The following is a 144,179-nucleotide window of genomic DNA, read 5'->3' as shown; positions in this document are numbered from 1 at the left end:
GTCCTGCGCCTGTGTAATTTATTGCTACGTCGATGCTAGATAAGAAAAATCAAATCAAATTCGAATCGTGTCACGGAGCCTCCGAATTGCCTTCGAATCGTGTCACGTGGCCTCCTAATTGCCTTCGAATCGTGTCAATTGGCCTCTGAATTGCCTTCGAATCGTGGCATGTGGCCTGCGAATTGCCTTCGAATCGTGGCATGTGGCCTCCGAATTGCCTTCGAATTGTGGCAAAAAATTAGAAACAAAAAATTTAGCTAACAGGGATTGGAATTAAAATCGAAAATTTGACAAAATTCATTTTCCGCAGCGACGATCTTGGTCGCTTCGGACCGCGATACAGAAGAAAGAAAAAATCGTAGATCGAAAACTTTGACATCGTTCGAAAGAGAAGACTCTAATCTTGAAGATCGTGGTAATTGTAATCGTGGAAAAAATTCTTGAGACCCTGGAGAGACGTTCAAACGCAGAGTTTTCGAGGAGGAGAAACCGAAGGTGGAAAATTCACTGTCGCTAATGAAAAAATATTTTTCATTGGAAATGATTTAGGGAGATTATAGTAGAGACTTTTTCAAATTGATCTAGACGGTATAGATTATTGTACAATTATTTTTTGCCGACTGCCGACTGTCCACAGCGTCGTGCTCTTCGCGTATTATCACATCAACTTGCAAATTCTAGAAGCTCGAAGACTAAATTGATCGTGCGATAGGCCATTCGATCGTCATCCAAGACAATGCAATTGTGCCAAGTCCTGCCGATAATCTCGTCCGGATGTCTAGCGACAAGTGCAGTTCGGATGACAGAGGTTTCTCTCTTAAACGCCGGGAGATTATTCCGTTCATTCGACCATTGAATTTCGTTCGATACAAATCATCGGATTCGAGATTTAATTCGACCGTTCTACGATTCTACTTTCCCCATCCGACCGAAGAGAATAATTCTATCGATTGTGCTCAAAGCTGGGTAAAATGCTCTCTTAAATGGCAAACAGTAAATAGATATTTTCTCTCATCTTTCTTGAAAATAAAATATTTGATTTGTCCGAAGGAGAGTGTGATTTAAAAAGTAAAATATTTTTCTTGCTCGAAAGAATGTATTGTTGAAAATAATATGTTTCACTCGTTCGAAAGAATGTACTTTCAAAAATGAAATATTTCATTTGTTCGAAAGAATGTATACATTTCAAAATAAAATATTTTATTTGTTCGAAAGAACGTACCTTTTAAAAAAAAAAAAAACAGTTCATTCGTTGTAGAAAATGTAGAAAATATTCCAAATACTGTTTTATTTGAAAAACATTGAAAATATTTCTGTCATGTATCGGAATATTTCATTTGATTTATCGTCATCAGATAAAATATTTGATTTAACCAAGTCGTGGTGAAAAGCATACTTATTTTGCTAATCTAAACCGAACGAAGTGCTATTAATAACAAATAAATTTCATTTGCAAATATTATTTCTCGCGTTGTCTCTTCTTTAACGTTGCGTCGATCGATTCCACAATTTATTTTCAAGTTAACTGCTGATGTAAAGTATTTTACACTGTATATTATTAAAATAAAAGAAAAAATAATTTATTTTAAATTTTAGATTATCAAAATGAAATATTAATTATCACGCTTCATGCGTGCATCGTCAAAATAAGATATTTTGAAATTATTGAACTTGAATTTATTCATCTTTTCATTGGAATCGCGAAGACTCTATTATATTTAAAATGGTATCACAAATGTTTTCTCTAGAAACATTACCCAACTCTGACTGTGATCATTTCAATCGCGTCGCCGTAAACGAAACAAGTTTTTCGACCGAGAAAATAGGTAATTGATTCGCTTTGTTATCCGGCGGAGGGCAGAGAGCAGAGGCGTCGAAGTCGTCAGGGATTCGAGGGAGGGTGGCTCGAGCACCCTTCCTTCGCTTGTTCCCACGGTGTTCGACAAACTATCACCAAAGAAGTTTTAAAGCTGACCGAAAGTACCGACATCGGCAGATGAATGACTAGCGACTTTTCTTCGCCGGCTGCCGGAACTTCTGCGCTGCTATGCATGAGACCTCCTCCTTCTTCCGCGACCACCCCCGCGCACCCCCAGCCGCTCTCCTTTTCCCGGCACCAATAAAACGAAAAAGCCGGCATCGTGTTTTATCGGGATATCACCGATGATCGAATTCTTCGGTTTACCTTTGATACGACCGGAATATTTATGCGCGAAAGTTAGCGGCGCGGGTGTCGCCGGGCCGGGAGAGCCGATCGGCACCGAAAGCTGCGGAACAATCGGTAATAACCAGATACTACGGAATAAAATAACGCGAGAGCCTGGCTACGATTTAACGGGATTCCGGTTTTATTCGCTGGAAGCATCTGCGACACGGGAAATCAATTTCTAGACTGACTGAAAAAGATAGAGAAATGCTGCAGTTCGAGGATACCGATCGTAGTAGATCAGACGATGTTCGATTGGAAAAACAGCGAATTAGGGTGTTTGGTTTCTTCAGTTTTGGTCTATTCATTTTCGGATCGGTCTAGGGAATAATAGAAGAGGCCAATTAGGGAGAATTTATCGTGTGCCATTTCTAATTTTGAGATTCTGTAAATGAATCGTTTCTGCTTTGTCGGATATAAATTGTTACAGCTTCTTGCGTCTTCGAACAATCTTTTCGAGGAAAATGAATTATACAGGAAAAAAGTAGAGATTTCAAGCTTTAAAATGAACCTAATTTCATTGCTGTATGATTTTCTTGCAGAAAGTTATAGCTGTTTGAATGTCATCAATTTTTCGAACTGAAACTTCGACAAAAGTAGTAAAATCTAGAACGAGGTTTCCCATTCACTGCGTCGCAAATAAATTTTGTGAAAGAAATTGTCATATAGCTTCCGAAAGTAGATACTTTGGGCTTTAAAATGAGCCTAGTCCCATTGACGTATGATTTTTTTGCAGAAAGTTATAGCTGTTCGAATATGAACAATTTTTTCGAAAATTTGAAACTTCGGCAAAAGTAGCAGACGGCTCGTTTTTATAATTACCGATTGTTAAAAAGATATAAAAAAGAGCCGCAAGGCTGAAATAATCGTATCTCCTCTTTCCAAATTGTCCATTTTTGTGCGCAATCCGAGCACGAATTAGGGAGAAATTACTGTAATACGGTTGATCCTGTATTAACCCTTTGCACTCGAGGCGACTTTGACTGTAAATCTGAAATAACTTTCTCATTTTATATGACAAAGTGCATTTTATGCATATGAAATTGAGTCCCGCACTTCGTACAACAGTTACACTTTTAGCAATTTTTTAGATCTAAACTTTGATAATATAAAAATAACTTTGGAACGTGACGTAACAATTTTAATGGTAGTTTGCTCGAGTGCAAAGGGTTAATTTGCGAGGAATCTCTTTGTGATTCGCCATACGGAAAAAGAATGATTTTTTCGACATGTAAAAAATTCAGCAAGTCCTTAATCGCTCGGGATCATCGACGGCAGTGAATCGGGCTGTTCGGCTTTTCCAGCGCTATTTTTAGTCAATTAGTTTTTGAATCCATCCAGGGAAAATAGAAAAGTCGGGCGACACGTGATCAACACTAGGTTACAATAACTCTCGTTAAAATTTGAAATAAATGTCTGATCGTTACTTTCACAAACCGATATAAAACTTCTATAAAAATATAAAAACCTGAAACTCTTTTAATTAAGCTTCGGAAACAATTGCAAATTGAAATTTTAAGCTTCCTGCAAGAATAATGTCGAATTAAAATCGTAAAATATATGACTGTCGACCTGAAATAACGTCGTATTAAAATGTTAAGTGTTGACATTTTCACGCTTTCGATAAAAGCACTGTCGATTAAAAATTGTCAAAAGCGTCTTTTTGCCCCTTCAGAGGAAAAAAATAGTGTCAAACGATGATTAAAAAAATATCTATCGCCTGCTGTGGCAAAAAATAGTGTCAAAGGAAAATTGAGAGAACTGTCGGCCGGTCCCTTTTCACAAAAAACAGTGTCAAATGAAGATTGAAAAAGAGTGTCTTCTGCCCGCTTTGATAGAAATCACGTGAAATGAAGCTTTCAAAAATAGTTTTCCGTCCGTTCGGCGAAGATAGCGTGAAATTGGGTAAGCGGTTAATTGAAAAAGCGCGGGTCCTTTCAACAGATGTTTTCGGGGGGGGGGGGGGGGATTTGTGCTTCCCGAAGAGAAATTGGCGTGCCAAGAAATTCATGTCGCAAACGCGGAAATAGACGGTCCATAAATTGGAATAGAAACATCGATGACTTACTTCGGATAGTTCAGCTGGCTAATGGGTCGGATCGGATGGAAATAAGTGGCCGGGAATCGCGCGAGATTAATAAAGAGTGATTGGCGACGTTGTAAATTGGCTTTTCGGGACGTCAAACGAAACTCGAACAGTCACCGGGCTGATCCCGCCCCGAGAAATGCTCTTTGCTATGGACAAATCGCTCGCGGAATAGAGAAATTCGCGGGGACGACGCGCGAAAATCCGCGTTTCCTCCCTGGAATATCTTATGGCCCGACTTTGTTGCCATCTTGGACGCGGACGAATTCCCCCTGTACGGTGCCCAAAGTCTTCTAAATTTATAAGACTTTATCTCGAAAGTCGCGTCTGTGGAATTGCAAGCACGGAAATATAAAAGTCCGCCTTTTTGGAGGGAACAAAGCACATTTTTAGCGAATTGCTTTTCGGCGGGAACAATGAATGATTTCGACAATTTCAGCCCGAATAACTTCCATGGAGACGTCGTTCTTTGTTCAGGCAAGAGTTTCGTACAATTAACCACAGTCAATTCAATTGTTTAAGCTCAATTGTTCAATTGTTCCCGTAAAATTTTTGTTACTTTCAAAAATTTCCGCAGACCACGTTACACGGTTTTCTATTCCGATTCGCATAATTCTCACAGCGTTTGAGAGATGACTTCGAAATATTATATACCGAAAAATCATGGTTTTTACTACGTGTAGAAAATTTAACGATCTCTAGATCGTTCTGGATCATCGATGCCAGCAACTAGTATCGCGATGCTACACCGTCTACAATTCTCTTCTGATGCAGATGGTCGTCTATTAATCGCCACACCTTTCACAATTTACGAGCAACGTCTTCGCGACTTACCATACTGAAAAAGCATGATTTCTTCTGCAAGCAAAAAATTCAGCAGGTCCCAAATCGTTCGAGAATCGTCGAAGCCAGCATCTCGAATCGCGACGCTGCGATCGCCGACTTACGCAGACGGTCGTCTATCAGTTGTCATAACTCCGACAATTTTCGCAGAGGCCTTTTACAATTCGCCAGGCTGAAAAAGGAGGATTTTTCTAGCATGCGAAAAAATCAGCGACGCCTAGATCGCTGGGGATCGCGGAGGGCGGCGCGTCGAACGCGAGATAAGGCGCGCCGGGAGGAGCGTAATTCCGCGGCGAAATAAGAAAGGAGATTCAATGGCGTGGCGGGGGAGTGAAGGTTGAACGACAAAATGCGGGGAATTCAATTAAAAAGCCCGTAAACGGTCCGGAAGATCTCGTTGCGGAGCCCCTTAGGAGCGGCCGCTTCCCGAGCCGAGCCGAGCCGAGCGGAGCCGCGGCGCGGCGCGGCGCGGCGGCCTGCATACGTTCAAAGAAAACTGTACGCACGCGGGAACAAATTGCTTTTTGCGAAGGCGACGTCGTCGACGACGGCGGCGGCGCACACTTTGCGTGTGCTCGTTCATAAAACATGTATAATAAATACGGTTCCCGCGTCGCTGCGCTTGCGTGTGTTCAGGGCACCGCGGCGGCGGCGTCGGTGGGAGCTTTTGGATCGATCCCTTCAGCTTTATCTGTGCTCCGCCGCCGCTGCTGCTGCCGGCCCGAGACCGGAGGGTCCTTCATTTGTACAGGCCGGTCATCCTTTGTAAATGAATGCCGGGGCATCCACAGACGGATGGCTTTTCTTACTTCGGCCAGCTTTGTTACGGTATCCAAAGCTTGCGGAAGCCTGATACGAATCTGCAACTCTTCGACGGGCCGCCGCTGTGTGCGCCGCTCTTCCCACGGCACCGACACGCCGCTCCGAGGACCTTAGGAAATTTGTTTCTAGGATTCACTCGCGGAAAATCGGATCCATTCCAATCTATCGACACATGTCGCTCGCTGGGAAAATACCGACTCGACCCTTTCGACGGTTTTCGTAAATCAAAGGCTAGAACGAGAGTCGCGAAAATTTTACCGGTTTCAGAAGGCGGCTCGGAGAATTTGTCGACAAATTTTCAGTACGGAATGTTCGATCTTTTTAGGGAATTTTTATTATTTATGTAGAGCTCGCGTTTTTGGTAAAGAGCTGCTCCGATTGGAATTATTAATGAATTAACGACTGAGCGCAAATTTCTAACAATTTTAGTAGACTCGATGAATGTTCTAAAGAATGTATAGAAAAAATTTCGGCTGAAAATGTTAATTTTTTCGGGAATTATCATTATTTATTTAAAGCTCGTATCTGTGACGAAGAGCTGCTCCGGTTGGAATTATTAATAAACAAACGACAGATCGCAAACTTCTAAAAATTTCAGTAGTTTCGATGAATGTTTTAAGGAATGCATAGAAAAAATTTCGGCTGAAAATGTTAATTTTTTCGGGAATTATCATTATTTATTTAAAGCTCGTATCTGTGACAAAGAGCTGTTCCGATTGGAATTATTAATAAACTAACGACTGAGCGCCAATTTCTAAAAATTTTAGTATACTCGATGAATGTTTTAAAGAATGTATAGAAAAAATTTCGACTCAAAATATTAATTTTTTCGGGAATTATCATTATTTATTTAAAGCTCGTATCTGTGACAAAGAGCTGTTCCGATTGGAATTATTAATAAACTAACGACTGAGCGCCAATTTCTAGAAATTTTAGTAAACTCGATGAATGTTTTAAAGAATGTATAGAAAAAATTTCGACTCAAAATATTAATTTTTTCGGGAATTATCATTATTTATTTAAAGCTCGTATTTCTAACGAAGAGCTGCTCCGATTGGAATTATTAATAAGCTAACGACAGATCGCAAGCTTCTAAAAATCTCAGTAGACCCGATGAATGTATCGAAGAACGTGCAAAAACAATTTCATCTCAAGATATTAATTTTTTATTCAAACATTATTATCCATCCTGAGGTCGTTTTCTCTATGAAAAGAATATTACAGGAAAAGAACTTCGATCGAAATGTTTAATAACCGAACGACCGATTCTCAATTTCGAAAACTTTTCACCAGATCCAAATACCATTCCACGGTATGCACAAATGAATTGTTCAACAATACGCTCTGCTAAAAGCGATCGTCCGACGAACCCGTCGAGATACTCGAAATGTTCGACAGACACGAATCCGTAAGTCGGCTAAAACATTGAATTCGGACTTGTTGCACAATGCAAAGTTGTCGGAGGAAGTCCGATTTTAATCTGCGACGACCGCTAATGAAAAACCGACGGATTGGTAAATAAATTACTATTTGATAGTTTCCAGTGGGGCACTGCCGAAGTGAAAATACGAAAATTCGCAGGAAAGTGGACAGAGTCGGGGGCCGGCGCGCCGATTTTGATGAAATTTACATGGAAGATAGCTCTCGGGAAAATGTTTGACACGTATTTTTTTTTTTTGCATCGACAATCGTCCGCGTTGAAGGGGTGAAAACAGCCCTCAAAATCGCGGGCTTCGGAAATACATTTTTTTGGAATATTTCCAGCGGTAGACGGTGCCGGCAGACAAATTCTACTCTATTGTTTCGAATCAGATATCCGGACGCGACAACGACGAAACAACGACGTCGCGACAAACAACGGGACAGAACAACTCCGTCGATCTAAACGACGTATTAAAAAGTGATTAACAGCAGAGTATAAATTTACGTTCGACCTAGTGAACTTCGGGCTTTCAGAGAAGCCATATCGAGTGAAGCGAACGTAACGAATCACGGAAACGGCGTTCGTGGAAAGCGCTGACGACCAGTTATGGGAACGAGAGGGAGCAGCTATTATTACGGTTTTTATTAGTCACGTCTCGAAGACCGGGCCCGCTAATTTACAGAGACGTTCAACGGAGCCGGAACTTCCAAAGAACTTTCCCTTCCTTAACAAGCTCGCCTAGTGTTTCCTGATTTCTTGTTTCCGCGCGTTTGCAAAACCTAACGGCCGAAAGAATATTACTGTGCCACCCGAACAGATGCAGCTAAATGCATCGCGCATAGAATTTTTACAGATTCGAATGCGTAGAACCGAGTATTAGCTACCGTAGTAGCTTGTTCACAATTTTTATGTTACATCATTTTACATAAATCAGTCATCTTCATTGCAATCCGTAATTTTGAATTTTATTGAGAAAGAAAATTGTTTATTCGAGTCAATTTTGCTTATTCGAAGATCTTTATTATATTATATATATATTATTATTATTATTATTATTATTACATTATTGTTATATTATTATTGTTTATTCGGAGATCTTTATCATATTATATATTATTATTATTAATATTATTATTACATTATTGTTATATTATTATTATTATTACATTACTATTATATTATCATTATATTATTATTACTATTACATTATTATATTATTATTATTATTATTACATTATATGTATTATTCACTGAATACGCGGAATAAATTTATACCCAAAAAAATAATCTCCGCTTAATCTCTATCAATTTAGCGTAATAAATAAATAAGTTTAATTCCTCCATGAATTTACTCTTACGAATTTTATATTTTTATATAAATCGTCCGATGTTCTCGCACTATTTCCGTAATTTGTTAATCTCCCCTGACCTCTGTACAATATTTTTATGTACTAATGTGTCGCGCAGATATAAATAAAACAGAGAAAAATTTGAAAAAAAAACAGTGCCCCGTAGGCGTCGCGTGCAACGTCGGCAAAAATGCAGGATCGAAGGAAAAAATCCGAGCCATATGTTCGCGACAATAATATTTCCTGCTGTTCCAGACTGTAATTCATAATGAAGCTGAACAACCAGCGGCGGGGTTAATGAATGTTATTCAATTTCGTTCGCGATGCAGGTTCCTCGAAATGTAAATATATTATCCGCGCCAGGGGAAAAATTTCGTGCCCACCGGTAATGAAAAATGTACTTCCACCGGCAAACTTGCAAAATTCTGCAAAACTTCCCGGTTTCGTGTATCCCGATCTAACAGAGGCGGATATTTAAATTACGGTAAGATAAACGTCCGGGCAAATTCGAAAGTAAAGTTGAAAATTTCGAAAGCAAACCGCCCCTTCTCTCCTCCGCCCCCCCCCCTCCTCGCTACCTTACTGAACTCAGCCTGTAATGGACGGGGGAGAGCGCGAAATTTTCGAATTTCGAAGTTCGTTCTACTGGCTGGCTAAAATCAATGGTTTCTTTTCAGTTCGATTGCTTTCGTACTACAACGTCCGTCGCTGTAACTTCGAACGGGGTTGTTATTTTTACGTGAGAAAATTCGTGGCCACTCTACGGATGTTGGTTAACAAATGTGCGAAGCGTGGAATAACAATGATCGGTAGTTTTCTTTGAAAAAATTCCCAAACACGACACGCGGTCGGAGCGTCGAAATGGAGAACTTTAACATTAGAACTTTCGTGCCCATGGTTTAATTGAATTCTTCATTAATAGCCCATTAAGAAAATTCGTGGGCACTCTTCAAATGTTAGTTAACAAATGTGCGAAGTGTTGGATAATGATATTCAGTAGTTTAGTTTGAAAAAAGTCCCGAAGATGATACGCGGTCAGAGCGTCAAAATGGAGAATTTTACCATTAGAATTTTCGTGGCCATGGTTTAATTGGATTCTTCATTAATATCCTGCTAAGAAAATTCGTGCGCACTCTTCGAACGTTAGTTAACAAATGTGCAAAGTGTCGAATAATAATATCCAGTACTTTTCTTTGAAAAAATTCTCAAAGTTGACACGCGGTCGGAACGTCAATATGGAGAATTTTACCATTAGAATTTTCGTGGCCATGATTTAATTGGATTCTTCATTAATATCCTGCTAAGAAAATTCGTGCGCACTCTTCGAACGTTAGTTAACAAATGTGCAAAGTGTCGAATAATAATATCCAGTACTTTTCTTTGAAAAAATTCCCGGAGACGTCCGGGAATGAGCGCGCAACTTTGGCACGAGAATTTTCTTGGAGCAGGGTGCGATGAGGCATTGCCCGTCGAACAATGTCGATGGTATAATTGGACCCTTCATTAATAACCTATTAAGTCCGGCGTGCCAATTTATTTATTCTTATAGTCTTTTTGCTCGGGTTTCTTTTTGTCAGAGGGTGCCAGGTTCCATAAATCCCAGCACCCCCGAGCGCTCCCTCGCAAATGACTCTCTTCCCATGGCAATTCGAAAACCCATTAAATTTCAAGTTAATCCCGCAGTCTCCCGGGACGATATTAGACTGTCAGTGTAACGTGTATAATGGACGACGGGCAGGAACGACGGATCCTTGTATCCTTGATCCCGAACGAAGCCAAAGCTGCATCTGCAACGCGTCCACTCCCGCGTTTCGGACGCGACCGCCGCGCCCGGTGAGTACAGAGACAATTAACAATTATTCGGCAGGCACACATAAACCTCCGCACGAAAAGCCGCGCGACGCGCCGGATATATTAATAGCAGCAGGAATTAGTAATCCATCGTCTCCTTAATGAGATGGCAATATCGTTTGAATTCTCCGCCATTTCACCGTCACTTGGTCCCAGAAAATTGTTCCCTTCAACCGGTCGCTGATGTAATTAATAATTCCGCTAAGTGCGTCGACGCATAATTCACTGTCCTTCTTTCTTGACGGACGCGCGACGATCGAAGACTCCGTCGTTTAATGTACATCGATTTTATTTGGTAATTTACTGAAATGATTTATGCAGGACATCGAACTCGCTGTAATTTTAGTTCGGCATAAATTTAAATTCGCCGGTGCTCGTTACACGGGCCGAATCATTCGAATCCAGCCCCCACCCCCCTACAAACGTGTTTTAAGCTACTGGTAATACCGAAAATCGCTTTAATTAAAAGCCAAATGATTCGGACGACGCCGAATTGAAATGCTCGTGTTCCTCGACCCCGGTCGAAGTCGCGAATAACTTCGCAGCGTACACTTTTTCTTAGCAGATATTTAAGCTACGTTCAAAGATCATTTTTATGCCAAAATATTTTCTTTGGAAAAAATTATTTGATTATGAAAAATATTATAATGATGCAAGAAATATAAGAAATATATATAATATATATATAAAAATGTAAAATATAAAAGATAATAATATATAATATAATAATATAATAATAAATATAATATAACAATATAATATAAATAATATAAATAATAAATGAAGTATAGAAAATAATAATATATAATACATAATATAATAATATAATATAAATAGTAAATAAAATATAAAAAATACTAATAATATATAATACATACTGTAATAATATGATATAAATAATAAATAAAATATAAAAAATAATATAAATAAGATATACATAAAAAATATAAACATATATATATATATATATATATATATATTTAATTATTAAAAAAATACTTTCTTTAAAGAAAAATAGGTGCGATCATCGTTCGATCATGGCCCCGGTGAATTTGATCGAACTTTGACAAATCGTAACTTCGAGGAAAGTTAACATTTTCGCGTGAAAGATTATACTTCGCAGTCCGGGAACATCGATAAACATCTCCGATAAAATTATAAACCGATAATCTCCGGTATTGTTCTCGAAAAAAATGGGCGAATCACAAAACTAATGCAGCGCTTTTTAATTTGACTTTCCGCGCAGGGGCTATCGACTTTCCGGCAAATAATGTCCAATCAAAGTTCAATTAAGAGATTTACTACGGGTATATTCGAAGAGTGGCGGCGGCACCCATAAGGTCCCGCAAGTCGTAAAGGAAGCACCGTGTCCGGCGCGTTAGACTGTTCCACTAAGCAGCGTCGGTTTCATAAAACTAGTGATGAGCTCATCGCCGGTGAGATAACCGGAAGTAAGGAAAGGTAGAATACGGCAGGTAAAGGCACGCGATTATTAAAAGCGCGCGCGCGCGCAGAGGTGGGGAGAGCGGCTCCCCGGCTGTCCCTTTTGTTCTCATCGTGTAGAATTGCGCGGGCCGGTTAAAATAACGGCTTATAGGATCGTTAATGCTTCGAATCCCGCGGCGCGGTAAGGGATTTCTCGCATTTCCGCCGCCCGCGGAAACTGCGAAACTCTTTCGCGTCTTACGAGCCGCGCCGGAAATCGTTATACGGGGCCGCATTATACCCATAACGAAGATTTACGGCGCGCGGGACGTCCGCGGCAATATTTGCAGCGAATTTGTCATTTCGCCGCGCGGTTATTACTTTCTCGTTGTTGCCGTTCGCGGTGCACGGCGCCCGACCGCCGGACTGCTATGCTAAACAAAGACAAACCGACGGATCGCCTCGTTTCGGTTAGGCGAACGGTCTCTCCGCAACGCGACGCGACACCGCCGACTTTTCCGTTCCGCAGCCCCTGCCTCCTCTACTTAACCTATTACCCACTTATGGCCTCGGAACACCGATCTCTCCTTTTTTTTCTTCTTCTTCTTCTTTTCGTACGCACTCGTACGTTCTGCTTCGCAAATATTCCGAAGTTATCCCGCATCTCGGAAATTCAATGCACAGGTCGGGTCGCACAACTCGCGCGCCCCATATTTAAGTTGTTCCGCAAGAATTTAGAAGCTGATGATAAGCATTAGATTTATAAATATAACGAGTATATAGTTGATTACGAAAATATCTAATTAAATAGTGTAATCTAATATAATCGAACGATATTAAAAATGTAAATATATAAATGATATAATATAATATAATTGAATAATATATTAAAAATATATAATGTAATAAATATATTTATATACGTATAAATATACAAATAATATAAACAATAATAAGTATTTGCTTAGTAAATCATCTGGTTTAATGCTTTAGTAAATAAATAAATAAATATCGGACTGTTCGGAACGTAGCTTATCTTTCCGGTAACCAAAAAAACAGCAAAATATGATGACATCTAAACAGAAGAATTGCACAGAGTCGAACAAAATTTTTTACAAATCAACCTCGAAATGTTGCCTGTCAAAATATATCATAATTACACTGCGGATTTTACGCATTTATGACAAATTGGAGTAATCGCAATTTAACAGAATAGAAAGTTTAAAAGAATTTAAAAATGTCGACGCATTATTTTCAGTCCACCGAAATTGAAGAGCGAACGAACCTGCTATTTATCTTCTGCTCGTTGCAATTAGTGCAGGTCATTTTTATTTTGCATAAAAATCCGCAATCTGGTAATGAGTAGAATGAATAGAATGAATAGAATGAATAGAACGAATAGAACGAATAGAACGAATAGAACGAATAGAACGAATAGAACGAATAGAACTAATAGAATGAATAGAATGAATAGAATGAATAGAATGAATAGAATGAATAGAATGAATAGAATGAATAGAATGAATAGAATGAATAGAATGAATAGAATGAATAGAATGAATAGAATGAATAGAATGAATAGCATGAATAGAATGAATAGCATGAATAGAATGAATAGAATGAATAGCATGAATAGAACGAATAGAACGAATAGAATGAATAGAATGAATTTGGCTGCTTAGAAAACCGGCAAAACAGTTTGGTATGAAAGGGAAATTACTTTCCGAACGATGGAATAATTGATAAACGTCTTACAATCGCGAACGCGTTCATGAAACACGACGTTGCCGTCGTGATTGGTAGCCTGGTCGGGTTTCGAATCTTTAAATATGGATGTCGGTCGGAGTGGCACGTCTGAAATCAGGTTTCGAATATCTGTTGAAAGTTGAGATCCTTGGAGATCATGGACATGGATCACGTGGATGCCAATGGTAAGCGCGTCCATCAATTACACGGTGCTCCTGTGATTATCCGGAGCGATAGGTAGCGGATCACATATCGAATTGTGCACAGCATTCAATCGCATGCCACGCTCGCGCCAATACGCTTGTGTAATCCACGGATTCGGGCTCGAACACAAAGAGGCGGCCGTCTCTTTTCACCGTTTGACTTTCCGTCGCTAATCGCGGCTACCCTTTATCGCGCCCGAGGCATTCCGTCACAGAAACCGTGGCAAATCTCCGGTCTCGGGTGACGATTACACATCCAATCATTTCGTGCGAACATTCGCTCGATTCGTCGACACAAAAAGTCGAATTTATTTCGACGATCCGCTGTCAGATCTTCCTGCGAGAAACACGAACGTCTTTCCAAATGTTCGGTAGAAAAAAGTGTTCATATTCGAACGACTGTAACTCCGTGAAAAAGAATCCGGGAACGATGCACATAGTCTCGTTTTAAAGTGCAAAGCCTCCGCTTTCAGAATATCTAAGTTCATAATTTTTTCTGAAGACCGAAGTATCGGACTTCCAGCGAAAGATCGAAAATGGCCATTTTTCAAAATCTTTCGAACTTGAACTTCTCTGCAGAGTTTCAAAAATTTTTTCCACAATTACACTTATAATCGTCTTCAAGATTGAAGATTTAGCTTTCGAATAAGCTAGAAGAAGTTGGTCTACGATTTTTTCTTGCCGATTTGTCGCACTCTGAATGGGAGGTATAAAAACATCATTAAAATAAAAGTCACTGAATTTTCGGTAAAAAAAGTGTTCATATTTGAATGAGTATAACTTTGTGAAAAAACATCGGAGAATGATGCACTTAATCTCATTTTAAAGTGCAAAGTCTCCGCTTTCGTAATCTCTAAGCTCATAATTTTTTGAAGGCCAACGCATGAGACACCCAATGGAAAAGCGAAAATGGCCCTTTTCCAAAAATTTTCGAACTTAAACTTTTCTGCACAGTTTAAACATTTTTTCTCGCTGTATCACTTATAATGTGCTTCAAGATTGAGATTTCAGCTTTCGAATAAGCTAAATAAAGTTGATCTACGATTTTTCTTTGCCGTTTTGTCGCACTTCGAACGAGAAGTGTGTCATCGGCATTAAAACAAGGGTCACGAAATCTTCGCTAAAAAAAGTATTCATGTTTGAACGACTATAACTTTGTGAAAAAAAATCGGACAACGATGCACTTAGTCTTGTTTTAAATTGTACAGTCTCCGCTTTTAGAATCTCTAAGCTTATAAATTTTTTGAAGGCTAATGCATCGGGTACCCAGTGGAAAAGCGTAAGTGGCCATTTTTCAAAATTTTTCGACCTTAAGTTTCTCTGCAGAGTTTAAACATTTTTTCTCGCTGTATCGCTTATAATAAGCTTCAAAATTACGGATTCAGCTTTCAAATGAGCTAAACAAAGTTGGTCTACGATTTTTGGTTGCCATTTCGTCGCACTTTAAGCGACAAACGTCCCGCTTCGTATGCGAAACACCTATGTCATACTGAATCTCTCATACTCGGTTCAATCAAACAAGCAATACTATCGGGACCAAAAAATTTGAGAACATAATTTAAACATTCTAGAATGACGTTTCATTTATCAAAGCTCGATATCTCACTTCAAAGTACGTATATTGAATTAATGCTTCGACGGCCGCGCCAAAAGCCCCAGAAATTGCAGAAAATTAAATGATTCCATGAAATCAAATAAAAATTGCGAAGCAAAGTTATTCGACGCGACTCATTTTTTCAACATTCTCACGCCATGCGAGTCTCGATCAAATTCAGGAATTATAACGGATTAGCGTGAACATGAATTCGTTAAAATTACAGTCCCAATAATTCTGTCAGCCACACACGAGTGACGCGGCAGTCAAAGTGTTAATAGTGTAATTACGATGAATAATATAAATAGGATAAACTTTGCTAATGATATAATTACGATGCATTTTGTTAATAACATGATTACGGTACGTTTAGATAATAATCACGATACGTTTCGTTAATAATATAATTACCCATACATTTCTCAAAAAACTGCCCCGTGTCGATTATTAAAATCCAAATTTCCGAAAAATGGCCGTCAATGTGTTAATTATTAATTTCATTCTTCCCACGACCGTATCGCTTTTCCGAAGAAATAGCGCGGACATTTTGACCCGGTGCGACAGCGCGAGATCGAACCAACGGCGGCCGAAAATTCCACGAAAAATGTCAACGAAAACGTTCGAAACAGCGGAATTAAGTTACGACACCGGATTTCTATTAATTTCTGAACCGCCGCCGTATTAATGGAAACGGCGTCGGTGGCCGGGATAAAGTCGAAACAACTCGATCCGATGTTTTCCATTAGCCGGGAGCCCGTCACGTTCGCGACAAGTTACGTCATTGCCGTGTTCGGCGCCTGACTACAATCTAATAACCAAAGTATTAGCGACAGTCGGCGAAGTTCGCCGGAATTTCTTGCTACGCGCCACCGTTAACCATTCAATTATTATCATAATTGTTCTTATTGCGCCGGCGTCGCGCGGGCAAAACAGATCCTTCCGCGAGCTACGGTTCCACGGCCGTATTCCGGGGCGTCGCGACGCCCTGAGAAAAGCGGGGCGACGGGCCGGGGACGCTCTGCACACAGTCCCGCGCTCAAACTTACATTACCGTGCCCAGACGCGGAACGTTTCGCAACAGTTCCTGCACACGGAGCCGGAGAGATACAAGGCGACGTCGCTATACGCGCGGAAGAATATACAGTACCGTGCAAAAGGCCCGGGCCAATCTCTTAACACGAGCCCGGCCCGAAACTCCGGGACGTTGCCCGTTCTGCTGGGTAACTTCGCCGAATGGTCCCTCTTTTTTCATCGCCGGGGATAACGGGTTATTGAAGCCGACAGTCCCTCCTCCGCGTTATGCCCGCTATTTTTAATTTCATTTCGCGATTAGGCCATTCGTTGTCCCGTGCCAACGAATTAGGGCCACCCGTGAAAATTCTGTTTTCTAGCTATGATTCTCTGTTAGAAATTGCCCCGGCAATCGATGAAATTGAACTTTTCATCGATCGCAGCATTCGGGAATGTTAACGTTTCTGAACGACTGTAACTTTGTGAAAAAAGATCGGAGATCGATGCACTTAGTCTCGTTTTAAAGCTTAAGGTCTCTGCTTTCAGAATCTCTAAGATCGTAATTTTTTCGGAGGCCAATGCATCGGACATCCAGTGGAAAAGCGGAAATGGTCACTTATTAAAATATTTCACGTTTAAGCTTCTCTGTAGAGTTTAACAAATTTTTTTCTCAATTTCACTTATAATGATCTTCAAGACTGAAGTTTCATCTTTCGAATAAGCTGGATAAAGTTGGCCTACGATTTTTTCTTGCTGTTTTGTCGCACTTTGAACGGTAGGTATGACAACATGATTAAAATACAGGTCACTGAAACTTCGTTAAAAAATGTGTTCATATTTGAATAAGTATAACTTTGTGAAAAAAAATTGGGGAACGATGCACTTAGCTTCCTTTTAAAGTGTGAAGTCTCTCCTTTCAGAATCTCTAGGCTCATAATTTTTCTGAAGACTAGTGCATTGGATAGCCCCCGGTAAAGCGAAAAGGGCCATTTTTCTAAATTCTTCGAACTTAAGCTTCTCTACAGAGTTTGAAAATTTTTTTCCACAATTCCACTTATAATGTACTTCAAGATCGAAGATTTAGCTTTCGAATAAGCTAGATGAAGTTGGTCTACGATTTTTTTTTGCCATTCTGTCGCACTTTGAACGTGAGGTATAATGACATCATTAAAATAAAGTTCACTGAATCTTCTCTCGGTAAAAAAAGGTGTTCATATTCGAACGACTGTAACTTTGTGAAAAAAGATCGGAGAACGATGCACTTAGTCTCCTTTTAAAGTGTAAAGTCTCCGCTTTCAGAATCTCTAATTCCATAAGTTTTGCGAAGGCCAACGCATCGAACACCCAGCGTAAAAGCGAAAATGGCCATTTTTCAAAATCTTCCAAACTTAAGCTTCTCTGCAGAATTTAAACATTTTTTTCTGCGGTTTCACTTACAACGCCCTTCAAGATTGAGATTTCAGCTTTCGAGTGAGCTAAGTAAAGTTACTCCACGATTTTTCCTCGCCGTTTTGTCGCGTTTTGAACAAAAAGTGTCACGTTTCAAGATAAAGGTCTAAGTTAGGATTCAAATACGGTAATGTCTCTCTAATTGACGCTCAGATTGTCCACAAAAATGGACAATTTAGGAAGAAGATATACGATTATTCGATTCTTGCAGTTCATTTGTGTAGTATTACGAATCGTCGACAACCATAAAAACAAGCTACAAGGCTCGAATAATCGTATCTCCTCTTCTCAAATTGTCCATTATTATGGACAATCCGAGCGTCAATTAGAGAGACATTACCGTGCCTCCCAAACAAGACACAACTAAATATCCAAGTTAGCCCAAACTTTTGGTCCGAGTTAGTCGACCCTTAGCTCTGGATCCAAGTAGACTCTTAGCTCCGGGTCCAAATTGACCCGACCAACAATCCAAGCCAGCCAAAACCGCAGATCCGAGATAGTCCGCACTTCGACACCATCATAATCGCGATTGAAAATTGTCGACGCAATCGACAGTAATTTTGTGAACGATGCCCACGAGAATCGATGCTCGCAGCATCGGAGATCGGTGGTTCCCGCAGGTGTCGAAATACTTATGGGCAGTAATGCGCGTTACACGAGAACTAGGTCTAGGTCATCGCCTAATGGAAGTGCATGCTAGGTCTAACCATCGGAATTAAGTCCTAATTGGAATGCGCTGAAACTAGCTAGATCCTAGCTATGTTCTAATTGAGCATGAACCAAGCCCGGCTAGATCTGAGCTAGATCCTAATGGGGATGTGTGTTGGGTCAGAGTTAGCGACCGGGCGGCGGCGGCTACGTGCTCGCGTGTACCGTGATCCCCGGTTACATGAAATTTGACGACGGCAGACCGGCCAGCGAGGATAACGTGAGAATTTTATCGGTGATACTGAAAGCGGAGCCGTTAAGAGTCTGCGAAGAGGTCGCGTCGCAGCGTCCTGTACATACGAATGAACTGAGCAGGTGTGCAGGTGGCCGGGAGAACGTCGGCTAATAAACGCAGAAAGATAATGCCTGGCCGGGAGGATCGCGTACGAGCGTTCCGCACGCTCGAACCAGTCCCCGCGAATATATACGGAAAAACTTGGCCGCAGTCCCGATGATTCCCATAGTGTCGCGCGTCCCCGGCCGGGTATACTTAGGCCGCGCACCTGCTTCGTTTCGCAAGGAACACTCGCGAGCCTCGGCCACGGTTTTCCTAATTCGATGAGGCAGCGAGCCACGCCGTTACGCGATCCCCCATTGATCGGCCGCGCGAGGAAAAAGCGGCTGCGATAACGACGCGACGCCGAGAGAAACCGGCAACTTCTGAAGTTAGCGGCGCTTTGTGATGTTTCGCCGATACGGGAAAAAGTGGCCCGAGAACTTCCGAGGAACTGTTATTTTTACCTCGAGCAGATAACCGCGGGTTTCGTTGAATGCGCGACCGGAACTCGGCTCTCGGTAACCTCGACTCCCGCCATCTGCATACACGGTATTTTCAGTAGTCCCCGGAACTTGACAAATTTGTTTCGCGATTCGGGCTACAATGTGCTTTAAGATTGAAGTTTCAGCTTTCCAGGTAGCTCGGTGAAGTTGCCGCACGATTTTTTTCTTGCCGTCTTGTCGCACTTTGAACCGGAGGTATAACGACATCGTTAAAATAAGGGTCACCGAATCTTTGGTAAAAATATGTTCAGATTCGAACGGCTGTAACGTTGTGACGAAACATCGGAGGACGATGTACTTAGACTCGTTTTAAAGTGTAAAGTCTCTGCTTTCAGAGTATCTATGTTCGTAATTTTTTTGAAGACGAGGGCATTGGATACCAAGTAGAAAAACAAAAATAGCCACTATTCGAAATCTTTCAAACTTAAACTTCTCTGCAGAGTTACAAAAATTTTTCCTACAATTACGCTTATAATATACTTCAAGACCGAAGATTTATCTTTCGAATAAGCTAGATAAAGTTGGTCTACGATTTTTTGTTACCGTTTTGTCGCACTTTGAACGAGAGGTATAACGGCATTATTAAAATAAAGATCACCGAATCTTCGGTAAAAAAGAATGTTCATATTCGAATGACTATAACTTCATCAAAAAAAGTCGAAAAACGGTGCACTTTGTCTCATTCTAAAGTATAAAGTCTCTACTTTCAGAATCTCAAAGCTCATAATTTTTTAAAAATCCAATACATTTGGTACCCCCTCTCAAATCAAAAATGGCTACTTCTCCAAATTTTTTAAATTTAAGCCACTCTACAAAGTTAAAACAATTTTTTCCACAATTCCACTTATAACCAACTTCAAGATCGAACTCTCAGCTTTCGAATAAGCTAAATAAAGTTGTTCCACAATTTTCTGGTACCTTTTTATTTCACTTTGAACAAAAACCTTTCCCACCACGACCGCAACAAACATTAACTAAACAAAAAACATCCATTCTCAACGCATCCAATCGGTCAGAAATAATAGTACAGCATCGTTAAACTGTTCTCTCGCATTTAATCCGTTCCATTCAACCAGCTCGCTATCCTAATAACTGCATAAAATCCGCGGCCAGTTAATAATTCAACAGCAATCCCCTAAAACCGCTGGGTAAAATTATTAAAGCCGGCGATCATCGATCCACCGAAACGCTAACTCGTCGATGTCCCCAGGAAACTGGAGCAGGTGTCAGCCGGCGTTAGGAGACAATAAAGATTGATAACCGCGTTACCAGGGCCCCCGGAGCGAGAGCGGTCCGCGGTGAAATTAGTCGGAGTCCTCTGGCGGTAGAAAAACCGCGTAATTCGATCCCGCGGCGCGCGAGAATCGACTGAAAGCTGACCGGCGTGATCGCCTTTGATGCGAATGAATTTTTTTCGATTCGCGGAGCAGCGCGGGGGAAGGGGGGCGACGAAGATCGTCCGGCGGAACGAATTCAATCCACTTTCATAACCAGTCGCGTCGACGGCGGCGGTCTATCCTCATCAAGACGGGGACAACAACGCTCGGGGAGCTTTGCCACGGTGAAATCCGTCACAAAAGCTGTTATAACAAGATGATTAGAGCATATAGGAGCGTCGCGTCGCGTCGCGCCGGCCGGACGTATATAGAGCAGGCCGAGTCTGTTGGCCGGCGACTGTTGTTTTATTCAAGAAACTGAATATTGAAACGAAAGTCAATATCGGTCGGCCGCTTTCAGGCGTGGAACGGATGCGTCGATATCCCATTGCTTATATGAATACAAGCAGAATATATCCGGGAAACGTCTGGACGGATGGGCGCATCCACGGGCCTCTAACCAACCGTCCCCCGTCGTCCCTGCGCTCCCGTCGTTGACGGTTCGTTCCGTCGTCGATCGTTTCGCGTGGCAAACAAGCCGGGGGGAGAGGCAAATTACTCGGCTATCTAATTGATCGGGCGTCTATCGTTCGCGACTACCACGGCGTCGTCGACGCAAGCGTCACTCCCGGTGCCGTCTAATGGCCGACGAGCGACGTTATCGTTGGAAATTACGTCGCCGTGGAACGCGCCTGAAACACTCGGCTTGTTCCGAGGATGTTTGTTAGCCGGCTGCGACCGTTCCGCGAACGGGCACATTAGTTTGTCGTCCTGGAAATTCCTTTCAATATTGATTCTCGACCTGATATATACCCGTGGGCACCGGCATGCAGATGTTGTTTGATGAGATATTAATGTCGTTCGAAGTAGGCGGTCCCGTCTTGATAATGTTTAATGCGAGCTCGGACCGCCGCCGCCGCCGTCGCCGCCGCCGTCGTCGACGTCGACGTCGACGTCGTCGTCTATCGATCGACCCAATAACCGCCGTCTCGTTTCGATGATTATTAGGGAAGAGTTCGACGAAGCCGTAACGGCGCGCCGCGCGGCGACGCGACGGCCGGACCGGTCCGAAGTTTACGATAATCCTTGCCGATGATGGGAACGTCGAGTCGCCTCAATTTATTCTGGGTTTTAAATTATCGAGATACCAGGCTCTGTAGCTGACAAGCGGGCGTCGAGCACCTTTCCGTTAACAGACTGCCGGGCCGGGATGTAAGCGGAATCAATCGAGCCGGGTTCGAGTTGGATACGATGTAGATGCTAACGGGGTTTGGTATCTGTCTGCTGTGAGCTTGGTGCAGGGACCTAAGGGAGGTAAGTTAAGGTGTTCAAGTTGAGGTGCGCGAACTGGATTTAGCTGCGTCCAAAGCTGAACTAACTGAGACCAGAATGGACATAAAAGGATTGGAACTTGATCTAATAGGGTTAAAGCTACATCCAGTTGGATCCAAACTAGACTCAACTGAGTTTGAACTGGATATAATTAGATCCACACTTGATCTAAATCGGTACAAAGCAAGTATAATTAGGTCTAAAATAGATCCAGTTGGGTCCAAAGTAGACTCAACGGGGTCTGAACTGAGCACAATTGGTTCCACACTTGATCTAAATGGGTCTAGAGTAGGTCTAGTTAAGTCCAAAGAAAATCCAAGGGGCTCCAAAGTAGACCCAACTGGGTCTGAACAGGACACAATTGGATCCACACTTGATCTAAATAGGTCCAAAGCAAGTCTAGTTAGGTCTAAAATAGATCCAGTTGGGTCCAAACTAGACTCGACTAGGTCTGAACTAAGCACAATTGGATCCACACTTGATCTAAATAGGTCCAAGGCAAGTCTAGTTAGGTCTAAAATAGATCCAATTGGACCCAAACTAGACTGGACTGGGTCTGAACTGGACACAATTAGATCCAGACTTGATCTAAATAAGTCCAGATCTAGTTAGGTCTAAAATAAATCCAACAGGGTACAAACTATAACAGATCTGGCATGGCTGAAACTAGATCCACATCGAACCAAAAAGAACCTAATGGAGTCCAGCTAAACCTAATTAAGTCCGAAATAAATCTGAGATCAGAGTAGCCTCAACGGACAACAAGCTAGACCTAACTGAGTCCAAACGCGACTCAACTAGGTCCAAAGTAAACCTAGTCCTTAGTGCTAAAAAGGTGCAAACTAGATTTAACAGGGTCCAAGCTGGATCCAATTGGGTCCAAGCTAGACTCAACTGTCTCAGGACGTTCAATCTCAGAGACTCAATCCATCCGCCCCCGCGTCTAAGGCAATAAAAAAACCCTCTATAAGCCCGCTATAAAACCCTCACTGATGAGTCCTCTATAGGGTCCCGAACGAAACGCTGCCCCCTCTCTTCCCCTCCAAAAACCTCCGTCATTTCAGCCGCTGAAAGTCCAAGATGGACCTATCCGGCTTCGAAATCGGCAGCACCAGAGTCGACGTCGTTTCTCCAAACGAAGTCCCTGTCCATTCCAATTAGCCTCGATGCCGAACAGCGTCCACGGTTCAAACACCGTTTCGAGCAAGGTCGGAGAACAGTGTCCCATCGATCAAGAACCTTTTATCACGATGAAGGATGCGTTGGTACGGATTTAGCGGTGGATGAAACGGTCACGAAGCATCGGTAAAGCGCAATAAATCTGGCCCGCTTCGGTCGGCTGGGGGCCACGGTTTCGAGGGACGAGCGGCGTGGCGTGGTGCAGCAGCGTGTCACGGTGAAGGGATGGGTTAAAAGTGACCGGCGAAATCAAGAGGTCGGGCTCGAAAGAGAGGTCTAAATCCCAGATTGGTCGGCAGCTGGTCGCGTTCTGTTCAGAAAAGTGGATCAAGTTGTTTCTGTAAACGCCAGTTACATGGATGACGCGGACGGCTAAACACTCGCGCGTGTTTCTCCCACTCTCTCTCTCTCTCTCTCTCTCTCTCTCTCTCTCTCTCTCTCGTTCCGGCGCCTAGGCGGTCGCTCGCGCGCGCGCTCGTGTGTGTAGAGGCGGGCTGGAGAGCGGCTGCGGCGAACCAAAGCCGGGGCTCATACAGAAGTGTTTAGACTTTAGGATGCACATGGGAACGTGTGAATCCGGAGGACGCGGTAACCCGTATTAGGGTCACGTGCAGATTTGCCGAGGTGAGACCCTATCTTATGCGAGCCACGTACACTCATCTCGGAATCAGAAGCCCGTCATAAACGATGCAAGGAATATATCCTTCTTCAGGCCGGCCGAAACTCGGCCCCGTGAAATCTTGACGGCGCGCGTCCCTGTCCCGAGAAAATAGCTCGTCACTGGACGCGCGCGAGTGGCCAGGTAACGCGGCGTATCGGCCGCTAAACACGCTGACCCCGTTTCGTCGGTCGCACTCGCAAAAATAGTAAATCTGCCCGGTTCCGACCGTCTGCCCTTCGTTCCGCGAACGGCCACAGTTTTTCATTATTTGCGGCACCCTAAATCACTCCGGGAAACCTGCTGTTCGGATAACAGATTGTCCCCGGCACCGGTTGTTTTATTAATGCATCCTCGGGCTACGCGACACCAGGAATTAACAAACTTTTCAATGGCCCGTATTTTTTTATTTTTCTGGTCGTTCTTCGACGACGCATTCGCGCATTCGTATGGCAGGCCGGTACTTCTAAGAGCTGGAAGGGACACGGCCCTTCGACGAACTCTGCTGTCGACGCAACAAAATAATTTTTAAAATAATTTTTCTGACTTTATAGTGTGTCCATTTTCTATGGCAAAGTGCATTTTATGCGTGTGTAATTGAGTCCTGTGACTCGTGCAACTTTGAAGAATTTTTAAATTAACGTTAAAATAATTTTAATGTAAGTTTAGATAAATTTCGAAATAATTTTGATTTAATTTGAAATCAAGTTTCCAATAATTATAATTTAATTTCAAATAGATTTTGAAATAATTTTAATTTAGTTTTAAATCAATTCTAAAATAATTTTAATTTAATTTCAAATAGATTTTGAAATAATTTTTTAATTTAATGTTAAATAGATCTCGAAATAATTTCACTTTAACTTTAAATCAATTTTGAAATAATTTTAATTTAATTCCAAATAAATTCTGAAATAGTCTTAAGATAATCTTAACGTTTCAACATCGAAATTAGTTTTCCAACTAACAATGTTTAAACTTCGATAATATAAAAATTATCTTAGAATGCGTCACAACAATTCCTCAGAGTCGCCCCTCGAGTGCAAAGGGTTGGAGAACAAATTAAACGCCCTGCATCCGCCAATTCATTTCGTCCCTCGCGCAAAAATTCGCAGCAAACGGTTCGCGCAAAACGGGCGCAACGACGACGTAATAATTAGGTGCGAACAAGGATTAATAACCGACCGGCAAACAGGAATTAGCCAAGCGAAGGGATGTTCCACGGCGGCGTAAATCTAATTCGCGTGAATCGGGGTAATCGATGGCCCGATGGCCCACTGTCTCATAAAAATTATTCCGGGCAATTTACATTTTTATTAAATGAATGGAGCCCATTTATCCGCCGTCAGATAGATCGTCCTTAAGCCATATTCTCGGGCGGCAGCTGCCGGGGGCTTTTGTCTCTTTCCAGCGGTAACGACGAGAGGGTAGAGGAGGCGAGGAGAGGAGGGTCGAGCGGCGTCGCGATCCAACTTCTCGAACTCTTTGATAAAGTGGTTACCGCGATGCACCGGTGCAGCTCGAACCAACCCCTGCCAGGCTTAAATAAGTAACCGCGGACTCGCACTTGCCGGCGCACAGCCTACCCCGATAAACAAAAACGGCGTCGGGCGGCGGGTGACGCGGGGGGAAAGGGGGTCGACGGCGGCGGCAGCGACGACTACCGGTGTAGAGGCGGCGCATTTTCGAGTCCCGCATACGCTTAATGTCAGCGCATTTGAAAATCAGGACAAGGGCGTAATTACGCGTTAAGAACTCGGCGAAGAGCTTTCAAATTAAGCAAGCGGCTGCAATTTTCGGCGGCCTTTCGACGCGTGCACCCGAGGAATCGCGTGCGGGGTTGGCCGCGCGTGTGGGTGCGCGCGGCCGTGTTTACCGCCCGGTTCCCGCGTTCGCGAGTTTGTGAATGCGGGACGGGAAATGGGGAAGAAGCGGTGATCGATCGCCGCCGACGATATATCAACGACGAGAAGCCGTTCATCTATCTATTTTAACTGCATAATACGGACACCGGTGGAGCTCGAATATCCTATTCCCAGGTATTTTTGTCGGTGACTCTTGCTCGATGCACGGCGACGCTCGGCGCGGGGCCGGGTCGATGATCAGACGCGGTCCCAGACCGACGGAAATAGCTGCAACCCGGTCCGCCTGTGGCCGTCTCACCCGATTTTCATGTAATGTCAACGCGTGTCGCCCGTGCACGAGAGTGCCGGATCAATTCATCGATTATCAGGCTGGGTTGAAAGCCTGCGAGGCGGGTAAAATATCGTCGTGAACGGGAGAAGCGAGTTTCGCGTTGGTCGGGCCGTGTCCAAGGACTGTGCGAGTAGCGTCCGTGAACGTGCTAAATCCAGAAAGGGTCTCTGGAAAGTAGAATAGGCCAGCCGTTGATCGGCCAAGTAGTCTGGGCGCGTCAAGAGCCAGACGAGCAGCCCGACCAAACGATAATAGTCAGCAAAAATGAGTTTTGTAGACGCGATGAGGCAAGTAGTGCGAGCCTGTTGTACACGGACAAGTAGGGCGGTTTCGTGACTAGTCAGACAAGTAGTGCGGATAAATAATTAGTCAGAAAAGTAGTGCGGATAAATAACTAGTCGGACAAGTAGGGCGGTTTCGTGACTAGTCAGACAAGTAGTGCGGATAAATAATTAGTCAGAAAAGTAGTACGGATAAATAACTAGTCAGACAAGTAGTGCGGATAACTAACTAGTCGGGCAAGTAGTATGGGTAAATAATTAATCGGAGAAATCGATGGATTCGACTGTAATAATCAGGCAAATAGAACAGGTTGGTCTTTGATTGGACAGAAGTAGACACAGCCTGTTTATGATCAGACTGAAGTGGACACAGTCTTCCAGGGTCAGACAATGGAAAATTCAATTTCTCAGTTCCGAGATATAAGAAAATAGATACAGGCTGTTATTATCAGACATAAGTAGATACACCCTGTTCATAACCAGATAGCAGTAGATACGGCTTGTTAATAACCGGCAGAAGTAGATGCAGTCTATTCGCGACCATACATCAGTAGATACAGCTTGTTAGTGATCGGACAGAAGTAGATATAGTCTTTTCGTGACCAGACAGCAGTAGATACAGTTTGTTAATGATCGGACAAAAGTAGATACAGTCTTTTCACGACCAGACAGCAGTAGATACAGCTCGTTAGTGATCAGACAGAAGTAGATACAGCTTGTTCACGACCAGACAGCAGTAGATACAGCTCGTTAATGATCAGACAAAAGTAGATACAGTCTGTTCGTGATCAGACAACAGTAGTTACAGCTCGTTAGTGATCAGACAGAAGTAGATACAGACTGTTCACGACCAGACGGAAGTAGCCACAGTTCGTCCACGATCAGGCGTAAGTAAATACAGTCTGCCATCGATCGGACATACTCCAAACTGCCTGGAAAGCCCGAATCGAGCCGGGTCCAACTTTCCAGGCCCAGGCTCCAGGTGTCTGTGCCTAATAAAACGTTGCCGGTCCTTCCAAAGCATACGCAGCGGCATCGACAATCGGCCGGCCTTTGAAACGACCGTATAAGTGCTTGAATGGTAGGGGAATAAGAGAATTTGTTGACGAGCGGTGGTCCCGGCCGATGAAAGTTCATCGATTCCGCTCGCAGTCACAGAAGCAGACTCCCCGCGGTGCTCGCCGAATGTTTGCTCCCGACCACTCAGCCACACATTTCATCCGCATGCCTCGTTACACGGCCGCCCCTCGTAGTCGCGGAAAACAATTGAATTCTTGCTGGTGCCGCGCAGAGCCGCCCCGGTCCCAGACCCGCGCGCTCGCCCTGCCTCCTTATCAGACCGCGCACTTCAGCCCTCCGCGAGTATTTATCGAAATTATTTGATATTCAGCGGGCCGTTCCCCGGTATTGCAGACACGAATTAGGTGGAATCGCAGGTATTGCGTTACATAATTACATGCCCACTTCATTATTGTGCCCGGGTTACGTGTGCACGCGCGTCGCGTGACGCGACTGCGACGAGGAGCAGGGGGGATGGGAAGGGACAGGGAAGAGGCGAGGCGTACGGCCGCGCGGATGCGTTACGCTGGCGGGGGAGGGGACGGAGGGGGGTTTAAACCTTCCGCGGGGAATGAAAATTCAGTTCGACGTGCAATCACTGAATTTCAGACACGCGTACGTCAGTAAATTGCCGTCGATACGGAAATATCGGGTTGACGCATGAATTGCGTGCACGCGCCTGCCCTGCACCCCCTCCCCCCATCCGTCCCCATCGCCCCATCGTCCGAACGTTGCCGATTATATATTTATACAGGAGGCATTGCGATTACACGACCGCCCGGATTCGCGACCAGGTTGAACGTTATAATTTTAACGAATGTTAAATAGCCGATTTCCCCGCGTCCGCGGCACCGTGCAGGTAAATATTCATGCACGGATATATGCATACGTACGCCCGAACGAGCGCGCGCGGCCATATTCGGGGATTATTGCCGCGAACCGGCGCTGAGCGGAGCGGAGCGGTACGCGAAGGCTTTATACGGTCTACGATTTTGTTCGGCTTCGGAACTGTTGACCGTGCGTATAACGGATCATCTCTTTCTTCTTTTACAGGCTTTTTTTTACCCCGTGTTTTTCGGCCGAAGCGTTTTCCGTTCCAATTCGAAACCGGCTCGCAGCGGTTAACACTAAACCGGCCCGTTCAAATGGCGCCCGTTTCACCTAACCGTCGAAATTTCTTACGTGCAACGGCGCGCGCGTTTCGACGTTTCGCTTCGTGATTTTTATTGGGATATTTACGTGCAACGTGGTTTTATATCATTATTCTTCGCTTCGTTGGCTGTTTCGCCGAGAAATGTACGCGACTTGATCCACACCGCCGCTGGTTAAACTGAATTTTTTGAGTTTCTGGAAAAATTTCAGACATAATGAAATATATATATACGTATATTTATGTGTGTATATTTTTTATATTTTATATATATCGTAATAAAATTGTAATGAGAGTTGTAGAGTCGAATGGCGATTACCAACGTAAATATAAATGTATAAATATATATATATAAAATAAATTGTATATAAAATTTTATAATTTATTTATTTTTGTATAAAATGTTAAATTTATATATATTATTATATATAGAATATTTAATATAAATTTGGAAGAATATATTATAGACGTAAATCATAATAAAATATATATATACATCATAATATTATATATATATAAAATTTCTTACTACATATATAAGATATTTCTTAAATATACATATTTCTTACTTAGGTTGCTACATCGTCATTCGACATTAAAACTCGCACCATAATTTTAATTACGATTCACGTCGTGCAGCGTGAATCAAAAAATTCATTTCATCAAAAAATTTATTCCTCCCGTCTTTATTTACTTTCACGGTATCGCGTTACGTGCACAAAAAAAATATCGGTCGGTTCAACGTCGCCGCACGATGTTCGATTTATTCTCCGCAATTACCGGGAGACCGGTCCCCCGGACCGTGTCACTCGCCGCGCGAAGATGAAAGGTCGTAACGAGGAGATGGAAAAAGTGGCAAAGGACGCGCGTAAACTTTACATCTGACGGTGACTTTAAAATCGGTTGATATAAAACCACCTGGATAGGCGGAACGCCCGTGGGACCCCGGGCACATCCCGAGCTATACCTAACCCCCAGGGGTCATCCCAGGCGGCTTCGCTTTCCGCCTTCTGATACGAGCAGCCATGTTAGAAGTACCCCGGTATCGTTCCAGACGTTTTTGATCGTGTAGAAAATCAAGCTCTCACGAATCGATTGCCTATGGGGCTTTAACCGTCGCCGCAGAAAAGTTCTCGGCGCATCCGAGCCCGGTGTCGCTGTCGTCCTACATAGAACTTCGCCTAACCTTACCCGGACAAACTCGAAACCGGATCCAGTCACGACTAACGTAGCTATTTCTGTTGCATAAACGTCCGAAGACGTGCCAAACAATGGTACAGTATTATATATTATAATAATATTTTATTGTATTATAGTTGACTTATTATTACAATTTTGTATTTTATATTATAATAATAGTAGTATTGATAGTAATATATATAATAATATTAGTATTATTATATATACCCACTCTTAATGTTACCCACACTGTTAATAGTAATATTATTATACATAATAATATTAGTATTATATATATATATATATATATATTAATATTAATATTATTATATATATATCAATATCAATATTATTATATATTACAATATTAATATTACTATAGATGATAATATTGATATTAATAATATCACATTATAATAATACTTTATCATAACATAATCGATTAATTATTGCAATACAATTGATTTATTATTACAATATAATTTAATTTCGGTTACGTCAATGCGTCCGCGTTCGTAAAATCTTGTGACAGGTTCTCCGCTTCGCGTTCCGGATCCCCGTTTCAGCCATAAATTGCGTAAAATCGTCGGTCTAATTATCGGCGAGCGGGATAATCGTGTTTACAATTAGCAGGCCGGAGGTATCGGCAGTCGATTAGTAAAAAGCGTTTCGCGCGGAGGCGAGTTAGTCGAGCAGGCTGTCGGCTCATGTGTAAGCAACACCCGGTTTCCAACTCGGCGCCGGGATAATGACACTGCAACGGAGGCGTGCAAGGAAATCCGGAGAGTTAATTAGGAAGTACTACCGGTATCAACCGGCGTGGTCGACCTTACCTCTCAGAGGAGAACTGATGCAAGATGCACGAGTCGAGATCGAGACCGTGCCCGGGCTGTGGGGTCTTACGTACAAAGACCTTAATGTACACACTCGCGCAGACTTTAAAGACGAAAGTTAGTTACATGGACAGCGGCGGCGGGGCGAGGGGGGAGGAGAGGAGCGAGGCAGAAAAGGGGCGGGAGAGTTGCCTAGACTCTGGAAATTTAGATACTCCCCATTGCGTGATCCGAGAAATTTGCGCGATAGCTACCCTCTAAGAGGATTCCCTTCATTTCCGGCTGCTGTCTTTAGCTTAATGAATCGGGTTTAATTGATGAGGTGACGTGTGCAATTATTGATACAGGCCCGAATTTGCGTTCGGGAATTACGGCCGGCGATAACTTAGTCTGCGGGTTACGTTTCGGGAATAGGAAGCAACCGTTTTCTTCCGATGATTATGCCCCCACTCTGTGCAGACGCTGGCTAATACATGAGCACCGGGGCTCCTCTAATTATGCCCCGACAGAGAAAATTGCAACTGCGTCGCAGAGTGGCCTGGGAAGCGCTAATTTTTGGTATGAAATTGATTTCTCAACACTTCGACAAATTTTTCAAACTTGATCTACTCTGCTCGGTTTAGAAAATTTTTTCCATGATTCTACTTATAATATACTTCAAGATCGAAGTCTCAGCTTTCGAATGAGCTGAATAAAGTTCGTCTACGATTTTTTTTTGCGGTTTTGTCGCACTTCGAACGAGAAGTGTGTCGACGGCATTAAAACAAGGATCACGAAGTCCTTTGTAGAAAAGTGTTCATATTTGAATGAGTATAACTTGGCGAAAAAAAATCGGAGAACGATGTGCTTAGACTCATTTTAAAGTGTAAAGTCTCCTCTTTCAGAATCTCTTAGCTTATAATTTTTTCGAGGACTATTCTATTGGACACCCAGTAAAAAAGCGAAAATGGCCACTTTTCCCAATTTTTTAAACTTAAGTTACTCTGCAGAATGTAGAAAATTTTTTCCATGATTCTACTTATAATATACTTCAAGATCGAAGTCTCAGCTTTCGAATGAGCTGAATAAAGTTCGTCTACGATTTTTTTTTGCGGTTTTGTCGCACTTCGAACGAGAAGTGTGTCGACGGCATTAAAACAAGGATCACGAAGTCCTTTGTAGAAAAGTGTTCATATTTGAATGAGTATAACTTGACGAAAAAAAATCGGAGAACGATGTGCTTAGACTCATTTTAAAGTGTAAAGTCTCCTCTTTCAGAATCTCTTAACTTATAATTTTGTCGAGGACTATTCTATTGGACACCCAGTAAAGAAGCGAAAATGGCCACTTTTCCCAATTTTTTAAACTTAAGTTACTCTGCAGAATTTAGAAAATTTTTTCCACGATTCTACTTATAATATACTTCAAGATCGAAGTCTCAGCTTTCGAATGAGCTGAATAAAGTTCGTCTACGATTTTTTCTTGCGGTTTTGTCGCACTTCGAACGAGAAGTGTGTCGACGGCATTAAAACGAGGGTCACGAAATCCTCGGTAGAAAAGTGTTCATGTTTGAATGAGTATAACTTTGTGAAAAAAAATCGGAGGACGATGTACTTAGACTCATTTCAAAGTATAAAGTCTTTTCTTTCAGAATCTCTGAGTTCATAATTTTTTTTAAGGCTAATACATTGGACACCCCATGGTAAAGCGAAAATGGCCATTTCCCAAAATTTTTCGAACTTAAGCTTCTCTGCAGAGTTTAAACATTTTTTCCCGCAGTTTCGTTTATAACGGACTTCAAGATTGAAGATTTAGCTTTCGAATAAGCTAAATGAAGTTGACCTGCGATTTTTTCTTGCCGTTTTATTTCACTTTGAATAAAATCCTTGACACAGAAACATCGTCGCAGCCGTGCGATCTGTTAATGCAACTACCACTTTAATTGCAAAGAATAATATTCTCAATTTTGAAATAAATTTTTCTTCCTTTGAACCAATAACCCTTTTCAACTTCGATAATTGAAATATTACGTTCCTCGGATAACTCCATAATTCGATATAACGTTATGATGCAATTAATGATGACGCTGTTATGCAATTAAAGTTTAAAACGTTTGATATAATTACACGTTTTAGAACGTTAAAATACTAATTTTATCCTTCAACTTAAAAAATTTAAGCTATAATATAATTTTCGATGTAACAAATAATTATTATACAGCGACTTTGGCGGAGTACCATGTACAAACTCAACTCCGTATGGAAAATTAGGACGAGCGAAAGTTACAAAACGTTGGAACAAAGAATGTTGCTCGTAGAACACCGCGGTTTTGCTCGACGAACCATTGCAAAACTGCGCGACATTAAAACTTCTACTTTTGTGAAACCTTGAATATGGACCAGCTAAGGACCCACTGCGACTGCAAGTTGTGTACACGCGAGTAAATACGTATTCATGGCTACATGAGAATGCCCTTAGTTCACGATGAACTGTTTCATTTGGAATTATATAATAACGAATCGCGTGAATGAGATCGAATGAATGCGAACTACATTTCCAGAGAGATCCACAAAAAATTAACACTCGAATCGAGCGTCTCTCCCTCTTTTCATCGATTCTTTCTGACAATTTTCACCTTTTTTCCTTCAATTCTTCCCAAAGCATTTTTTAAATTATTGCATCTCGATTCAGTAATCTTTTCTATAGACATCACTAAAACATGAGAAATCATGAATTAGTTTCAGAAACTTCGAAAGATAACAATTTTCAAAATCCGTAGCCAAACAGATCTTTCTGTCAAAGATATTAATCGAGCATGCTTAGGGTCATTCATACTATTTCTATCAATTTTCCTAAACACCTGCCGCAAGCTCTGTTATAAATACATTACTTTTTCTATTTAATGAGATACGAATAAAATTTAATTAACAGCATTTCGAACTCTTTTAAAAATATAATTTATACGCATCGGGTCCGAACAGACCCGGCCTCCTCAGTCCAATCGTCAATCAGACCTGCAGGCGTGATTACGAAAGTTATGCAAATTGATTTCGCCCGAGCGAATCATTTTTATTTGCTCGGCTCTTGAAATACGACACGCAGAGGTTCAATCTTGGGTAATTCGATACTGGTCCATCGTTCGCAGGAAGGGGGAACGCAGACCGCTATAGTTTTTTCTCCATCGAAGGGAGCAGATGGCGAGGCCCGATGCGTGAACAGAAGCGCGCACGTGTCCCCCAGTTTTCTTACTATCGTCGCCCACGCCCTCTAATTAGACACTGTTATACATAAATTATGCACTGAAACCGTCCCCGTCACGCACCGACATGTAACGGGCAATAATGCCGGACCTCGCGCAACGACAATTTCCCGCTGCCGTCACTTCCGCGGTCGTCTGCGAGCGTTCCCATTGAAATCTTGGAAAGCAGAAAATGCTGGAAATGTCGGATTTTTATCATTCATGTTCCCCGTCAGCGATTTTCAATTCGCGCCGCGTGTAGCGAAATGTTTTGCGAATTGGATACTTGTTTATCGCGAAACCGAATAATACGCGTGCGCCGTCGATTATGTACAGGGTGTTTCATAATTCACGGTACAAATTGGGTCAGGTAGATTCCAGGGATGGAAATAAGACGAGAATCGAAGATAAGGAAGTCGCGCGGGAGACTTCGTTTTCGAGGAAATCGAAGTTAAATGTCAGTCGAACACATGCATTTTAAACAATATAAGATATATACAATGTTCTATAAATATGTACAAAATTATGCAATATAAATAAGAAACTAAATTCGACGTGGAATACACAGATTGTTTCCTGTGTTTAATGTATTCTTCGATATGTTAACTAATGACTGATAACGATCGGTTATATCGAGATTATGTCAATGATAGGTCATTAATTAAGTACTTATTTAGTCATAATATATTAGTCTTATTAGTCACAATAACTTATTAATCATAACTTATTTCCAGTCATAGACTCTACCTGATCAAACTTGCGCGATCAATTCTATGACTCCCTGTATACAGTAATGTCTCCCTTACTGACGCACAGATTGTCCACTATAAATGGATAATTTGGGAAGAGGAGATACGATTATTCGAGCCTTGCGGCTCGTTTTTTTACAATTTATAACTATAAAAATAAACCTCAAGGCTCGAATAATCGTACCTCTTCTTCCCAAATTGTCGATTTTTGTGGTCGATCTGGGCGTCAATTAGAGAGACATTACTGTATCGGGAACGAGAATAAAAGATAATAACTAGGAATTAGAATCGAACAAAACGGTGATCAATGACGCGCGGATAGGAGGGTGTGGAAATAGAGCAAGGGAACGTTTCTAGAGAAAACAAGGGAATATAGATTTGGATCGAGACGCGTCCCGAAGGTCGAAGGTTAAAGCCCCGAGGGTTGAAATATGGACGTTGATACCCGATAATTTGTTTTTCAGTTCGCCCGGAGGAACGTTCGAAAATGCCAAACGCAAAGTTTACGTGCCTCATAAACCCAACTAAACCAGCCGGGAGGTGGGAGCGCTGGAGAGAAAGCGAGCAAGGGAGAGCGCAAGAGCGATAGGGAGAGCGAGAGAGGACGAGAGAGAGAGAGAGAGAGAGGAGGGGAGAGGCAGAGAGGTAAGGGAGAAGAACGAATATCCGGGTGCTTAATTTACAGCGGAAATGTTTCCATTGAAAGGAACAGCCGGATTGAAAATCAGGAGCACACGAAGTTGCTTTCATTAACTTCCTCAACTACGTAACATCGACCGGCGCGCGAGTAACTATCGCGGAACAAAGTGTTCAGTTTTAATTACACACCCGTTGAATAGAGATAGACACCAGGAAAAACCAAATACACGCTCCCGTACACGGGGCCCGCATGTACACATCCCGTTCGACGGCTGAACACGAATTTATTATGCATGCATGAATTCGAAACGCGCGCTATTCAAAATTCATACTCGATGGGGCACCTGCATTACCGACTGCCTTTTTTCATTTTTTGTTTTTTGAACACGAAAATCAATCACGCCGATCCGATTCGTGCACGCCGAAACACAATACAGATACCGGAAGAACAAGCTGACGCCAAGACGCCGCTGAAAAGTGGTATCGACTGGTTGTTGATCGGACAAGTGGAATAGGACGGCATTTAGTCGGACAAGTAGCTCGAGCCAGCCTTGATTGGACAAGTAGAACGGATCGGACATTGTCGGGCAAGTGACGTTGGTCGGACACTGGCGAGGCCAGTAGTATTGGTTAGTGATTAGTCAGACAAGTACTAGTAGATCAATCATTTAGTGAGTCAAATAGTAGTAGATTCATTATTTAGTAAGACAAGTAGTGCGAGTCTGCCAGTGCCAAGGCAAGTAGTATAAGTCTGCCAATACAAAGACAAGTAGTATGAGTCTGTCAGTATCAATACCAGTAGTGTAAATCTGCCAGTGCCAAGACAAGTAGTATAAGTCTTCCAGTTCCAAGACAAGTAGTATAAGTCTTCCAGTATCAAGACAAGTAGTGAGTTTGTCAGTATCAAGACCAGTAGTATAAATCTGCCAATGCTAAGACAAGTAGTATAAATCTGCCAATACAAAGACAAGTAGTATGAGTCTGCCAGTATCAAGACCAGTAGTATAAATCTGCCAATATGAAGACAAGTAGTATAAATTTGTCACTACCCAGGCAAGTAGTATAAGTCTGTCAATAACCAGACGTAACAAATGATTCAGACCGTCATAACCACAAAAATAGAGAACAAGCCAGTTACAAATTGGATAAATATATTCATAAAATCCATACCGCTTGTCTGACGACTGGCTGACGTATACTACTTAACCTATCGAGTATATTTAACTGAAATCACGAACCACGTTGCGTGTTCTTCTAGATAACCTCCGAAGCTTTTCTTGAACAGAGAACAGACATTGAAATTAGTCCGGGGACAATCGACTTCGTCTACCAAGGATGGATGGTTCGCATATAAGCTCGAACCGTTCGAGGTTCAATAGGTTCAAGGAACTTGAAATTATGTCGCGTCCGGGAAGGCTGGAATATTTTTTTCCACGGAAGGAAAAAAGCGCTGTCCGGTTCGTTTCCACGGGCAATCTGACCGGCGAGACACGCCCGGTAATAATAGAAAATTTCACCGTACACAAATTATCTGATAAGCCGCAATCACAACACACTCTGCCGTCGATCCTGCACGAAGTTAGGCGAAAAAGTGGGGAACTGTATCGCATTATCCGGGCGTCACGAAAGCTTGTGTACTTTACCAAAAGCTGCAGAATGACGGGACTATCTTCCGGTACATCTAAAGCATATATTCCGAGGAAGCAAATATGCAGATTCGAGGTTGCTATGAAAAGCACGTGGAACGAAGGATTTTCGATTTTCGATGTTATCCAAAAATATAATCTCAGGATATGCTGTAGATTCGAATTAATGTTTCACCTGTTTTCCCGTGGGAATTTTCGTATCTTCGTGATCTCAAATTGAAGCTTGAAGATCGTACTTCGCGACAGATTCATTATAAGGTTTTTAGAAAATTACTTACTACGTAAAATATTTAGAAAAATGTATGGTTACCGGCAGGGAACTAAATAAATAAGTAACAGTTGCACGATACAGGATACAACCGATATAAAAATTCATCGTCCGTGAATTACGAGCGCTAGTTGAATGTGCGACAGAAATTTGTTTCCGAAGGTACATAAGGGCCTACTAAATATTCCATCGAATTCCTAAGTCACGAATGGCCCCAGCGTGCAATTCGACGGCTCGAAGACACTCCGGCGAACAGAACCGTCTGAAAGTTTGATCTTAATTCTGCATGAAGGGCCGTCCCTCGATAAGAGCGTAAAATAAAACTGTACTTGGAGCGAATTCACGTTTGAAGAAGCCCGGACCAAGTTTATACAACATACCGGAATTCCGAGGCGTTTCCATGCGCGACCTTAAAAGGACAATTTCGTAAATCAACCCCCGGCACGGCGAGTCGTTCGTGGGAAGTTCGAGCCCTTATCTCTTCGGCTCGCGGTCCACTTTTAACCCCTCGAACCCCTTAATGTTTCGCCACGGTCCCCGAAGGACCATACCCCGAAGGTGCGAGGGTGAATTTTTTCGGTACGTGCGGTGAAAAGTGAAACGGACAGGAATTGGAGACAAATAAGAAATAAGTGGCGATGGCCGCGGCGGGAAACGGCCCCGGAGATAGCGAGATTAACCGGGTCGCCAATTAGCCATTAAAACGTGCCACCGGCTGCGCGGTCCGTTCGCGATGAAACACGCTGTTCCAACGAAATATTCCTAGACACGGATATAAAATTTCAAGCATCGAAAGGCTGGCATTAAACCAAGATAAAAGCGCGATGGAATTATTTAATTCTAATCTGTTCGACAATCGTCAGCTCTTTCTCGGAGGTAATACGAATACCAGACGAACCGAATTACCGGAGGAAAGGTCACACGGAATACACGATTACGTTCCGGCTAGACGTCTGATTTCGTGGATCGCGGCCGAAGACACGGGGGAAAAATATTGGAATACGAAACATGATTACGGGACGATGCTCTTGCGTGGAGATCGGTCATCCAGACAACGTTATCGATAATACGTAAGCATCGGGCTTGGCTAGCACCCGGCTACGTGTGCTTCAACTGCCGACAATCTCGTGTTTCCTGTCTAGAATTACCAAATATCTGGTATTGTCTTTATGCATCCCGGACGGCTTCAAGAAAAATCAATGCTGCTGCGGCTGAACCGCACGATGCTCCTCCGCGGGCACATGCGATGCTCCTGTATACCTGAACGCGAGATCCAAAGGCTGGAATTCGTGTGATCGAACGTGAAAGAGATACCAACATTTTAATTAATTAATTCCTCCGTTGCATTAATTAACAGGAGAGTGCACAGCAAGAATTCACGTTGGAATCATCAGGATATGTACAACGGAGTAGTATAGGTGAACCAGTGGCCAGGCAAGTAGTTAAGGTTTCATGTGAGACAGACAAGTAGAGTGGGTCAGTCAGATACAGCCAAAAAGTATAAGTTCGCTATTGACAGACAAGTAGACTTGGTCGATTATGTTCAGACAAGTAGACTTGGTTGATCATGTTCAGACAAGTAGACTTGGTAGATCATGCCCGGACAAGTAGTAAGGGTATCACGTGAGACAGACAAGTAGTGTGAGCCAGTCAAACACAGTCAAGTAGAATATTCCAGCCATGGTCGAACAAGTAACACGAGTTTGTCAATGGTCAGACAAGTGGTATAGACTTACCAATGATCAGATAAGTAGTATCAGCCGAACATAACCGGACATTATCGCAAACGCACAATTAACGACGCTTCGTCTGACCAGCGACTGACCAATGCTACTTCCCAAATATCTTTCAGTATTCGTTACATCGCGATGCGAGAACATTTTGATAACTCTCCCGTGGAAGTTGAATATCGCGGAGAAATAAATACGACAGGGGAGAGAGCATCGTTCTTTCATTCGCCGGTGGAACGAGAACTCGGTTACGTTGTTTCCCCCGACTGCTCGGCTGAAACGCGTCGAAAACTGGATCCCGGACAGACGAGCAGCAATATTTTACGAATATTGAAAAGTCCCGTCGGAAAACGCTGGTCGACTTTTAATGTTTCACGAGACATTAAAACTTTCAACGGGAATGCGCTCAACAATGCGCCCGGGGGCGATCCGTTTGCGCGAGATTTATCGATTCAGCAGCCGGCTTTTCCATCATTATTATTGTTTAAAACGGAAAAGTGGCGACGGAGGCTCGCCGCCAATTTTTCTGCTCGCCTCCCCTTATCCAAACTTGGATTCCTGCGGCCGAAAAAATTGAACGTCAACCGAGCGGGACCGATCGCGTCCGGTCGAATCGTCGACCGGCTCCCGCCGGAGAAATTGTTGATATTCAATTAACTTATTCCCGGGAACGGTCCCCGGATCCTCCTCGAGCGGCTCGCGCTCATTTTCCGGGACGGTTTTCACCTCGTCGAGTATTTATGAAGAAAAATCATGTTTCCGGGCCTCGTGTAATGAGATTTCGCAGCAAACACGTATAACAGTCCGGCAGGGGCGTAGCGACCGGTTAATAACTAGGAAAACGTCTCTCTTTGCCCCCTCTCCCTCCTCCGCGGGTGGGATACGTTTCAAGTATTTACCGACCGCGCTAATAAGAAGGGCCGAGGGTAAAAAAAGAAAAGAAAAGGAAGAAGAGAGACGGCGCCGCTGCGCGGACGGCCAGGGGCGATCGGGGTGGGAGAAACGGCAACGATTAATATCGAGTTTATTAATGGAAGGACTGCTCTAACAAAGAGCCCGTTTCACCGGACGTGACTACGAGGCCGTTTAGCGACTGTACAATTTTCCCCCGGCCGAGGTGCATCCCCATTCTCACCGTTCATTTCTTTCGAGACATCCCCGTATTGATATTTGACTTCTTTTATTGCGCATCCTTTGACGGTGCTCGCGACTTGATTACGCCGCAAGAATGAAACGCGGGGGCGATATTACGTTTGATAATTCCGCGCGGAACGAGCAGACGTGAAACTTTATCAGCGTTGTCTGCGGACCCTGCGAGCCTCGAATCGATGAGTCTCATGCGAACAAGCTGTAGGATATTGCCGGGGTCTTGCTCAATTTCCCTTCTCTTTATCAGTCGCCAAGAATAGGAATCTTGTTTTAATTCGACCCCTTTGTGAATGTTTCAACGGTATCGTGACACCTGACAGTGGCGCGCGCGCCCACCTCGATCCGCTCCGGTCATTTTATTTCCGCTTCTGTCTGGCCCTGCGTTTAATGACAGAGCTTCAGCTGGAGAGAGAGAGAGTGTGTGTTGAGTACACTAATCCTGTGTGCAATTTTGGGGAAAATCGACCAATGATCGGGCAAGTAGCGTCAGTCGATAATAGTCGGACAAGTGGTCCTAATCTACCATAGTCGGACAAGTAGTGCTGGCCGACCATAGTCGAACAAGTGGATTTAAACTGCAACAGCCGGCCCAGTAGCGCGAGTCTGTCAATGGTCGTACAAGTAGTCCCAGTCGATCATCGTCGGACAAGCGGCGCTGGTCGACCCTAGCCAGGTGATTAGTCAAACATTATTTGTTCATATAATTAGCGTCATTTCGGCTGGCCAACGGCTGACCTACGCCACTTGGCTGATCGATGGCCGACGTATACCACTCGGCCGACCAGTGGCCAGAAAATACTACTCTTCGGATTTGCAGTAGGATATTTTCTCGGTATTTCGGCCACACTTTGAGGGCATTGTAGGACATTTCAGGGTCACTTTCGAGGGCACATTCCGCTGATATTTCGAGGCCACTTCGAAGACACTCGTGTCACCAGAACGTTGAATATTGAAACGGACATTCTCGAGAACATTATCCAGGTACAGAGGAGGCGAATGACCCGCATAAAAATGTCGCACGTCGTTCCTTCTCCTCTGTTCCTGCTCGCTGACAAATACGTGCTCGCAAATAGATCACGACATATTCAGAGAAAATAAAGCGTGCCGGTCCCGGCCCCGCGTATCGCCTATTGGTATGCCAGTGACACGCGAGGCCAATTTCGTTACCGACGTCTGCGAATCGCTGAATATCATCTGGTCCATTGAAATTCTGGAATAGCTATGAGACGCGATATCGCATTTGTCTCCCTGACTGCGTTACCTAAACGATCGCGTTTTGCCGGGCCCTTGTTCTGCCGCGTGAACGTGACTGCGTATCGATGACACCCCGCTGTTTTTCGGCGAAATCCCGTTCCTCGCCGCTCGCCGGCCCTTTGTCGGCCCGGTAATTGATAACAGGCCTGTTACACGCGCGGACGTACCCTATCGCCGCAGCTTTTTCGTCGGAAATTCATCATTATTCAGTCCCACCCCCTCCTCCTCCTCCACCGGCCCCGTTACAAATGATCCGTCTAACGCGCGACGCCGGCAGCCGACACTCTTTATTTTACGCAGGGTCACCACACCACAGGCCGGATCGAAACGCTTCCTTGCAGCGATATAATTCTGTTGGTAATTGTGGCGGGGGGGCCCCCGCGATTTGCAATTGGTATGCGTCGCATTGTATGCAGCGACGCTCGAACAGAGCAAACACTCGAATAATATCAAGATTAGCGATGTTCCTAGCCCCGGGATAATCACGGTATTGAATCTGAATAACACCCGCCCGCGAGTATCCTGTTCGCACGTAACAAGGGGAATTTCCAGAGCATTTCGGGCACCGTAAATATTTGCAGCAGCGCCGTTCGCTCGGCGGCCTTACGCCAAATTCTAAGACGTTCTAATACGGACGAAGAACTGCCGGGGGAATTTAGCAAATGTTTTCGCAGTGATCGCGAAGAGCAACGATGCGCAAATTTTTCTCGTCGATTAACCTGCTCTTGAAAAGTGCGAAACAATATTTTAAATCATTTTACGGTGGTTCCTGAATTTTGTATCCTTCTGCGACTAAAATAACACGAGGGATGATCTCACTCGCCCTACTAGGGTATACAAAATTAAATTTTAATACTGACTTGTAGCAACTATCGAAAGGAGGCATTTTTTGCTGATCGAGCAACCTTTGAAAGATACGAAACAATTTTTTACACAATTTTAGAATGATCCCTGAATTTGTTATCCTGTTCCGAATCTGACTGAAACAATGCGAATGATAATTTCACTCTTTCCCAACAAAGATCCGTACAATTAAATTTCGTTATTATTTGACATTCTTTTACGGATAAAATCTATCTTCAAAGGGCGCAAAAAAATTGTTCTCAGAATTTTACAATCGTTCCCCGATTTACATCCGACCGTGAGAACGAAGTCTGCGCCAGCTTCCCGGAAATTGCTAGAAATGTCGTCGGCAGACAGTACATTTTCGAGCGTGTGTAGCAGCGGCGAGAAAAAAGGCGTCGAATTTTTTTCGAAAGTGTCAGACCAGAACGAGCACTTAAGTCCTGTTCCCAGATAATAGCCGATCCGGCGAAGGTGAACAGCCCGTAGGCCGATCAGTCGATGCTGCCGCGTGTTTTCGTGCGCCGGCAGATCGAGAGAGCGAGAGAGAAAGAGAGAAAGAGAGAGAGAGAGAGAGAGAGAGAGAGAGAGAGAGCGAATCATTGCAAATTCTCGTAATTCCCTCCCCATCTGCAGAAGGGTGGTTTCACGGTGCTCGTACCGTCGACGTAGTGGAGGGGGGGCCAGGGGGCCCGGGAGAGGCGAAGGGGTGCCTCTTTCCTACGGCATGGTGGAAGCACCCAGGGGCAATTGAAACTCACGGCCATTTACTGCATTTCAATAATGGTTTCCCATCCTCTGACCCCCCTGCTACCATGCCGCCGCCCCCGACTCTCCAGGCCGCTACCCGCCGCTCGTTTCCACCCTCCTCCGACCCTACTTTCCACGTACGTGCAACATGAGAGTCCGACGTTGCTCCACGGCTCACAGTCGATTTACTCGCGAGCTTTATGGAACACACCCGGGGCCGGGAGTACGCAGAAGTAACCAACGGCTAACTATCCCGTCCGTGGACGACTGTATTATTCGCCGGCGGCCTAACACAGGCCACGTGCCGACTGCCAGCTAAGCGCACGATTTTATGTTTCTCGGAAAAGTCGTTACAAGCCCCGGCCACCCCCCGGAGCCTGTGCGCGCCGGCCGAGGGTTAGCAACCTGCTGGAAAAGATGGCCCGTGGAAAAAGCGGGACCCCCGTCCGCCGCCGCCTTGTCTTACGTTCAAGCGCAATTTGAACCGAGGAATTGGTATCTCCCGGGGCCGGCCACTGCACAACACGGCATTCCCGAGATCCTTTTACCCCCGTTCGGAATAATCCGTGAACGATCCTGCGAGTCGAGCATCAAACGCGACCAGGAACCTCGAAAAATAGCCGGCTACACGCAAAGACGTCCCAACAGGCGAAGTAACGGTGTACACGTCGATTCACCATGGTGTTCGATCAAAGCGGGGACTTTCGGACGAAATTAATAACTTCTGGTTTGTGTTTGCGGTTATGGATGTGGTTGCAGTTATAGTTGCAATAACGTTTCTAGCTGTAGCTGTTGGATGCGGTTGTAATATTATTTATTTGTTTCGGGTAATTTTATTATCTTTTATCTAGTTCCACAGTCATTTCTCCGTAATTCGCGCTCAGATTGCGCGAGGAAAGTGGACAATTTGGGAAGAGAAGATACGATTTTTTATCGTTACCGATTGTCAACAAAAACGCGTGATCGTCAACAAACAAGACGCAAGGCTCCAATAATCGTATCTCCTCTTCTTAAATTGTCCATTTTTGTGCGCAATCGGAGCGCGAATTAGAGAGAAATTACTGTGGAACTAAATAAAATATAATAAAATTACACCTAAAATAAATAAATAAAATTACAGTTACAGTTGTACCTGTGGTTGTAGTTCTAGTCGCAGATCTAATCGTAGTTCTAATCTAAGTTGTAATCCAAGTTCTACTTGCGCTTAGATCGCGAGTGAATCAGAGAAGAGAAAAATCAAAACTGCTGTCTCTCTTGGTGACTCTGTATCGCATCGAAGTGCTCGTAGAGATGGTAAAGAAATGTGACGAACGACAATTGCGGAACGGCAAACTGGAGGGATCGCCTGACGGTTCTAATGGAAAGACATCGAGACCTGGGCCGATGTTGTCACGATTATTGATCAACCGGAATTCGAACTGCCGGACACGACGAAGTTTGACAATGCGCCGACCTTTGTCACCGGGGCTCGAACGTTAGCGCCACCTGAAACGTCATGTTTGTATTATAGTTAGGGTATACGCGTAGGCGAGACCAGCCTGCAGCCCGTCGAGCAAATTGGAGCTTTTTCGAATGCGGGAGTGGCGAGGAGGGGGGCGGGGGGGAGCGCGCAGCGCTCGGCATAGTGAATCCAGCCGGCAGGAGCATGGACAGATATCGCGCGCAGATATCTGTATTGATGACAACCGCGGCGTGACATGTATCTTTCGCCGGCTGCTAATGGGTGAAATTTGTTTCGCTATTGCCTACAGGCGATCCGACCAATTCCAGTTTCACAAAACTCCGTGTTCCCTATACTGGCGCCCTGCACCTCCACGATGGCCCCGACAACGTCGCATTCGTCTCAATTATAGGCACCGAGGTGCTATCCCCGGTCCAAGATTTTCGCTTGGAGCTCCAGGGCAGATCGAAATGACAGGTTCGCGGACTTTTTAAACGTTTTACGTTTGCGCGGGCGGAAATAGACAGCTCTAATCTGGATTTTATTAGAACCCTATTTAGGCCCAGCTTGTCGGACCTAATGTGGGATTAATTTAAACGAAAATGCAAAGAAGAACTTTAACTGGAAATAGAACTACGATTAGAACTAGAACTTAGGCTACAACTAGAACCGGGACTAAAATCGGGATTAAAACCGTGACTACAACTAGAATTAGACCTACAACCTCAATGAGAACTAAAACTAGAACTAAAGCTACATCTGCAACCATAACATTAGAAATGTAACTGCAACTAGAACTAGAATTATAATTGCAACTACAACAAGAATTGGACTTACAATTGCAACTTCAACAAGAATTAGACTTACAATCGCAACTGGAATTAAAAGTGCAACAACAACGAGAATTAGACTTACAACTACAATTAGAATTAGAAGTGTAATTACAACGAGAATTAGACTTACAACTACAATTAGAATTAGAAGTGCAACTACAGCTTGAATTAGAACTGCAACTACAACGAGAATTAGACTTACAACTACAATTAGAATTAGAAGTGCAATTACAATGAGAATTAGACTTACAACTACAACTAGAATTTAGCTACGATTACAACGAGAATTAGACTTGCAATTACAACTAGAATTAGAACTGCAACTACAGTTAGAACTAGAACTGCAACTTCAACTGCAACTACAAGCAGAATTAGAACTGCAACTATTAGAATCAGAATTAGAACTGCAACTACTAGAATCAGAATTAGAACTATGCAACTACTAGAATCAGAAGTAGAACTGCAACTATAAATAGAACTAAACGAACAGAATAAAAATCGTAACTACAACTGGAATTAAAACTGCAGCTGCAACTAGATCTAGAACTATGACCACAACTGGAATTAGAGACCTGGAACAACGGCTGGAATTAAAACAACAACTAAAGCTAGAATTGCAACTACAACTTACGCCATCAATGTTAAAAAACGTTTATTGCCAGAACAAGGCTTATTAAAAATTGTGTCGAGTTGAAAACATTTCGCTAGTATATCGAATAACGATATAATAAATAGAGACAATTGGACTTCGTTAGCAAACATATCTTCTGCAACGATAGATTTTGTTTCAGCTACCGCCGGTTCAGTATTGTTTTTTCGATAAACGGAACTCGAACGTAACAGTGGAGAAATGTTCCCGCGCTGAACCGGTGGAAAAAAAAAGATGATGAACATTTCACGGCGTTTAATGCTTGAAAAGCGTAGATTCGCATTCGGGCAAAACGTCGATCAGTCATGCACGGTACAGCGAAACCGAAATCTGCGGATTTTAGCATGATAATGGTTTGACGGGCTGGCGATGTATTTGCACGTTGAAGGATTCCCGGCATTTTTCACATATTCACGAGCTGACGATAAACTTTGCGCGACGAGAACCGAGGCGTGCTTGACGAACTCCTAAATCGTGGCACGCCGGGGTCTATCGCGACCCAGACGAAATTTCTCACGCATGCAATCTCCCATGCACGGTTCTTTAATTTATAAGCAAACCATTTTTCTCGACGGCATCAAACGGTGACTCCTTTATCGTTCCAGGCTTTAAAAAAATTCCAAAAAATTGTGGAACGCTTATTGAAGTTTCTACTTTAAGGTAGAATCGACGGTCGTGTTTCCTTGGACATGCACGCATGAAAATTTTCTAGGTGTCCGATGAGGTTTCCAGCGGAGCGTTAATTTTTAGAAGTCAGCGAGCCCGGCGTAACCTTCATCCGTTTAACGCGTTCAAGTTCCATCGCAGTGTTCGTAGCCTTGTAAACCAGATTCTCGTCTCGAGGCTTCGATTGGTATCGGCAGTTCCGCTTTCCATACTCGAATAACGAGAAACAGTTGGCGGAAAGTTTTTAACGACCGTTTACCGTGGCGGCGGCGGTGGTTGGAGGAAGGGGGGAAGCGGTAGGAGACTTGTTAGCGGCACTAACTTCCGGCGTGTAATTTTTTTAATGGTAAGCAGACAGTTTCGCCGGGCAAGACGTGAAGTTCGCCAGGCCGAAGTTTGTTTGGTTACAAGCGAAAAATCAAAATTGCTCGGGGTGGGGGTGGGGTTCAACGAGGGACGCGTACGCGTACCAACACCGATCCCACCGTCGGTCACGTAATTGGTGGAGCGGTGCCGGATAAAAATGTGGAAAACGCGTCCACGGTTCCCTCTAAAACAGCTGTTACCTGGAGAGCAGATTCCCAGGGCTCTCGTGTCCGCGTCAGACAGAACGGAGGACAATGCGAGAGCACTCCTGGATTTAAATACAATAACCCGGGGCTATTGTAAAAAATATACACGGCCACATGCGCGCGGCTACACACGAATGGAGAGGAACCGGCGCCATACGCGCGATTCGATCAGTGGTATTTCCACTCGCCAAATAACAGGTACACATTCGAGACCCGATCACGCGTGTTACACACCCATATTCTGATGACCACCCACTCGAGATGTCTACGACGGTCTATCGCTTCGACAACTATGCGCGCGAAATTATTTTGAAAATTCTCCGACATTGGCATTTTGGATCGTCGAGGAGGTCCTCGGGGCTGTCCGGCTCCGCCTCGATACTTTCGGAAGTTCGACCGCAGAGGATAGAAAATCTCTGAAATTTTCACACGGTCGTCTATATCTAATCTTATCTCCCTCTCTTAGTATTTGTATTTAGAAATCTTATAAATGTCAAGTCCCTCGATAAGTGCGATACACTTACGAATCGTTTCATAGGTTTTAAGTTGGAATAATTGTTTCATTTCAGAGAGAATCATTTTACTGGTGTTCCAGTAAGTTAGGAGCAGTGCTGACACGCGTGAGTGACACTAATCTTTTAACTAGGTTTCAAAATTTATGTTAATAATATTGTATACTGGGCAAACTGGATGCTGTCAGGATTTTTGGAATACAAGAGAATTTAACTAATATTTCCTACGGTAAATTTTAGCTTTCTGATTTTGATTTCGTGAACTGAATGACCGAAATCTTGCGATTTCTTTTGGAGGATCCGGTGAGTACTTGAGTCGGAAACTTGACGTATTGAGGAAAAGAAAGCGAGATCGCGCGCACGACGACGGCAAGCGCGATTATGCGTGTAATGTGCGGCGTAATCGCGTTTCTGTGCATGTAACCAGCCGTGTAGGTGCAGAGGATTATCTAATGGGCGACACATGTTAAGTAACCCCTGCTGTATCGGCGATATCAAGGAGTTATATTACCGCGATATCTGCATCACCTGACAGCTCCTCGTATCTGACGCTCTAAGGTAACACGATTTAACGCTAAAATCCGCGAACTAATTTTTGTCGGACGCGTGTGCCAACAACAACTTCTCATAGATGGCACTATGTCATTCATATAAATTCTATTCACGCTGCTGATAGCCTTGAACATCGTTACGCTCGCGATAAAATTCTTTTGTCGTTGCAGTCCGCAATTGTTCGTTCGTTACACGTCGCGCAAACGGGATCGGAAAATATTTCGGTGGACGTAAGTACCTATGAAATAATTGATTCGCTGGAGTAACGATTTTATTAAAAATGCTCGAGTCAGTCATAGAAACAAGTGTGTACAGGTGGACTTAGTTTACCTTAAGATCTACTGCCGCCTCTTTTTCGCCTTCATCTGAACCCTGCGTTGTTTGCCCAATCTCTGATTCGGCTTCCCCCCCTTACGTTTGAAATCTTTGCCCGGTTTCGGCGACCTTTTGTACTCCGACACGTCCATGGAACTCGTCCTCGTGTTTTTCTTGGTGCCACGCTTCTTGCCACCGAAACCGTATTTCGAGTCCTTCTGCTTTCGTTTGGCTAGAGCGTGGTGGTCCATCTTGCGCTGAGGCTTCTTCTTGTCGTCCAAGAAGTCGAGGTCCTGCCTGACACCCTTGCGATACTTTTTCACTTCCTCCAACATTTTCCTCTTCTCCGCGTGCTTCTTCAGGGTCGCCTCGACGTGCATTTGCTTGGCCACCTTTCTCTGCTGCCTCAGCTGTCTGACCTTCTCCGATCTCTGGGTTATCATTTGTTTCCTCATCAGGTTCTCCCTGACCTTGTGCATGTGTGCGTCTGTCTTTGCCATTTCAGCAAAATAGTCATCTGGCCTGATTATCGGCAGACCAAGCTTCTTCAACCTTGTAACACCCTCCATGACAGCACCCTGTGCCTGTCTGTGAAACATTGTTTCCCTCCTGAAGTCATTCAAGACAGGATCCTCAGCAGGATCGTACTGAGGTAACTTCTTGTTCCCCTTTAGCTCGTTCGAACGCCTGAGCTCCTGTTCTTGCATTTGCTTTGCTAGCTCTGGAGCCAACGGTGCCAGTACATTTATCATGTCTAATCTCTCTATCCATGGCAAACGTAATTTAATCGCGTCTAGTTTCTGTTTCATTAGGTTCTGGAACAGATTTCAATACTGGCTCCAGAGTTGTGCAGTAATACAATCGAATTATTCAATGAATTATAATTGCAATGTAATTAAATCATGCTGCTTTAAATTACACTGTAATTTGTAATTCAGATATATATTTAAACAATGAAATTTACTTTACTCAATTTACGATATATATATATTTAATGGAAAGGATAATGGCGATCCTCATAATTTATTACAAGATTAATTAATTTCGAAGTGAAACGAAATATTAGGTTGTACTAAAAGTTCTTTTTGTAACAGAATTAACTGAACCCACATACTACGCATTACAAAAATTTAATACATTGTCTAGTAGAAAATGTTAATAAATCATACTTTCAATCAATAACTAATAAAACATTAATCAATAATGAAGATATGAACTGCTACATTGTACTTTAATGACATTAGAATTACTCTCTACTTTAATTACATCACAATCCAATTACACCGATGAATGCAGTTAAAATTAAATAAATAAATTCCAACGTTTAAATATGTCTAATTAAATTACAACGAAGTGTAAACACTACATAGATGAACTACAATGTTGTCAGATCATAAATACATTACAACATAATTCGGTTCGCACAATTATGCTTGTTTCTTATTTTCACGTACTTACCACGGAATTTTTTAATTTTCTATTTGTATCTTCGATCACTTTGTTCAAACCAGGCTTTAGTATACCTTGTGCAAAAGCTTCCCGTAACTAGACACGTGTGAAAAAAAATGAGGTTAGAATGAACGTAAGATGTTAGAATAACTTATTGTATAAAATTAATGTGTCTACTTACTTCATCGTCGGAGCTGTCACTTTCAGGTTCAGATTCTAAGGTCGCTGCTACTTTAGCAGCCTTTTTTACCTTCATTTTTCTTATAAATTCGAGGAGCTACGCAGCCAACGTGCGACACTTCCCAACACAGACACTATGCGTCATCTGCTGGAACAAAATGGTCGATCCGAAACTGGACTCGACTGATAACTTGTTTCAGCGTCCTCGATAACTTGCAAAATACAATGAAAACAAACAACAATTCGATGACTTCCGATTCCTTGACATAACTATTATGATACTATGCAATACTACTATACTATAACTATTCCTGAAAACCAATATCATTTCATATTATTCCACTCCAACCTTGTTCTTCATTGTTCCTAATATTCTTGTTATGCATAACGTTGATAGAACCCTTCCAGTCCATCAATTAATTGTCAATTTGGCATTTCAAGAATGCATTTCACACGATAATCCCGCTGATCCACGATTACACACGGCCATCTGTGAATATTTGAAATCGCGACTGATCAAACACTACTTTCAACTTCGTTCAGCTATTTTGCAACTCGCCGATAATTCAACGAACGGTCCCCGTTATCTTATCGTTTTATCTGCGAGAAATTCGATGAATTTGAGCATACAGTACCTAACCAATCATCGGTCACTTTATTCTCAACACCGGACTCGTTTTCTGCTGCAGATCGTTACGCAGAAAGCTCTTGAAGCTCCTATCTGACATATTCTTGTGCTCTATGCCAGCATTTTTTGTCACAGCTGGCTAACGACAGCGAAACATCATGACGGATAGTGATAAGAAACTGATGTCACGCGTATTAAAGCTCGCCAACAAATTCAACTGCTTCTACCTGTCGGGTAAGTGGAATCGTTTGTTTTAAGTGCGCGTCGATTATGGCTGGTCCCGCTTGTCCAAATCTGGGGTGAATAGAACGTAGACACGGGTTGCTTTCCGACCTGTCTACTGAGATATTGATTTGGAGTCTGTTGTGTATTCTTTCTCGTATTATTAACAAAATAATCGAAGTAACCCCGGTTTTACCATCGAAAACAACGCGATTACCGCGAAAATTCGATCCGAGCGAGCTTTCACCCCCGTCCAACGTCCGAACCCTCCCTTTTCCCTTAATAAATATTTTGAGTGGCTGATTGTATACATATATTTGTCAAACTAGATGCCGAAAATATATCTTGTGTAATTAATTGGATAATATAGACGATAATGCAAATATTACGCGACGCGCCTACGAATATAGATAATATTATACATATATTCCCGAAGTAATTATACGAATTTTTTTATATTCGAACAAAAAATTAGTGTATCTTGTTTGATTTTTTTCCTTTGACAACCGCGCTCTCCTTTTGTGTATTTTATTTTTTTTTCCCATTGTGGTGAGGAATGAATGTAGATTATGTGATGGTGTGTGCGTGTGTGCGTGCGTGCGCGCGCGTGTGTGTGTGTGTGTAGAAGAAAAGGAGAAGTATATAGTCATGTTTTGTTAACTTGGAATATCCACTGCAGGTGTCAAATTCTTATATTTTCTGCAATGTTTTAGGTTTCCACTCAGGTGAATGCAGGGCATTCGTAGTGGATGGCCAGCAGGTCGGCTTGGTGCGTCCAGATGTAATAAAGGAGCTGTTAAATTACCCTCAGGTAATTACTGATTCTAAGATCATCGAAGAGGAAAGACTTCATCTTGTTCATTTTTTTAAGGTCTTTCAAGTACATCCAGAATATGTGCAACTAAATCCAGCCTTTCGAGACTATGCCGAGAGAAGTGCACGTGTCGATGAAGTCCTGAGGGAATGGCAGGCCGGCGGAAAATTTGTAACACTGCGGGGTTGGAGAGAGGAATGCTATGAAGTACGTGCACAGTTCAACACATCTCCATTATTCAAAATGGACCGATCTGCAACATGTAAGTCTCCTTTCAATCATCTATCATCCTTAACTCACTTTCGTCTCCATAGCACCTCATACCGATAGCATGTACCCTTGGAAACAGTTGCACACTAGATAATGCAACGGTTTAAGTTCCGCCGAACGTACGGTCGTTGAAAACGAACTGTAACCTTTCAGGTCTATTCGGAATTCGCAAGTATGGTGTAGACATTAACGGATACGTGAATGATCCTGTCAAGGGTCTGTCAATATGGTTGCAAAAACGTAGCCCCAACAAGCAGACCTGGCCCGGGTACTGGGACAACATGGTCAGCGGCGGACTGAGCGTAGGCTACGGCATAAATGAGACCGCAATCAAAGAAGCCGGGGAGGAGGCCAGCATCCCCAATAATCTCGTTACAAAGCTGAAGAGCGCCGGCTGCGTGTCGTTGTTCTTCGAAAGCGAAAGGGGCCTGTTCCCGAACACCGAGTTCGTCTACGACCTAGAACTGCCGCCAGACTTTGTGCCCAGCAACAACGACGGCGAGGTGGAGACCTTCGAGCTGCTTCCAGTCAACGAATGCCTAGAGAGGATATTGTCCTCGCACTTCAAGACCACATCAGTTCCGGTCGCCCTCGATTTCTTAATCAGACACGGATACATTACTGCCGAGAACGGTGGGTACCCCATCCCAGCACTCCGCATCTGGTAACGGTCGCCATATTAATCGCTTAATTTCTTTGTTGCAGAGCCTAATTTTATACAAATCGTGGAACTGCTTCATGTACCACTGCAAACCTTGTACAATCAACCACAAAAAAAGTGTAAAATAGCCACCAACGGCGAGGCAATCGAGTCCCTAGACAGAATTTAAGTTTAACCTAGATTGTAATTTAAAAAGAAAAGAGAGAAAAAAAACGAAAAAAAAACGTTGGAATTGATTGAATTGGACAACACGATTGGGGTTGAGCCTTTCTTTTGTGGTTTTCTTGTATTCGGTCGATCCTTCGCAGATTTTATATAGGAAAATGGTGCAGTTTTGCGTGCGTTCAGGGAACTGCCAGGTAGTAGCAAACAAATTTTTACGAAATTGGTTGGAAATATTGAATTTCACGTGTTTCAACGTTAATGACGTCTGCTGTTGGGGCGAATAATTCTATATCGATCATGAAAGTGAGGATCCCAGGCGCTAGTAGGACTGGGGTCCCCACGCCCATTGGTGAGGTTGGGTCTGAGGACCCCAGTCATCATTGTTAGACGTAATCCGTTGTGAACTTGTTGGTAGTCGAATTTGATTTTTTGAAATTCAGTCTATGTATTCCAATTCGTGATGACTGGCGTCCCCATACCGTATCGGTGAGGTCGAGGTCCCAAGGACCCTCATTGATCACCGTCATACATTATTTATTGCGATCTTGTTGATATTCGATTTGATTTTGTGAAATTGAGTCTATACATTCAAGTCCAAGATTTTGTGAAGTTGAGTCTATACAGTCGAGAATCCAAGATGGCCGGGGTCCCCGGCACCCTGCCTGTGAGGCCGCCGGTCCGAGGACCCCGGGCCCATCTCTGCCATACCTAACGCATTGTGACCTTGTTGGCGTTCGATTTGATTTTTGTAAAATTGAGTCCGCAATACAGAAAGCTATGTGTTCGACGAAAAACGATCCTCGAATTACTTTGGTTCACGTCACGCTGTATCTTCCTCTTTGGTTTTCGAACTGAATCTTGCACAACAAAACCGAGTAAAGCCACGCTCTCACGGAAGTTCTACATACGAATGGATACAAACGACATTTTGATGTAAACAACATCGACCGACGTTGAATTAGAAGTATTATATTAACGCAGCATTCCAGAATCATAGATTTAAACGTAATTAAACGTAATTTCAATTCTAAGCGACGGAAAGGTAACAATAGTTTTTGCGCATACTCGAGACTTTTGTACTAACGTTTGTGATCGAGACTTTTGTACTAACGTTTGTAATCGAGACTTTTGTACTGAACCAAGACGATAAACGCGACGAGATGCGACTCGCTTACACTTGTTAACAACGAGGGATGGGGTGGGGGGTGGGGGGTGGGGGATGGGGGCGGTGCGTGAAGTCGACGCACGTGCAACACAAAACAGTGGGCAGCAATATCTCGGTATTCTGCGGTAGTATTAAAAAAAAAAAGTAAACGTACACGTACACAGAGACAGAGAGACACATTCACAGTATTATTATCGAAAACGTGAATGCATAGTAACCGTTTTGATATGTTTTAACGCGAGAAAATTTCGTAGACGAATTCTGTCGACGTTATGTGTTCTTGTAGCCTCAGCTATGCTGCCAAACGGGAAGTGAAAAGAAAGTTTTTCTTAGGATCTAGCATAAACGTCACCGTGACTGGGGAACAACAAATGTTCATTCTATGTAAACGTAGCTAGAGTTTTTCATCGGACCGTGATAATTCATCGTGCAAAGTTGCAGTGTAGTGCTCATTCAAGAGACGAAATTTTTCGTATAAGGGTGTATTATTTTCGTTGATGTAGACGCTTTTCCGTTGCTTCCTTTTACATGAGACACCATGCAATCGAAGTATTCTAAGCGTGATAGTGTTTAGTTTTATTGGAACTAACAAGGAGGAGTTTCGAACAAGTTCGACCCTCGCGAGGCGTACGATTCGAACGAATTGCACAGCGGCCGGTAAAATTAGATCCGGAGAACTTTCGAAATTTCGTAGTTTCAAACTTGCGTCACGCGTCTGTTAGTGCCGATTATTCTACTAGATCTTCTTTGAATGGTTAAACGATTCGAGCCGGCTGCTGCTGGAAAAAAATAATTGCTGTACGGATAGGAGGTTTGGGCCGGAATGGGCCCAGAACGCCGCGCCGTCCGAGGGTTGATACTTTTTTAACAAACGATTCTAATAACATACTAGTCATACACGTCGCCGTCTTATACTTTTAACATTAATCTGGTCATGGAATTTAGTATATCTACGATTCGCGTTCGTTTTTAAGAGAGGGACGACTAACGTTTTGTGATAGTGCTGATGGGTACGGCTGGCCATACTGCTTGACACGAATGGGACAACATTGTCGACGAGCAAATCTTTCATTTATATTTTTTTTTCTTTCATTCGGATCACTTCAACGTCATCGCTTGCACTAAATTGTTACCACGGCGATCATCATCATCATTATCATCATCATCGTCAATCATCATCATCGTTAACATCGTCATCATCATCCATTGTCATCATCATCATAATCATCATTATTATCCATCGTCATCATCATCATCATCCACTTCGTTCGATTCCCACGATTTCGTATTTGTTGATTGTTCATGGAGAAAAGGAAAAATGGAAGATGAATGAAACGAATTCACGAAATATGTAAGGCGAATTACTACTCGATCATTCTCATTCGTTGTATTATACGAGTGTATTACGCATTATACTTAATCTTTTCCACGATTCTTTAGGACGTATGCGAATTATTACATATTCTCTGTTGTTAGATATAATCATGTACTGATCATTAAAATAGCAGGAAGTGAAGGGCGAATCAATTGCAAAACGATATTAACATAACGACTATATAATTCAGATGCTTTGTACTTTACGAATGTATTTCTTTTTCAGTTTATGTAAAATAACACATGCAATAATAAACTAATGTTAACAGACCAATGTTACAGTTCTGCGGGGAAGAATTAATTTGAAATAAACTTCCAACTAATAACGCAATTATTATTCCACGAACCAGCCCCTGAAACAATCTCACTAAGTCTACTGTACGTTGAATTAACAAATACCATTTAATCAATTAGAAGCACAGATTGATAGAATTCGAAAAAATTTTGTACACAAACGAAGGCATTTTGTTTTTAAAATTTGCACGAATAATTGAACGAAACGAAAAATTGTAGGCACCGTTGAAACGAATATCTTCGAAGCATTGTCGGTGGAAATTTGGTGAAGCTGCAATAAAAAATGACTTGGTATGGTAGTGGGGGCGACATGCAAAAAAATAGCAATAAAATGGGCCGACAGCTTGGTGGGGCGGCCCGACTTTGTCACAAGAAACAAAAATCGAGCGAATCAGTTCCCTTTTAAACGGTGTCGGGGTAGCATACTTCATCCTTGTGTTCGAACCACTTCCGGTTTTAAATAAATCGCGAACTTCTTGAAAGTCTTCTCGTGTACGCTGTCCAGTGTGCATTCTTTTTATTTTTATTTTATTAAACTAATCGAGCGAAAGGTAAAAGCCGCTTACCGCGTATTTTTATGTTGTCGAAAAGGTATGGAAAACGAGCATCATTTTATTTAATTGTTACTTAACCGAGTCACATGTGTCCGAAGTCGGTGTCACTTGTTGTTACGATTTCATAAATAGTTCGAGTGCGACAATTGCACCACGTTGCGAAACTGTTCACTTTTGCACCTTGCTAGATTGTGGCAATTTTGAAAAAACTGTATTTCCTTATCCTTCGACCAACACACTTTCGTTCTGTCGATTGGTTAAAAATTTGTTGAACGTTCTATCGACGTGATTATATAGTTTGTATCGTTTTCTCGTTCGAGAGATTTATGTTCTTTTTTATTTCATAGTTAATTTCTGTCTGTGGACTCTATGGCATTCACACCGGAACGGTTCCCGTCTCATTCAATGGAAAATGCATCGTGCATTGGATATGCAACAGATTTGGTGATCGGTAAGTACCCGGAATCAAGTTTGCACATATGTTTATGTTATAATGCTGTAATTATTAATACATGGTGCAGTGTAAGCCTTTAACAATGATATTTTTCATTCTAAGCGATTGCATGCAATTTTGTGAGGATGTTAGGCAGTCAACCGTGTGTCTAATAATTTTTAAAAATATTAAATTCATCGATATAGCAAAATGTAGACCTTAACTGCATCGGTATTTGAATTTTGCCGCGCATTTGCGATGACAATGGTGCCATGACTAGGTTGGCCCAGGCACCGCAGTGACCCCGGTAATGGTGTCTCTCGTGTTTACGAAACAATAATTGCTGTCCGAAAATGTCGGTCTCCGTGGGCAGAAGGATCTTAACAAATTTTTGTAGACACCACCTGAAGAAATATCCGATACGAACAAGAGCCATTAAGTTCAGCTCCACAGCACAATGTAGGTCGTCTAACCCTGACACCGAGAACTCTCCGGCTTCTCCGATTTCTGCCGCAGTGCTGAAACACTTCGGCAGTCCGCTGGTGGTAGATCACTTTGAACCTCCCAAAATATCGCAGCCGAACGAAGTAAGTTCGAAAATTGGGAATACATAGCGGACCAAACCGCAGACTAATTAATACATTTTACTAAAACGTAAAATGATTTGCACTGCCAGGTTCTCGTAGACGTGCACTACTGCGCCCTAAGTGCATCAGACATTCTGCTGGCTCAGAATATGTACACGTTTGAACCGTGTCTGCCAAAGATCCTAGGCCAAGAGTTTGTCGGGAAGCTACTCCAGGTTGGGGATGACGCAAAGAAATGCGGGTACAAGGTTGGGGACAAGGTGATAGCACTCAACAAAGACTGCTTCGGAGGTCTGAGTGAACAATGCTTAGTAAACTGTGATGTAAGCCACCACATTCAACCGTACGTCCTTTTTATACATTGAATCATAAGTGCAAACCTTCCAGGACATCTGGAAAATACCATCTGAGATGAAGACCAAGGATACGGTCAGTCTGCTCGACGACTATGTCACTGCACTGCTTGCACTAGAGAGCAAGGTCAACCTCCAGGAGGATGACATAATTATAATCAATGTGGGGATGAGTAGCATTGGCCTGGCAGCGGTTGACCTTGCTACAAATGTTTACAGAGCTCGGGTAATAGGGGTCTGTGCCACCGAAGAGGGGGCTGATTTGACCAGAGGCAAAGGCTCGGTCCTTGCGAGCTTGAAATACAAAGACAAGAAATTGATGAAGCAATTAGAGGAGTTGGCAGCTGAGAAAGACATCCAGGCAATCTTTGCCGACGCCGATGGTGAGCACCTGAAGAAAGTGATGAACTGGTAAGTCGTTGGGTGTCTCAGGAGATTCGGGAAGCAAAAAATCACGGGGATTCTCACGCGAGACTCTGATCAGGTAACGAATAGTGGCAGCAGGTGTGTCCTGTTTTTAGCTTCACCGGCATCTACAAAAAGGGCGCGACAATGAAAGACTTGCTGCGAGACGACAGCTTCGCCGTGGTAGTGCATCACCTGTCCCGCGAAGGTACAAGTCGATAAAATCACGTCGCGGCACTCTGATACAATTTCATTGACACGCAACTTTCTTGAAGGGCGGGTAATCATTGCCGGGTCGACAGCGATCATGACGGATTGCGATTTGGACCGTTTCTGCGTGGCCGGGTTCAGTCTGAGAGAGTACAAGGAAAAGAAACTGGAAGAATATCGGTACATCAATTATTTTAAATAACATCAGCCGGTGGTGGTATCGTTTCAAAATATTTTCTCTTTAACAAATCAGCCAAGCGGGCGACGACATTTTAACGTTCGTCGAGGAGGGTCTGATTAAACCCAGCTGCGCGATGACTGTCGGACTGCACAATGTGAACGATGCAATGGACTTCATTCTTAAGAGCAAATCACCTGGAAAAGTGAGTGACTTGTACCGTTAAGACTTGCGGCAACATAAAACTGAATCGTTCGATCCACAGGTCATAGTCGACATACGAGACAAAGACGCCAAAGCAAAAGTGGTCGAGCAGGACGACTGAGGCGAAAGACTTGTTCATTAAATACGCGATATTAGATAATATCAGATATTATTGATAGTGCTAAAGAAATTTGTTTGACAACGCAAATATTGAAGCACTCGTCTAAGGCTGTTTCGTCGATAATATTAGGCCGCTAATTATACACTGTACAGAATTTCTAATCGATTATTTTTTACTCATCTACAATAAATCATGGTGTTTCTAATTTGTCTGTACACTTATTTACAAACATCTCGAATTTATTTCAAACATCTCCTCGGTAACGTCGCGTGCTTCGAGACGTTTCGAAACAGTGGTGGACCGGAGAGAAATTCGGCGCTTCTTCCATAGCGTCGCGTAATCACGGGACAGCAGGAAATAAAACAGCTTCCACTGTTCTCTAAAGCGTCGCCGTGTTTCGCAAATGATGCGACGCTACGGAGAGCGAACAGCGGACCTAAATAATAGTTTATTTATTACCGGCGATGAATTTCGTAAGAAATCAATGTTTCCCATAGCCAGAAAATTACACGCATATACGATTGTTCTTTCGTAGCGGCCGCGGCAACCGGGCCGCGGTGATTATCGGTTGCTCAATGTCCTTTTATCGAAACTAGAGCGTTTTGTTGCGCCGCTACCGAATGGCGATCGAAGCCCGAAGTAAAAGTCCTGAGAACGGTCGTTAGTCAATTATCAATATGTTCCCCGAACGGCAGCAAAGAATTCGGCATTAGCATGCCCCCGATTTCAACCCGGCCAATAAGACCACGGATTGCGGCAACGGGGTCGCTGAAATAAAAGATACAAAATTAGGCGACCGGTCGGTCTCTCTCCGCGTCCGTCGATTAGATCATCGATAACGCGCTCGAACGGCGTGGGTGCGACCCGGGACCTCGCCTAACTTCGTCGAAGGCTGCAAAGCGTTTTTTCCTCGGCTCGGTCCAGTTTTCGACCTCGTTTACTTCGCCGCCCGAAGGTCACCTTGGGAATGTACGTCGCGGGGGGAAACGCGCGGCGCGTTCCAGCCACCGTTTCGCGGTTCGCGCCGGGGACGAAGGCCAATTAGACCGCCTTCGTGCCGTTAATCATATGGCCGGGCCCGGGTTCAAGGTGGCACCCCCTGGGGTAATCGTGGGTGTGGCGCAGGCGGCCGGCGCGCGATTTCAAAATTCAATTGTCCAGTCCGGCGGCGGCGCGGCACCGCGCGAGAGTCCTTATGTAAATGTTGCTTTCTCTATAAACCTTGCGACCGACGCGACGTGTCACCGCGCGGCGCAGGGGATACGGAAAAATTACGGACACCGCTTTTGCCTGCATTTTAACGGTGATTTATGTCCCGCATAGTCCACCGTTTCTTTCGTGCCGCGCACCGGACCGGCCGCGGCCGCCCGGCCGGCCGGTCACTTCGTCATCGATTTAGGTATTGTGCCCGATTTCTTTCGCAACGTTTCTTGCTTTTCCCGCGCCCCGCCTCGCCCCGCTCCGTCCCGCTCCGCACCTCGCCGCGCAACATCGACGTTCAATATGATCTTTTCGCGCGGCCGTTACACGATCGACGATTCCGTTAAACGGCATTCCGTCCGAGTGATTCTAATTGCGCTCGGCTGCCCGCCGCGCCGGCGGGGAGTCCTTCCGCGAATCACGGAATTAATTGCGGCTCGATATTTATCTAATATATCGCTGAACCTTTCAGTCCGTTCGAATTAATCCCTTGGTATACGTTCCCGGTCTAACTGGATCGAGATTGCAATTATTCAGGCTGAACTTCAGTTCTCATCCAGTCCTAATCACTTTGGTCCGATCGGATCTGATCTAGGCGTTGCTTTTGTTCTATTTATTTACTTATTTATTGCTGCTTGTTGGTAGACCGCGGATCTTTATGCAAATTCTCGTTTTTAGACATTCTTTTCTAAAAATCTGGAGATCGAAAGGAGTTTTTACATCGACTGGAGAATTCTTTGTGGCGAACGCTGAATAGTAATGGAATTGGTTTTCGTTAATATGCGCGTTTAATTGCATTTTATAAAGTCGCGTTTACCGTAAATGCACGAATTTCCGCGTTTAATTGCATTTTATGAAGGTGCATAAATATCTGCAGTTAATTTATTACTATTATTATTATATATTATTATTATATACATTACTATTATTATTATATATTATTATTATATATTATATATATTATAATAATTATTATTATACTTATTATTATTATTATATTATAGCTAAGATATTTCCTCCTACAGTGGTGCATTCGATTTTGTATTATTTCCTTATTGCACGCACATAAGATTGAACTTATTTGTTCGTGCAATACAGTAATGTCTCCCATACTGACGCTCAGGTTGTGTACAGAAATGGACAATTTGGGAAGAGGAGACACGATTATTCGAACCTTCCGACTCGTTTTTCTAGTTGTTCACAATCGATAACCATAAAAAACGAGCAACAAGGCCCGAACAATCGTATCTTCTCTTCCAAAATTGTCCATTTTTGTGGACAACCCGTGCGTCAGTAAGGGAGACATTACTATACTTGCATTTTGACAACTTCTTAACTCTAAAACTTCCGCAATCAACCACACAATATAACAGAAACCGTGCGGAGTTCGATTTAAGTTCAATCTCAATTATTATAAAAACCGATACACAGTTTCATTTAGGATAGTTCTGGCTCGACAGTTCCAGCGTGAGATTGCTCCAAAAATGATGCAGCAATTGTTAGTGGCACCGCGGAGTCGCGGTTCGAGCACGATGGGTTAAAGTAGCTTACCGATCGATATTGTTTATAACAAAGGGGTCCCGGGGGCGTAGATCGGATCGCAGAAAATGCGGCTCGAATTACGCTCGGCCGGGGCACATTAGCCGAACACACACACACACAGAGAGAGACAGAGATACGCGATCTTTCAATTAACCGGTGCTGGAAAGAGGAATCGCGGACGATCTGCTTGCCAGATGTCGGCGGTGGAGGGAAATAAAGGTTCCCCGGCGCGATCGAAAGGACAGGTTACATAATATGCATCGGGCGAAGGAAAAAGTCACGGTTTCACGGGACTTTCGCGTCGGACACACGACGACGGAGCGCTCTTCATTCTTTCTGTACCAGAAAGGTCCCGTCGAATAAAGTCGCGCGACACGTATCGCGACGATTATAACCGTCCGGCAGTCCCCCCTTCTTCTCCCCCTTCCGAGGTCGATACGGTTATCCTCCGAGGATCGGCCAGTGTCGAAATACGGATCCGTGCGCCGAAAATGGCGGCGCGATGTGCGATCACTGACGTAATTCTGGTTCGCGATTGGCACGGACGAATTAAATCCGTCGAAGAAATCGATAACTCCGCGTCGTTTTTCCTCGGTCACCGGCGGTGAGGGGCGGAGAATGGCATGCTGGAACGTTTACTTAATCCTTTAACGCCTGGCCGGCCCGTTCTTTTTTTCTCAAGAAATTTCTGCCGGCTGAGTAACCGTTACCGCTTCTAAGCTGTCGCTGTTCTATCTGGCGAACTCGCCGGCACGAAACACTGCGTCCTTTGCAAACAATGCGAGTTACCGTGGCCATTTTTTGGGGCATTGTACAGTGCTTTTGGAAAACGGATTTTTCGAGCGGATTTTTTGATACCGGTGGACGGCCCTCTGTGCTTTGGCAATGGTCGTCAAGGTCGCGTAAGGTCACGAGAAATAAATAACGCACTCGCAGATCGATATGCTCGCATAAATCGTTTAGAATCCCCATTGGCCTTCGAGTCGATTTTTCGAACGACTTTATGCCCTGCTGCCATTTTCGTGGGATTTTTATTGGTCGATTTATCGATGAATAACTTCCGCGATTTTGTGAACAGCGACGCGAGAAAATTCCACGAACATGTTCAAAGATGCTTGAACGAATCTGCAAAGTCTCGAAGCGGTATCTCGATCGGCCTTCCCGGAAAAAAAATTTAAAAAGTCGACCCTCGGAAGCAGCTGCGTCGAGAAAGCTTATTCTCTTCGAGCAGGCTCAACTTCACCGATCTTAGAATTTCGCGTGGGTGTCCGAGGATGTTCCTAGCCGAATGACATCGATTTCGTAAGTGCGGCTAATCGAGAATCGATCTATAGACGATGACTGATGATCGGTGGATCGATCGAGCGCCGCTTGCAGAACAGGAACGGGATCTGCTGGATCGGAGAAACAGAGGCGAACGTGGCGGCGAACGAGTGGGAGAGCTTACGACAGTCGCATATCCGCGTGGCACTTACACGGCATTTGTCGCTCTGTCCGCAACAACGATAAAAGGAAATGGCCTCTGGTGCTGCGTATCTGTACAATCGCTGCTGAGGCCGCGGTTCACCCAGATATGCTAATATGATTAGAAAAGAGCAGGGGACATTTACAAGGCTTTTCTTTCGGGCCGACCGGTAAATTGCTCGACGATGTCGGGCCACACATGGGTAACACTGTACCTTGCACTCTGGCCCTAAATCGAGCCAAATTTTTCCAAATAAATTATAGCTATCTGTGCAGCTTATTTAAGTTATATAAGTTATATTATTACTTATTATATTATACCATATTATTAAGTTATATTATTACTTATTATATTATATTATATTATATTACATTATTTTAAATTATATTATTATTTATTATATTATATTATTAAATTATATTATTGCTTATAACTTATATAAGTTATGATTTGACAGCGGATTTTATGCACTTATTGTAAAAATTGATAGGAGAAAATATAATAAACAGTGAAAATATTGGAAGAATTTAAGGATACTGTTACATCGATTAAAACTGTTCAAAGGAGTATACTTTTATTTAGTTCTAGCTTCATACGCATGCTGAACAATATTTTTATATTGCATAAAGATCGTTGGTCTACGAATGAGCAGGGAATCAGTGAGTCAAGTGAACAGTTTCTAAAGTACTGTTTCGAGCCTAGAAATACTGGTTGCAATTATGTCAAGGTTATCACTAAAATTGTCCACATTAATTACATGATGTAGAAACTACGCAGACATTTGTTTCTTTTTTGAATCATTCTATGAGTTGCCAGTTTTTATTCCTAACTTAGTATAAATAAAATTACTCTTATTCCATGAATATAAAGTTAATTTTTGAACGAACATCAATTGTTCACAATGAATGAATGGTGAAATATTTTGCTGTATTTTCTGCAGTAAAAATTTGTACAAATTTGTAAAAATTTGTGGAGGAATGAAGATCGTTTTCGCACGCAGAAACGAAGTTCTGGACACCCGGGCGCGATTTTGTCACGGATCTCGTCCGAGTAACGTTACACCGGCAGTTAAGAGACATAGGAGATAGTGTGTCCGGCAGATGTCCGAATCTCTCGCATTAACCGCCTGTCCAGCAAGCCAGATTTCTCAGCCAGCGAGACATCTTTCTAATTAGATCTCTCGCGTTAAAATGCCCGACAAAATGTCGCTGGAAATCGGTGTCATAACACGGTTGCGGAGTTGTCGGTGACATTTAGATCCTTTTTTTTTCAAATGTGTGCGAAAGTTCAGCCGCTTCGTGTAATTAACCCAATTAAGCCAATCAGCTGCCATTCTCTGCATGCATAGCGCCATCCTTAAACCACGTTCCCGAAAAGACTCGTTAAAAAATTCCAACGACGATGAAAGCTATGATCTTCGACAGATAATCATTGTAAGTGACGTAAACATCGCTATGTTTAATATTTTTTTACCATTTCGCACAAGTTTTCTGTCGAATATTTCGTTACGTTTCGAATAACTTTTTATATATATTTTATATTTATACATATTCATATATGTATATATTTATTTATATATATTTATATATATTTTATATTTCTAACTAATATAACCAAATCACGAAATTTGCATAAAATTTAATGTTCACAGACTACTCGCAACAAAACGACGCAGTCCTCAATTTTTAATTCTCGATTATTTTTGTCCACTGACGCGCACGGTTGAAACGTTCTCCCCGAATTTATTTCACGGTCAAATAATTATTTCTCCGCGTACCAAAAATTGATTTCGTTAGCTCGAAGTCCCGACAAAGCGACCAAAAAATGTGGAAACGATCGGCGCGGCGGTTCGCCTGGAAAAAAAATGCCCGGAGAATCGCGATCAGATTGAATCGTCAAAAGTCGCAGACCGCGACGTCCCGGCCCCGTCGACGATTGATTAATGTTCGTCGACGAGTGCCCGAGTGAAAGTGTTATCATCTGGCAACGTTCTGCGAGGGTGATACCGTGCGAGGGTCGATCTACGTCGCTGCAAGGACCGATTGGCACAACAATAAGAGGCCGGGCAGCGCAGCGCGGTCCCTGCATAACATTAACACCGGTCTGTCGTAACTTTATTATCGTTGTTGAGTGGAACTGCGGCGAGGCATTGAAAAGCGATCGTAATTGCCAGCGCCATTCGGCGTTTCTAACCCCGCGCTCGAAACTGCCGCGAATTAATTTCCCCGCCCGTTTTATGGAGGAAGTAATGGCAACGGCGATTTTCTAATTTTGTAATTTACGGGAAAAGTCTGGCCCATAATGTGCTGGCAATTTTTTGCGCCGTCGCCGATTTCTCGAACGCGGTATATTAATCGAGGTAACAGGCGGGAACCAGATTTAGGCCATTAAAAGCGGAGCTGGGCATTGGTTGAATTGTTTCGAAGAAGTATTTATGTAACTTGATTACCCGACTGAGTACTTTTCGGCCGAATATTTTATTCGTAAGGCGATTATTCATTATTCGAATGGTTGTTCAATTGGGTCAATCATTCGCATAATTTTTGATTCGAATGAGTTATAGAGATCGTTATTAATAATAATAATATAGTAAATTCTCTCCAATTGTCGCTCAGCTTGTGAATAGAAATGGACCATTTGGGAGAATGTAATTCGAATAATTCTCATTCGAACGAATTCTTCCTCGAATGAAATCTTCTTCTGTGTGTGTGTGTGTGTGCTAAATTATCTATTATATAAATTGAATTCGATTTTATATTCATCCGAAAACGTCGCCTTGTCTAAAAACTTTGCCCCGTTCCGATTAAAAGCTCGACGAGCATCGCGAATTTTTCCCGGAGAAATTACGAAACGGTTCTCTCTCCGCGATTTTCCGGACAATTTGCAACGCGTTCGCGGAATGCGTGCGATTTTTTCCAGCAGGAAATACGTGCCGGATGCGAGCACACGGCAAGATTTATGGGAGGCTGTAAATGGTCGACGCGATTTCAGTCCGCGTCTACGCGGTGCTAATATTTCTCGGTGATATCGACTTTCGTCGGGGACTCGGTTTCGTCTGTATCCCGGCACCGCAATTAAGCACAATTAAGACAGCCGTGTATAATTAAAATATCTCGGCGCTGACGACGCGACGCGGTGCGGCGAGGCGGGGCGCGGCGCGGCGCGGGCGGCGTTCTAATTATTACACAAAAGCTGATCCCCGGGCTCTAATGTCGCGGCGCGTAAAAAGAATCCGATCCCCGTCGTCGCCACGGGAATCGGTGTTCTCGCATACAGAACGGTCGTATTAAACCTGGGCAACGGCAGAGAAAGGCGGCCACCCACCGGCTTACACAACAAGCTTTGCTCCAGTTATTAGTGTAGACTCTTTTGCGGGTCGGCCGACCTGACGAACCGTGGCGCGACAGGACTGTCATTCATCTTGGGCCACCGGCCGCTGTTCAACACGCTTAGGAAACCATCGGGAATGTACAACGTGTGAAATGTTTGCTGATCTAATCCGCCGTTTCCTCCCGAGGTTTCCCCCAAAACGATTCGAGACGGTGCACACCGTGGTACTCGGACTGCGCGCACTCCCATATGGTGGCACAATCTCGTTCCGCTGCTGAGAATTAATTGTACCGTACCGAGAATTGTTCCGAAGTCGCCATTAATTTACGAGCTGGAAATCGATGCGTGCTTGACCGAGGAGTTGATCAATGACTCCGATTTTGGAGCAGACCCCGTTCGAGATTGACCTAATTGAAACGTGACCTAACCCAGACCTAATTTAAACTGAACACAATTATTTATATGACTTATCAGAGTTTGGCATCACACTCGGACTGTTTCGTATAAATATTTGTCCAGGATAATTGGCCGAATGAATTCGTTTCGGTCGAATATTTTAGTCGGATAGTTTTCTGTTCGAATCATTCTTTGGTCGAGTGATTCGTTTATTCGAATAATTTTTTGGTCGAATCATTCTTTTATTCAAATTAGTCTTTGTTCGAATAATTCTTTTATTCGAATAATTCTTTGTTCGAATCATTCTTTTATTCGAATAATTTTTTACTCGAATCATTCTTTTATTCGAATAATTTTCTACTCGAATTAGTCTTTGTTCGAATCACACACATTCTTTTATTCGAATAATCCTTTGTTCGAATTATTCTTTTATTTGAATAATTTTTTGTTCGAATGATTCTTTTATTCGAATAATTCTTCGTTCGAATGGTTCTTTTATTCGAATAGTTTTCCACTCGAATAATTCTTCGTTCGAATAATTTTCTTATACGAATAACTCGTCTAATACTTCATTCGAACAATTCGAAAAAATTCTTTATTCGAACTATTCCGAAAATTCATTATCCGAACAATTCGATTGGATTCTTATTCGAATAAAATTTTATTCGTAAAGTCTTTGTCTTTTACCCGTCATCCGAATGAAATCTTGTCCAACTCTGAGACTTATTTTAAACGCCACTTAACTCGGACTTCATTTGAACCTGATCTAAAAGCCTCAACTTAGGATGGCTCGAATTTTATACGCACCTAATTGATTCCGTGCCACTTAAACGGTATATAAAATGAAATAGGAATTATTTCCGGCAGAATCGAATCGTTTAAGCGACTTCTGCTATTACAGAAAAGAAAAGGTACAGATTATGTTACCTGTTCCGTAGTTTCCATAAACGATATTTGGAGAACGAAATGCATGGTTTCAAGCGGGACATCCCCTGCCAATAACAGGCATCGCCGAAATTACACGTTCGCTTACCGCAGGCCAACAATTTACCTTTAAACGCACAACAGCCGAGCGAGGAACCGCAGGTCACTGAAAGAATCGATGAAGTTACCGAGCCCAATTTTAAATCGCTGAATTATGCAACGCATCGCGATACTGACGCGCGAAGAAAAAGAAAAAGCCCCGCAAATAATTCCGCCGATTTAATCGACTTTCGATCGCGGCGACGGTTGTTGTATTGTCCGGGAGATCGTCCAATCGACTCTATTTTTACGGTAGAGGAATCCGCGGAATTTCGACGTGTACCGGCGAGCCCGGTGATTGATTCGAGAACAATGGATCAATAGAATCGCGTCGTTAAAAAAGTGGCGATAAAAATTGATTAGACGGCATTGAGGTAGCGATAGGAATTCACACTTTTCCTTCGAGGCCTGGACAACGAGCGAAACGAAAATAGAACAGACAGGAAGGTGGAGAGAAAGAGAGTGCCGCGCACAAGAGGCCAGGAATCAGCTGAGAAAAGTGCGGGGGAAAAGTGAGCTGGATGGCCTTCGCGACAATTCACTCGTTACCTCTTGTTTCGCCGTTCGAATTTAGCTCTGAGAGACCGAGACCAATCGACTTTCCGTCAATTCCGCCCTCCTGCTCGGAAACCAGTCGCTCGTAGATCACTTTCAGCGAAAATAAAATCGCTCCAGCGATCGGTCCGCCGTGCCACTCTCTCTTTCATCCCCTAACCAATCCGGATTCTCCATTTCTCTTACTCCGAAAACTGGATTACGCGTCTTGTACAACGCAGAATACCTTTTTCCGCACCAGGAAAGTCCAAAGTTGAATTTTTACAACGGTCAAAATTTTAATCAGCAACGAGAGAAAGATGGAAATATCAGCGATTATATAAAAGGATCAGCATAAAAATGTCATCATTCGTATTTAAGGACATTTTTACAGTAACCGAAATTTCCATTCTTGCATCGAATTTTAGGATTAATAAAATATATATATGTGATTACATTCATAGATACAATATTTATTTATAAAAGATCGTAAGTTTATGTATTCTATCAAAAAGCAAGCGCGACATTTCCATAAAGTCGCGCGTTCTTTGTGTAAATAAATGCGGTACGATTTTATAGAAATTTCGTCCTTGCTTTTCGGTAAAACACATCGTTTCGCGTTTCTTTCACAGATAAATATTTCTACGAACATAATCAAGCATATGGTTTCCTTTATCGCTCCAAAGAAGGCTATTTATGCGCTTCGCAAAAGATCTCACAAAATACCAGCCGACTTCATGGAAATTCGAGCACCGAACAATCCGATTGCTCGGCGAACGGCTTCCACAATTTCGCTGCGAACAAACTCCAAAAAATTCGCGATCCTTTCTCGAGAACATCGAAACAATCCCGCGAAATTTCGAAGCGACGTCTTAATCGACGTTCCCGAAGAAAATAATTCCCAAAGTCGACTCCCAGAAAAGGCTGGACACCGTCAACTTCGACGAACGCGGAGCTTCGAATTTCCAAATTGTCCGTAAAATGAATTTTTTTTCCGATCGACGGCCGGTATATCCTTGGAATTGGTGCCCCTACCACAGTCGATGACAGAATCGGCAAGAGGGAGAAGGAGAGAGTGAGCCGGTCGGTGGGAGAGAGAGAGGGAGAGAGCGAGCGGTGACGAGAGCGAGAGAGAGAGAGAGAGGCAGTGAGAGTTCCAGGCGACAGGGAGGCACAGCTTGAACGAGAAGGAGAGAGAAGGAACGGATTTCGAGCTAACAGGAGGGATAAGAAACCCATGCACGTACTCGGTTTCCAGTGGAACGATGACTTTAGTCTGACGATCGCTTCCACGGAGCGAGGTTGACGAATCCGGACGTGGATCCTGTTGGGCCGTGATCTCGTGGTTTCCCGGGCGACGAGAGTCTCCGTCGTCGGAAGTGTTCGCCGAGTGCTAAGCGATTTTAGGGCACCGTTCGATTGGACAGAGTTCGAAACGGATTTCGAATTCCCCTCGATTTTTCCGCGCCACTCCGAGGGACCCGCAGCTGGTCCCTGTAGTTGGTCGAAGGCTCCGAGGATCGAAGAGCTGCTCGCTGGTCGGCTAGAACCTCCTCGGTTCGTGCCGGCGGCTCCTCTGAGTCCGATCGTCGCGGCACGTGCCGGTTTCTACGCTCGGCCTAGGAATTCGTGACTCGAAGAAATCGTCGACGTGTTTCTCTGTGCAATCACGGTTATTTTCGTGGCCGCGCGGCGGGGGAGGGAGGGCGCCAGGAGAGAAAGGGAAAGGGAGGAGGGAGAAAGTGTTTACCGGCGACGATATCTCAGGTGGATAACACGATCAGGAGTTATCGAGACGGTCCCGAGGCCAGCCGTGGATTAAATCGGTTTTGTGTTTGGTGGTGTACAGGATCGATGCCCGGGCCGAGGATGCTCGATCGAGACTCACGTGTCCGGATAGAATGAGTTGTGCCGACTGTGTGGAAGCTCTGTGCGTTAACATGCGCGTGATCCTGCGTGCGTCTAGGGACCGATAGCCTGGCACCAACCTGTGGACACTGCGCGCTGCCGCCTCTGCCGATCGCTCAGGGGTCGTCGAACGAACATCGATCAACCGGGGACGAGTCATCGACGCCAGCAGGATTCCTCGGGTAACGTTCGTTTCATAATACAAGTCATTGTTACAAACCGTTTATTTTCCAGGAAATTATTTGTTGGAGAGCGAATTTTTATATATGAAATTTGCATGTTTGTGGAAATTTCATTGGAGGATTATCCTTTGAATATTATTCGAAATGAATTGGGCGAACAATTTTAGCGAGAGACTCCGGGATTTGGAGAACTCTGGGGTATTCGTATGAACTCAAAAGATTCTCAAGTACTTGATTCATGGATTCCCAATACTGTTCAGTACATGTTCATATACTTCAAGAAGTACTTTATTCAACTCATGGTCTGCTGAAACTTCTAATTGCTTGAGTCGTGGACTCACAGGATTTTTTTAATATTTGAGTCGTGGACTCCCAAGATTATTTAATATTTGAGTCTCGTTCTCCCAGGAATTCTGATTACTTGACTCATGGATTGCCGGTACTTGAAAATGCATTATTCGAGTCATGGACTTCCAGGATTTCTGAATACTTGACTCATAGATTGCCAGTACTTGTAAATGCATTATTCGAGTCATGGACTTCCAGAACTTTTGAATATTTGACTCATGGATTACCAATACTTGCAAATGCATTATTCGAGTCATGGACTTCCAGAACTTTTGAATACTTGACTCATGGATTTCCAGGACTTTTGAATACTTGACTCATGGATTGCCAGTACTTGAAAATGCATTATTCGAGTCATGGACTTCCAGAACTTTTGAATACTTGACTCATGGATTGCCAATACTTGTAAATGCATTATTCGAGTCATGGACTTCGACGACCCCTGAATACTTTACTCTCGAATTTCCACTACTTCGAAGTACTTTCTTCAACCCACGCACATCCAGAATTTCTGAATACTTCATCAGTCACCATTCAGAACTTCGTGCTACCCCTGATCACGCTACGAAGTTTCAAGAACGGTCGCAATCAAAACTTTCGGGTTTCGTAAATCATGAATAACAGAACCTTGATGGCGAATTGATTCAAGGGTCCCAATCGTTTCGACGACTCGACAGACGAAACGAGCTGATCCCCCCTCGGGTTAGATTGTCTTCATGCAGTCATCAATCAGTGACACAGCCGAGGCACGCTTTCTTAATGCCACGCCGCGCGGCCCGTTGCAGCTCGCTAAACAAAAATAAAGATTCCACGCCGCCAATCAGCGTTTCCTTGCGCAACAGGTGGTTCGCCTAAGTGTCGGCGATCCGCGAAAAAGAGGCGGTATCGTCGCGCACGTACTCCCGTAATCGCAGCAATAAATTCACTTGGCGATTCTTCTTCTGCTCGGTCGGAGAGCGGCGCGGTGCGAAGAACCGATCCAGTAGATTTACAAAGCTCTAACGCAGTTTCCCGTTAATTTTCCGGACGTTTTTTTTTGTTCGTCGATAGAACGGGATTTATGCAAACACGGTCGCCGTGTGGCTGGGGGATCATTTCTGGAGCAACACGGAATAATTGATTGCTCCGAGTTGCGCCAATTTCTGAATACGTTCGGACAGGGAAATCAGTGTCTGGCTAATAGCGGGTTTCGTGGTGGTCCGCGGGCCTCTGTTCGTGGAGTGCTGCAATCCGAAGGTGTTTGCCGGGTTAATAAATATGTCTTGATCGTTTCCAAGCTTCTGGGAGGCTGCGGTGAAGTATTCATCAGTTCTGACAGACAGTCAGCTGAACAATGTACTCCAATGCAATGGGAATTCGAGAGAGAAGTATTTAAAAGTTCTGGCAGTTCATGAGTCAAGTATTTAAATAGTTCTGGGAGTCCATGAGTCAAGAAAAATGTTAAAGAGTATTAGGAATTCATAAGTACTCGAAAGTCGTGGGGGTCCATCTGTTGAGTAAAATATTGGAGAGTGAATCAATGAGTCGAGTACTTAAAATTGCTGGGAGTCCATCGGTGAAGTATTTATAAATCCTGGAAGTGTATGGGTTGAATAAAGTACTCAAAAGTATTGGAAATTCAAGAGTCAAGTATTTAAAAGTTCTAGGAGTCCATGAGTCAAGTATTTAAATAGTTTTGGGAGTCCCTGAGTCAAGAAAAATGTTAAAGAGTATTAGGAATTCATAAGTCGTGTACTCGAAAGTAGTGGGAGTCCATGTGTTGAGTAAAATATTGCAGAGCGAATCAATGAGTCGAGTACTTAAAATTGCTGAGAGTCCATCGGTGAAGTATTTATAAATCCTGGAAGTGTATGGGTTGAATTAAGTACTCAAAAGTATTGGAAATTCAAGAGTCAAGTATTTGAAAGTTCTAGGAGTCCATGAGTCAAGTATTTAAATAGTTCTGGGAAACCATGAGTCAAGTAAAATATCAAAGAGTATCGAGAATTCATAAGCCATATATTTGAAAATGCTGGGATTCCATGAGTCAAGTGGAGTGCATCAGAGTTTTGGGAGACGATCATTTGAGTACTCAAGAGTACTGGGAATCCACGAGTCAAGTACTTCAGGTTTTTGGGAGACCATAACTTGTGAGTTCGGGAATGAATTGTTCGTGCCCGTAAAAAATTCTGAATCCAATAAACTTTGAGGAACAAACAAAGGGTATACAGCACAGCATGAAACATTATGAAAAATTAGATCATTCGCTACACGAATAATTATGATATAGGAATCGCAATTAAGCATTGTCATTATAACATTAATTGCTGTATCTCGATACATATTGCGATCATTAAAACTGAATTTATCGTCGCACGAATCGGTATATTTCTGTCACATGCTCGTGCATGAAGGATCCGATTTTAATTACAATTAAACGACTGTGGACCTTAGCCGACCTCTCTCTCGCGCGCACTGTTTCTCTCCCTTTCTGCACCGATTTGCCAGCGCATTCTTTGACGTGACTGTGATAGGGACAATAATACGCAAGTATTGCTTTGATTTATGGTGACTCGCCACGAAGTGAAACGGAACTCTTAGATTTCTCGCAGTTAGATAACGTCACGAGAATGCTTTCTTATTTACGCTGCGAGGAACGCAACACCGATTGCAAATCGAGCGCAATGCATCTGACGAATCTTACACTGCAATTGTTATCTAATCGGCGCGATAAATATCCTGCCTGAAAGCAAGCCCATTTGCAAATCCAGCGCGTTGATCCCGAAACTCGCGTTCAACCCTTGAAACCATTAATTCTCCAATTTTCTGTTTCTAGAAAATTCTGAAAATTAATTTCCAATCCTTTTGGACATTTTCTTGCCGTTTCTTAATGGATATTTATTATTTACATGGTAAATAATAAATGATGGTGTAATAAATAATATATAAAATTAAATTAAATAAAAATGAAAAAAATATTAAAAATCAAAGTTTCAGCTGCTTCCATGATATTCGCAATCGCTCTGCGGCAGTCTCTCGACCGTTTAAAAAATTTGTCCGGAGCGGAGGAGCGTTTCTAAAAATAGACGCAGTTAATTACCCACTTGTAAATGAAAGCGATCTCGGTTTTCACCGGTTGAACGGTCTTATTATCGCGCTCGGTCGTGTAACTATTTGTCCTTGGCGGAAAATCTGTTCCGCCGGCCGCCGGAGCGAAACGGGAAAAAGGAGGCATCATCGCGGTTGCTTTCTACCAATTAGAAATCATCGGAACTCGCCGATTCTCTCGAAGCTTATCTCGTGCCCTCGGGCGCGGGACTTTTGTCAGCCGACACGTGATGCCTATTTATATGCCGGACGATCGGATCGTAAACGATTATTCCAGGATAATGCTGTTGCAAGTCTTCGAAACTGTTCTGAACAATTTCGTGGATTCGCTCCATTATCCGAACCGTCACACTCGGTTCGCATAAACGAAATAGTAAGACATAAAATACTGTATTTTTTACGTACTGTACTGTACTATAAAATGCAAGATACTGTATTATATGTACTACATTATACAAAGTACAAAACGCTGTATTTTTACTTATATATATTTATAGTTATATTGTTATTATTATTATTATTATTATTATTATTATTATTATTATTATTATTATTATTATATATTTATACTTATTATATGTATATTTTATTAATGTGCAAAATACAAAATACTGTATTATGTGTGCCACAATATACAAAATACAAAATATTGCTTAAAATGGAGAATGAAAATAAAACTACTAAATTGCATAAAACTCGACAGAAATGAATACTTTCAAAATGAAATTATGTCAATTGAAAGACACGCCCAGTTCACTTATTGTCATCAGCAATTAGTTAAATCATGAGAACAGATTACAGAATAATTTTACATTCCAGCGGTTTTGAATTGGTCTTCTTAAAAGTCGTATAGACATATTAATATATTAATAAAATAATTAATAGCTTAATAAATAATGAATTAACTATCTATACGGATCTTTTTGTTTTTAACTTCGAGTTCCTAGAATAATTGGTCTCACTTTGAATATCTCTGAATTACGTCGTTTATATCAGTTCATATAAAACTGGCTCGGAACTGTAAACTCGAGAAATTGAATTTCGTCCGCGACAAACGAGTTTCCGGACCGGTACGCGGCGGCTCGCGTTCCCGACGTACCGTTCCACGGGCCAGATGATCGCGCGAGGAATCATAAAGTACTGTCTATCCGCGGAACCGCAATGAGACTTCCGGGGAACGAGCATTTATCAGGGGTCGCGCGGCGATTCATGCGAGCCGCTCCGGCCGGCCCTCTGTTTTCTTTCGCGCCACGCGTACAATTCGCGCACAATATCGGGCCCACGCGTAATGGACGAGCCGCCGTAAATACCATTGTACGGCCGTTTCAATTTATGCGGTAAATTCGATACAATAATTTATTGTCCGGGCCCCGTGAATGAGCCCCTTTCTCTCCGGGGACCACACTCGTCGAACCGGTTTGCACTGTGAATCGTCTATTGAATTATCGAACGGCTCCGCCGGGGAAGCGATTTCCATTAATGAGAAACTATTCCCCGATACCACTGACGAGACACCAATTACAGCCGCGGATGATTCACGGTAACGACGGAATTACCGGCCGAAAACTGCGGGGCCAACACTGCGGATAGACGAAAGCCTCGTCAAACGGCGAACGGAGGGGCACGCTTTCAACAAAAAATTCGTTTCTACCGGTGAAACCTGACTCCGGGCGATCCCTCAAAAATATTCTGCTCGGCCGCTGACAGGTTTTCGCCTCGTCGAACAATAATTCCGCTGTCTCCAGCTGTCCGAAAAATATTTTACAATTTTTACGCTGAACCGATCTCGCATTTTTCATTTTATTATTATTATTATCATCGAAGATCATAAAGCTGCTTTCGTCGAAAACTGTCGGTTATGTTTCCTTATTCGATCACGCACTTGTACAAAAATTGCGAAGCATTTAAATAAATTCAATCGCGCAGTATTACGTTTGTAATTGCATATTTAGCGTAAACAGCAGCTTTCTCTCGACAAATTAATTATTGCCAAGCGTGGCACGGTTCTATGGTTCGGAATTTCAGGAAATTACAAGAAATTACGATTAAACTATAGAGATTAAAATTGCCGAGAAAGAGTGCAGCGTGAAAATGAGCATCAAGCAAGTTCGCAGAAAAGTCGTGGACGGAAATGAAAATTGAAAATCGGGTGTGGCGATCGGGACGCGTTCGATCGCGTTCGCGCGAAGCGGCTGAAATTGGAAAGGTTCGATCTCGCGGGGCACGGCGTTCTATAGGAAAAACAGCGGAAAAACCGGCGAGTACGATTTTATCATAGAGGGTCTCCTTTTCGAGAAACCGAGGGCCGAAGTCGCTCGAGGCGCGCGCGCGCGTGTTTCAAACGCCGCGCGTGTCTCGCGGCTGTTCCCGATCGATATTCTCGGAAACGTCGGCTGCAACAAGAAAACGGTTTTATGCATTTCCTATTTTCGATTCGCTTTTGCTACAATCGCGTAACATTCTTGACGACCGTAAAAATCTGGCCGGCGCCCGTACCGGTTGCGCTTTTTATTATTTCATTTATTAACGATATCGGGGAGCGGTGTCGCGCGATTTCTGACCAGTTTAATTCGCGGCTGCCGCTGGGATAAAAGTCTAGGGTGGGATCGAGAGGTATCAGGAAACGGTTCGATCGGGTCCGGGCTCCGGTAAACAAGATTAATCGGATCCGTCCAAGGAAACCGTTTTTACCGGCGTGTTTCTCTCGCGTTTCTGCACGCCTCCGCGTCGCGTTCTGCCCGTTGCTTATTAGCGATCGCCGGCACTCCATCTGTAGCAAGGGGAAGGTGTCAGGATCGCGTTAGCAACATTAACAATATACCACATATTTATTGCAAACGATCATCGACGATTACAAACACGCACTCACTCGAACTCTGAGTACGTTGTTATTATTCGGCTGCGGGTTTCATGCATTTATGGCGAAGATGGGCGGGTAAACGAAGATTAAAAGACACTAGAAATGATGGTGTATTAATATCGACTAATTAAAATGAGCAACGTTAAAGTGTATATTATTAATATTATTAAATTGCAGTGCTTCGCTTCGTAAAATTTGAAAGAAGCCACATCGATTAAGGAATTGATTTAGATTTTGTAAAATTTTCGTTGTACAATTTGCTCGAATAATGTAATATATTCAAGCATTTTCCATGAAAGATTCTATAAAGTTTGCAAAATTGCAAAATACAAAAACTGTACTGTCATTATCTCTTTTAACATCTGCTGTCCAACATCAAGTGTCCAACAGACACTTGAAATATTGTCTGAGATAACATATGATTTTATTTCGGAATTATTTATTAATATATGTAATTATATATTTTGTACGCCTTTTGTACGCCTGATCGCTTTCAAAGTAACGTTAACCGAAATGTCATTTTAAATAACGTGTTACTAGGTTTGACAATTACTTGAAATAATTATTTCCGATAATTGTGAAACGATTCTGAACGAAAGAAAATTAACCTATAGGGAAAGTAAAATCAATGAAGTATTTCAACTATTACCTCATCTGGTACAGAAATAAATTACTGTATCTCGTGTGCCGTATGTAACGCAGTCGAGAGAAATAGTGTTCGCAGACATTCGTATCTCTCTTGGTTGAAATATTTTCGCCCTGGTCTGGTCGTGGCAGGAAAATCGCGGAAACGGCGCGGGTTCGATCCGCGATAACTGCGCCTCGATGCACAATCCACTTAATCTGGATCGACGAGGAAATTAAAAGGCTCGCTCTTCCTCCTTCGATTTCATAAATTAAACTGTTCGAAATCGAACAGGGAAGTTGCGTTTACCTACGCTTTACGTATACCCGATTTTTAATGCCTTATTTGTAAATAGAAATGTAATTACAGAATACCAGTACAAATATCATATTACATAGAAGTTTCAAAATTGTTCGAATCAATTAAGAAATTCTCGCGACCGATATGACTTTAAATTGAAATAAATCTATTTCATTGAAATCATACAAATGAATCGCATTAATTTTGTCCAAATTTGTACGCTGTCGAATAACAAGATTATAGATCCTTTTTTTTTATCACCGTCGAATCGTTTCGATCCACAGTGGGAGTGATCGGAAAACGGGGGCCGGAAAAAGCGGCTGGAAAAATCGAAATGCAAATTAAGGGTCATTGTCTTTCGTTCGCGGGTGCAATACTCGTAACGTCGTTACGTAACGGGCGGGGAAAAAAGAAAAGATCACGCCGCACCGGGGTCCTAATTATAACCGCGGACCCGATAAGATTTATCATCGACCAGTTTGACAATTTTTTTCGCTCGCGATTAACGGTCTTACACGCGATTATCGACCTTTAAAAAGAATGCAGACATTTGAACGGGTAGTTATCGAAAATGAAAGCTGACTGGTTACCCAGTTGTCCGGCAACTATCGCTGCTGGCGGTTCTCGTCTTATTGGCACGCCGCGCGGCGCGGCGACCAGTATATCCTACCGGTGTGCGGCGATAGTCGAAGTTTCTCTGTTTCGATTCGGAAACAGCTTTTATGTAACCCACCGTGAAATGTCAACCATTTGTTGTACCGAATCCTTTCAAAGGATTTTCTAGGACCGAGCCGGCTGACAGCCACTAAAGATAATGGTCCTGCTACGTCACGGTCCATTGTTACGTCGCCTGCGAACGATTAGGGTAGCGTGGGGGGGTTGCTGGACTCTAGGCTACTTGGAACCTGGGATTTTTGTGATTATGGGACTTCCGCACTTTGGGGTTCTAAAATTACTGGGACTTTTGGACGCAAGGACTCTTTGGAGTTTAAGAGTCTTGGACTGTGGGAACCTTGGAGTTTAGGTCTTTTGGACTCTTGGACTCCAGGACTGTTGAATTCCAGGTCTCCAGGACTCTTGGACTCCAGGGTTGTTGGACTCCAGGACTGTTGGACTTCAGGACTCTTGGATTCTAAGACTTTAGGACTCTAGGACTCTTGGAGCTTAATACTCTTGGACTCTAGAACTCTTAGATTCTAGGACTTTTGAACTCTAGAACTCTTGGACTCTAAGACTTTTGGACTCTAGGACTCTTGGAGTTTAAGACTCTTGGATGCTAGGATTCTCGAACTCTTAGATTCTAGGACCTTCGAACTCTAGGACTCTTGGACTCTAAGACTCTTGGACTCTAGAACTCTTGGAGTGTAAGATTCTTGAACTCTAAGACTCTTGGACTCTAAAACTTTTGTACTCAAGGACTCTTGGACTCTAGGATTCGCGAACTCTTGGACCCTAAGACTCTTGAATTCTTGGACCCTAGGACTTTTGAACTCTTGGATTCTAAGGCTTTTGGACTCTAGGACTCTTGAACTCTTGAACTCTAGACCATTTGGTATTTAGGTAAATCATGTAATATATATTTGGAATTCTCAGAGATTAGGACCCTTGCAGTATAGAAACCCAGGTGTTTAGGATCCTTGGAGCTTATGACTTTTAAGGTCTACTACCCTCAGAGTTTAGGACTCTCAAAGCTCTTGTAGTTTAGAACTCCCAGTGTTCAGGACCCTCAGAATTCAGCTCTATTGAATTCTATGACCCTGGATTTTACGATGCTTAGACTTTAAGACCCCAGAATTCAATTTCCCTCGAACTCCAGTTCCATAAAATTATACGATCATACGCCTTCCGACGCTGTCTCTCTAAAATTGCTTGACCTTTGGATTATTGACGTACTCCCACAAACAAATTGCTCAACCACTGTTCATCTACCATGCTGGGATGTCTCAATCAACTCGTCCTTGCTGATGACAGCCTCGATTAAGTCCTGCGCACCAAGCTGTCGTTATCTTCAGGTGGCAGTCAAAGTGTCACCCGTCGACATTGCCTGGGCGACAGGGAGCATTCTGCAGTCAGGTGCACGGGAATTTAATTTCCGACGATGCAGAGACTCCGCCCGACAGGAGCACGAACGAAATTCTGCTCGAAGATGATACGTCCGTGGCGCAGGAACCTGAAACCGCAGAAATATTTCTCACATCAGTCATGCGCATGTTCCCGTCGGCAAAGGACGTGTTCACGTATGCGATTCCCACTGCGCTCGTGGCAGGTAAACCGAAGCGGAATCATCGTGAAAGGATCGTCGGACCCGCGTTTATGTAATTCGCTCGGTCGAATCGTGTTTGCCGATAGAAAATTTCCCGCTGGTCCTTTTGGAGCGACGAAAAAGACCGAGAACATTGTGCACCGTAGTCGGCGGGCAGCGCTCTTTCGCGCGACACGTCGCATTCGGGAAAGTCCCACAAAGCGTTTCGAGCCTGCAAGAACAGTCTCGTTGCGTAACTCGGTATCGATTATAGTCAAGCAGTGTTCGATTGACGAGTGACGATTGGCCTAGAAAAAGATGAGCAAGAAACGCAGTTTTCGTGCTGTACCTGTCGGCGAGCTGTGGAAAGTAGATACAAATGGACTATTTAGAGTCAGCTTTCTTTTATGTAATCGTTCGGACGATGGGGCGGTCGCTGAGATCGTTTAGTGGCACCGGGATCCTTGGACTTTGAGGTCTTTGGACCGATGGGTCCTTGGGCGTTAGGTAATTGGGACGCGTGAGTTCTGGGACTTTGGGATGAATAATAAATCATCATAATCAATCGTAAATTCTTTTGCTTGGACTCTAAGACCTTAAGGCTTATAGACCGTAGGATTTCAGGACCTTGAGCCGCTAAGGCTCTACGACTCTGGGACTTATAGGTCCATAGATCCTAGGATTCTTGGACTCTGCGTCCAGAGACCCTAAGATTCTTCGATTTTAGGCCCATAGATCTTAAGATTTTCTCTAGGTCCATAGGAGCTCAGGATTTTTGGACTCGAGGTCAAGAGGAGTCATGGATTCCAGGACTCTAAGATCCTGGAACTGTAGAACTCTCGGACTCTAAGACCCTAGGACTCATAGACTGTAGAATTCCAGGACCCTAAACCTCTAAGGCTCTACTACTCTGTGACTTATGGGTTCATGGACCCTAGGATTCTTGGACTCTAGGTCCACTGTTTCTAAGATTCTTTGACTTTAGGCCCATGAACTCTAAGATTCTCTCTAGGTCCACAGTAGCTCAGGATTCTTAGACTCTAAATCAATGAGAGCCTTGGATTCCATGACTCTCGGACTCTAAGACCTTAAGACTCATAGACCATTGTATTTTGAGACCCTAAATTCTTAGGGCTCTACGATTCTAGGACTTATAGGTCCATGGACCCTAGGATTCTAGGACTTATAGATCCAAGGACCCTAGAATTCTTGGACTTTAGGGGCATAAAATCCTCTCTAGGTCCATAGCAGCTCAGGATTCTTGGACTTTAAGTTAATGAGTGCCTTGGATTCCAGGACTCTAAGATTCTGGAACTCCAGAACTCTTGGACTCTAAGATCTTAGGACTCATAGACCATTGTACTTTGGAATTCTAGGTAATTTTGACTCGCAGATCCTTGCATCATGGTCGAAGAGAAACGATGTTTATTGTTTACACACCAACGAATTCTGTTCACCGTAGAAACATAGTACACTTCTGTTTGGCAGCTTTCGTTTCAGCGTTGCGCACTCTTTCCTCGGTATTCGTGTCAAGGAAAATCGATACGTCGATGCCAGTAATCGATACCCCGCCGAGCGATTTCCGGATCGCGGATGGTAATCGTATGACGCGGTCTCCCCGTGCGATTTCGTCCCGGGCTCGCCTCGCGAAACGAAAAATCGAGCGGATTTTCGAGCGATCGCGAAATTAGCATACCGCCTCGGACACGCGGGAGCAGGTTACGCTGCCGCGGCGCCGCCGTCGTTGGCTTCTCGTTTCATTCGTCGCCCAGGAAATGCAGTTCTCGGCTGTTGCGTAATCCTTATGAAAACTGGACTGCAACGGAAACATATGGAAGCTGTTGCCGGCACGTTGCGAAATACCGCGTAGTCCCCTGTAATTAAACATCATCATGCCCGTCCCGTTGGAAGCACGGTTTTTCTATATTTACACGGTGTTTCGCGCTGACACGTAACAAGGCACCCGTGAACTTTGCGGCGGATCGTAATGGCAGTCATTCCCGGAATACTTCTCCCCAGCATCCTATTCGATGTTAATAGATCCCCAGCTGTTCGATCCATCGAAGATAGCCGCGTCAACGCTTGTTCCGCCGTGGCGAGCTCGATCCTTTCCCAGCGCGGGAGAACTTCATTTTCCTTGTCGTCGATTTCGAAAGGTTTCTCGATTGCTCCCGCTGATCGATTGGTGCCGATCGGGCCCCGATAAAAGAGACATTGATAGAGCCGAGTCAGCCATTAGGAGCCCGGCTTCTTTCTTCGAGGAATTAAGAGGTTTTGCACCTAATCTATCGCCGCGTTCGGCGAACCGATGAATCCTTAATTACGTTCGAGGGGAAATGTCCGCAATTCGAACCGCCGTAACTAGCTAAAAAATAATCGCACCGCGATCGATCTTAGCTCGTTTTAAAGGCCGAAGCCTCTACTTTCGATATCCGTGACGTAAGCTTTTTTTAAAAATTTCGTTACCCTTCGAGCGGACCGGGAGAGCGAAAACGGTCACTTTCGGGACCACTTAAAATTTAAATCGCTCTGCGTGCGTCGACAATTTTTTTTCGAATCGAAACCAACGCCAAATGAAAGTTCAGAGTTTCGTCATTCAAACGGCTCCTCGGATTTCGATCTACGATTTTTTTTAATCGAGCTACGGTCCTTCGAATTCGACGGTGAAGTATATTCGATTTTTCGGATGAATTCACCTCGATGATTTGGGACGCGCGTTGTTCTCCTATTGGCCGGTGATCGTAAAGCTGCTAACACGGGCTGGCATTAAAAAGCCTAATCCCGCAGAGCCGGCCGCGGACGACCCGGATTAGATGAGGCCGCGTGGGCGAGCATTATTCTGTAACGCCGCGGAGACGTAATAAAACGATCGAACGTGTCAGTCGCGGCCGTAAAGTGAAATTTACAGGTTCGTGTAATGGAAGCTCGGGGTTTGATGGGGCCGCCTTTACGATCCGGGAACGTCGGGAGAACGTTTTTCGAAAAGGAGAAAGTGAAGGCGTTGCTGTAACGGCTGTGTAAACGTGTTTTTAGAGCCCGGGCCCGATGATCGTCTAAATACGATAAAACTACGGGCCGGCGGCCTCTCTTTCGCCGGCCAATTCCGATACGTCGAAATCCGTGCCATTTTTCGAAAGCAGCGCGCGTTGCTTTTCGAATTTTCCAGTCAGATTTTGCGAGGGACACATTTTTAGGTGCACGCTTCTCGGAAATGTCGCAACAGCTGACTGGTTAATTGGGCATTTTTCGAAATCGATCGTGCAATCGATTATTCCCGCGCCACTGATCGAATGTTTAACTAATAAAACACCGGCTTGTTTCACAAACAGCGAAATGCATCGAAATGTAGTCAGAACGTGTGGCGACACTTCAAACGAATTCTAATGAATTCCTTGAAAGTGCCTCGCGGCGAAGGCACACCGGCGCACGAGATTTATCACCCATTTGATTTTCACGTGGCCACCACGGAATAAATTACGGTGTTTTGAGTCACGTTGCCAAATAAATTTGTTCTGCCATGTAATACCTTAAAGGATCTAGCGGCGATCGGTGTTGTTCAGCGAATTGGGACCGTTAGAAAATATATGTATCGGGCCGTGGCAACGTTCTTTTAAAAAAACAGCCCGCTCGCCGGTATTGAAAGTGTAAATAAACGCATTCATCATGCCGCGGCCAGAAAATTGCTATTTTGCGGAGATTAATACAAGCCGCAGATTACGCAACCGTCCGCCAATGTTCGATTTGATTGATTTAAGACTTGTTTTAAATATGATTGATGGCTTCGAACTTCCGTTTTCATGGTACACGGTTCTTGCGATCCAGTATTCCCGCCTTTTCTTTCGCGCTTCACAGGAAACGTGGAGAAATTCATTGTTACGCAATCGTTTGATTCTGGAGCACCGGTGATTGTCGCTTGAACAATTGCAGCACATTGGGAGTCCATCGGTTGAGTACTAAAAAAGTTCGCGACTCTGGGAGACCATTAGTTGAGCAGTCAATAAATTCTCAGACTTTCAGCGTTCATCGTACGACTAATTAAAACATTCTGTGGCTTTGGAAGTCCATGACTTGAGAATTTAAAAAATTGTAGCACACTGGGAGTCCATCGGTTGAGTATCAAAAAAATCTGTGATTCTGAGAGACCATTTATTGAGTAGCCAAAAAATTCTCAGACTTTTAGGGTTCATCGTTTGATCAATTAAAAAATTCTGTGGCTTTGGGAGTCCGTGACTTGGGAATTTAAAAAATTGTAGCTCATTGAGAGTCCATCGGTTGAGTACCAGAAAAATCTGTGATTCTGAGAGACCATTTATTGAGCAGTCAAAAAATTCTCAGACTTTAGAGTTCATCGTTCGACCAATTAAAAAATTCTGCGACTTTAGGGGTCTGTAACTTGGGAATTTAAAAAATTGTAGCACATTGGGAGACCGTCGGTTGAGTACCAAAAAAATCTGCGGCTCTTGACAGTTTCGCGGACCCGATGTTATCGTGGCTTACAACGTTGCAAAACTGTCGAACCTCCTTTAATTTCCTCCCGCGCGTGACACTGTTAAGGACCCGGTGCATCTGCGAGCAGCGAAGTGAATGGGATTAAGCTCGCCGGGCGATTGCGAATATTCGCGACGCGAATGGGAACGATGCGCGAGATCCACTTACTCTCGTTTATTCGACACGCAATCGCGGTGGGCCGGCTGAAAGATACAGTAGCGATCGTGCATTTGACACGACGAATTTTCAATTTAGTTGTTTACGGGAGGATTAAACAACTATATTCATTTATTTCACTGACATCTTTCAAAATCGATTTCTCTACTTCGCCAAAGCTGTGTCATTTTCAAGGAACGCGCAAGGTGCCACAAATAATTTTTTCTCTGCGATTTCGCGTTATCAAATTCAGTCGCACCTGTCCGTACCTCGAGAAGAGACTTCGGAGATGTGCTCAGAATTTTTTCCCTCGCCTCTTCCGGCTAGATCGCAGAATTTTTCAAAATTGAGTTCAGTCGAAGAAAAAACTCGAACTAAATGTGTTACACTAGATCTGATCTTAAGTAATTATTTTCTAACGAACGTGCATAGATAATCGACTGAAAAAAATCGAGTAACAGCACCGATGACCAGGTAAAATAACTGGAAAATGTCAAGGATATTGGTTGGATCGATCGATGTAAAATAAATATAACAGTACACGCCGCCGTGCGGCGGCAGGCTCGCGTCAGATCTCCGAGATCCCTCTCTGAAATCGTCTTCGCCGTTACGATTCGATTCGAGACGATTTTATGGAAAGTGAAAGCCGGCGTAGCATTGGTTTGTGCGATCAATTAATCTTTGTCTAAATCATCGGATTCCCACGACGCCGGCCGGACGAGCGGGCCGCTTTTAAGATTGATCTGGCGGGCCCGTTCCGCCGTGCCCGGCTCGTAGTAGGCCGCGCGATTCATCTGCCCGCGTTAGATAAATACGTGTAATTATTAATATGGAGCACAACATTCGCGAGAATAATAATGAAAGCTAATGAAACCGGCTGCCGCAGCGCCGGCGGAATGCTCCGCTCGCCGATTTCCATTGGGATCGCGGGATGAACTTAACGATCGGCTCCATTCATCCTGCCGATCTAGAATCCGCCGTTCTCCGTAGCCTCGATCGCGGATCGAGAGGCGCGCTTCGCCGTGATTTATAGATCCCCGGGACCCGATCACGACTCTCTGCCCCGTCCCGCGCGCCACCGCGAAAGATTCGCGCGATCGATAGCGGGCCAACGGTGCCCGGTCGAAGCCGACTATTAGACCGAACAGGTGTTCCACGCTTGAGAAAGAAAGTTCGGCGCTCCGGTTTTTGCATGCGTCGTGGTTTTTCTGCTCCGCTCCTTCTTCTTCCCGCTGTTCTATTTTCGTCCGTCTCTCTCTCTCTCTCTCTCTCTCTCTCTCTCTCTCTCTCTTTTCATCGCGCTACTCTTCTTTTTTTCGGCGAGCCGCCTTTATCGCGATGCTCATCGATTAGGTAAGAGCGCGTTTATTATTGCCACAGTGGAAGAGCTGATCGCTGAGCCGATAATTAACCGGTTATGTAAGATCGCAAGAAAGCCGGATGGATCGTGTGGATGAAATTGTATGTATCCAACGGTCGTGAACGAACGACTGTCGATTTTCGTGAGAAATTCGCTCGGTCTGCGTATTGTGCCGACTTACGCTATGGAAATGCCCGGGGATAACGTAACAGCCGAAGAGCTCCTCGCGGATACCTGCCGCGCAGAGTTTCGTAGACGTGCTTATTATTAAATTGAATAGGGAACATTTATTTTAGGTTGTTTCAGAGAAAACGTGATGATTCTGGATTTAAATTGAGAATTTTAATAGATCTTTGAAATTTATTATAGTGAATAGGGTAAATACTATTAAATTAGGTTGGATAGGTTTATTTGGGTCGTTTTATGTAAATTGAAGTAATTTGAAATTTTTATTCAGGATTTCATTAGATTTTCTTTGAATTTTTACAGTGAACACGGATAAACATTATTCAATTAAATTGGAAAGGTTTATTTAGGTCGTTTAATATAAATTGAAAGAATTTGAAATTTTAATGTAGGATTTGATTAGATTTTCTTTGAATTTTTACAGTGAATAGGGGTAAATATTAAATTAAATTGGGAAAGTTTATTTTAGGTTATTTTATGTAAATTATAATAATTCTAAATTTAAATTAAGGATTTTACTAGATGTTCTTCAAATTTTTATAACGAATAGGGGTAAGCTATTAAATTAAATCGAGAAAATTGATTTTAGGTTGTTTTATATGAACTATGATGATTTCAGATTTAAATTGAGAATTTTAATGGACTTTTTAAATTTATTATGGTGAATAGTGAAAATAATCTGGACTGCGGATGTTTATGCATGTGACTTTGGGATCTCAGATCTATGAGACTTTGGAACCTTCGTACTCTAGGATCTTAGGTCCCAGGAACTTCAGATCTTGAACTAAAAATCTGGTCCTCCCGTGTCCGTAGAATTGTTAGATCGCGTTATTACGGGACTCTAAGGTCGCAGAGGGGTCCATTCGTAGGCTCTACTTTCACTGCTGAAAGCGCAGCCTCGCGTAATGAATTTATGACACCGCTGGTCCAGCCGCAAGATTTATGGTCTCCGGAAAAATAGTGCACAAATCAACTTCGCACTTGCGATTTTTAAGCGGAAAGATCACCAGTGTGTAAACCGTGACACGAGGTACAAACGAGCGAATGCTACGCAAGCTGCGACTATCGAACACCGACGGAGCAGCGAAGATCTAGATCATCGACGGCCGGGGACCGACACGCGAGGCCGCAGGCAATATCCGGCCGATCGATCTCGAGCCGGAAACGAGAGCCGTTCTCTCTCCAGACGGGCGCGATTGTTAGTCAACGTAACGTAACACGTTCTGCCGCGGGTTCGCCGGGAAAACCGTTTTCTTCGGGACGAAGAAGAAGCGAAGTCGGCCGCAGATCGTGACTCGCCATGAAAGGGAATAAACTCGGCGGCGATCGTATCGTTCGATCGGATCGGTTTAGAAAGTCCGGGATGCGCCGTGTCTCCTTCGGCCGGCTTTTAGAATCGTCGGGGCCGACGAATTCTTCGACTTATTACCTTGACACCTGCTGAGAAACGATAGCAAGACTCCCAGCCGCGTAGCCTAACGGATTACGTTCGGTCAAGTGGGAGATACATCAAGAATTTTTATTATGAAAACCGTAAGTCCGGTCGATATGAGCATTTTTTTCTTTAATCTAGAAGGTTCAGTCTATGCTGTCATATTTTTTTCAAGTGAAACAGGAATTGTTTGTAACCTTGAGAATTTTAGGCGAAGTCTCGTGTTCGTACTTGCTGAACATGGTGGAGAATATCTAACGTTGTACCGAGGGATTTTTATTATGGAAACCGTAAGTCCGGTCCGTATGAACATTTTTTTTTCTGAATCTAGAAAAGCTAGCTTGTCATATTTTTTTCAAGTGAACAAAAAATTGTTTATATCCTCTGGAATTTTAGACAAAATCTCACTTTACAGTTACTGAAGATTGTAGACCAAATCACACCCTGCACTCGGGAATTTTTATTTCGAAAACTGTAAGTCCGATTCATATGGACATTTTTTCTCTTGAATCTGGAAGGTTCAAGCTATCCTGTCATATTTTTTTCAACTGGAAAAAAAATTCTTTAGATCTTCTAGAATTTTAGACAGAATCTCACCTTCCTGTTACTGAAGATTACAGAGCAATTCTTACAACTAATCAATTATATATTAAGTATGAATAATAATCACACTTAACAGATATTACTGCCGGAAATCTCCACGTCGAGTCAAGCTCGTCGAAGTCTGGCAAGGGGTTGGTCCGGTCCGAGATGGTCGTTTCCCGATTATCAGAAGGCTGTTTTGACACGACGGAATTCGGTCGTGGAATTCGGTCGTGGAATTCGGCTGGCCGCAGGTACCAGTAGATTTAAACGAATTCATAGTCGACAACTCGTTGCCCCATGACTTCCACGCAGACGTCCTTGAGTCCTCCGCTTTCGAAAAAACGACGAATGCCAAAAGTTGATGGTATGCTAAACAAGCCTCCCTGGCGCCGGTCGTGCTCGATTCGGAATTCACTTTCCTTCGAGCCGTGGAATTAGAACTCGCCGCGTGGAAATCGCTGCGTAGAATCGAGCAAAATCAGCCGTGTCCCCTTGGCCAGCCTCTTAGTGAAACGGCCATTACGGAATTAGAGGCTTCGACCATTGTCCACTGACATTTCATTGAAATGCAATGGCTAAGCGATCTTTGCCAAACAACTCATTCGAGAAAATAATTACAATATGCATCGAAACATTAACCATAAAAATTCGCAATTCCAATTCCAATTATTATAAAAGTAAACAAAATACGGGTACACGTGCACTTAATTGGTATCCGCGTTTTAACTGGTTCAGCAAGCGTAAGAATTTTCTAATTTCACGGGGACACGTAACAAAAATGAATGTCATTGTTCGCCGAGCGGAAGAAAGGTGTAAAACAGCCGAGAAAACAAATCGAAGGGAACGATCTCGATTTGCAAACAGTTTAATACAGTTACCATTTCGTTTCTGTGAAGAAAGAAAGGAATTGTTCACGTTTCGGACGAATTAAAACGCGAATAAAAGTACGCTGATTGCACGCGCGCCCGTGCGCTCGAGAAGTGGGCGGCTTAATACGCGTGTACACGCGAACGTGCAATAACTGTCGAAACACCGAGATGCCGGTAAATGCCAGTTCCAGGCGGACGAAACCGTCGGAGCCCCCGAATTTGCGGTCTAGCGAAAAATAACCGTGGAACGTTGGGTCGGCTGGCGCGAGACGCGGCGCCGATCGTTTCTAAAGTGTATATAACGTTCGCGATACGGAATCGGGGAAAGTCGTTCGCCATGGAAACGAGTCACGGCCGATGTGCCGGTTTTACGTAAGGTGAAAATCGTCTTTAAGGCGAGGGAACACAGCCGCCGATGCAAAAGCGAGACGGAAACAGAAAACGCCTGCCGTTGCCGCTGCCGCGCCGGTGCGTACGACCTTCTCCTCTTTTCGAATCAAACACCTGATGCAGTCCGAGCCTTAAATCTCTGTCCAAAAGCGACGAAACCGGTAACCGGTTACACCCACTTTCTTGGTCCTCGCAACTGGAGCAACTCGTATCTTTCGCTCTGTCAGAATTAAAAATAAACACGCGAGGGGAGGTTTTAATGAAGCTCTTCGCGGCGATGCTGGTGACGAAATAAGCAGCCTCGGGACCAAGATGTTCCCCTAGTTATGCGTTAAATATTCTCGTAAAGAAATCGGCATTGGCAAAAAGACGCCGCAAAAAGCTTCATCTCGAATGATATAAAACAAATGATATGATTTCCTTCATGGCAAAAATGATATAAAATGATATAAAATTGTAAAGAATTGTAAGAAGAATTTCATAATAATGTACTAAATACTAAGAATAAATTTATTCTTATTTATTTAATTTATTCTTCTTTACTTAATTTCTTGGGGAATATTTTATGCTGCACAAAGATCCGCAGGCTGTTCATTAAAAAATCTGCATCGCCAATAGGTGCGAGCTCTCTTTGTTAGTCGCGAGAATGGTGCACACCGAAGGTCTTGGAAATTTATTTTATTTTTCATGGCCGGTTGAGAGACGCGTACAGTCTCTGATGCTTGATAAAACGGCTGATAAGATGGGAGATGAGATTTTCGAGGGAGTTGAAATTGCCTGCAGAGGTATTCGGAGTAATACAAAAGACGGCGAGCTGATTACAGATTGCACGCACGTTAATGGCGGCCGTGTTCCCCGATTTCGTATTCACCTCGGGGCTCCCCGGATCGCAGGAGAAGGGATCGTCCACGGTTTCGTGATGTGCCACGCGAAAGAGTAGCCACTGGGTGGCGCGCGACAACACCACGAAACCGTTTTACGTACTTGTCGTAAGCTTCCATTGTTTCGTTCGCATGCGCCGCTGTAATTGCTGCAACAAGGTTGCAGAACCGCCGGGCTCGTCACGACGGCCGACCTGTTCGATAACCAATTAAACCCGCTCACCTGGGTAACAATTATACACCCGGTTACGTTGTCAACATTCGCTAGTTGGCGTGAAAACATTCGCGTCAGCTGCGATCTCCATTTCTCGCTTCGCGCGTATTCATCGAGCGGAACTTTGACGAAAATTTTGCGATATCGGAAGATCGATTTTGGCGCATCGGAAAAATATGACGGAGTTGCTCGAACCTTCTGGATTCAGGAAAAAAATGGTCGATCTCGATCGAACTTACAGTTTTCGAGATAAAAATTTCGATGTGCAACCATGAGATCTCGTTTACCATGTCCGGCAAGTGAAAACATGGGAATTTGCATAAATTCTTGAGGCTGTAAAAAATTGTTTCGCGCATTTAGAAAAATATGATAGCGTAGTTCGAACCTCGTAGAATCAAGAAAAAAATAGTTCAACTCGATCGAACTGACAGTTTCCAAAATAAAAATTCATGGATACGATGTGAGACTTCGTCTATAATATTCAGTAGGTACGAACAGTAAACTCTGACTAAAATTCTCAAGCTCATAAAAAATTTTTCTTTCGCGTGAAAAAAATATGCTAGCACTGTCTGAACCTTCTACATTCAAGAAAAAAATAGTTCGACTCGATCGAACAGACAGTTCGCGAAGTAAAAATTCCCGAGTAAAACGTGTGACACGTTGCCCACAATCTCCAGCAAGCACGAGATGCTACTTTCGAAAAAATTCTCGAGACTATAACAAATGTTTCCTTCCTCTTAAATAAATACGGTGACACAGTTCGACCCCTCTGGAATCAGATAAAAAATGCTGAACTCGATCGGTCGGACTGCTTTCGACAGAAAAATTCGCAAGTACAGTTCTTACGGAGCTCGATGAAATTATTGGATGTGGAGCGCGATGGGCCCAGGGCGAAAGAAAGCGCCGTGCACCGAGCATCCTTGAAGTAATTGGGCCGTAGTCCCATCTGCGAGGTGCCGCAGGATGCAGGCAAAAAACGGGAAAAGGAGCCCGCCCCGCCAGAAATAATTCCGGCCGTGAAACGCGTTCGCCGTTTTGTGCTCGCACCCGAGGCACCGTTACGCGCGAGCACACGTACAGGCTCGACCTGAATTATTTCCGCTGCAACGCGGCCATTGTGCCGAGGAGTAGTTTCGAGTACGCCATGGACCGCCTGCACATGGTCGGTTTCCATCGATCATTGATCGCCGCTACGAAAAAACCCGGGACCATTGTCGACAGCCACTGGCAAACGCTTCTAGTTCCCCAGAAAGATTTGTTCCGTCCAACCGGCGGGAAAAATCTCGGAAATGTCGAAAATTTCGAAAATTTTTCATTCCGTTTTAATCACCGTACATTTTTTATTGCTGTATATTAACTCGTGTATATTTAAAATCAACGTTCCATTTTTCTGTTCCAGGCTGAAGGAATTGATCACCTGGTAGCCATGAACCTCGCGCTGCATGGATTTTTGTTGCAGGGTGAGTTATTGAAAATTTCAAATTTCGAACTCTTTTTGTTTGCAATTAGTGGGTTGAATTTATCTAGCTCGAATGGAATTTTATATCCAGCCAAAGAAAGAAAGAAAGAAAGAAAGAAAGAAATCATAAAAAGATAATCTACGAGAGTTCTCTCTCTCTCTTTCGTGAATTTCTTTGTCCGATTCTCGACGAATTGTTCGCATAAAATGCCGCGCGTAAATTGTTAAACATTTGAATTTCGTCGCACGTCGATTGGCTGGATTGTAAACGAGATCTCGATTCGAATTCTTCCGCGGTGCATGCATCGCTCGTGCCCGCTGCACGCATATGCCCCCTTCTCGCGGAATAAAGCGATGCAATATGGTGCATCGCGGGAACAATGCGCCGTGGAGGAACTTGCACTCGGGAATCGGGGGTTGACCTAACTCAACTTCGCTCGTTGCATACAAGGTCCTCGAAAGAGGGAACGGAACAATGCGCGGAAGAAGTGCACGCGAGCCGGCGAGTAGCACGCGCTCCTCTCTGTCCTGCTTCTTTAACGCCGTAACATGTGGAGCTGACGTCTCAAAAATCGATAACGCATAGCGTTTACGTCACCGCGAGCTATAACGCGGCAATTTAATCTATCGCAGTCCCGACCTAATGGCGAATTCTTGCGCGCGAAAGGATTGGAAATAATTGTCTAGCGTTCACCGCAACTGCGCGTTTAATCCAAGGTTATTTTCCAAAGGGAAATATAGAATTTTTAATCAATTTTTCAAGCCGCGATATTATTAATTATCTTCGCGTATCTTCATTACATTCAATGGAGCCTGAACGAAACTGTTAGAATTTTCAATTGTTTTCTCATTCTGAAATTTTCTGCTTTTAGAGAACAGTTATGGCAACGATGTCCAATATGAGGCCCATTTGTTTTAAAAATAGCGATCTGCTTGTTCAAATCATCGTTTGTTTTAGAAATCATAATCTTTGATTAGAAATCATTTCATTAAAAGTTCAAAAATTCAGATATTCTTTTAGAATTTACTGGGAAATTAAGAGTGTTTGTCGATTAAAATTATGATACAAAATTCAATTGTCAACGTAAAAGTTATCTTGCATTTATAAAAGTCTCCGGTTAAATTACGATGAAATTGAAGCTCTGCTCCGAAGCATTTACATTTACATCTGATCGGAAAAATCAGCGAATCGACGATGGATGCGCGGTGTTAACTGGGTTTTCGTGTCGAGTCAAGGTGTTTCCTACGTGAACGTAAACACGAGACCGTCCGCCGAGCACGCCGCAAGAATCGCGAATGAATCGAGCTGCGTGTGGGAGGGGGGTGGGGCGAGGTGTTCGCGAACACAGAAGGAGAATCGCGAGTGTAATTGTTATCAGGCGGGGCGGACACGTGGATTTCATCGAGCCAGGTTTCCATCGGCCGCGTTAACAAAGAATCGGGGAAGGCCGCGGGGAAATAGCAAAAATGTCGTTTACACGGCGAGACGCGCGAGCAATTACGTGAAATGTAAAAATGTTCGAGATAATTGATGACAGAAACGACCGTTGCTTGCTGCCGAGCTAAAGTGATTTTGTCAAACGATGCTTACGCATGGGTTTATTCGATGTATGACGTAATAACAAGATGTTAGGAGTAACTAGATGTTGCAATTATACAGATGTTTCGCCTGCCGGCGGCGGGCTTGATTAAATCTACAGAATATTATAAGCCGGTCGTTTATTTCCACGATCTGTGCGGTTGCTTTCATGCGGCGGTGATTCAGCGGGTTTAAGCTCGTTTTCAGCGCTGCGCACGCGCCCGCCGCGGACTTCATTTCCGCCAATTCGGTCGAATTTATCGCGTTTCCAGTTTTTCGAAGTACTAGCTCACTGCTCTACAATAATCTTCCATTGTTACGATCGTGAAAAGTATTTCGATCGTTAGAATTTATTAGGGAAAAAGAAAAATCGTAACCTCCTCTGTGTCTACATTTTTATTCAAAAGCTGCAAACCCAATCGGAAGTTGAAATTTTTTTATTTGATTGCGGATGGTTCGAACTATGCCGTCATATTTTTATAAGGTGAAAATAAAATTGTTTCTAACCTTGAGAATTTTAGACAAAGTTTCACCTTCGTACTTACTGAACACGGAAGATAAAATCTCACGTTGTACCGTGGAATTTTTATCACGGAATTATGAGGTCGATCGAGTTGAACATTTTTTTCCTGAATGTAGAAGGTTCAGACTAATGTGTTATATTTTTTATAAGTGAAACAAAAATTTGTTATAAGCTCGAGAATTTTTGTCAGAGTCTTACCTTACATTTGCCCTGAAAATTCTAGAAAAAATTTCACGCTGTATTCAAGAATTTTTATCTCGAAAACCGTAAGTCCGATCGAGTTGGACTATTTTTTTCTTGATTCTACAAGGTCCAATCTATGCTATCATATTTTTTATCATGCAAAAATTAATTTTTTATAGCCTCGAGAATTTTAGGCAAAACGTCACCTTACATTTCTCCTGAAAACTGTAGACAAAATTTCACGCTGTACTCAAGAATTTTTATCTCGAAGACCGTAAGTCCGATCGAATTGAACTATTTTTTTCTTGATTCTACAAGGTCCAATCTACGCCATCATATTTTTCGTAATGCCAGAAAGAATTTTTGATAACTTTGCGAATTTTAAGCAAAGTTCGATGGCGTCTCGAAGGGAGTCTGTGTGGTCGACGGATTATGGTAAAGTGGGCTTCGGCATCGCGACTTGTTACAATAAAATTCCAAACAAGTGGATGCGCCGGTCGTCCCACGTGTTTCGACCGCGATGCATAAGTTTCACGGACGGATGTCCTACAGGGCAGCATTCCATTGGTCAGCCGTCGCCGATGCAACTTCCATTTGGCTCCTACGTAAACATAAATATATGCGAACGACGCTCGTACAAAGGTGGTTTAGCGGTGTATTCGCGCGGTAATCGCTGCCGGTGGTCCAGAGACAGGGCTATTCGAGCGTATACAGCCACGGTAATGAATACAAATGTCTTCGTCCGAGTCGGATCTGCATTCGTAAACCTCGTGGATCGTTCCTTTATCGATCCCCGCGGCGGTCAAAACAATTTTTTATTTGACAACGCTCGCACGAAAAATAATCCCGCCGCGATCCTCTATGCCCGCAGCAGAAAATATATTAGTCTGGACGAAACCTCCATCGAGTGAATAAATTGTCCGGCGTTCGAGTCGTTGCACAGTGGGCTGCAAACCCGTTTAGGGTGGTGGAGCCAATTACTCTGCCTTTTGTTTCTTTTCAAGTATAATTCACTTTATCGAATAAGACACATCAAGTTTTTTTTTATTGAAATTTAATTAATTACTTATGAAATCGTTTATTAAAATTAAACGTGTAAAGGGCGGAAGTTCATAAAATACGACGAAAATTATTTCAATTTTTTGACACTGAATTCGTGTAATATTATGAAGCCAAAAACATGTATGTATTAATGTTGAAACAGTCGAAATGATAGGAGAACGATTTCATTAATATAAAAAGGTTGAATAATATACTTTTGCCCACGAATTACCCAGAGATATCGTGCGTTGCCCGACCGCATCGAGGCTCCCGTCTGTCTTCGGTATTTTTCTTCCGGCCGCGTCCGCCGTTTAAATTCCCATCGGACAGCCGCGAATTCGTGCGGATTTATTAAGTCTTTCCGGCAGCGGAACCGCGGAAACGATGAATTAAAATGCATAATAAGCGGGTTAGGCTAATTAAGCCAGAACAGACGTCGGCCGGATAGATAGACGAAAGTCACGGCTGCATAATGCACCGCGATTGCACGCCGTGCTCGCCGCGGCGGGGCCTCGCTCGATTTTCTGCAGCTGCATGTAATGCAATCAACCCGTAACGACCCGCGTCCCGGAGAAAGTGGAAAAAAAAATCGGATCAGATATACCGCGATCCAGGAATTTCTGACCGATTTTTACCGGTCCCCGGCGTATAACAATGTTCCCGATCACGATAATCGAGCAGATCGCGTTCCGAGTTGTCATTTATTGATTACCTTTATGGTTCATTTAATGCGATCGAAAGAAACCGCGTAGACGCGCACGCTTTCTACATTCTGGTTCCGCAGACAGCCTGATCAGTCATTCGAATTTCTTTATGGGGCTTATCTACCTGCTGCGAGAGCTGAACCAGGTATATTTAGACATAATCTATACATTATTAAGGCACGGTCAGTTTGATATGAAATTAAATGCGATCCAAGCTGGACTTAATCCAGAGCCGATTATTATGATCGATGTTTGACCTAATCGTTACGACGAATTTTAGCGAAATCTGACCATTATGATCGCTAGACTGCAGATCTTTATGCGAAATAAATATTGCACGCGTCAAGTGCAATTTTGCTTCTTTATTAAATAATTTTAATAAGTTGTGAATGACACATCGACATTTTCGATTCCTTTTAATTCGTTCACTGCTCTAGGTTAGATACATTTGTCTTAATTGTATATATGTAATGCTTCATAAACGTTAACACACGCCTACATAAATAAGATAATAATCGTTAGCTCGTAATAACAATAATCGGTGTTCAACTACTACCACTGTTATATAAAACAAAATTTAGATAATAAAGTATTATCTAAATTTCGTTCCGTTATAAATATAAATAAATTATAAATAAAAATATATAAATAAATAGGTATAATATAATATAATATAATATAATATAATATAATATAATATAATATAATATAATATAATATAATATAATATAATATAATATAATATAAATAAAGATATAAATGTTAAATAAAAGTGCTAATTATAACCAATCATAAGCAGACTCAACCACTATGACATCTGTTCATACTTAACTGTAATGACCAAAATCTGTCCACGCCTACACAAGTCGCGCCAAATTCTAAAAACGAAGTCGAAAGAATCGGCTGCCCACGGTCGTGAATTCATGGATTGCGAACGTAGCGGCAAGGTGGCCGACAAGTTCACGCGAACAGAATCGCAAATCGGCTGAGACAGGTTGGCGAATAGTGTCGCAAATGAATCATCAGCGAATGCGTTTATGATGCGAGGGCGTGCATCGTCGCAGAGCCCGTCCTGTCGCCTCGCCTCGTCTCGCCGCGCCTCGCATGGAAAGGAACACCGTTGCCCGCAGCCTTGTCGCAAGCGCGAACCGAAGAAAGTTCTGGCGAACCAGGTTGCGTGGCTCATGCCTCCGAGCGTGAAATATGCGGAAGAATATTTTGGAACGATCGAAAAGATACGCGAGCCGTTTCCGCGTTTCAATTAAACCGAAGGGAACCGAATCACGCCGCAGTGCCTCCCGGTGAAACGATCATCGAGACTTTGCTATTTATTGTCGTTTCACTCGCCGTGGATTTGTAGTCTTATCATAGTCTATTTTCCGATTTTCCAAACCGCGAGTTTTTATTTTACTTGTACGATAAGTTATTCTTCTTTGGAAGATGATACCTATATCCTAAGGCATCAATAGGCTTTGCTTTTTATTGTAAATTTGGGATTTCGGTGATTTCATAGTATAGTTTCGGATTTTCTAAACTGCAAGCTTTAATTTTACTTGAATGATGAGATATCTTTCTTTGGAAGATGAAACCTATACCCTAAGGCATCAATAGGCTTTGCTTTTTATTGTAAATTTGGGATTTTGGTGATTTCATAGTCTAGTTTCGGATTTTCTGGACTGCAAGTTTTAATTTTGCTTGAACGATGAGATATCTTTCTTTGGAAGATGAGACCTATACCCTAAGACATTAATAGGTTTTGCTTTTTATTGTAAATTTGGGATTTTGGTGATTTCATAGTCTAGTTTCGGATTTTCTGGACTGCAAGTTTTAATTTTGCTTGAACGATGAGATATCTTTCTTTGGAAGATGAGACCTATACCCTAAGACATTAATAGGTTTTGCTTTTTATTGTAAATTTGGGATTTTGGTGATTTCATAGTCTAGTTTCGGATTTTCTGGACTACAAGTTTTAATTTTGCTTGAACGATGAGATATCTTTCTTTGGAAGACGAGACCTATACCCTAAGGCATTAATAGGTTTTGCTTTTTATTGTAAATTTGGGATTTTGGTGATTTCATAGTCTACTTTCTGATTTTGTAAACTGCTAATTTTAGTTTAAATTGAACGATGAGGCGTTCTTCTTTCAAAGATGAGACCTGCGCTCTAAGTCCTCGACGAGCTTTTCTTTTCGTTTGAAATTTGGGTTTTTAAGGTGACTACAGTGGAGATAAGATTCCGATCGTTCGTTAGACACGTTTCTGGTCCACTTCGCGCCTGTTAACGCAGAAATATTTGAAAACGGTCAGTTTGCCCCCGCTTTTCACCAGCGCCAGTGTCCGTCCTTCTCCGATTGCTCGGCCGTCTGACTTTTCTCCTTACGTAACCGCGTAACTGCGGCGCAAGGATGCGGTTAGACCTTTCGAAGCGTGTTTCTACCCGTTCCCGATGTCACGTAAGACGCGTGCTAGTCACGATCTTAATTTCACTCTCTCACGTTGCCGAATAATTGGTAGGAATAACGCCTCACGCACTTCCCATCCGCTGGGAACGATTTTTCATCGGGCCCGTCGACCAGTCTGCTCCCGATCGACGCTTTCTCGATCACGATGATGGGAGCCTAACCTCATGGGATCGTCCTCCTCCCCGTGTCACTCCCACTTTCTTCGGTTCCACTAAAATCTCAACCGATTGAAATCTCCGTGGAATTTATCGAGACTTCGCGGTCGTATATTTGCGACAATTATTCTAATTAATTCCCCGGATTTATTGCGCGGAAGCTAATTAACTTTTTGGCGTTCCTATATCGCAATTGTTTCCTGTTGGCGTGTACCGGCGGCCATGCACAATTATGGCGCACATTCGTGCGCCGGTGTCGAGAACGTGGTAGCCGTTGAAAGCGAAGTTGTTATCACTGCGCGCTAATAAAGTGAACCGACCGTGGCGAGGAATGCCGGAAAAAAGAAACGAAAGCAATCGCCGAGGGAAAATGATTCCGGCGAGATCGTGCCACCTGACAGAACGCCGTCGCGCCGCGCCGATTCCGTTGGCGCGAGCAGATTCATTGGAACGACGTAATCCACGCGCTAGAATCGTTTCGAAATGTCGCTGGAATTGATTAAGAAAGTTAGGGAAATTATCGCTAAGGTGGTCTTGAACTGGCGCGGACTCGAATTAAAACATCGAACTTACTCTCCAGATCCTGAGAAGCGGCATAAATATTTTACGGTTCGCTTAAATTCACATTTCAGTCTGAAAATGAATTTATTTCGCCACTTCGGGTGATCTACGCGCGCAACAATTCGCAACAAATCCGACGAAACACTGCGCGAATCAATAGAAACCATCGTCAGCGTGTCCGAAACAATTTAGTGCCAGACCTTATTTACAACTAGAATCGATTCCTAGCCGATCGGTCGTAAATTCGAGCGTCGCTAAAAATCGGCTTGCGCGATCGCACGCGTTTTACGCACACGCGGCCGCTATTTTCTGGCGACACTGAGAGAAACCCATAAAAACGAGTCCATAAAACTGCCCCCGTAGAATATGCAAAATATAAAGTATCGGGGAACCTTCGCGGAATAAATAGTATCGACGTAAATTTTTCGCCTGATCTTCGACGCCGCGTTTCACGCGCGAAATATTATATAATAATTTCTAGTTTATATACGCGGCGTATCGGCCGAAGCGCGCTGTAAAAACGTGCGGTGCACTCTCGCGGCTCTGTTATCGGGGAACTCGTTGCGTCGGCTTCGCCTTTTGCTTTGGCCGTTGCGAAAGGACATTTACTCGAAATCCTGTTCCCCAGGATACCGGGCAACATTTTACCCGACTGCGATCTGTCGGATTTTACGAATCGCCGTTTCTTCCTCCGTGCAAGCCGGACTAGCGTGTAGGCGTGGCTTACGATTCTAGACATCATTTCTAGAATCGTTTTATTTTTGGATGATTTCGTGGTCTTAGTTTCTGATTTACTGAGCGACGATATTGAATCTGGTTTGGGCGAAGAGATATTCTCCTTCGAATGATGAGACCTGCACCGTAAGTCCTTAATAGGCTTTGCTTTTCATCGTGGATTGGGGCGTTTGGTCATTTCATAGTCTACGTTTTGAATTTCGAAACTGCAACTTTTAATTTTACTTGAGCGCGGAGATATTCTTCTTTTAATGATGAGACCTACGCCCTAAGTCCTTAATAGGCTTTACTTTTTATCGTGGATTGGGGCCTTTGGTCATTTCATAGTCTACGTTTTGAATTTCTAAACTGCAATATTTTGTTTTACTTGAGTGCTGAGATATTCTTCTTTTAATGATGAGACCTGCGCACTAAGTCCTTAATAGGCTTTGCTTTTTATCGTGAATTGGGGCTTTTGGTCATTTCATAGTCTACATTTTGAATTTCTAAACTGCAACTTTTAATTTTACTTGAGCGAGGAGATATTCTCCTTTGGATTATGAGACCTGCGCCCTAACTCCTTAACAGACTTCGCTCTTTATTATAAATTGTAGTCTACTTTCCGATCTGCTAAATTGCAAGTTTTAAACGCAAGTGCTTCCCAGTTGGCAGCTGAGACCCCGAGCCGTAAATCTCGACTTCTGAAATCGGGAAGAAAAATTCCCGGCTGTCCGCAAGAGTTCACGGAATTCACGGTTGCAATTTTCTCGAGGCGCGGTGCCGTTCTTTTTCGACAAAGAAAAATAGTTTCTCACGGGTCAATCCCGAGCGTTTTTCCTGCGGCCCGACCGCCGTTTAGGAAACTATTTTTCCTTACTCTTCTGAAATCGTTGGTCGGTCGTTCAACGGGCGAAGAAAAAAAAATAGAGGCGACGTGCACGCGACGGTAATTGCACGTAAAACCGGGAACGCGAAAGCTTCTGTAGATTTAATTGCTGCAATCATGACGAAACCAGATCTCTACGGGGCGAATTGGCTTTCCTTCTTCGTATCTGGGTCAATTTTCCGTGGCGGCGCATCTTTCGCATAATTTCTCGTCTATTTACGGTCACATTTACGGGACCGGGTGTATCGGCTGCCGACGGTTCACCTGGCTGTGAACGCCGCGCCGCGTCTGCTACGTGAACGGAAGCGTGACGCCGCTCGTTTTCGCGTAGACGCGGCTTCCTAATTAATTCTAATTAATAACAGCCCGCCGAGGGAACAATGGTATCTTTCACCCGAACGATCTGAACTTCGCACGACGACCTTTCGTCCATTCTGCCATCGAGTTTCACCTTGCCTGCATTGTCTTCGACAAGAAAATCGAGCGTGAATCTTCAATTAGCATAACACCGGCCCGGTAATTAATGCCGCGCGCAGAAATATCCATAATAAAGGAATGCCTCTTCGCGTGCGAAGTCTCTGTACACCGATCGGGAGAGTGATACGGTCGAATTAAAGGCGCGAGGTTGCTCAAGGACGCTCGAGCGCGAACCAGCTCCGTGCAACAAAATTCAACTAATTTTCGTAACATATCGAACGTGTCGAACTTATGGTCGGTATACGAAGTATTCGTACAACGCTGAACGAATCGTGCACCGAAAGTGACTGTTGCAAATTAGGACGGTGATCAGGTTGAATTTATTTAAACTTTCCAGAATTTTTATTATAATGTACGCTTGATTTATGATATTTATTTAATTGTTATGTATGAAGGAATCTTTATAATTCCAAGAATTTTATGATGAAAATGGTGAAACTCTGGAAATCGTGAGGGATTAGTTTACTATTAGACTATGGCTAAAAAATTATTATCAAGAATGGAGATAAAAAAAGATTGAGAGAACATCAGTTTTCAATTTGGTTTTTATGCCGACCAATTGCAACTTTCTAAAACAATTTTTGGCTATCTAATTGCAAAGAAATTACTGTATAGTAATGTCTCTCTAATTGACGCTCAGATTGTCCACAAAAGTGGACAATTTGGAAAGAGAAGATGCGATTATTCGAGCCTTGCGGTTCGTTTTCATTTCGTTACGAATTGTCAAGAAATATAAAAACGAGCTGCAAGGCTCGAATAATCGCGTCTCCTCTCCACAAATTGTCCATTTTTGTGCGCAATCTGAGCGTCAGTAAGGGAGACATTACTGTGTTCTGTTTTAAAACGTGCACGAATACTTTGTACAGCGACTGTACGTGTATGTTATTAACAAATCGAACTTCCAACTTATTAACAAATCGAACACCCAACTAATCGACAAATCGAACTTCCAATTTAATTAACGTATCGAAATTAATGTTCAGTCGCCTTATTGTCCCCAATCTGGAACAAATTGACTGACACGCGAACGACGTAACTGAACAATAAAATCGATCGGTATTCACCGGCGAGTAATTCGAACGTTCCTTGCGAGCTGAATTGCACGGCAGTATTTCATTCGCGAGGAGGTTGCCGGCACGATTAATAAACACCTGTCGCATCTGAGGAACGGTTCTGGCTTCCGGCTCCGGGCCGGGCATTCTCCGAGCTGCATTTCCCTGGATTTCTGGATTACGTGCCGCGGTGCGTGCCGGGCTTATTATGCGCAAGAAAGTTGGAAAGAGGCGAGAACGAAGTCATTGCTATTCGAGGGCCGTCGCAGGAAACGGAAGCTCTCGATTATCCGCGAGACACGAGAAGTATCCTCGGATCGCGGCGCATTTTCTGTCGCACGACGAAACTGCCTGCCGACTATGCGAACGCCGGCCCGCCCGGCGGAACGAAACGCACCTATTTTCTTGAACGTCGACGGCCAATTGTCGAAATTTTGTACCGTGGCTTCGTTGAATCTTTAACGGTAGAACTACCGAATAATGTACATGGTTTTATAAGAATGATAATATTGGATTTATGTAAAATTCGTGCGATTTCTATTATAATATTTGCTTCGAAAATACATGTAAAAATTGCTCATAAAAATGTTCTAATAATACCAGTAATTGTAAAAGAAAGTTTGATATTTTAACGCTAATCCCTACCAAACAGTAAAATTGACTGGCATACATCACCCTAAAAGAGTAAGAAATTCCAATTTAATTGGATTTTGTACAGTTTTTACTATAACAGTTGCTGCAACGATGTAATTTATTGAGTAATGTCCAATGAAAGTGTCTTTACAATTTTTATAGTTGTCGAATGAGTAAAAAATTAATTGAGAACTGTTTAAAGTGGAGCAAACGCATTCTCAGCATTCACATGCATTTGGATTAAACCTAATTTGCATGTAAAGTTTATTTCTTTCTCTGTTTTCTTATGCTACATGAACTTAATGAAACCATAGTGGAAAATTAATACAAAAATTTGACCCTAGGCCCATTATAGACAATACAGAGTTGAACGTAGAGGACAGTATTGGATTTCGATGGCAATATCTTATAAACAACGGTCGAATTTCACTTCCTGTTGGCATTCCTGTTGGCGTCGAGCGTTAGACAGCCCGAGCAGTAATTAAACTTATTAATAAACCGTGGCTTGATTGGAAAGTTGAAATACTCGGTCCAACAGCAACGCAGGTGTCAATAATTTCCTTAAGCCGGCACTGGCAGGAGATGAATTTTTGCTCGCCAGGCTGTAACTTTAATCGGTTTAGTAATGAACATTTTTTATTGTATCCGCGTGACGCAACCATTTCCGTTAATCAGTGTTGAAACATTTTCACGGCGATTTGAAGAATCGTCGGTGCGGCGGCTTCGGTTAGACAATGACAGGCGCAGGTGAGTCGTCGTCGCGTTGGAATATTATTAGGAATGACTGCACGCGCGATTGGCCAAGACCAATTCGTGAATCATCCTCGCGACGCGTGGTTTAATTAGGGAATATTGAATGTTAAGTGAATTGTGCATCGTCGCTGGTCGGCGTGCACGGACGCTGGACACGTGTCTACGCAAGAGTGTATGCGGCACTAGGGAGCTTCATTGAGGAGCCGAGAGATGAATGAGTCAAGGAAGCAGACGTCATTCACAATAATGTCGGCTGGTGGATCTTGCCGAGACTCGCGCGAAAGAGGGAAAGAACTCTCGCATTGTTCCATAACATGGAAGAAATAAATCGATAAACTAGGACAACGTATTCTATATTCTATCATTTTATTCGAATCGAATATTTTTTGTACGAATTCTTCCACGAATAAATTCTTGTTCGAGTGAAATTTTCTTCGGATAAATTTACATCTAGACTCATTTTTAGTCGATCGAATATTTATTCGATAGCGTCGAATGTCATTCGAATAAGAATTGATCTGAATAAATATTCATTCGTACAGGATTTCATATGGTATAAATATATATTGTATATTATATAGTGTGTTTCTTCATATTTTAGAATTATTCGAATAAAGAATTCTTCGAATTATTCGAATTATTTGGAATTCTTCGAATAAAGAATTCTTTGTATTATCCAGAATTATTCGAATAAAGAATTCTTCGAATTATTTGGAATTATTCGAATAAAGAATTCTTCGAATTATTTGGAATTATTCGAATAAAGAATTCTTCGAATTATCCAGAATTATTCGAATAAAGAAAATTCTTCGAATTATATTTCGAATTATTCGAATAAAGAAAATTCTTCGAACTATTTCGAATCATTCGAATAAAGAAAATTCTTCGAACTATTTCGAATTATTCGAACAAAGAATACTTCGAATTATTCGAATAAAGAGTTCGTCGATTTATTCGAATGAGAAATGATTCGACCAAAGAGTCGTTTGAACAAATAGAATAATCGATGACAAACAACGAATGATTCGGACAAAATATTCGACTAAAACGGATTCGTTCGTTTCAGTCGATTCGATTAATGACCGGCTCCGGCCTAGACTAATTTCAGGCGAGCTCCAAGTTAGACCATAATCGGACACGCGCAGAGAAAAACCGGCGAGAGACAGATTGATTTCTAGCAGCGAGCGTTCATTGCTCCGTTCATTCTTATCGACGACTGGGGATCGGTTATCCAACGGAACGGTCCCGGTGGATTAATTATAGGAAATTATGCGAAAACCGGCGACGGTGGCAGGCGGTTTTCCTCGGCGCAGGAAAAACACTGTCGCCGGCAGGTCGATTCGGCTCGGTGCGCTCGGCATGCAAAAATCCACAGCTCGCCGGTTCGGTCGCGTGAAAGGCCTGGGCTGAAGCCACGTGGGCGTTTTCGTCGGCTTTTATTTTCACTTAATGGCCGTCGGGGTCTTTAACTCAGTCGCACGTTCCCCGGTTGTTATACAGCGACCGCCGTCGACACAATTGCACGGTGAAAAGTGTGGCATTTCGCTGGAATTATTTCCAACGATAAACAAAATAACAGCGTGTTACCTGAGAGTTTGACAGCCGGCGTCACGTTCGCATAACTTTTCTCTAACGCCGGCTAACGACCGGTGTCACGCACACGACCTCACCGGGATCCGAAAATTAAACCGAGTTTTACTTCGCTCACGGTTCTCCTTCGTCGGTCCAGAGTTCTAGACAATTGCTTTCGAATCCGATACTATTATTATTATTATTAGATCGCGGAGTTTATGCGTTTATGAGAAAAATGAATAGGTCAAATATCAAGCTGAATAGAAATTGGAAGAATTTAAGGACGTTGTTACGTTATTTTCAACTTGTATCGTTAAAAGATTTTCGAACTTTCATCTAATTACTGGTACTTGCAATCAAGTTAGATCATTTTTATCGTGCATAAAGATTTTTAATCTAATTATTATCATCAGACAGAGACGTGAAATCGTAGCAAATAATTGTCAATTACCCTTACGGTAGCGAAAAAGATGACAATTAAGGAACATCTTCTGAGACGCCGCATTTTAACACTCGCACAGCGGAGCTCGAGTCCATTCGGACTCACAGTGTAAGTATTGTCATTTGAATATTTAGATTCTGACAATTAATTTACATTTTCGCATGTCGTGTTTGTACAAAGAGCAACGTGTCTCGAAGGAGTGCATTGATACGTCGAATAAATGAATGAATAAAATTACAAATCGACCTAAACATAGTCTGTTAGATTTTTGTCAAAATGGCCGGCCATTCGAGTGTTAACGCTGATTTACTCGCAGGTACGATCGGGTCCGGTCGATCGATCTGCGTGTACGTGTTCCGCGCGGATACGTGAAAATCGCTCGGCTGCCGCGCCGCGCCGGCAGAACGCCGGTTTCGTAACGCGGTTTCATACGATCGCCGCGAGTTAGCCGTGCTCGGTATTTTTGCGGACGCCGGCCTTCCTGTTCGATTTGCATACGTTCCGAGGGAAATAGTTCGGCGACGTTTTCATATTCGGCGACGCGGCCCAATTTTTCGCGAATCGAAACCGCCGATCACCACCGATACGTCCATGAAAATTCCCGTCGGCCTCCGCAAGGGTAATTAACCCCTTGCCGTACCATTTTCGTCACAGATACTACGATTAACATTAGAAGTACAGAACCAGTCAAAAGAGCTGATATTTAATTTTTTCTTTCAAAATTCGCGACATTATGAAAATGTTTGTGTAAGGAATTTTTAGAGAAACTTCTCTAATCAAACATATATTGTAATAAAAAATTGTATGGAGTTTAAATAATACTTCTGGAAGGGGGTGTATAAGCTCAACCAACTGGAGTTAACCTTAATCGTGGCAAAAAATTAGAAATAAAAAAGTTAGCTAACAGGGATTGGAACTAAAATCGAAAATTTGTCAAAATTAATTTTTCACAGCGTCGACCTTGATCGCTTCGGACCGCGATAAAGAGAAAAGATAAAATCGTAGATCGAAAATTTTGACGTCGTTCGAAGGAGAAGACTCCAATCTTGAAGATCATGGTCATCTGAATGGTGGGAAAAATTTTTGAGACCCTGGAGAAACGTTCGAATGCAGAGTTTCCGAGGAGGAGAAACCGAAGAAGGAAAATTCACTTTCGCTGATGAAAAAATATTTTCCATTGGAAATGATTTGAAGAAGATGAAGAGAGATTATAGTAGAAGCTTTTTCAAATCGATCTAGACTGTATAGATCACTGTACAATTATTTTTCGCCGACTGCCCCGAGTTCCTATAGAAACGAGTCGCGAGGCCAAAAAAGTCGCGACTTAGTATTCTCGGATTTGCCGGTTTCAATTCCAACCTCCGAGCATTTCTGGGAGAAATTGATACCGTCCAAAGAAACCGAGAGTATCATCGCTTCGAGAGAGGCGCGTTTCCAAAGTTTCTGCGACTGCAGGTTAGCAAACATTGGCCTTCTGCGGCGCATTGTACTCTTCTTTAACGAATCCATTGTTCCGAATCGAAGTGCGCCGCTGGGTAAATATTTGACGGCGGCCGAGGATGGCCGAGCATCTCGGTAGAAAGTTCCCCCGTGGAGCCCGCGAAGATGACCCGATGCCGAGGAGTTTCTAATACGTCGATGTTCCTCGGTGTTCGCGCGGATATCCCGGCGGGTAAAAATCGCGAGAGCATGGCCCGGTCCGGTGAAAGTCTACAAAGGACGAGAATTCGGATGGTGAACGTCCTCATAAATATTTAAGAGCTCCGATGATCCCGGGCCTTCCATCTGCGGCTCGGCTCTCTTTCAATTACCGACAGGTATCGGCGGATGGTAGTCCAGAGATGGCCAGGAGAAAGGGCCGTGGCAGCTTCGACACTCGAAACAATCTTCGTCTTGGTCCATTTAATTAATTGGTGGCAACCGTGCGATTCATCGGAGCTATTAACCCTTTGCACTCGAGCGACGTCTCTAAGACGCCATTAAAGACTGTTATATCACTATTATATCACGTTTCGAAGTCATTTTAATACCAACAAATTTATTTATATTTAAAAAAAATAATAAAAATATAAAATGCAGATAACATAGGTCAGAAAAACTATTTTGGATTTCGAGTTAAATTAGCTTCTTGAAAAAGTGGTATTAGAAGGAGAGAAATGAAATTACATCCAAGTTAAAATTAGCCTAAGTTAGAATCTAGGATACGTCCCAGTTAATTCTAGCCAAGTTAGAATCCCGATTAAGTCGAAGTTAAATCCGGCCAAAGTCAGAATCCAGATTAAGTCCAATTTAAATCTGATCCAAATTAGTATTCAGATTAAGTTGAAATTCAATCTAGCCCGATCGTAAATTAGGATCCAGATTTAGGTTCAAGTTAAAAAACTTGGACATAACCATTTTTGGTTGGCAATCTGAGTGTTACAGCTTCCAGCGTGCCGTGTCTTCGAACAATTTTTCCGACGAAAATGAATTATACGCCGTAAAACTAAAGATTTCAGGCTTTAAAATGAGTTCAGTTTCATTGCTCTACGATTTTTATTCACGGAGTTACAGTATTTTGAATATCGTTGAGATTTCGCAAGTTGGAAAATTCGTGTAAAGTCTGGAACGAGGTTTCTTATCCATTGTGTCGCAAATAAATTTTGTTAGAGAAATTGACTTACAGCTTTCGAAAGTAGACACTTCAGACTTTGAATTGAGCCTAGTTTCATTGATGTACGATTTTTTTGCACAAAGTTATAGCTGTTTGAATATGAGCAATTTTTCGAAGAACTGAAACTTCGACAAAAGTAGTAAAATCTAGAACGAGGTTTCCCATCCACTGTGTCGCAAATAAATTTTGTTAGAGAAATTGACTTACAGCTTTCGAAAGTAGACACTTCCGGCTTTGAAATGAGCCGAGTTCCATTGTTGTATGATTTTTTTTATAGTTACCGTCTGATTGACAGTTTACGAAAACAAGCCGCAAGGCTCGGATAATCGTATCTCCTTTTCCCAAATTGCCCGTCTTTGTGCGCAATCTCAGCGCGAATTATGGAAAAATTACTGTATTTCGACGAGTAGAATGTTAACGATCACGCGTTGCCGACGGCTAAGAGTGTAGCCGGGTTCTTTCGGTTCTGCTCGGATAATTATTATGTAAACCTTCCGATTAAGATATTAATCTGCGGATCGATTGCACGCGAGCCTCGCCAGGGATCGCTGCGGCGCTCCATTTACGCGAAACGGACGCGTCACGATAGCATAATCGCTAGAAAGCGATGACGTATCGGCCAAATTACGACCTTCTTGTCCTTTTACCGACGCCGCCACCGTCGCCGACGACGGCGACGACGCCGTGATTTTGCAACGGTCGGTTCGGTCGTCAGTTCTTTGCTCACCTTCACTTTCATTCTCAGCAGATCTTGTTTTTCTTCCCTGCGCGCGTGTCTTGTCCTTTCCTGATCGTGCCGCGAACGTCTTTTTGCATGCCAGAAATTGCAGATGCTCGGCTCGTCTATTTAACATCGTTCCACGTCTATCACGGGACACGTAATACCCGCGCGGGTCTCCTAAACGCTTAATCCGACGCCGTGCAGGAATTCTCCTCATCGTTGCACAAAACCGCGAGCCCCGAGAAAATTCTAGGACTCGGACCAATTTTTCCAAAGGATCCCGACAATTTTCTCCGACACCCACCGCTCTCCCTGCACACAAACATTAAATCATTATTATCACAAAAAATTCCATGTAGAGGTAATTTAATATCTCATGGTAACACGTCGTCTGCGATAAATTCTCGCTCGACTTTTGTCATTCAAATTACCGCGGAGTCGCGTTGGTACTGTGACAAAGACCGTGAAGATGTAAAGAATATGATACAAAAGAATCGAGTTCAATAGAAAAATACGAAGAAATAATATAGAAGTTCATTGTTGCGTTTGTCGGATAAATGCGACGAGTTCGAATTACACAGGCCGCAGGGCTAATTTAACAATTAATTAAACCGTCAACGTTTCGCGGTGTCTGGCGACTGTGTACGTCAAAGTAGGAGGAAGCCAGCCGGCCAGGTGATTCGATTAGAGTGGAAAGGGCAGGCGGGTGTATTGTAAAATCACGTAAGAAGAGCACCTTTCACCTTCTCGCGCGCACGTAAGGCCGCCGCGCCGTTACACCGAATATCCGCGGTTACGTCGATAATGCACGGCCGGCGAAGCGTGGGCGATATATCGATGCAGGAAATATCGGGTAGACCGGCGCGCGCGCGTGCAACGACACACATGGAAACACCATTATATCCCGTTGCCTTGCCGCGAGAAAGCACTCCGGAAAAAAGAAAAGATTCACGGCTGATGGGACGCCCCGCGCGGCCGCGCGCGATCTCCGCTCGAACCGGCACCCGTTACTCACACCGGCTACACGATTTTCGTGCGTCGAATGTCGATTATTTTCACCGCGACTCCTAACCTATGCCGCGGCAGCTCCCATTTTGTCGCTGGCATTCGCCGAGGATCGACACGAACACGTGTACGCTTCAAATCAATGGCCACGATCACCAGATACACCCTTTCATCTTTCAGACAATGTATTCGGACCTCTGTCGGGGAATATCTGCGGTTGTTCCGCAGCTGGCGCATATTTGCACGTTGTCGGAGATGGTCCGTTTTGTTTGGATTACGGCGAATTTGTTCGTATTTATTAATACGCTAGATTGTGGTGGTCCTTTTCGACGGAAATGTGACCGAGCATGCTTGGGATCGTTTGTTATTTTATTTAATAAAGTTTTTCGACGAATTTTTTAAGGTACTCTTTTTAGAGACGTTAGTCTTTTCACGGAGAGACTAACGAAATAAGAGGAAATTTAAGTTGATTAGATAATACGTACATCAATTAATTAGAGAATAAATTAAACATTAAATGGTTAAATAAGAGATAAATTGATTATAGAATTAATTAGAAATGAAATAGTTAAATAACAAAGAATTTGACTGGAGAATTAATTAGAAATGAAATAGTTAAATAACAAACAAATTGATTAGAGAATTAATTAGAAGTAAAACAGTTAAATAACAAACAAATTGATTAGAGAATTAATTAGAAATGAAAGAGTTAAATGACAAACAAATTAACTAGAGTATTAATTAGAAATGAAGTAGTTAAATGTCCAACAAATTAACTAGAAAATTAATTAGAAATGAAACAGTTAAATAACAAACAAATTGATTAGAGAATTAATTAGAAACGAAAGAGTTAAATGCAAACAAATTAACGAGAGTATTAATTAGAAATGAAACAGTTAAATAACAAACAAATTGATTAGAGAATTAATTAGAAACGAAATGGTTAAATAAGAATCAAAGTAACTAGAGAGTTAAGTAGAAATGAAATAGTTAAACTACAAACAAAGTAACTGAAGAATTAATTAGAAATTAAATAATTCCGATCGTTAATTCAGTCTGTGACTCAGCTTAAACTCGGTTCAAAGTTTAACCTCGTTACAAGCACTTTGCTAATCCCATCGGTTCACGAGATTGGATTTCCAGAGGCGTGGCTGGTCGCAGTTAACCAATTACAACGTTTCATTATCCCCACCATCGATTCGCGACGCCTCCGGAGGCGTGGCTACTGGCGGCAAGCCAATGGAAACTCGCGGAGTGGGGGAATCCGTGATGCCAGCGCAATTAAACATGATCCACACTGACTATAGTCGCGTTTCAAGGTCGCAACAGTCTCGTGCTTCGATTAATATGACTTTCAGCTAAATAATTCACGGATCGTTAATATCGTGGCTTCGTTTATTACGTTCTCTTTCCTAAGGTGGAATTTTTGTAGAACGAATTCCGGCCGGGAAACGATTCGATGAGTCTCCTGGGCGTGTTAGAATTCCCCGGAGTGACTTAACTTTCTCTGAGAGCCGCGATTGCACGGCGAGATGTTGGCATTGTTACGGAGCAAGGTGACGCCCTGCAATTTACCAAACATGAACGTTTATTCGCCGTGGCTCTGCTCGCGCGTTACCGGCTCGTTCGACGCGCGGCCGTGCATTAATTGTTCTCGGTCAGGTCGGTCTCGCGGCGCAACAATTTATGACATCCTGCTCGGGAAGAATCTCCTCGTTGCGACATCGTCCACCGTTGCTACACCCTTCTAATCGTCACCGAGGCATATTGCGGAATCAATTTTCATCGCACCTTGCGCTCGCGTGAACGGCGATCCGCGGTGCGCCGGGAAAAAATTCGTCCCGTTCGATACGATTCGCCGAGGGCCCCGAATATTCGGCGGTCGACGAATTCGTAAAGAATCGTTCACGTCACCGGGGACATTTAACGTTGTCAGACACCGGCTTCGCGAGACGACGAGTCGAGCCGTCCGCGGGCGAACGCGAGGAGGCTTTCATAGACCCGGAAGTAATTACATCTGAAAATCAGTGCGGAGGCGTCCTAGACGGCTGCAATTACCTAATTAGAATGATGATAAGGACGCGCCGGGGATTCTGACTCGGCGCAATAACTTCAGACGCCGTCGTGGAAACCGTGGCGCGGCTCGAAAATATTAATAATAATAATTTCGTTCGGGTAGGGGCCCTTTGTTACAAGAAACGAGAGGAGAACGAAGAGATTCTGTGAAGCCGCCGAATGAGCATAATAGAAATAAAAATATATGCAATGTCTGGACTGCGGATGTCATCCATTTATGGCAAAAATTAATACATAATTTTAATTCGAGTTGAGATTATGGTAGAAAGATTGAAAAGAATTGAAAATGTCATCGTATTATTTTCAATCTAGTGAAATTATTAACAGAAAAATTAACCTTTTACTTAGTTTCAATTTCTTGCAATTGTTGTAGACAATTTGTATATTTATATATTTATATAAATATATATTTGTATATTTATATATTTATATAAATATATATTTGTATATTTATATATTTATATAAATATATATTTGTATATTTATATATTTATATAAATATATATTTGTATATTTATATATTTATATAAATATATATTTGTATATTTATATATTTATATAAATATATATTTGTATATTTTTATATTTACATATTTTGCATAAAAGCCGACAATATAATAAGAATACAATAGGAAAACAAGAAGAAAAAATAAGAAATATTGCAGAGTATACTACAATGAACGTATGGTACATGTGATAAGTAGAACAATGACCTAGTCGCAGTGCTAAATAAAATTATTAATTATGTTTAATAAGATTGAAATGTTTACGTTCGAGGGGAATTTTCGTGGCCGGGAGTTCGGATAGCCGAGGCACCGGCGTGTTCGATTCCAATCGTGAGAGAAACGAGCTCGGACAAGCCATTTATTAATACCGGATAATATCGAAAAGATTCGGTGACCCCCGCGGCAACAATCGGACTTCCCACGTTGCAAATTATCAAACGAACAGAACAATTAGCAGCGGCAGCACACCTCGCGGATCTTAACCGGGATCAACAATGGGACAATTAAATCTTGAGAAACAACGCCGTAAACCGCGGCGGGGCCAAACCTGGCAAGCCAAAGGTCTCCGCAATCAGGATCAATAATTACGGATTTTACTGGTCGGATCGGGGATAAAACGGTGCGCTGCGGGGCAGAAAGCATCCAAAAGCGATAACAAATATTTTTAAACCGAGACCACATTTTTATGCTCAGTTGTTTGAGTTTATAAAATGGGTAATAAAATTCATTTTTCAACGACATTTATATATTAAAATGGAATTAAAAATGTAATTAAAATGTAATTAAATGTACTGTATTATATGTACTGTAATATATAATATATAAAATAAAAAATACTGTATCGCATGTGCTATAATATACAAAATATAATTCTATGTACTACAATACATATATATATATATACAAAGTACTATAAAATACTGCATTTAGTTTCTGTCATTTTACATTGAGACGTTATGCTGTATTTGGTCCAATCGCCACCGAATAAGTGCTAAAATGAATTAACTAATTAATTATCAATGTTCCAACTGTTAAATATGTGAAATCAATTTACCAGCAATTAATAACTGATTTAGAAGCAGCGTAAATGAATGAATACCTAACGAAGACGAAATTGCTAAGAATTTCAGAAGGAATTGACAGCGATGCAAGAACAATTTAATAGCCGATTCTTAAGATTTATAATTACTATTTCATAATATTTATGAACGTTACATAAATCTAGCTCGTATATTAAATCCAAGCGAGGCCGAGGCAATAATTATACCACACGTCGTGACCCAAATGTTGAATTAACGATGTCCGTGCAATTATTGTTCCATTTCGAGAGTACTCGCGAAACGGGAGTTTTTACCGTTTTCGGGTGTCTGCCGCGGCCATAGTGCACTTGCCGTCTTCTTCTCGGCCATCGATTTCGACGCTCGCAATTAGACACCGCAAACACCGGGCAGCCGGGGAAAATATTTGAACAGGCGCCCGAAGGAGAAACGAGAAGAAATCCCGCGGCTCGATTATCGCAACAGTTACGACCATTACCGCGATATTATCGTTACGGTAGCGTCGCTGAGACGTTGCTACATCTCGGGTTTCACAATCCTGCTCATCTCGGAGCCAGATGAGGCCCAGATGCGGCCATCGAAGCTGCAGTCCTCCCCCCTTCGGCTTGTACCGGTAATTATTCCCGGACGAAAACCAGAAACGATTCTTCTAATTGATATCGGACGTTATTTATCGTCGGAATCTTCGTAGAGACGTCGCAATCATTTGCAGTACTGTCGACGGGTAATTGGGTTAATTACCCTGCACTCTGATCCAATTATCGAACCTGCGCATTCATTGTTTTACATTCTAGTCGACCGGCCTTCGATACATCGTTGAAACCGCTTCGAGGTACAGCGAATTCTCCCTAATTGACGCTCGGATTGTACACAAAAATGGACGATTTGGGAACAGGAGTATACGATTATCCTTCGATTGCGTGTCGTTTTTATAATTGTTGGCACTCGACAAAGTTAATACATAATTTTAATTAGGGTATAAATACTGACTATAAATATTGCCTAAATATTGCCTAAATATTGCCTAAATATTGCCAAGCCTATAAAAATGAGCCACGAGTATCTACCGTATATGCCGTTTCTAATGTTACAGCTTCCCTCGTACCGTGTCTTCGAACAATTTTTTCCACGAAAATGAATTATACATGGAAAAAGTAGAGATTTCAGGCTTTAAAATGAGTTTAGTTTCGTTTTCCTACGATTTTTATTGACGAAGTTACAGTATTTTGAATATCGTCGATGTTTCGAAAGTCAGAAAATTCGTGTAAAGTCTGGAACGAGGTTTCCCATCGACTGAGTCGCGAATAAATTTTGTTAAAGAAATTGACTTACAACTTTCGAAAGTAGACACTTCGGGCTTTGAAATGAGCCAAGTTCCATTGTCGTATGATTTTTTTGCACAAGGTTATAGCTGGTTGAATATAATACTATTTTTTTCGAAAATTTGAAACTTCGACAAAAGTAGTAGACGGCTCGTTTTTATAGTTACCGATTGTCAACAACTATAAAAACGAGCCGTAAGCCTCGAATAATTGTATCTTCTGTTTCCAAATTGTTCATTTTTGCGCACAATCTGGGTCAATTAGACCGAATTTACTATATTTCGAACGGTTCCTCCGAGCACACAAGAATTCCTCTGAGAATATTTTCCACATGAAACATACATATGTACATATATATAAATAACAATAATTGATAAAGCAACTTCGATTTACGAACGTAAATCCATTCGGCACCAGAATATACACGAAATCGAATTCAATTTATCAGAATTAGTAAAACTCGCAAGATTATGAAAATGATCGCCGAGCAAATACGATCGTTGTGCAACATCGATACAATTCGCATAATCGTATATGTATATCAGCATTGTCGTCATGTTTCCGCGCGCACGCGAGTCGTAAGGATCGGTAAAGGAAATTTTGCAACATTTGCAATGTTAAGTAAGTCCGAACAATTTCGATAGCAACACGGTGCGCTATACATACAATTTATGATACATATTTCCCGGTGGCATTTCAGCATAGTAACGCAGCGCGACCATAAAGCCGGGCTCGTTAGGCGTCTAGGATTTTATGCACCCATTCGACGCACTCGTTTCATGCGGCGGCGTCCGACATTTTTATTCGCCGTCCGCGAAGATTTAGGTGGACTCTCCGTGCTCTTGCTTCGCGCCGACTTTAATTCCGGATTATGGCTTTTTAACGATCGCCGAGGGGCCGCGGGGGCCCGGTGGATCCCGGCCTGATCCAGCAGAGATACGGATCGGTGCGAATCAGTTCCGCGGCGGCTATTTACATGACCGCGGATGATAGATTTATCGGCCGACTGTCAAGAGTTGTCTCGCGAAGACGAGCATCGGGTCGGCGGATCGTTGCCAGATCTAAATGTCACGGGATTCACACAGGCGTTACGCGGCCGAAGGGATTATATCACTGCTTGCACAGCGCCACCGCGCTGCGTGCAGATGCGCAGAAAAATGCTGATGGAAAACCAGCTGATTGGCGCGGTTGCAGCGTGAAGGCGCCACGCTGCGTTCCAGGTGGCGCCACGGGCAACTCTGATGCCTAAATTGCCCCCACTTGTATCTAGGTTTTCACCGGAATTAGCTTTGAAAAGGTTGCATATTTTAATGACCGGTATTTTTCGTAATTGGCAGCCGACGTTTTTGTGATAATAATCGCTGGTAAGGAACTGTTGCACGGTTTTATAAGGGTCAGGATATTTTTATAAATTATAGGGGACCATTTTCGCAACATTTTTCGTAGCATGGAACAACTGTAAATTTTTGTACATGGCAATGTAATCTTGGAAAATGACAGTGGACATTTTTGTTAAATTTTTGGCAGCATACGAAACAGCTGTACATTTTTATACAAGCGTGGATATTCTTATAAATTGACAGTAATCATCTTCGTGACAATTTTCGTAACATGCAACAGCTGTACTATTTTTGTATGGACGAAAAATTGACTTTCCGCGTTCTCGAGATTGTTGCACAATTCTCAGTAACGCCGAGGATTGTTGTTAAATTGTGGCAACGGCACACTTTGGCAGCGAACGACGAACTGTTAAAAATCGGTGTCAAAAGTGGGTGTCGATAATAGCGCGGAGGTGGCTAGAAAGGGAAAGGAGAGAGAAATGGAAAGCGTGTGGACCCCAGGTGTCGGGATTCCACCGTAGAAATCGAAATTTTATACATCATTCTTTCGGTACAGTGCGCTTAATCGTCCACGACCGAGATCCTAGAAACTCCGCGGCCTTTTTCCTCTTCTTTTAGAAACTGCCAACCTGTTGACCGTGAATCTTATTTTAACCGTGAAGCACAAGTGAATTTTTAACGAAGTAATTAATAGCGAAGCGAATTTTCAGCTAAGAGAATTTTTAGTGAAATTAATAATGTTTGGCGAAACGAAGTTTTGACGATGCGAATCTTCAATATTCGAACAAAATAATCGGCGCATGAAATAATTAAGAAAATACAGAGGCGAGAAAATACGTCTGATGTTACTTAGAATTTATACAGTATAGAAAAAAGAACACTGCTGTTATTGATAAAAATGTAAACAATTCTGATGATACAACAGAAAGAATATACATATATTCTATATTATATAATAATATAATAATAATGTATTACAATATATTACAATAAATTGTTAGATATATAAAGTGTTCATATTATATAATAGTATATTACAACACATTACAATAAATTGTCCATATTATATAATAACGTATTACAATACATTACAATAAATTGTAATATTTTAGTTATGCGAAAAATAAACGATGTTTTCACTTTCTGTATATTAATTTTTTGCTTTCTCTTATGCAAGAATTATTTCCCGGTATTTCCTCTGTTATATTATCAAAATTGTTTGCATTTTTATTAAAAATAACAGTATTCCTGTAGAAATTCCGTATTCCGTATTTGTGGAATAACGTTTCACGATGTTACTGCTTGGAGAAAAATCGTGAGATTCAGGTTCCGTCGATTCCGGGATCGAACCCCGTTCGGCCGATAGACTGGTAATTATGGAAATCGAAGCGAGAGACCTCGATCGCAAATATTAGATTCGCGAGATCGACAGGATCCGGCAATGAATCTGATTGGACAGCTCGTATTCACACCTGGTGGCCTCGGCCCACAACTGGCCACTCGATCGCCAATCGTTTCTGTACCGTGTGACATTCTATTTTATTAATAATCATTTCGCTGACCGTCAACTGAAATCACACTGCTAACAAATTATTCTACGAACGAACGCGACAATCACAATCTCTGGGAGATATTACAGTTTTTTATTTAAATAAAAATTGCAAATCAAATAATTATATTTAATCTTGCAATAGTTTCATTTGTTTAATGTTACAATGATTTCAGTATATAATAATTGATATTTGAATTTTTAATTATTTAACGAATTTATAATTGTTTAATGAATTTATAATTGTTTAATGAATTTATAATCGTTTAATGAATTTATAATTGGTTAATGAATTTATAATTGGTTAATGAATTTATAATTACTTAATGGATCTTGAATTTATAATACAGTTTGTAATAGTATAATAACCAATTTCTAATAATTATATTGTTATTTAACGAATTAATTTTTCATCTCCGTCCGAATAAAATTCTACCACGACGAACAATATTAATTTCTTAAAAAAAACCAGAGGTTCCATTAAAATTACCCAATAATTAAGAACCAGGAGAACCGTTTCAATTAATGCACGTGATCCGCGAAAAACCGATCGATTTAAGCCCGGGAAAGCGCTGTTGCAATTAGCGAGGATAATTTATGAACTTTCAAACGAGATAAGACCGGTCGGAATTTTCGATTCGGCGTTCTGACGGCGCAGCTCGGTGCGTGTCGATAGTTGCCCGTAATTATAACAGTAACTGGTGTAACAGGGTTCCCCGGGCGCAGACGTTGCGCAAACGCATAAATTAGACAAGCAAATTACCCCCGTGGCGAGCACGCAGCCTTTTCTTACGGTGTGACGTGAAAATCATTTTCTCCTCCGTGACACTTTCACTGTCCGCGGACACCGTTTCCATCGCTCTGACAATGATGCTTCTTCTGTTGCAGTTTTCTTGTCCATCCTCAACCTCCAGCATGGCTCCGTGTTATGCAGCGCGGGGGAACCTGGCGTGAGTATGACGGACGAACTTCAGTTTCGATGCTTTTTTCTTTCTTCTCTTTATCATTGCTCGTTCCGTAAGTTCGTGCGGTTTCAATTTCGACTCAAATTTCCCGCGTGATAATAATAGAATCGTAAATGTTCGTTCTCGTTAAACCTGACAATACGTAGTTTTCAAAGAGGCTAAATCACTTTATCACGAATTTCATCGCATTGCGAACATGTTTATTCTTTTTAAATTGACACTCCATACTTTTCAAGAAATTAATCACTTTGTTACGAATTTCATTGTATAGCAAAATATGTTGGACATGTTCCATTCTCCTTAATTTAACATTCCCTGGTTTTCAATAAAGTAATCACTTTGTTGTGAATTTTATCGTACAGCAGTTCATGTCAGAAATGTTCATTCTCCTTAATTTAACTTTTAACTAACTTAATTTAACTAATCTCCTCCAGAGTTTTCGAAATACTATAAATTCTCCCTAATTGACGCTCAGATTGTGCACGAAAATGGATAATATGGGAGAAGGCTCGTTTCTTATAGTTGTCGATTGTCATAAATTATAAAAACGAGATGGAAGGCTATATAAATACATAATATATATATATATATATATATATATATATATATATATATATATATATATAGTAATATAAGTAATATATTGTAATATATAGTAATATAATAGTAATATATATAGTACTATATAGTAATATATGGTAATATATAGTAATATAATAGTAATATATATAGTACTATATAGTAATATATGGTAATATATAGTAATATATAGTAACATATATAGTAATATATAGTAATATAATATATAACGAATAATCGTATCTCCTTCACTCAAATTGTCCATCGATCCGTGCACAATCTGAGCGTCAATTAGGGAGAATTTACTGTATTAACCACTTTGTTACTGGAACGGAACGAATAAGTAAACGATCGTACAACACGAGCAAATCAAAGCTATCGAATCACGTACGGGACACGCAACTGTTACACAATTATTATACGAGACTTCAAATCGAATTTAAAACCGTACGAACTTATCGGAACGATCCGATAGCACGATCATAAATATAATTGAATCACGTTTGTCGTCCGACAAGTATTTGGACTTCGACAACCTGCCAGAGACGAACTTCTCGTGTCAGGGAAAGGTGATCGGCGGTTATTACGCTGACGTCGAGGCTGGATGTCAGATGTTCCACGTCTGCACCATCGGTCAGAAAGGTAACACAGTGCTTCTGACTCGGCTTCACCAGATATTAACTCGCAATCGCCACCGAAATGCTTCGTCTTTCCATAACTGAGCGCGCCGGGCGGCGGCCGGGTCGATCGGGACCCGCGGACACGTTCGCTTCGATTCTAATCGGTCCTTGAATTGATCCGTCGATCTGTCGAACGCAATTGAACGTTGTTGGAAAAAGCAGGGCTGGGAAGAATAGATTTTTCAAATAATAAATAAATTATAAATATTTGTTGTCTTTTAATGCGATACAAAATTTGAGGTATAAACTTTTCTTTCGAAATAATTGTTACATATGGTAATAGCATTTCAAATATATTCAATTACGTAATAGCCACGTGTAACAATTATTCTAAAAAAAATTTATTTGCTAAATTTTGTATTAAATGAGAAGATATAAATATTTATAGTCTATTTGCTATTTTAGAAATCTAATTTTTTACAGCTCTAGAAGGAACTTATTCCCTTCGAAATGTATTTATACTGTCAGAGAAAATAAAGGGGATACAATTGCCTCGGGTCTCCGTCGACCCGGCTGCCGCGCCGGTGGCACAGGTGTTGAGCAACGTCGTAGAAAGTGTGAGAGAAAAAGAAATAACAGATTTCTCAATTGGGCAGCGCGATAAATCGACGCCGTATCCGACTGAAAAGTCACCAAAGTCAGCCGGGATCGGTTTCTCGTGACGGGCCGAAGCCAGACACTCTCGGCTTAGGTCAGTAAACGTTCCTCGACGACCGTGACATTCTCGGCCGAGTGATCTCTCGATCGATTACAAAACTTGGATCGGCGCTCGCCGGGCCCCCGGGCGGACCTTTCGATCATTCCATCGGTCGATCGGCCGATTTGTCGAGACGCGACGCCCAACGCGCGTCTAATTATCGATTCTAATTGTCACGACACCCACGAGATCCGATCGGTAGATCGCCGACGGGAACCTGCCCCCTCTACGATCTTTTGCCGCCGACAATTAACCGTTTTGAATCCTTAGATATTTTATTATAAATCTCGATAATTTATTTACCCTTAGCATTCGGATGATTTTTCTGATAAATGCAAAAATTGTTACTATACGAAGACAAATTGAAATAAAAATCATTATACTGTTGCAAAAATTTATAGGAATTCGTAAATAACAGATTTTTCGTTTTTATTTATTTTACCATACCATTATTACTATTATTTTACCATTTATTTTTTTTTACCATACGATATGAACAAAATAATAATAATTAAAAAGAAATGGCACTTTTCTGATCAATTCTGCCAAAACTGTGATTTTGCTACACAAAGTTGTATTGAAATAAAAATCACTAGACTCTTGTAAAATTTTATAAGATTTTATAAATAAAAGATTTCTTGTTCTTATTTATGTATTTTGCACGATTACCATACGTTATGAAAAAAGTAATAACAAATGAAAAGAAATTGCAATGACGATTTATCCTAATGTCGGCGAGCAAAGGGTTAATATAAATCGACGCGATTAAGTCGCTGTGTGACATTTCACTTTTTACCCCAAGGTTGTCGATTCAAATCAAGAAATGCTCAGACATTTTTATCGCGTTGTAAAAATGGGTTGTTAATCCTTTATCGCATGGTCCAGAGTTCGTCGATCAGGGCCTGATTCCGTTGTTAAATCTTCGTCGGTCGCGGTAACGAAGCCAATTATTGCCGCCGTCTGCCGACAGTTATGGCAAGCGATGAGAACGCAGTTGCGAAGTAGAAATTTTGGGCGATTGGCAAAAGTAGTTAGCGGCGTGTCTAGACGTTCCGTGAACGATGACCCTGAAGAGCATCCCCGAATAATGAGCCCGTCCTTCACCACGAGACTTGGTTTCAGACGAGATTATGGACATAAAGTTCCTCTGTCTGAACGGGACCGTCTTCGATCAGGAAACCAGGGTCTGCGAACGCGTCGACGAGGTCGACTGCAGCAAGAGCGAGCGTTTCTACAACCTGAACTTGGAGCTTTACGGGAACAACGCTGTCACTCTCAGGTAGGCTGATGATTTCCCTAGAAATACTTCATCGTAGCGTTGCGCTGAAAATGATCTTATCCCGAGGCCACCAAATTTCAGTTCATTCGCGTTGAAATGATCGCAACAATCATCGTTGCGCTTTGGATTCTCTCCTTCGAGCGAGGGAAGTGACCACGGGTCACAGTCGACCCACGACAACATCGGCTAAGCATAAATATAATTGCTACACTTTCTAGCAGCGCAAGTCCCGGAGTTAAACGCTCTCTTTTTTCCCGGTAGTCGAGGCGCCGGGTCAATTTTGACCCGGGCGTCACGCTAACCGGACAGCCGGACCAGCTTTCCCAATAGACATTTCCCGGGCCAACGTACTCATTTACTAGCTCGAAAAACGGGTTCACGCGACATCCAGGTTCAACGTTTCCAGCTGTCGATCACACGTCGCGCGTAACTCGTGTCCCAATCGACCGGCGAATTTATCTCTAAACTACATTGTATTATGTATACAAAGTGAAAAATGATCATTACGACCCGGCGGATTGGTCAGCTGCACCTGTCGCGCGGACTGTTTATCTGCGACCGTCTGGACGTTCACCCCAGGGTTTCGTAAGGACCAGAACACCGATCCACATACCAGCGCCGCTTTCGTGTCAGCGCGGCGGCAGCGGCATGGCAGCGGCGTGGCGTGATACAGGGGGATCGAGAGGCGTGGACTGCTCCGCGAGATTGCGTGCGCGACGCCGATTTTTTCATCGATAGGCACTCTCGCAGTTTTCACTTGTTATAGCGGCACGCCTGTCGGCCGAATTACATGGTCCACCGGCGTTACTTTGTCGGCGATATGTCAGCTAAATGTTGCCTGATCATGGCACCTGGCTGATCGAAAGGCCATCGAGCCTTTCGTCTTTGATCCTCTTAGACGATAGTCGTCATTGTAGTTGCGAAGTTGAAAGATCCAAAGGCAGGATAGGGTAGCTAAGTAGAGCTAACTAACTGGAAAGTCTGTTTGCTACTTTGGCTAGCTTCGAAACTCCGAAAACCCGTCGTGCTAAGTCATGGTAGCTTTTGTAGTCGCCATTGTAGTTGCAAAGTTAAAAGATCCAAAGGCAGGATAGGGTAGCTAATTAAGTAGAGCTTACTAAGTGGAAAGTCTGTTTGCTACTTTGGCTTGCTTCGAAATTCCGAAAGCCCGTCGTGCTAAGTCACGGTAGCTTTTATATTCGCCATCGTAGTTGCGAAGTTGAAAGATCCAAAAGCAGGATAGGGTAGCTAATTAAGTGGAAAGTCTGTTTGCTACTTTAGCTTGCTTCGAAATTCCGAAAACCCGCTAAGTCATGCTAAGTCACGGTAGCTTTTATAGAGCGAAGAGTCTAACTGGACATCCTGTTTGCAGCTTGCACGAGAACAGCGAGGACGACATCGACTCTCTGGACTCCATAGACGACCATCCCCAGCGAACAACATCAGCCAGGCCTACGACTACGTCAACGACCACCACTACCTCGAAACCCAACAAGCCATCCACAACCCCAGCTTCCAGCACTTTCTCGCACCCAACAGGCTACCCCCAGCACTTCCAGCCCCAGCCACCGTTCCCCCAGGTGCACACCAGTCAGTCCAAGTCCTTATACGACGACAAGAATGGTGGCTACCATCATCAGTACATCTTCCACAACGGGGAGAGGAGCAACAACCAGCCAGCCACTTCGTATCAGCTGTTTAGCAACCAGGGTGTCAGTTCTACGACGGTGCAGCCTCCCCAGGTGCACCAGATCAGGTTCAGCTCGACGTCGAGTCCGCAGATCATCCACAATGATCCTTCGACAGTGTCCCCCTTGTTCCACGCGACCTCCTCTACCATTCAGACGCTCTTGAGCAACAGTGGCAACAGTCCCGCCTTGATCAATCCCATATTCCACAATCATGGAATAGCCAGCACCACGGAGCAGTTTACCCTGCATAACAACAACCCCAGGGAGACATCCGAGTACCGTGAGAGCGGGGATCAGAGCATCAGGCCTCTGGAAGCTGTCCAGCCGACCAGCAAAGGAAAGGTAGCTATCAGAGTCATTGGTGGTTGTGCTTTGGCTGACTTCAGTCTGTTTCTAGGTCTCGAAGCTGACGATCTCCCCGACGCCGTCGGAGCAGCGATCGGTACAGACCAGCCAGAGTTCTCAGCATCAGAGGATCTCTGGCAACTTCTTGCCTACTCCAGCCACTGACGAGACCACCATCAGATCGTTCTACCCTACGCTGAGGAGCGTGTCGAAACCTACGCAGCCGTCTCGGTCGAACATCGAACAGGTCACCCAGCACATCCACGTGCTGCCACCTCTGCCGATCCCCCAGCTGAAGCCCCATCAGATCACCATCAACCTGCCGCCACCGGACATCCAGCGAATCGTGCAGAACCCATCACCTTTGCTACCTTCTCAGTCCAGAGTGATAGTCACCGCTAAAGCTAGCGTCAGCGACGAGTCCGGCAGACCTCTGAACACCACGCAGTTGGTAACCCTGCCTCTGCCGACCATCCCAGCCAGCTACGATGACTACAAGGAAGGGGACGAGTCGTTCGATCCTTTCTACAGGGACGTGCCAAAGATTCGCAATGCCAGACGCGTCGCGATCAGCAGAACGTCCTTGAGGATCAAGAGGTCGGCTGGCGAGACCAAGAGTTCCATGATGTCCTTCGTCAGGGGCGTTGACCGACCCAAACGACAGGAGGCCCGAACGGATGACGTCAAGGACAAGAGCAAGAACCAGGATGAAATTCTTCTGGATAATGATGATACGAACTTCACAGCCTTCAAGAGGATCCTGACGAAGTTCAGGGACATCCTGTTTGGCGAACCGTTCACCGAAGACATGATCCAAGATGCTTTGGAAGCAAGTAGCCTACAGGTAGCCGAGACTGGGGAGATGGGAGACAACGAGTCTCTGGAGGATCTCGAGGTGAAGGCCTCGAAGAATTTCAAGACTAAGGATTATGACGACAGCGAGTACGATAGCAGGGACAGCAAGGCTGACGATGCCGAGTACTCCGAGAGTGAGCCTCCTTTGAAACAGCACAGCAAGGAGTCCGACGCTGAAGAGTACGACGATGTTAAGGATAATAAAGAAGTGTCTGACTCCGAGGAGTCCAAAGAGGAAGATGCCAAGAATGAGGAAAAACATGACTCGTTGAAGAAGACCGATGCGAATGGCGTGAAGCATGTGGAAGGGAAAAGGGTGATCGACGTCGTCATATTGAATCCGAACGAATACCCGAAGGCGAAATCCTCGACTCCGAAGGACCTTGAAGAGGAGCCTACGACAACCGAGGTTCCAGTCACCTCAACAACGGAGGATACCACCATTTGGCCTGAAACAACAACTAAAAAGATGGATTCTAAAGACACGGTGGAGCTTGATGATGAGGTCAAGTGGCCAAAGGATGACTCCGACGAAGAGGCCGAAGAACACAGCACGACCAAACCGTCGAAGAAGGTCGAAGAGAAGAAGGAAGAGGACGAAGACAAGAAGAAAGAGGTCGAAGAGAAGAAAAAGGAGGTCGAAGACAAGAAGAAGGAGGACGAAGACAAGAAAAAGGAGATCGAAGACAAGAAGAAAGAGGACTCGAATAACGAAAGCAAGGCTCACAAGTCGAAAGATCGAGCTGAGCCGAAGCCAAATGCTAAGAGGAAGAGTGCCAGGATAAGGTCCTTCTCAGGGAAAATATCTTCGAGAAAGAAGGACCCGAAGAGCGAGGAGGTTGAGACGAAAGTAGAGACGACGACTATGCCAGCTGAGGAGATCACTACCGACGAAGATGTGGTCTCCACGACTCCGATGGTGGATGTCGATCAAATTGACAAACGCATCTTCGATGAGTCGGAGTCTGAATCTTCCAAGGGATTGGACACCAGAGCTGTGGGACATCGAGGTTATGGAAAGGGTCATCACGGTGGCAAGGACGAAGGCATAGCGAAGCATGACAAGAAAGGCGATGCGAATGAGTATGGATCTTTGAAGAAACACGTGGAAAGTTCGGTAAAGGATGAAGAGAAGGATGAAGAGAAGGAAGAAGAGGAAGACGAAGGCAAAGGAGAAGAGAAGACTACAGTTTCTTCTTTAGACGACGAAGCCAAGAAGCCAGCTGAACCAGAATCTGTCGAGATGAACGAGAACGTTTCCATGGAGGAGGAGGAGGAGGAGGAGGAGGAGGAGCACGAATATAAAGAAGAGTCCTCTATCGAGGAGGACGACTCTGAGAAGGTCGCGGACCACGAAAAGAGCCACGTAGCCAAGAAAGGATCCAAACGAGGGAAGAGCATGAAATTCGACACGTCCAAAGAGGTGATCACTCACAGACAGGACAAGAGCTGGAAATTCTCCGACGAAGACGACGAGCTGGAATCGCAGGAGCACTCGACAATGAAGAACGAGGAGACCACTCCCCACGAGATGTCCTCGGAGTACAACGATTCCACGGAATCGTTCTACGAGAGCAGTCACGAGGTCGGCACGGAGAATGAGTACAAGGACACAACCGATTCCACGGAAGTTGACAACTCCGAGGATTATTACACTTCGACGGAGGACACTGTCGACGACGAAGTGGAGACAGCGCATGATCACGAAGCCAGCACGGAAGGCGTGCTGAAGTACACCGACGAGCTGCCCAAGGAGAAGAAGGAGGAGCTGGCAGACAGCAAGAAGCCTACGGAGTCTGTGGAGAACACTGCTCACGACTACGTCGACGACAACTACGAGCCTGATAATTACAAGGAGGCTGTCAGTGCCAAGGAGGAGAAGAAGAAGAAGAAGGAGAAGAAGAAGAAATTGAAGGACGACGTAAAGAACGAAGAGAACTACGAAGACGAAGCTGAAGTTACCACCAGCACGCCGGACCCGGTCGCGGAGAAAGAGGACGCGAAGAAGTCGGAAGAAGAGCCTTCGACGACGACAACGACTACAACGACAGTTAGAACGCCTCCGAAGCTGTTCAAGCCGGCCTCCATCAGGAAGAGCTACACCTACGTCCCTCCCACGACGACCCCCAATCCCGTCGTCATAAAACCAAGGTTCAGCCTCTTGAATCCTAAACCGGCCAAGCCTCCTAAGTCCTACAACGAGCTAGCCCCCAAGCCTGTCATCAGGAAGTTCCCATTGCTGACCCGGAAGACTACCACAACAGTCCCGACCACAACCTTCGTCGAAGAGGACTGGCCAGAGTCCACGGAAGTGCCAGTGCCGATGACGGAGGCGTCGGTGCCGCTGACAGAAGTCCCTGTCACTACGACAGAGGTTAGAAGCGAGGAGAACGTGCTGGAGGTGAAGTTGGACCAGGACAAGGCTCCTGGAGAATCGATGCAGAAGGACCAGGCTCCGGCGAAGACCGAAGGGGACCAGGACTCCAGCCCTTCGGAGCAGAAGTCGCCGGCGAATACCGAGAAGGAGAAGGGTCCCAGCAGCCACACCGAGAGCTTCACACCTTACCCAGTGGTCAAACTGTCGACCATGGCTACTACCATTCAGGATACCTTGAAGGAGATCGAGTCTTCCACCGAGAAGCCTACGCCGAAGACTTACACACTGATAGACCTTCAGATCATCAGCACGACGGCTCCCCCGGTGGCTAACATTCCCAGTGAGCCTGAGAAGGAGGAGGCAACCACTGTCAAAGTTGCGGAGCCGGAGGTCTCGACAGAGTCGTCCATGAAGGCTCACCATGAGGACTCCTTCGAGCTGACCATGAAGAGCCACCAGGAACCGATGGAGTCGACAGTCAAGGCTCACCAGGACTCGACAGAGACGTCCTCGGTCCCCGAGTCTTCGACCCAGAGTACGACTACGACCACGAGCACGACCACGAGCACGACCACCGAGGCTGTCGTCGGATGGTTCAAAGACCCTGAAGAGGTGTCGACGACCTCGAGATACGCGTACCGCAAGCCAATGCCCCCGAAGAGGCCGGACAGCTTCAACTGTCTGGAGAAGGAGATGTACCGCTTCTACGGCGACACCAGGGACTGCAGACTGTTCCATTATTGCTCCCCTGGCTTCACCTCGAGGCAGGTCCTCGACTTCCGGTTCGTCTGCGAGGAGGGCACCGCCTTCGACGAGCTGACCCAGAGCTGCGTGTACGACTTCCGCGTGGAGATGTGCCCGAACAGGAAGTGGTAATCGCCGGAGCCTCGCCTGGCTCCTCGTGGCGACGTTGATTTTGGTAACTGGTGAATCCGCGGACTCCCTAGTGTATATTTATATGTAGGCAGGCCCCGAACAAGGGCCCCCTCCTATCCTGAGTATTGCCATAACCTTGTACATGATCATGGATTCACACTTATTAAGATTAATGGCCGGACCTCTTGATCACGGACCACGGAGAGCTGGGGTAGCGCGGGACTCGCTGTCTCTCGGCGAGCTCCCGGCGGCCATTTTGTGCAGCCGGAGCTGATCGGAGTGGTCCCGTTCTCTATTTTGTTTGTTTGTTTGTTTGTTTTTGCTGAACGGCGTAGAGAATTTGTAAAATAATCGTTCTCGTCTGGAGCTCGTGATGGTTGTAGGGCTGGCCGGGCGCACCTCGGTTGTCGAGCGGCTGACTTCTTCGGGAGAACAAAATGGCCGGCAAGCTCCCGAGACTCGCGGCGAACTTTAGGATAAAGAGAGAGAATCATGGTAGATCGCATAGAGATCCTGGATTGCTCAACGTGCGCGTCCTTCCGACGCGATTGCGCAAATTGTACATTTAGGTTTACGTCGATGTAGAGTCCCGCGCGAGCGTACAGCGAAGGGTGACGGTGAGAGGCGGAGAAGGAGATGGGTGGCAGGTTTCGGAACGGACTCGCTAAATACTCAACCCGTGTCACAGGCGGCGGGGATCGTCGTTCTAGCCGTCGATCGAATCCTCGCGATCCCCTGGCGGCCGCTCTAATCATTCCTACCTTCTAGATCATTATAGATCCTTAATCTGTTCGGCGGAGAATTCGCGCGACCCTTAGGTCGACGAACCTGTAAACGCGTGTCTGTGTGTATGTGTGTGCGTGCGTGTCGTGAGCGTTGCTCGTCGTTCGCCTTCGATGGCGAGAAATAAGCCTGGGTCGATCGTGACCCACGCCGTCTAACGTCATCCCCGTGGCTCTCGGAACGAGTTCACGTTAACGACGGTCTCGAGCCGCGAGCCCGGGAAGAGATTCTTTACGTTCGGGTCGGACGTGACCCGGCCGCCGCCGGACCAGGGCTTGGAGACAGATCCCGCCACAACGGGGCCCGCCGTGATCTTCGCGCGACGCTGCAGCAACGACTCGGAATCCGCGTCGTAGAAAGTTGTGTTCTCGGCCCCGACGAGTATAGTTGAATTTTCGTAGTTTATAATTAACCCCGGCGTAATTTGATGCAGCGAATTCGTTGACGAACGCGAGACGACGACGATCGTTGCAGGCTTCGCGCGGAACATTCTATTTAATTTTAGTCATCGTTGTCACGGGGTCTCGGTCTCCGGACGAAGGATCAAATGTACTCACAACCACTGTTCGATAATACATATTTTTACATGTGAATTTATCCCGCTGCATTTAGTGATTAAATTACACGTAGATAATGTGATAAGTGATAGAGAGATATTATCGGTCGCTTGCGTGTACCTCGGTCGTCCCTGTAAATATCTGTGTACATCCCCGACATTCGCACGCATGTTCCGCGCGTCTCGCCAGAGACCGTGTATTGTAAGGGTCTGTACTGTGTTAAATAATAATTGTATACCACGTGCAAGCATCCGTTTTCATTACCGAGGGAAAAAGAGAACGTCCTTCATTCCCGAAACGCTTCCACGAATCCGGTGAACGTTATCGCGACGAATAAATGTCCGCGGAAAAAATCGATTAGGGGGGGGGGGGGGACGTTAAGTTGCTTGGGAAACGCGAACGGTGGCGACATCTAGCGGCGAGAACTATGCGCAACCAGGGCCCCACGCAGCATCTCGGGCAATATAATCTTCTGATTATGGTAATGGGCTACTTGGCGGAGGTGAAACCTCCGTCAGAAGCCTTTACGGCCGTAATGGAGCATTTTACATAATTAGGAGGTTCGAATAATGGAGAGTTCGCAATGAAATGCTGCCCACGCGCGTATGCGACTATTAAGGCTTTATTATCGAACAATAGTTAAATACATACACACATATACTGGCACCCTTGTGATGGTTAACATTTAAAGAATTAAACGATTATCGAAGAAGCAAAGATATTGCTTTTAGGTGTGAAATAAAATTACGCGGTTTCCCGTTGATGTAATTAATTAATTAATTAATTTCTTAATTATTTTCTTCAGCTAAATCAGTCGGAGAAAGTGAACTAGTTCCCGTTCGAAAAGAAAAATAATTGTTACTTATTGTAGAATAAATCTAACAAAATTGCTCAGACTTTTGCAACATCTTTAGCGGCCTGCGCGTGCGCTGCGAAATGCGCGGCCTTCGCATCCGCGACTTCCGGTGTGTCGATCACTCTGCCGTCAGGACCAAGAGGGGCACCGTAGCCGTATCTGTAGGCATACGGTATGTTCGAATATGCTAGTGCTCCGTACGGGTACATTCCGATCTTCTTGGCAGCCTCCTGCAATTAAAAAACAGCACAAATTAATTTTAGTTTTTTAAAATTTTTTAATTCTTAATTTTTTAATTTTTTAATTTTTATTTCAATAATTAATTTAACACTTAAATGTGACGCTCAAGAAATGCCTGACCGACCGAGTATCAGAGTTGTGCTAACTCAATTACAATGTAATTCAATTTCGCAATTTGATTACATTCTATTTTAATTACACAGTAATCCGACCACGATGCAATTCAATTACATAATCGATAATTTTAATTCGATTAAATTCAATTAAATTCAATTCCATTACATCGTAATTCGTAATTTCAATACAGTTACGTCGTAATTCGTAATTTCAATTAAATCACATCGTAATTCGTGTTCTCAATTAAATCACATCGTAATTCGTGATTTCAATTAAATCACATCGTAACTTTCAATCTCATCGAATTTCAATTAGATTATATCGCAATTCGATTCGATTGTAATTCGTAATTAATGCAATTCAATTACCCAGTACATTGCAATTGTACTCCAATCGCAATTACGAATTACATTGCGATTTCATTGAACGAAAATCTCACTTCCGTGTTACAACGCGATCGAATAACGATGTAATAATCGCAATTAAATTACCGCGTACAGTAAATTCTCCCTAATTGACGCTCGGATTGCACACAAAAATGGACAATCCGAGCGTCAATTGGAGATAATTCACCGTAATCATAATTCCTCGAGTAATTCAATGGTAATTCTGCAGAACTCCGGCAAAGTATGCAGACAAATAGCCGAGTCCGGCCGGTTAGCTTGTCTAGGGTTAAGCAAGTGCAGACAACGGTTCATTAGCCGATGTTTGAATGGTTTCGCATTTTTCCGGGCAATTACCAGTGCGTGAGCAGCAAGATGAGCAGCCTTCGCTTCTGCGACCTCGGGTGTATCGACGACCCGGCCGTCGACGCCGATGGGAGCGCCGTAGGTAATTGCAGGTGTGTAAACGCGGGTCAAGACAGGCACGTGTGCATATCCCAGCGTGTTCCTGGCAGCCTCGTACGCCTGTGTGGCTAGGTGGGCTGCTTTCGTCTGCGCCACCTCTGGCGTGTCCAAAACTCTGCCGTCGTACGCCAAGGGGATGCCCAGGTAGCCGTAGGACACCAGCGGCGCCAGGTAACCTGGCTCCGCGACTGCCAAACTGCAGAATACTGCTAGAACAATCTGCGAATCAAGAATAATTCTTTACTTTATGCTATTTCAAATCGGAGGACGATTATTCGAGGGTTCAGGTCTTTGTACACGAAGGAAAATCTCCATTAAAATTGGCCAACTTTGACCGTTGATAATCTTGCGAAAAATCATTGCAGAGTGATGACTTTTCCTTCAAATTAAAGCTTGAAACTTCTACTTTAAGACACTGTTTCTCGATTTTAACTTAGATAAGATGTCATCGTTGTGACCATTTAAATGCGAAGCTATGTTTGTCATATTGAAAATCACCGAGTTTGACGCAAGGGTCACTTCGAAGTGTTGTAACTTTGTGGGAAAAAATCGCAGCGGCGTTTCTGTTTTTTCAAGTTGAAAGGGAGAGATCAAACTTCATTTGGCCATAAATGGCATCTCTGAAAAAAATTTTACGAAGACCGTGCATTTCGTCAAATTTGACAGTTTTCGGTATGCCAAACATGGCCTCGCATTTAAGGAGTTGCAGTGGCGAGAATGCGTCAAACTTAAAATCTAGGAACACTATCTTAATGTTGAGATTTCAAGCTTCGATTTAAAAAAAATTCGATCATCCCACGATGATATTTCGCAGAGTTATCGTCGGTCAAAGTTGGCCAATATTTACGCAAAATTTATCTGTGCTGTAATTTCGTCGAGGATTAAAAACTAAGTTCAGACCATAAAAAAAAATCCTAGAGCAAGACTAAGTCCAAAATAGGTCCCCGCCACTTTCGATCACGACCTAACCCAGGTCATGGTTACGTAAACTCCTTTTGAAGAAACCTATTTATCGTTGTCGATACCAACGAATTGAGATGCCGGATTCGAATACTCACAATCGACTTCATGGTCTTCGGTGCGGTCGGTGCGCTGCTGGGTGGTGAACCAGGACTCGCCCTAAGGGGTACCAACTGTTATGCCGTACCCTTACCGTGCACGCATCTCCTTTTATATATGTGAAACTGGTAGGGAGTCGACGACCCGTAGGAGGGGACCACACCCTGAAGCCGGTGCACCTGAGGTGCTGACATTGACATTACGTACGCGGGGCCCGGACGCTTCTCCTCGCGGGACCTGTCACTCATAGGGTCCCACAGTCCGAGGTCAGGTGCACGGCCGCCGATCCTCTCACCTACGGACGAAAAACTGGACGACGGAATGATCCCCCGGATGAGCAAAAACCGCGCGTCCATCTCCTTGAGACGCCGGATGGTAGCTCTAATTTGAGGAAGGTCGCTGGCTCGGACAGTTCGTCTACCTTGCACAACCGTGGATAAAATACTGTTTAAAACTATGCGCACCTGTCATGCAGCTCAGAATTACCGGTCTCGCATGTTTTATTTTCAGATCGTTCGAATTACGGAGACACTGCTTCGAGAAACGATCAAATGAATTCCTTTATACGACTTCACGTTGTACCGTGTGTTCTCCTTAATTGCGGATCGGATTGTACACAGAAATGGACAATCCGGGAAGAGGAGATGCGATTTATTCGAACCTTGCGACTCGTTTTTATGACTGTCGTTTGTCAGCAGCTATAAAAACCAGTCGCAAGGTTATCTCCACTTCCCAAATTGTCCATTTTTGCGCAGAATCAGAGCGTCAATTAGGGAGAATTTACTGTAATCAGGCTGTAATTAGGCTCTAATTACGCTTTATGCGAGATAAAAACGGTGGATATTTCTTTCTTTCTTGAATCATTTCAGCGAGTTAAAAATAATACAGAAATGTCCTTAAACTCTTTAATTCCGCGCAACCATTTTTATTGTAAACGCGCAAAATCCGCGGTCTAATTATAATAAAAATTGCGAGAAATCTAAACAATAAGCCTAGGAAGTCCAGCAAGACTATTCTCTCTTAATCTTTTTGCTGTTTCAAATTGCATCTACCCAATCTTTCCGCGAGTGCATAGAATCCGCAGTCCAGTTATATGCACAGCTACGCGTATGCTATAACATGCAGGATATAAAGTCCAGGATACACGCGAGCATGGCTGATGCCATGCGCGTGTAACACCGTGTTACAGTAAAGATAGTATAATGATTATAGATACGTGCAGTTTACATAATGACAAGGCTGTCTTACCATCTCGGCGGTCCTGGTTGGCGACTGCGACGTCGTTCGGCCGCGGTTTTGGAAGCCTAACCGTGGGAGTGAACGTCGCCACGGTATTTTATCCGGTCCATAGAAATTGAAATCTGCGCGATGGCGCAGACTTGACGGCGTTTTCAAGAAAAATCTGCTGAAAGCACTGCTGCTCGTCGCGAGAGAAAAGCGCGCGGCTACGCGTCGGCATACTGAATCATTCATGCCGCATTGTTTATCACAATTTTCCAATGAATCGACGCCTCCGGTGAGCGGCATTATTGCCACGGCGCCTGTTAATTGCGCGTTCAGGCGACCCGTTTGTTCATACTGATGCAAGAAAAAGAGAACTATGCGTTATGCGGGGCGACAGCGCGCAGAGCGCAGCTCCAAGATTAGGTTTCGAGGTTCGTCGATTGGGCCGGAAAAGCTGGCCGAATCGGGCGAACGTTATTATTTTATTAATCGCGCGACGCGACAATACGATCGGCGAATAATGTTGTTAACTATTCCGGAGCAAAGCGGCCTCGATGGATTTCTCGGAAGAAAGGGACGCGGATGAATTGCCGTGGACGAACAGCAATTACAGCGAATGAGTCCTACCGGGGGGAAAAAGATCCGGACGAAGGTTGTCGCGTCTCCTTGGAATGATCGATCCTCGATAATTGACTGTGGAGAATCGTTTGTTCCGCGGATCGGCTCGCACGGGAACGAAACCGGCCGGCCCGACAGGGCCCGAGACATCGTTAAACCGATGCACCGCTGCGATAATGCGCTGAGCAACGCCGGACCTCGGACCCCGACACTTCCTGCGTGATAAAATCATTAATTTGTTTGTTGAAGGCGAAATTGATCATGGGATTAGCCGTTTACAGCTAAAGCCGTGCGTGCCAAGCTTTTTTGCTAGGCTGATTTAACGCCGCCGTTTGCGAGGTTCGCGTTAGGTTCGCGGAACCCGTCGAAATGGCGGGTCATTAGTTCTTGAATTTACGATCGTTTACATTGTGAAGTTATATTCGTGAGTCGTTTATTCGATATATGCGTTACTTGCGGAAAATAGTACAATAATATGCGTTAAAAAGTCTTATTGCTACTTTTTTTCGAATAAATGTAAGAATTAATGATTTATTGTTACTTTGATTCAATAAAAGTAAGAATAAATGTCTTGTTGTTACTTTTGTAGAATAAATGTCAGAATAAATGTCTTATTGTTACCTTTATAGAATAAATATAAGAATCGATGACTTATTGTTACTTTTATTCAATAAAAGTAACAATAAATGTCTTATTATCACTTTTGTAGAATAAATATAAGAACAAATGTTTTATTGTTACTTTTATGGAACAAATGTAAGAATAAATGTCTTATTATTATTTTCATGCAATAAAAATAAAAATAAATGTCTTCTCCTTACTTTTATAAACTAATATAAAACAGCTGCTTTTAATGCTCCCTAAATCTCATGTTAATCTTCACTTTGTTTCTGTAGAAGTTATACAAGAATATCTCGATTATTTTCCCCGTCCAAATAAAAACGAGTAAGAACCAGTGGCTATTATCAACGAATTAACTTTTTCCACTTACACCGTGTCTGCTCCCAACGGCTCATTTTATGCGACATTTCTAGTTAGATAACGGCCGAGAAAAAGGCTCCTTTCCTAGCTTTTTTCATTGTCACACAACCGAAAGTGTGTAGATTTCAGACGGACGAATTCCTCGATGGAAAAAGCGCGATTGCGTCGAAGGCGTGAAATTCATTGGCAAATAATCTCCCATGAATTACGAAACCTCCCCCCGCACAAGAATAATCGTCACGCATGTATGCCTCTGGCCACACATGCATACTCTAGTTCTTGCCGCAACGATTTTTTAGGTTTTCAAGCGAAAGAATCGCGAGTTACAAAACCTGCTTTATTTAATCCTGCGATTCGGACAATTTCGTGTCGAACAATGTGAAAAATATAGAAACTTCTGTCCGCATCTGAATCGCTGCAGCGATGACCATATATGGTCAAGAACGTCACTTACGGCTAGACAATCGGGAAAAGGCGAGGTTCGAAAATTTTTTAAACAAAAGCGATAGGATATATTAATCCAAAACTTCGTGGATATATTCGTTCAGCATCGAAGAGTGCCGACAAAAAAATTGCACTCGAAAATAATAATTTTAGCCGAAGTTATAAAAATGCAACTAAAATGCACTGCAATTTCTGCGATTGTCACAACAAGCAAGTAATTGCAGTTATCCGAGGTAAAATAGAATGAAAAGGACATCGATCTACAGGAACGTAGCTATTAATTTAACACAGATTTAACGATGAATCATTACAAAAATGGAGCACATGAAAGGTAGAGAGAAAATACGGAAAGTAATTCGCACTAAAAGAAATAACGATGTCCTCCGAAGTGATAAAAATTCAACCAAGGTGCGATTGAAATGCGATAAAATGAAATTTAAAAAAGTGCGTGTAAAACGTGTAAGAGAACGCAGGAAAACTGATTCGATCGGAGTCTGCGGAAGCGGGGAGCACCGGCGCGTATAAACATCTGTGCAATCGCGACGCGAGGCACGCCAGGTGTCCCAGGAATGGCCAGAAAATCGTGTCGCGTGTCCCGCGTCGCCTCCGCCACGTGGGCGGCTTAATAATGCTCAGATCGGCCGATACCGCGGCGAACAAAAGCCCTTTCCACGGAATTCCAAGTAATCTCGGCACGCCCGGCGGAGCATTGTCTTAAACGCGGCTTATCTTTCCGGCGCGCTGCTAAGGACCCGCGCTAAACGATCATCGTGCCGCGGTATTAATTGGTCGCTGCTGCGCTCCTTTGTTGCGTGGGCGACGGCGGCGGCGCCGCGCCGTTCCTGGCCCACCGTCGACGGCAAGGAAGCGTTAACAATGAAAGGTCGTTAGGACGATTTTTTTCTCTTTTTTTTTTAATTTCGAGACCGCTTGTCCGGTTCGGTGAAAGCCGGCGCGCCGGTCGCGAGCAGAAAAATTCCGAACCGAACGCGACACTCGAAATATTTATTTGGTAACCATCGCCGAACCGATCGCTGCGATTAAATGCGCTTCTGGGGCACATTCACCATTGCACAAACGATGCAATTCATTTCGCTTAAGCACCGTTTGTTTCGGATCGGCGTGGACAAGTCATTGTGTCAAGTTTCCTTGGATCCGAACAATGGCTGCGAACTAAATCACATCGGCGATTGTCAGACCGCGGATTTTATTTATGGGAAAATATGGTTCGCGGTGTTGAAAAATTTGAAGGAGTTCGATGACGTCTGGTTATATTATTTTCAAGATATTCGGACGATCGAGCAGAAAATGAACTTGCTGTTTAGTTTTATTTTAATTTTATTTTAATTTTATTTTAATTTTATTTTAATGTTATTTTATTTTGCATAAAAGTACGCGGTCTGGTGATTATTCATTTAATAGCTTGACAAAAATTTAAATATCTTGATCTCTTGCTTTATCTTCTTTTGTATCTTTCATTTTATTGTATCATTTGCTTTCTTTTCTCTTCATTTGATCAAATAAATTTTATTATTAATATTATTATTGTAACTAACACACTCGGACCTTTTTCACAGAAACCTAACTGAGCATTCTTAGAATTATTTACAATTTATCAATTCTTTCGAACAAATTTTTTAACATCCTACATCACTTCTTTTCTGCAAGCTTTAACAAAACACGAACATTTAAATTGCCAAAAATTAATTACAGAAATTAAATTATCAATATGTACAATTTCGGTACAAATGGATCCGAGCATACAAAAAAGATGCCATACACTAAAAAAACACACACACATACACAATTGCTACTGATAAAACGCGTTTGTTACGATGACGTAACTCAAGAAAAATTGTCTCGTCGTCATTGTCACGAAATGAGTTTTTTGGTCGTCGCAGGATCAGAGGACTTCCTCTTTCCGTGGCGCAGGATCATTCTCGAACGTCGCGGGACGATTAGGCGTGTCACTAACCCGGTACAGATTGTCTCGCACTCGGCCAGGGACGGTTGTCGACAGAGGGAATGCCTATTGTGTGTATCGGGCATCGACATTCACGCGATTATTTACGGTGTTATTCGCCAGTAGCGGATGTCATAAGAGACGGACGTGATCCCCTTTGACTGACATTTAAGGGACACCCGAGGCTGCGATTTTTCACGCTACCGATCCCGGGAATGCAAGGTGCAACCATTGATCTCACAGCTCGTTGCCACCGCGCTTAACACACGGACATCCGGATTTTCGAACGGCGCAGAAACTCGACCCGGACAATTCGGTCCAACATCCGACTGCGAATCGTTCGCGCGAAATAATAATTCCACGCCTCTATTGCAAGATACAAACTTATTGTTTCGTACCTTCTTCGAATTTTATATTCGTTTTATCTTTATTTTTGTCTTGAACGCGTAAAATGTACGAAATTCCTCCATAAACGCGAGCAAAGCGTTTTGCCTCTAGACTCTTCTGTTTTTGTTTTTTTTAGCGAATGTCCAGCATAACTTTTTTTCGCTTTATTACATTCGCCACGGTTACGTCCGCCACATGCTTGTCACCGAAAAAGTGTCGCTAGAAATCCGTGGTCACGGTTCCCCGAATTCTGTCGTTTCCCGCCATTCGTGCGTGAAATGCTCGATTAGCATAGTCTGCGGGTTACAATTACCCAATAGATCGCCGCAGAGACTCGCCACTGTTTGCAACAGCTGTATAATCCTTTGTTTTGTGAGGAATGTTTGCGATTCGAAAAATACGTAAACGGTGTTAAAGAACAGAATAATTTCATTCCAGAGATGCACGATGGAGATCCGTTTCACGTGGCCAGAACGCTTTTAGTGTTATCTCAAAGCGTATTATCAGCCGAATGTGAACCGAAAAAAATATATAAAAAATCGCAAAATTCGAGTCACCTCCGAATTTGCATAAAAAGAATTTTTATTCACGATTTTTACAACTGGAATGTATAATTCGTTTCATTTGGAATCTTCGGATCTTGAAACGGAATTTAAAGTGCCTAGTGTTTCGGATTTTGAAACGTGGAAGGGTTATCGAACGACGTGTAAATTTCTTTCCCGAAACGTGGAACAATTTTTCAAAGAATTTTGGCCAGGATGAACGTGTTTCCAGCCGACGAGCCGACGGAGGTTATGTTTTCTGGTATTCATATAAGTATGTTTATCGAACCAGCGAGGCGATCGCTGGCTCTCGAATTACACCGTGGAATTATTACACCGTAATGAACTTGTCCCAATTAGGCGGTCGGTGCTCGTTAGAGATGATTGTTTGGACGTTGGGTGTCATTGTTCGCGGTGTTTCGCAAAATGTAATTGCTCCGGGGCTTATTAAGAACTCGGGCGTAGCGATACGTGACGGAATCTCAGTGAATTTGCATCGGGGATAGCGTTCGAGGATCTTTCAGCGTATTGCCATATGCGAAGCGTGTGAAATGACAGCGGAAAGTATTTTTTTTTATTTTCGCTGAATTTCGCTGAATTCCTACTGCACTTATCGTCCCCAGTTTTATCGACCCCTGTGAATCGATACTTTTTGAAATTAACCCTTCGCGTCAAATATTTAATTATCGTATTTTTTCGACTGACTTTATTTTTTGCTACAGTGTTGCAAAAGATATCTTTCGTTCCAACTATTATTTCACTCATCAGGGAAAATTCAATCTCCTTAAATGTGATGTTTTATTAAACATTGATATTGTCGTTTCGGTTATAATTAAATTATGTTTATATATAATAATAATATATTAATATACATTAATTATATAATAATAATACATATAATTATTATTACAATTAAATACCATAAATAAATTGTTACTGCGTCGTTTTATGAATATATAAAAATAAATAAAAGCAAATGAAAGTAAATAAATCTATAAAAGATAACTAAAAGTATACAAACAAAAATAAAACGACATAAAAATAACAAAAGGTATACAAAAATAAATAAAAATACGCAAAAGCAGATAAAAGTGTACAAAAATAAATAAAAATATTTAAAAACGTATTCCGCGATTTCCGGTGAAAAAGAGAAATAAAATAATGACTACGGTTACTTAATAAAATCGAGGAGCCATCTTCTTGCACAGCAGGTGTTCCCAGGCCGTCAGCAAAAATTCCTCAGATTGGCCAAGACTCAGATTGGCGAACCGCCGCGAGCCCGTTGCCAAATATCGAGATCTTTTTGCCGGGTAAATAGCATGATCAGAACGACCGTGTTTCCATCATTGACGCAACGGAACGCGGCCATTTCGCCTCCTGGCCGTCCCATTTCTTTCGCCGTCGCTGTTCCCCGTCCCGCTGCTATCATTTTCCCTATCCTTCTAGGTCGACCCCACCCCTCTGCCCCAACTGGAGTTTTCTACATTGCCAAATAGAAATGTCTCGCCCCACCAGGCCGCAACCCCGGTCGCTCATTATGTGAAAATCAAGCATGGGACGCGTGCGTGTGCGTGCAGATATTCCCGGTGTGGTCGTTCTTGTTTACCACCGGCGCAGTGGGCGCTTGTATTGTTCGACGACTATATAAGGTGTACTCGGCCCATTCGGCCAGCAGAGAACCATCAGCTCGTCGATCCTATAAGCAAACATGAGGTCCCTCGTGAGTAACCGTCATCGTTTCGACAGCTTCCGGCGACTTGCCGCCATCTTGGTTACATAGTGGTTACCGGTGCTGGTTACAGGGTGCTTTTCGCTCTCGGAGGGTCTAGGATAACACGAACTTTTTATCTCATTTGTTCACTTAACAAATTCTGTTACACTTTTGGAAAAATGTGTTGTATTGGGTGGAACTTATTTTGCAATCGTTTAGCAAAATATCCTTTATTCTATTCATCACTTCTATTTCTATCAATGTTAGTTAGGCTATTAGTTAATCGAGACGATTAACGTGTCTTTTGCAGTCTAAAATAATTTGTCGGACCAGACCTAACGTGTTCATCCGTCGCAATAATCCTATTTGTTAATATTGTTACTAGACTTTGAATTTTTAATTTTACAGAGCAATTTATTCCGACGAAAATTAACCTTTATTCTGCAGGTTGAAATGTCAACTAGACCTAACCTTATCGGACCTAACCTTGTCAACCATAATCTCACCAAATTTTTCATTCATCACAATCAACGATTACACTGTATTGGATTTTTTGGTAGCTTCCGTTTCACTGAATTTACTTGGCAATTGTTTAGTAAGATATCCTCACAATTATTTCATATATTAATATCGTTATCTAGATTTTTAAGATTCTGCGTCAATTTATTGAGAAGTAGATAATCAGCTTTTATCCTACAGGCTGAAATAATTTGTCGGGCCAGACCTAACCTATACAGATTAACATTCATTCCTCATAATAATCCTAGTTATTAATATTGTTACCAGTCAATTTTTAATTTTATACAGCAAAATATTCCGAAGACAATTAACCTCTCTCTCGATTATTTTAATATACTCGATCAGATAAGACCCAACTTAGACCACATGTACCATAACCTAACTAAATCTGACCTAATCAAATCCAACTCACCATCGTTAAATCCATCCAATCCTGCGCAAACCTCATCCAACCCGAGCTATTTAATTAAAAGATTATCGCCATTTCCAGCTGCTCTTCTCGTGCCTCGTGCTGTCAGCCACAGCGTTGCCAGGTTACGCTCCCTACGCAGCGTACGCCGCAGGGTACCACGGCCCGGCGGCCCCACTGGCCCACGATGGCAGGGTGGTGGACACCCCGGAGGTGGCCCACGCGAAGGCGGCGCACCTGGCAGCGCACGCTGCGGAAGCAGCGAAGTCATCGCCGCTGACGCTGGGCTACGCCGACTACGATGGCAGATACGAGGACTACAGCGGAGCCTACGCGGGGCCAGCTTTGGCTGCGTACCACGGACCCCCGGCACCTCTGGCGCACGATGGTCGAGTGATCGACACGCCGGAAGTGGCCCACGCGAAGGCCGCTCACCTGGCGGCCCACGCCGAGCAGATTTCGAAGATCGCGTCGCTGTCATACGCGGAGCCGTACCCCCAGCCTCACTGGTGAGGAGGAGGATTGGTCGCTGACTCTAGCTGCTGGAAGACGGCGCCGCAATCCGAGCCACGGAATTTTCGATTGGAATTTTGGTCCCGTGAATAGTGCAGTGAATACGGTCGGCTGCTCCAGGTCTTCGCACCACCGCCGGGCGACGCTAGCGACGCTAGCGACACTAGCGACACTAGCGGCGGCTGGCAGCGTGGTGGGGATAGCCTTGAACTGCCGTCCGTGGAGAAACAGCGTAGAAATTTTGTTCTTTCTAGCACTATTACCGCGTGGATGATTGTGGCCTAGGGTCTAGCGATGATTTCGTATATGGAGATCGTTGGAGTTTGTATTTATGCAACGTAGCGAGCCGTGTTCAGTTTGTAGATAGAGGGTCTTGGGTGCTGGCCGCGCTGGGACTGGGCGACGTGTTTGTTACGGTTTGATATTAAACTGGTTGCATTATTTAACGAACCTTCTGTCTTTCTATGTCACCCCTCACCGTCGACGTCCTTATTATCCTGATGGTTTATCGGCCATCGATGGTTTAGGCGAGCGGAAAGCTATCGGAATTCATTTTAAGATATTGTCCGCGCTATTGTGCCGCGGCACCGACTACCGTGAATTCCTAAATGTCACGTGTTACGCGACTGTCGGAGACTGTCGGGGCCGATTTCTGAGTCGTTATCGAAGCGTTGGCGACAACCTCGCTGTCCCGTTCAGGTCAGCAGGCGCACAATGCACCAGACACTGGTCTCTGAACCAGGATCGACTGTCGCAACGATTCTTATTGCAACGAGAAAACGCTGCACCAATTGTGTCGCCGCGTGGCCAACGCGCTGGAAACCGATCGGCTCGCCTGGCATTCGAAGAAACGCACCCGGGGTCTAATTGAGGTATTTCTTGAGCAGATGACGACGGAAATGATAATTGGACACTTTTTACCAGGTCTATCGATGAATAAATTAATATTCATATTGATATTGAATCAATTTTTATATTTAATATGAAGGAAATATTTGTATTTCTATTAAATCGATATTCATATTTATATTGAATCAATATTTATATTTGTATTAAGTCAATATTCATATTTATATTAAATCAATATTTATATTTGTATTAAGTCAATATTTGTATTTATATTAAATCAATATTTATATTTGTATTAAGTCAATATTCATATTTATATTAAATCAATATTTATATTCATATTAATTTCAAGAACATTCCCCCAGATTTATACTCAAGACTCTTGTTTAAAAAATTAGAAAAAATAAATGTATCTGAGATTATGTTATTAATCGAAGACAATGGTCTATTATATTTTATGATACACGTAATAGGACAGCCAGTGTAACTTGTTTTATCGATAATGGAAGGTAGATATCAATATTCTAATTTTTAATGGTTTAATTAATATTGCGTTGCCAGATATGCCGGCGTAGATTACCACGAGGTATTTCACACGAATTGACTTGCATCACCTGTTTCCTTACGGTAGCAGAACGCCGATTTATCGCTTGATCGATCGAGACTATTCCAGCGTTATTATACTGCAAGGTCGGTGTCACGACTTCCTCGATTCTGGTCAGTATACGACGTTAGAATGCCATTCAGAAGTTTGTACATTTATTGAGAACGAAATAAAGTAATAATAATGTTTGCAATAATATTTGTTTCAATATTGAAAGCTACTAGAGATTATTTTATTATACGTATGGATTGAGTCGTAAATCTTTGGAGCGACCTTTTATCTTATTTAACATAAACCATTCTTTAAATTCAAGCCTGTTGAAACAGTTTGTTTTAACCTAAATCAAGCTCTAAGTCTTCGGAAGAAGGTTTTTGTTTAATACATCAAAGATTTCTTGAAGTCAAACCGGTTTAAACTAATTAAAACCACTACAAACAGAATTTATTCGATTAGAATTTGTATTAATATTTACTTGAATTCTGAACCCTATTATAAAGTATTTTATTGTACATGTAAATTATGTCTTCGATCCACAAAACAATTTTTAATTTAATACATAAAACATTTCTTAAATAGAAATCAGATCAAACCACTTCAAACAGAACTTGTAAAAATACTTAATCCAATCCTGAAACCTACTACAAATCTCAATCTTTGGAACAATGTTTATTTAATACATAAAACATTTTTTAAATACGCGATCAAACCACTCCAAACAGAATATGTAATAATATTTATTCCAATCCTGAATCTTACTATAAATGTCTTCGTTGCACATTGTATAAATTGAA

At 43.1% G+C, this 144,179-nt stretch overlaps 6 protein-coding genes across 11 annotated transcripts in view; 4 read left to right on the top strand and 2 right to left on the bottom strand.

The window, feature by feature from the left end:
* Positions 1-48,347: 48,347 nt before the first annotated feature.
* Positions 48,348-55,778, top strand: LOC117221079 (uncharacterized). 2 transcript variants are annotated; one of them, XM_033471727.2, is made up of 6 exons: positions 48,348-48,439; positions 50,917-51,015; positions 51,717-51,814; positions 51,875-52,079; positions 52,241-52,720; positions 52,793-55,778. In XM_033471727.2, exons 2-6 carry the CDS (start codon positions 50,940-50,942, stop codon positions 52,915-52,917), a joined length of 984 nt encoding a protein of 327 aa, XP_033327618.1. In that variant the 5' UTR covers positions 48,348-48,439; positions 50,917-50,939; the 3' UTR covers positions 52,918-55,778. The 2 variants fall into 2 exon arrangements, with proteins under 2 accessions (XP_033327618.1, XP_076377592.1); XM_076521477.1 differs by lacking the exon at positions 48,348-48,439 and having other exon boundaries at positions 50,869-51,015.
* On the bottom strand, positions 48,463-50,672 carry LOC117221080 (putative rRNA-processing protein EBP2 homolog). The gene is made up of 3 exons (XM_033471729.2): positions 50,155-50,672; positions 49,983-50,069; positions 48,463-49,339 (listed from the first exon to the last, which is right to left on the bottom strand). Exons 1-3 carry the CDS (start codon positions 50,227-50,229, stop codon positions 48,548-48,550), a joined length of 954 nt encoding a protein of 317 aa, XP_033327620.2. The 5' UTR covers positions 50,230-50,672; the 3' UTR covers positions 48,463-48,547.
* Positions 55,779-56,140: 362 nt separating the features above from the next.
* LOC117221076 (uncharacterized) lies at positions 56,141-129,751 on the top strand. Of its 5 annotated transcripts, none has more exons than XM_033471721.2 (9): positions 56,141-56,337; positions 56,648-56,751; positions 70,131-70,371; positions 91,794-91,854; positions 118,709-118,770; positions 119,883-120,006; positions 121,852-122,020; positions 123,393-124,053; positions 124,109-129,751. In XM_033471721.2, exons 4-9 carry the CDS (start codon positions 91,821-91,823, stop codon positions 128,162-128,164), a joined length of 5,106 nt encoding a protein of 1,701 aa, XP_033327612.2. In that variant the 5' UTR covers positions 56,141-56,337; positions 56,648-56,751; positions 70,131-70,371; positions 91,794-91,820; the 3' UTR covers positions 128,165-129,751. The 5 variants fall into 5 exon arrangements, with proteins under 5 accessions (XP_033327612.2, XP_033327614.2, XP_033327613.2 ...); XM_033471722.2 differs by having other exon boundaries at positions 56,142-56,297; XM_033471723.2 differs by lacking the exon at positions 70,131-70,371.
* On the top strand, positions 56,987-58,996 carry LOC117221078 (quinone oxidoreductase-like protein 2). The gene is made up of 7 exons (XM_033471726.2): positions 56,987-57,320; positions 57,410-57,643; positions 57,708-58,084; positions 58,195-58,286; positions 58,354-58,468; positions 58,542-58,671; positions 58,732-58,996. The coding sequence occupies exons 1-7, from the start codon at positions 57,087-57,089 to the stop codon at positions 58,789-58,791; spliced, it is 1,242 nt and encodes a 413-aa protein (XP_033327617.2). The 5' UTR covers positions 56,987-57,086; the 3' UTR covers positions 58,792-58,996.
* A 357-nt stretch (positions 129,752-130,108) lies between the features above and the next one.
* Positions 130,109-132,994, bottom strand: LOC117221081 (uncharacterized). Its single transcript, XM_033471730.2, has 3 exons — positions 132,624-132,994; positions 131,458-131,784; positions 130,109-130,590 (listed from the first exon to the last, which is right to left on the bottom strand). Exons 1-3 carry the CDS (start codon positions 132,633-132,635, stop codon positions 130,396-130,398), a joined length of 534 nt encoding a protein of 177 aa, XP_033327621.1. The 5' UTR covers positions 132,636-132,994; the 3' UTR covers positions 130,109-130,395.
* Positions 132,995-140,376: 7,382 nt separating this feature from the next.
* LOC117221073 (uncharacterized) overlaps positions 140,377-144,179 on the top strand; it is a 6,433-nt gene continuing 2,630 nt past the window's right edge. The window contains exons 1-4 of the mRNA XM_033471699.2: positions 140,377-140,503; positions 141,504-141,931; positions 142,034-142,167; positions 142,221-142,351. Of these exons, the coding sequence (XP_033327590.2) occupies positions 140,492-140,503; positions 141,504-141,931; positions 142,034-142,167; positions 142,221-142,351 (705 nt within the window). The 5' untranslated portion in view covers positions 140,377-140,491. The remainder of the gene's footprint in view (positions 140,504-141,503; positions 141,932-142,033; positions 142,168-142,220; positions 142,352-144,179) is intronic.

Source organism: Megalopta genalis, chromosome 5 (assembly GCF_051020955.1).
Source record: "Megalopta genalis isolate 19385.01 chromosome 5, iyMegGena1_principal, whole genome shotgun sequence".
Lineage (NCBI taxonomy): Eukaryota > Metazoa > Arthropoda > Insecta > Hymenoptera > Halictidae > Megalopta > Megalopta genalis.
This window is presented reverse-complemented; position numbering and strand designations above follow the sequence as displayed.

Coding starts and splice junctions, on each gene's coding strand:
- LOC117221079 (XM_033471727.2), top strand. CDS start 50,940: ATGACGGATAGTGATAAGAAACTGATGTCACGCGTATTAAAGCTCGCC. Junction 51,815..51,874: donor AGCTGTTAAATTACCCTCAG/GTAATTACTGAT, acceptor CATTTTTTTAAG/GTCTTTCAAGTACATCCAGA. Junction 52,721..52,792: donor ATACATTACTGCCGAGAACG/GTGGGTACCCCA, acceptor TCTTTGTTGCAG/AGCCTAATTTTATACAAATC.
- LOC117221080 (XM_033471729.2), bottom strand. CDS start 50,229: ATGAAGGTAAAAAAGGCTGCTAAAGTAGCAGCGACCTTAGAATCTGAA. Junction 50,070..50,154: donor GTGACAGCTCCGACGATGAA/GTAAGTAGACAC, acceptor ACACGTGTCTAG/TTACGGGAAGCTTTTGCACA. Junction 49,340..49,982: donor GAAAATTAAAAAATTCCGTG/GTAAGTACGTGA, acceptor AATCTGTTCCAG/AACCTAATGAAACAGAAACT.
- LOC117221081 (XM_033471730.2), bottom strand. Junction 130,591..131,457: donor ATCTTGCTGCTCACGCACTG/GTAATTGCCCGG, acceptor TTTTAATTGCAG/GAGGCTGCCAAGAAGATCGG.
- LOC117221076 (XM_033471723.2), top strand. CDS start 91,821: ATGAACCTCGCGCTGCATGGATTTTTGTTGCAGG. Junction 91,855..118,708: donor GCATGGATTTTTGTTGCAGG/GTGAGTTATTGA, acceptor CTTCTGTTGCAG/TTTTCTTGTCCATCCTCAAC. Junction 124,054..124,108: donor AGCCGACCAGCAAAGGAAAG/GTAGCTATCAGA, acceptor GTCTGTTTCTAG/GTCTCGAAGCTGACGATCTC.
- LOC117221078 (XM_033471726.2), top strand. CDS start 57,087: ATGTCGGTCTCCGTGGGCAGAAGGATCTTAACAAATTTTTGTAGACAC. Junction 57,644..57,707: donor AATGCTTAGTAAACTGTGAT/GTAAGCCACCAC, acceptor CAAACCTTCCAG/GACATCTGGAAAATACCATC. Junction 58,672..58,731: donor AGAGCAAATCACCTGGAAAA/GTGAGTGACTTG, acceptor TTCGATCCACAG/GTCATAGTCGACATACGAGA.